The following is a 144,179-nucleotide window of genomic DNA, read 5'->3' on the forward strand; positions in this document are numbered from 1 at the left end:
TTATAAGCTTCAATAGAAAAATGAATGAATCGTTGAAACTAGTAATTGGTTTAGAAAAATCCATAAAGCATGTAGCTGGGATTTTTCGGTAACGGGAAGTGAACCAGGATCCTCGAATTTACTAATCACTAGTCCGCTTTTAGTAGCCTAAGGATTTTGTATTCAATAATGTGACTGAGTGAATAGTGTATAGGTATATGTTTAAAATTTTATTATATAAAATGAATGATGGTTATATGAAAGTTCAAAACAATCCACCAAGCAGCAGTTTGATCAGAAGAAAGGTTTATCTGCAATGAATATTTTAAGCACAAGTTTAAATTGCAAATGTCGGAAATTGATTTTTTTCCCCGTGTCTGCATCTTTTCGACGAATTTCTAAAAAAAATAACAAACATAGAATTTAATTATCTTAATGTTAGTGAAAGTCGTTCTCTCTTAATGGATGTTGTTTCTCTTGCAAGGGTTGTTCTGATTCCAATGATTAGGTTTATTGGTTTGGTTTATTTTGAATTTTGCGCAAAGCTACACGAGGGCTATCTACGCTAGCCGTCCTTAATTTTATAGTGTAAAACTAGAGGAAAGGCAGCTAATCATCACTACCCACCGCCAACTCTTGGGCTAATCTTTTACCAACGAATAGTGGGATTGACCCTCACAATATAACGCACTCACGACTGAAAGAGCGACCATGTTAGTGTGACGAAAATTCGAACTTGCGACCCTCTGATTATGAGTCGAGTGCCTTAACCACCTGGCCATGCCGGGCCCGCGTGTGTTATAAGGTCAGGTAAGTTGAAATATGCTGTGAGAATTAACAAGCGTAGTATTACCTAAGCTAATTATTACCCAAGCTAATTACGCTGTCAGTTAATGGAATATTAAGATTTTTGTATTTTTTTATTTTTCGACCTAATCGTTAAGATATTATCTTTCTCTTGGAGTTAGTCGTGTTTGATTTTAGAGTTTAACACGACGATACTTTTATAACAATGTTACACGACTACATGAAATATAAAAACACTTACACTAATTAATCGGTGTTTGGAACTATAATTAACTTTTGCTTAGTCTCTATTGCTCAGCGGTAAATTTGAGAACTTATAATATAAAAACAATGGTTCGATACCCGTGATGGATACAGAAAAGGCAATCGTGTGTGGCTTTTCCCAACAAACAGAACCATTTGTTTCGATTGTATGTATTTTTTTGATTTATGTTCTTCTTTGTAACAAAAAAATTTGTTGAATTTCGCGCAAAATTACACGAGAACTATCTGCACCAGCCCTCCATAATTTCAAAGGATAAATAAATAAGCTATAAGGTAGGTATTGATAGGAGTTGTAGTAAGCCTGGAAATTTTGCGAACATCACGCACGAAATAAAAAGACAGCAGGTCAATCCGTTTTACTTGCCCCACCCCCAAGAAAAAAAATTAAACGTTACTAGAATTTTTTTTTCCTAGTCGTATTCAAGCCTTATGACTCAACAATTTTTTCTCACCATATGGCGCACGTGAAGCTGTAATGTTACAACTGAGGGCTTGATGAAAGGTGTGGAGACACTGGTTGTGTAACTAAAATTGAGAAGGATAATTGGTTATCATCTGGACCTGTCAATGCCTTTTATCAAAATATATCATTAATAGATAAAAATGCATTTTCTCATCAATTTACAGCAACACACAAACCAAAATTAAGAAACTGTATTGTCTGGTTTCGTAGCATTTCGATTTTATTACAAGGATACATAGACCATTAACTAGTTTAATTAATAAGCCTTAAGATGGAACTCACAAAGACAATAATGCTACGGTGCGAATCGCTTATTTCTGCATAACTTCAGGCGGTATTTAGCACAATTCTTGCGATAGTTTTAGTGTTATTCTTTTTCAAGTGTAATGACTGATGAAGCGTGTGTTTGTTTTTTTCTTATAGCAAAGCCAAATTTGGATATCTGCTAAGTTCACTGATAGAAGAAAAACAGATTCAACAGGTTAATTTGAGCTTAGTTCATATAATTCGCTTTTCAAGACAGAGTAAGATTTATTGTAACATAATATACCCAATAATTATCTACAGAATTAATAGAGTAATCATAAACTGTGCGAGATTTATTCCTCACAAGCTGATGTATCTGTCTTTTGTGTGGATTATGAACCTTAAAAAATGTATGGATGGATGCTGTGTTAAAGAAAACAAAAACTCCTAACTTTCACGGAATTTATTTATAACATAACATATTCACTATTATCTCACCTAACGTTCTTATATGAGCTGTAATGATTCAATCTATATATATTTAGAACATGGTACACAAGCTACGATGATCAGAGTGACTTTGTAGGAAGAGGTAGACGAAACGTTGTGGTCGTAGGGATGCTTTCTCTTACCCGCTTTCAAAACATAATTTCCTTCCACAACGTCTCTCGTGATTAATTAATTGACGGTCATTGGCTGCTGGAATGTCTCATGGGCCGAAGTTGAAACATCACGGTTCAAAATAGGAAGTGAGTATAACTCAAGAGCCGGCTCTCTATACCAGTGTTATGATGGCCGTTGAAGCAAAAACTTTAGTTGAGGTTATGTATTAATGCAATAATGGCGGTCATTTGTTTTATTGCATTCCTTCATAAAGATGTTAGCACGTTCATTGAGACGTATAAGACCATTTTGTTATCTGTTCCCCAAGTTGTGTGTACGTTGTTTTATAGAAAATTTAACACGTTCCTTATGAGCCGAGGAGTGTTTTTACATTATAATTTGTTGGATAGTAAAAGTAAGTTCAATCCAGAAACTCTTAAAAGACAGTAGTTTAGGACGTATTGTTTTGAGAAAAGTGAAATACAACATCTCCAGGTCTCCATGCTAGCTAATACTAAGGTTTATTCACTGCAAATAAATTCAATATATGTCAATAAAGCCACATTCTCAGCATCATTAATTAAGCAACTGCCAACCTTTTTGCTTCTGCCATCACCTTTTTATGTTTAATTTTAAACATGAAGTTGCCTGAGATTTGTGAAGGAAAGTTGAAGTATCACAATAGTCAGCATCAGGATAAGTAGACAAGAACAGTTTGAAAACAACTAAATTATAATGTTGTACTCGTCTTGCTGCACGATATTTATCAAGATGGTTCTAAACGGTTCCTAAATACCTCTGCTTATCATTTGGAGACTTCCATGCTTCTCGTGCTTGGCCTTTAAGCTCGTGAAGAGTTGAAGAATTTCAGTTATCTACCACTTTAAATAATTTTTCACAGCCCCAATGTCAAAATAGTGTTGGAAATGCCTTTTTCTTAGTCGAAAATTTTAATTACAAATTACGAAAAATCGGATTGGATAATTTTCTCAACAGAAATGTCTCCCACTGGCCTATGAAGTCACATTTATAAAATGTTTTGCATTAAACGTGGCGCCACCTATGAATGCACTTGACGTATTTTAAAGATGAAAAGTGCTCATAAACAGCATTAATGTAGATGGAGTGCATTGTGAGCCACTATTAACATGCCTCTTTTTCCAAACTATCATTTTTCAAAGTTTGGTTGAGATTGATCTAGCGACCTAGGAGAAGTTTGAGAAGGCACAAACAGACAGACTTTATTTGTGCTTTATACATATAGATTCTCTTTAACTGTGCATTAAAACAACAAATTTGTAAATGACCGAGAGAATGCCATTTCTAGTCATTTTGAGAAATGTTCCATCTGAAACTTGCATTTTTTGTGTTATTTTTTATACGTGAACTACATTCTTCGTCATTTCGGCTTACTTAATGGAACAACTAAATATCCCCAGCAACTTTATTCAGACCTCAAGTTCGTTTTTTAACTTTAAAAACAATTCAGTTATTCTTTAGATTCATATTACGTTTGTAATCTTCACCAGACACGAACAAAAGAAACGCTAATGAGCGAATGTTTTTCACTGTTACGTTACTAAATATCAGGACTCACCATTTTTAACACAGTATATATATATTCTAATCGCTTTCAAAGTTTCCCTTTTAACATCTGTTCACGGTTCGGCTCGAAATAGCTAACTTCAGATGAAATACAGTAGGTAAAGGTTTTTTTTATAAGTTACACCACGTGTAAGAATTACATATAACATTTGCCCAGATTTAATGATCAATAGAGTATATTATAACAATCTTTTGTCCAGTTACAGCATTTAGAAAATAAAATGGTAATTTGTGGTACTGTTGAGGGGATAGCGTGTTAGTGAACACCAATAACATCTTCAGGTTAATATGGTACTAATCTACAGTAAGATCTTCAGGTTAATATGGTACTAATCTACAGTAACATCTTCAGGTTAATATAGTACTCTACAATAACATATTCAGGTTAATATGGTACTAATCTACAGTAACATCTTCAGGTTAATATAGCACTCTACAATAACATCTTCAGGTTAATATGGTACTCTACAGAAGCATCTTCAGTTTGATATAGTACTCTACAGTAACATCTTTAGGTTATTATAGTACTCTACAATAACGTCTTCAGGTTAATATGGTACTCTACAGAAGCATCTTCAGTTTGATATAGTACTCTACAGTAACATCTTTAGGTTATTATAGTACTCTACAATAACGTCTTCTGATTAATATGGTACTCTACAGAAGCATCTTCAGTTTAATATAGTCCTCTACAGTAACATATTCAGGTTAATATGGTACTAATCTACAGTAACATCTTCAGGTTAATATAGTATTAAGTTTCGTTTACGTCTTCAAGTTCATATCGTACTCATCTCACACAATGTCATAAAAGGAACCTGAACTTTAATTCGGATAAACAAGATATTTTAATGTATGTGGAATTACAGTACCATTGAATTAATTTAATTGGACATCTTGTCTGTTGTAACGACGCTTTCTACAGCGAGGGAATATTTAGAGTTGACAGATAAATGGAAGCTCTTGGTGTGAAGCATATCTACAGCTATTTGTAACTTCATAAGTGACGAATGTGTTTATAAACGTAAGAGACTAATCATCCGAAGAGAAACAAATACGAAACGGGAAGTGATTATGAATCCTTTAATTATTAAGCAACGTCATTGTTCTTTCATTATTTATAAAACCAATCCTACCGTTATCTTAATCCTAAAATGTATTTGATCGAATCTATGTTTTCTGGAAAAACATTTTCCTAATCTATTCAAGAGCGAAATTACTTGTGGGTGTATTATTTACTGATATTAAATATAATAAAAGTCACATAGATAAATTAATACAATGAATTTGAATAATTACTGTTGAATTTTGTTATGTTTACAATCATTTATTTATAAAAATATTGATAAAAATATAACTAAATAATCAAGTATGAGAACTTTACCGGTATAGTAATAGTTATAAAAACAAGTTGGTAGTTTGAAGATATAAGTTGTTTCCTAGCAATTCTCAAAATGCAGAAAACATTATAGTTTCATAATTATTATTGTAGTTCGATAACAATAGATGACTTGTTATTTATTTAAAAGGAATTGCGTATCACATTCAGATAAATGTGGATTATTTTATTAATATTCCTAAGAAATTGTAACCTTATACTCTTAATTAAACAAATGTCGTATTCAAGCTGAAGTGCTTTACCGTGAAGCCAACTGTCATCCATTAACAACACAAATATACAGATTACAGACGACTTTAATTTTATGATTCTTTACACAGAAGGAATAGTTCAAAATAAAGAGTTTCAAACCTTGAAATGTCTCATAGGTGTAAATGAAAAATGCGTTTTGGGTTTAATTTTACTTTCCACTTTAGATTGTTTGTAGAAATAAGAATAGAATTTAACTTTTATTTCTTAAGCTTTATAGGTAATTTCTCAATACTTTCGTATGTTCCATAATATACCTGCTATAAGCCATGCCTGTTTATTTATTTAGGAGTATATGGCTTTGGTACAGAAAAAAAAAAATAGAAAGCTAAAAAGGGAAATGAGAAATCCGTTTAGGTTGTAGACACCTATAAATGTTTGCCATTAGAAGATCGATCATTCAAATCAATGTTGTTAGTTATATTTCTCGATGTCAGTTTCGTGTGTCAAGACGTTTATGTGTTTCGACTTTGCGCTTGCGTGAGGGAGCCGGTTGGGTGTATTTCGTGGCTACACGACATGCAAGCCTGGCGTTCATCGTCTATGTTGTTATCGGTCCGTATAAAGTTAGCGCGAAAGCTTGCCTCACTCCATAGTTTCTGTCAGCACACAATGATGACTGTAAGTCGTACAACGTTGGTTGCATGAGTAAAGATTTAGGGGGCGATGTAAAACACCTGTAGTTGCTACTCACATCAAGCTTGCGGCCATGTGTTTTCTTTTGGAAACTTACTTATTATCTCTCGTCCTGGTTAGCAGTGTTTACATTATAGAGGTTGAGTCTAATAAAGGTAAGCGTCGATTTCTCTAACTGCATATATGCTTTTGAAAATCGATGTCAGTCAGAGTTTATAAATTCTAAGACAAGTGATATCTAGATATTAACTATATACATAAGTCTCCCAAGGTGATGTTTCTCAATAACATATGAGATGACATTATACGTTTAATCAAGTCCACATTACTTACTAGAATATTAAGCAAGAAACATATATTACACTGAACTAACTAATTACCTGCTCTTCAGTTATAGTAGAATATCATTAATAGGCGCTATGTTTTTCATAAAGTGCCAGAAAGTTTTTATCACCTGTTATTCGTCAAACAGATATTATGTGACTGGCAACAGACATTCCCCTAATGGACACAGCAAATAACTCGATGTCGCTTTCCTCTAAAGCAAATAAACAATTTTTCACTTAAACTAGTTATGAGTCCATTAAAAGCACCCTTGAACAGTTAATACAAGTATGTATCTCTGCATGTAACAGATAACGACTAAATTTAAAGTTAAATAGGGACAATCTAAATGACCAATAAAGAAACAAGCACAGTAGGATAGACTGAGAGAAAACAACTACTAAATTTAACTGTGTAGCGAAGCTCTGAATAACCAGCATACTAATGAACTTTTTCTTATATGAATACATGTAGTTGCTTGGCATTTTGATCACTTCTGCACATATCATACTAAGATAAAGAAGCGACCTTTTAGGCTCACATAAAGCAGACACATAAACTGGTGAGAATTTCATATTGTATGTGACAATACAACCCACAGCTCTCAGTCTCGATTCGTACTAGACAGAGCACATGTAACTTCTGCGAATGCGATTTTTATTCAGTTCTATTATTTTTGAAATAGCATAGGAATAAAAGTACATTTAATTGGTCTAAATACAGTCTAGGTCAAAATGTTTGTAAACTTTCTTTATTGATGTCTGGAGTAGTTATTGAGTAAATGCCCGAGCAATCACCGAAAAGATTGCGCAGGATCTGACAAACATGTACGAGTTGTTATTATGGTCTAAATAAGCTGTTTTGAACACTTGTTTGTCGAATCACGCATACATACCTGTGCTTTTGATATAGTCCTTTTCGAAAGAGATCAACGTTTCGTTCAGACAATTTCTCTGTACTTGGTGTAGAGTCATGACTGTCGCGTGCTACAAGTTATAGGGCGTAAATTGTTCAATTGTCCAGAAAAGGTGTGAAACAAACGGACATTGTCAGAATAGCAGGGTACCACCAGTGTACTGTATCCAGAATCCTCAAGCGTCATTGGGCTGTAAGAAACGTTCCAGGAAAGTCTACTGGTAGATGCTGAAAAAATACTGCCCTAGATTACCGAAATGATAATTTGTTAAAACTAGATATTCTTGGTAAATTCACTCTATCTCTTCTTCTTTGATCAATACGACGAATTATTCAAATCAGGACAACAGCGAAACGAAGTTAAAAATGAAGACCATTTTTATATAGAAATACTATTCATTTAACCAACTCGGTTTGGTCAGTGTTTTATACTTAATATTAAAGCAGGCAAAAGTATAAAATTACTAATTAGCCAATATGATACAGTAAGTGGACTCCATTTAGAGTTTTGTTCTAATCAAGACAACAGTGAAAAGATGTTAGAACTTACAGGAGTTTAACAAAAAATATGGAATCTCTGCTGGTGTCAGTAGGCACCTTAGACCTTCCTGTTGAATAGACATGTTTGCGCATTGGTTTTGCATTTCATTAATCTAACGATTGATTAATCAAGAATCACGTATATCTGCTGGGATTCAGCCTCGTAGGAGGATTGGTAGTAGGACACCTGGTGAGAATATCTCCAATTAAACACGCACTGATTATCAATATGGTAAAAGCAACAACCTCTGAAGTGATGTTGGCAAGCCTATTGCTAGTATTTGTTTGCTTGTTTCTTTGGAGTTAAGCACAAAGGTGCATAATGGGCTATGTGCCCATCACGGGTATCGAAACCTGATTTTTATCGTTAGAAGCCTCCAGACTTTACCACTGTGCCACTAAGGGTTTTTTTTTTTTTGCTAATAAAATCGAAGAACAGCTACGATAGAAATTGATGAAGTGTAATCGAAACATTTTGATCATTCTGTCTTAGCGGCACAGCGGTAAAGTCTGGAGGCTTGTAACGATAAAAATCAGGTTTCGATACCTATCATTAAACTATTACCATAGTTTTGTTCTTTTTGTCAAAAAAAGTGCTAGATAGAAGTGTACGACTTCAGTTCAGTCATAAAACACTATGGTAGAGTAGCTAAGCATGAACCACTGATCATCCTGTGAATGTGAACTCAAAAGAATGATAAATATGATCTGATCAGATGAGTGAGCATTCTTCCCTTTCCCATTAAATGGGAGTGATGCATGTGGATAGAGATAAAGGAAGTGTACACGTCGAATACTTGGTTTTAACGATAAAGGGATTCGAGTGGATCTCTTACGAACGGAACAGTATTTTACTGGGTAACGTCTCGGTCAGATCGTTGCAAGTTAACAGACACTATGCAAGATTGTCCTAGAAGATCGAATTTATACTATGAAGCGGCACTTTAATCCTATTGGTGCTTTAATGAACATAGTATAACAAGCGTTGCAGATTCACTTCCGATTACAAACCAGTCGTAAACTCTTAGTCCTAACGAATTATCATAGAGCATGAACGCTTTAAAACTGATATCCACGCTGTTTTCTTCACCAACATGTTAAAGGAATTGAAGGCAATTCTTATAGAATAATTTTTTTTGTTCTCCAACATTGCTAAAGAACATTTTGCTCTGTCATTGCTTCCCTTAAGGCTAAAGTTAGCCCATTACATCACATTATCGAACTTAAACATTAAAAAAAAGTGAAACATTCTGTCTAAAATAATTTTAGTTTATTTCCAGTAACAACTCCTATGTATTACGTATGAGCGTTTTATAGGTTCTTACATGTTTTACACTTAAATTCAAGAGGTCTTCTACAAAGTGATTGTAGCGTCAACAACAAATAAAGACTTTGTGATACGTATTTAGTTTGGAATAAATACTTGGCCCGGCATGGCCAGGTGGATTAAAGCGTTCGACTTGTAATCTAAGGGTTGCGGGTTTGAATCCCCGTCGCACCATACACGCAAGCCCTTTCAGCCGTGGGGGCATTATAATGTGACGGTGAATCCCACTTTTCGTTGATAAAAGAGTAGTTCAAGAGCTGGGGGTGGGTGGTGATGACTAGCTGCATTCCCTCTTGTCCTACACTCTAAATTAGGGATGGCTAGCGCAGATAGATCTAGTATAGTTTTGCGCGAAATTCAAAAACCAAAATCAAACCAAAATCAACCATCCTAAAATCTAAAAACACCTGACTTCCAAATAATACTAGGAGACAAGCTAATGAAGGGGTGTAATATTACAAGTAATAGCTGACCATAGCTCCTAGACTGTACTTAAATGTTGCAAAAATAACAGTTTCGTAATGGTTGCGAGGGAACAATACGACGAAAACAGTATTGCACAGGAAGACAATCTTAGTCAAAGTCTAGAAAGATTTCCTCATTTCTTAATAATCGATATTCAAGTTCAATAACTTCGTACACGATGTTACATACTTTACCTTAGAAATGACGCAATGGTTTTTTATCATTTGTATTAGTAACGTAAGAAGCTGTCTTGGAGACAAATGTGTTTTGGAAATGAATATAAAGTTCCCAAACATGTTGTAGTTAAGGGTCGTGAGGAAATACGTTACACCAGTTCTTGGATTCTAAAATGTGTTTGACATAGAACGTTTGCTTTTTACCAAAAGAATTATTAGGCATAAGTATTTTTGCATGTACGTCCGCTTAAATCTGGTAAACCACTCGAGCGATCGTTACCAAATGTTACATATACCATCAAGGCCCTTCAGAGGAGTGACGTAGATAGTTAGCAATCAGATATTGCCGGCCCCTATGTCACCCCTGACGTCCCCATATCTTTCCCCTAAGTTGAAATGGTGCACCAGCTAGTAAATTTTATAGCACATTAAAGTGGAGTAAAGTTTTTATTCAATTTTTGATCATGTTTAAAATTAAATATTTGAAATATTAACACGCTTTTCGTTTCTTGTTTGTTTCTGAATTTCGCGAAAAGCTACATGAAGGGTATCTGCGCTAGCCGTTCCTAATTTAGCAGTGTAAGACTAGAGGAAAGGCAGCTAGTCATCACCACTCACCGCCAACTCTTGGACTACTCTTTTACCAACGAATAGTGGAAGAGACCGCAACAATTATAACGCTCACACGGCTGAAAGGGCGAGCATGTTTGGCGCGACGTGGATGCGAACCCGCGACCCTCAGATTACGAGTCGAATGCTTTAACCCACCTGGCCATGCCGGGCCTAATTAACACGCAATGCATACCTCGAGGTGCCAACACTTCCTGATGTGTTGCCTACTTCTGCGGAAGGTGAACTGTGGAATTTGAACAGTGAAATAGGACATTTAGCACTAAATTAAACAGCGAAAAATGTTTTTCAATGGTGTTTTTTTTAGGCATAAATACTCTAAATTTTATGATCGTTTGGGAATTGCAGTTTTTAGCTATATTTTCTGGAAAAGTTCACCTTGATACAGGACGTTTTTCTTTCATGAACATGAATGACAATAAATGCAACAAAAAAAAAAAAAAAGAAAACCCTTTTACAATTTATTGCTTTTTGGAATGAATACTTATGTTGACTTTCCAACAAGTACATAATGCATAACGAAACACTTTTTTGGATTCTTTGTTCAGCTGGCTCCCTCGTGGCACAGCGGTATATCTACAGACTTACCAAAAACGTCCTTCAGATTCTTGCGTTTCCTTATTTTTCTGTTTAATTTGGCTGATATCACTTTTGTTTTCTTCTCACCAGAGCATGGCCAAGTAGTTAAGGTACTCGACTCGTAATCTGAGGGTCGAGGGTTCGAATCCCGTCACACCGAACATGCTCAACCTTACAGCCGTGGAGGCGTTCTTATGTGACGATCAATCCCACTATTCGTTGGTAAAAGGGTAGCCCAAGAGTTGGCGGTTGGAGGTGATGACTAGCCATCTTCCTTCTAGTCTTACACTACTAAATTAGGGACAACTAACAAAGACAGTCCTCGTGTAGCTAGCTTTGTGCGAAATTTAAAAACAAACAGACAAACAAATTTTACAAGGGAGCTCTTCGATGGGAGTTGCTTCCTTTATCAACTCGTGTCTTTCTTATATACTGTTGGTAGATATGGCATAATTTCAGTAGGTTCAGGAAGACCCCGGAGTTGTTTCTTTTTTCTCGGTTTAAGTATTCACTTGGACTGAGAACAAATTTGTACCACAGAGTTAATGCATTGCGTGTTAAAGTAAACTTCTGGTTTCTTCTTAGTTATAACGAAGAAATATCATTTCAATATCTCATATGGAAAAAATATATCCCTTCTTTGTTGTCTCTCTTCTGTTTCGCGTTTTCATCTTGACTGCTGACTTTTCTCGCTGGCTAGGCAGTAAGTTTGAAGCCTTATAACGTTAAATATTTGGTTTTGATACCGGCGGTGGCCAGAGCACAGACAGTTATGTACTCTTGAGCTTAAGAATAAAACGAATTGTTTACTTTGAAGGTTTGTTAGAGTTTACTAAATTAACACGTATTTACTTGAATAACACATATTTATTGACTAATTTATTTTAAAAAAACACCACCACCAACAACTTTATTTTAAGCAATGTTGAGATATTTTTTTGTCGTTTATAGATTCAATGAAGCAGGCACATTGTTTGATAAAACATGCATGGCTTTAAACTAAATGAACTCGCCTTCCTGGACGTTCTTGTCTGCATCTTAAACAGTTAGCAAGCATGAACTGTACACCTTCTGCTAGCGACATGTTCTGTTGGAGTTATGTCATTAGTAACAATGGAAATTGATGAATACTGGTTTGCTCACATGTTATTACCCGATTGTTATCTGAATGACACCAGATGCTGTAAACAAATTTATCTATACAAATTTAAACTTTAATTATTGCATTTATATCTTACAATATACAAATATTTCCATAGAGCTGATAATACGTTGTTGTTATTGTTTGTCCTAAAAATCACGTTAATTTTTAACCGCCTATTAATGGTAGTTATAATATATATATATATTTTTTAAAGCGTAAAGATTTATCTGCACTGTACCCACGACAGTGATCAAACGCTGAATTTGGTTTAGACTTATTTGTCATCAGATATATAGAGTATAATATAAGTACCTTCAAAGTTTCATTAAGTTGATTTCGTATCATAAGTTGTACTTGACGATGCCAGATTAATTTAATGAAACTTCCAGTTGTTTGCTTGTTTTGTATTTAAGTACCAAGCTACACAAAGGTCTATCGCTGCTCTGCCCACAACCGGTATCGAAACCAGATTTCTCGCAGACATGCCGCTGTGCCACTGGGGAAGGGGTGAAATTTTGTAATGACAAATATTATACGATACTAAATAAGCTTTTAAGTTTTACGTGCAAGTGTACCTTCTTAAACTATGCATTGAATTTAGCGTTAAAGTTCACAAATTTAACGCTGAGTCACGAGGAAGGGGTCACGTATGTGTGTATAGCAAAGCCACATGGAGCTATCTGCTGTGCCCACCAAGGGGAATCGAGCCCCTGATTTTAGCATTGTAAGTCACCAGACTTACCGTTGTCCCAGTGGGAGACAGGGGGGGCCGGTTAAAATACTGAGTGTTTAAAGAAATATTTCGACTTGTTTTTTTTTTTTTTTTATCTACAGTTTCTGGGATGCAAACCTGTCTATTACTTTTCTGTATTCTATATGAATAACACATTAAAGTGATGGAAATGTCCATTATCGATTAGATTCCGTATTAAAATTTAAGTGTTTTTAGGTGTTTAATTAAATTCCTTACTAAGATTTTAAATATTGTTTTAAGTGTTTAATTAAATTCCTTACTAAGATTTTAAGCTTTTTAGATGTTTAATTAGATTCCTTACTAAGATTTTAAGTATTGTTTTAAGTGTTTAATTAGATTCCTTACTAAGATTTTAATTGTTTTTAGGTGTTTAATTAGATTTCTTACTAAGATTTTAAGTATTGTTTTAAGTGTTTAATTAGATTCCTTACTAAGATTTTAAGTGTTTTTAGGTGTTTAATTAGATTCCTTACTAAGATTTTAAGTATTGTTTTAAGTGTTTAATTAGATTCCTTACTAAGATTTTAAATGTTTTTAGGTGCTTAATTAGATTTCTTACTAAGATTTTAAGTGTTTTTAGGTGTTTAATTAGATTCCTTACTAAGATTTTAAGTGTTTTTAGGTGTTTAATTAGATTCCTTACTAAGATTTTAAGTATTGTTTTAAGTGTTTAATTAGATTCCTTACTAAGATTTTAAATGTTTTTAGGTGTTTAATTGAACTCCTTCCTAAGATTTGAGTTTTGTCTCAGGAGTTTATGAGTAATATATTCAAAATTACTGTTGTCTGCTCAGTCAGTTTAATACGAACGAAATGTCATTGTTATCATTTTAATAACTTCAATCACGCTGAAGAAACGTTTTAAATTATTATTAATACAAGAAACAAACGTATCTTAAAATACGTTTTAAATTATTATTAATACAAGAAACAAACGTATCTTAAAATACGTTTTAAATTATTATTAATACAAGAAACAAACGTATCTTAAAATACGTTTTAAATTATTATTAATATAAGAAACAATCTCCATATCGATAACCTTCTAAGACAATTGATAAAAAAAACAATAGAAATCTTCTGGGGATGATACGAAAGAGAATTTGTTATCTGATTTCATATTATTTTTTTTACACAAACAATGTGTTGGATCATTTCTACTTAATCCAAAATATTACAAGTATCTTAATTTACATATTTGTGTAATTTATTTTAGATTTATGGTTTCATCAGCGATGTTTTTTTTTTATTTGCAAAAGCAATATACAGACGTTTCTTTTATGTTTTAGTGTCTGATCATTTGCAAGCTAATTGGATAGTCTATGTTATTTTAGAAAAGCAAAAATAAATTAATTTCGATTTCGATGCAACTTTTGAAAAAATCGTTTAGCAGGTCAATTGTGATATCCTTTTGTATATATTAAGCGAGATTCGTTCTGCATAAAACTGGAAATAACAATAAAAAATAAATATAATATTTAAGAATCTTTTTCCACAAGTATTTTTTCTGGATTGAGCTGTAGGCTATATATGAATTTTTTTACCTTTTTTGTCTACTCGGCAAATTTTAGATGGCTCTTTCGTAATTTGTTTACTTTATATTTGAGCAATACGTATATCTTATCGGCAAAGTTTCATACGAAATCTTCATCCTTGTTCATTTTGTTCTATGACATATATTAATAGGTTACCTTTCAATCATCCTGTATCTTTAATGAATTTTGTGAAAGTTTGTGATTTAGAGCACCTGGGAAAAAAATTTGATCTCATAATATATGCAAATACAATGTTTCTTTTTCCATGCCGACGACATATAGTTATTTCATTTAAATATTCACAGGAAACACAATCCGTCTCACCCAGTTTCTTAACAGATACTGTTTCTTTCATGATCTCAACATTTGTTCTGAGGATGTAAGAGAACTTTGAGCTGGATCATTTTCAGGGTGCCGAGAAACAATAACCCGTGATTTTCAACTTCTCTTATCACCATGAAGATGTTTATGTAGGAGACAAATGAGTCCTCTAAAACAAAGAACTGGAAAATCGAAGATACGACTTGACTTTACCATTTTGAGAAATATGTTTTAGCTTAAGGATCAAACATTTCATGATACGAAAGTGATTAGAACATAACAATGAAAAACAAAAAAGGAAGTAATTAAATTCTATCGAGGGTTTATCTAACATCATTATAATAAAGCACTGAATAAATGAGCTATACCATATAATAGTGTTGCATTATCTTCATCACATCTATACACGGTTCTTTGCTAACACAGCAGTAAGTCTACAAAGTTACAACGCTAAAATCAGGGGTTTAATTCCTCTGGGTGGACACAGCAGATAGACCGATGTGGATTTTGCATAAAAGAGAAATAACATACACACATACCCATCTGTCCAGGAATATAAAAACAAATTAAACAAGCAACTATAAATTCAATTTAGAAACCTGATAAAGTAGTCGAAAAACATTGCATTGAGCTCTTCCAACATATGAAAGGACTGTTTAAAGGAAGCAAAACCAAATACAGATTTTATTTTGTTATGTTTTTGTAAGGGTCATAGTATCTGTCGAAGTTACGATAAACACTAAACACGAAGTGAACTCACGTTTTGCGTTAATTTAAAAGAATACGTTGATGACTGTCACATATATTCAAGTTTTACGTTAACTAGTGTAATAAATACACCGGTATAAGATGGACATCCCAGAGTTAACCGTTTATATTAAAATGATATTGAATAGGTAAATCAGTAAGTCGTGTGACAACCACAGTTGATGTATAGTTGCTGTGGGTCTGAACGACATTTTGACATTCTTTGGCTTTACGTAAGCTGTGTGTTATCATTGATAGCCTTTTCAAAGGGTGTGAGGAACTCTAAACCGCCGAATATTCCCTAAGAGAAATATAACTGAAGTTCTCTGATCTTAATATCATCCGACTGCTTCACGATGAGTGAAGTAAGATGTTCCTATCTGGAGCCGTCTTATCCTGCACTAGCACTTACCTTTTTGTGAGAAATTCGACATGGCGCATCGATCTCACCGGCAACATTTAAATGATGATCTAAGTGGTTCAAATGCAGTTGCTAACAACAACATTTGTTTTAAATTGTAGTTGTTATGAAGTAGGTGGTGGTCATTTTACCACATCTTGGGGGGTATATTTTATCCATCCTGACAGTCAGGTTAATAAGAAGTGCATTGTTGTATTTATGAATAATAAAACAAAATTATTTTTTCTTACGAAAACGACATTCAAAGTTAAGATGGCCGTCTTATTCTTCTTTCTCTATACTAGTCACTTCCACGGCATATCTAATCATTCGCTGGATCCCACAGCTAGTTGGAGAATGAAACGTGTGTTCAAGATATTCCTTGTACAGATATAATTAAAACTTAATTCGCCTATAGGTTTCAATTCAATAAAACTTTGAAATGAACGCTGAGAAATCGTCGTCCTTACACAATAGATGACTTTACGGAAAGTAAGCAAGGCAAACGGTTCTTTGTTAGAAATGAAATCTTATAACGAAGCTTTAGTTGCAGGGCTATTGTCAAGATGCATGATCGTCAGAGAGATCAGGATCGGACATAACGACGTGGATTGTAATATTATTTAAATTAATGTAGTCAACCCTGGTAACTTTGTGCTATTTTAACGTACTAAAAGAAACTTATCCTCCTCAATAGAATACTCATAGATAAAAGTGTTCTTTGTAGACTAAAAGTCATGAGATAAACAAAACTACTTATTTTTTGTTTAAAATATTTTCTACTTTTTAAGGAATTTTGAATTAGTTGTTTTCCCTATTTCAAAACAAGATAAAAATTAGGACAACTGTTTAATTAAACTATTCATTATAATACAGATTTTTTCGATTTTGCCAAATGTTAAATGATATTTATAACATGGTTAGAGCCAACTTTACTGATTAAATGATATTTATAACATGGTTAGAGCCAACTTTACTGATTAAATGATATTTATAACATGGTTTGAGCCAACTTTACTGAAATTTTCAGGTATTTTACTTATTTTTACACGCATGGTAACAGAACCATGACATACATTACACAATGTTTTATTTTACACTGAATTACACTGTATTTAAGGGGCTTCGAACCCTTTATCTTTGTTTATGAAAAGAAAGAAATGTTTTTTATTAATAGAGGAGAGAATATACAGATACAATTAAGCTAAGACATCGCAAATACATTTCTTATTGTTATCCTTTTGCCAATGACTTTTTTATGCTAATTCACATCAAGGCCTCAGATCGAAACGTTCACTTTTATAATTCATTTAAACGTATTTTTGTTCATGGCCTTCTTAGAAAAGCTCTAAAGTGGTTCAGTATGTATGCGGACTTATAACGCTAAAAATTGAGTTTCGATACCTGTGGTGGGCAGAACACAGATTGTCTACTGTGTAGCTTTGTTAAGCTGATTATTAACGTTAGTTAACTGTTAGAAAAAGTAAGAAAACCTTATATGTGTGTATTTATATATATATGATACATGCTAGCTTAATTTTTAACAAAAATCACATACTTTTGAAAGGCTGCTTCCAAAACACTTGAGTTGTTCAGATTCTTGAATAAATATTTGTTTGAAGTTAAGCACAAAGTAGTACAATGGGCTATCTGTGTATGCTCTGCTCACCATGGGTATCGGAACTCGGATTCTAGTGTTGAAAAGCTCGCAGACATACCGCTATGTACTGGAGGGGCCCTGATTAAAGGAAAGATTAGCTGAAAAATGTGATTTCCTCTACCAAAAACTACGGAGGTAGTAAGCTATGTGAAGCCTAGACTCAATAAATGGAAGCTGGTTTGAACGAAACGATCACATTTACGTATCTAATAAAACAGAAAGTTAACTTAGGGATTTGATCACAGGGTGATCTCATAAATCAAATTTTTGTTTTAATGATTGCCAAACGTCAGCCAAACTTTTGATACTTGTATCATCTAAGTAGTTAAACTGCAGCTACAGAACATCAACGAACCAACCATTTTCCGAAATGGAGACCATCTTCTCTGGTGATAAAAATGAGAATAAAGAAAAAATAAAATATGTGCTGTTCAGCGTTTTTTTTTGTTGTTGCTATGGTGGCTCATATTAACATCGTGATGGCATGTGGCAAATTACAGTTTCAAGTATACAATAAAAGTGCCGCTGTAATATCTTATTTTAACAGTAAGTTTGCAATTACATGTTTAGATTAGACCCAGTAACTTGAAAATATTTATGTGGATATAATTTTTTAGAATTTTCAGGCAATTTATACAAGGCCTATCCGCGAATAAACCTCCCTAATTTTGAAATGATATCATTGGAAGAAAGCAGCTGCTCAAACGCCATCTACCGCCAGTTCTTGGGCTACTTTTATTTGAGAGAATATTTGATCGTCACTCTTATAACACACCCACCATCCAAGAATGCAGAGCGCGTTTTTGGGGCTGTGGTATACGAACAGAGAACCTTTTAACGTACTTTGCGGCATGATTACCACTAAGCCACGCCTAGCCAAAGTGAATATAGTGTACTTAATGCATGTACATCGTGTACTTTCGAAAATTCAGATTGACTGACGAGAAACAAATTTAAGAACATATCACTTTAAAAAAAATCGTAGTGGTCTAACTTCTTATCATCATGTTAGTGAATTTCTTTGAAGCCCCAAAATATCTACTGAACTCAATAAAATAATCAGGTTTCGCTAAAAAACATAAATTATAAAGGGCCCAACTTATTTGTCAAATATTTATACTTTTGGTTATTTAAGCTTGTGTATAGAAAAATTTATTTATGTAAAATTACAACATATACTTTAGAACCGATTCACAGTTCTAAATACTTGAACATACCATAACGAAAAAATAGGGAAATGAAATATATATATTTATTTTAGAATATCTTCCATTTGTAACTAATGTCAGTAATATTGAGAAGATTACATTCAAGGTTTAGGGCACAGAGAATTAATCCAACCAGATCTGGATACCATGTACAGTTGAACAAGTCCTTCGTTGATTGTTTGGTTGTTGCTGGTAGTGCTGTAGCGTTTCGTTTTGTTGTTATCTGCAAAACCAGTACTCAATTATGTGTTTGAAAACAATTTGTACATTTCTCTTTGAGACACAGAATAGAACCGTAGTGTAACAAATAATAACCATAATAACTACAACTATTACTGATAAGTGTGTGTGTCCCAAGCAAGTGATTGTTTACTCGGACATTTCTTTATTTGTAACACAAAATAGAACCGCAATATAACAAACAAGTACAATTATCACTTTGACTACCACGGATAGGTGTGAGTCCCTAGTAAGTTGTTATTTATTTGGACGTTTTTTTTAAGACACAAAATAGAACAACAGATAACGAACGAGGTCGTTGGTCAGTTTGCTTATCACTGACAGACTGTCCCAAGAAAGTGATTCTGTATGTGGATATTTCTTTTCTTGAGACATAAAATTGGACATTGGTGTAATAAATGACAGATAGCCAACCTTGTTGATTATATCTGCCAGGTGTGTTCCAAGCAACCAAGTAAGGTTTATTTGCACAGATTTGTTGGCTTAAAATATGCTTTGAAATGTGCTTCGTTACTGTTTGTCCACTGTATCATATTTATATGACTCATCGGCTAATCTCTTAGCTTATAATGTTAAAAATTGGGTTTCACTATCCGCAGTGAACAGAGCAGATTGCTCTTCGCTTAATACTAAACACAAAATCAGCCTGAAAGGAATGGGGTTATGCAATTAGGTCAGAGACACCTATGATTCAGGTAAAGTCGTCCCTAATTTCGAACGAATAATCTGATCGAGTGGAGAGAAGAGGCGGTCATCACCGAGCATAATTTATTACCACTAGGGCTTTGTATGGTTCTTTGAACCGAACAAAAGAAGATTGACTACTATATTTACAGCTGAAAGTGTGATGTATTCTCATCCGTCTCGAACTTTGGACTTTTTGATCAACATCCAAATGCACCAATAACTCGACGGTTTGGTAAGTATGTAACTCGATTATGTTGAACAACCGTTTCTGCCTCAGTGTAAACGTTAGCAATAAAAAAATGACACATTCCATAAAAAACTCAATAATGTCCTGAAATATTTTGGTGTTCAAAAGAATTAGGTAGATAACTCTGAAGTTATTTTCTCTGGTTACAGTGTATCGTTGAATAATGATAAGCAGGAATGCGTTCACATTTTGTGGCATATTTGTTGCGTGGATGTATATAAAACTTTTGATGACAATAACGTGGTGATATCCAGATAAAATGTTCCAGATTAAAAAAAAAATTATTAAAGTGTTTGGATAACATTCATAATCTGTTGTGCTTCCAGATCACTATACTCATCTTAAAAATGACCTTTAAGGAGAAATATCAAAAACAGCCATTCATGATAATTACCAATCAGAAGAAGAAACGACATTCTCGCTAACCAATAACTTTCTACCTTACATACCGGTGGGAGTTATCAAAAAATGACATCATACAACGCTCTTCTTATCCAATAACAATTGGAGGAGGAACAGAAAATTATCTTACGTGACGTTTTCCTTCCCTCAGAGTTTGGAGGAAAACAGAACCTAACATTACCCTAAACGACAATTTTGAATCCCCAGAAATTGGAAGGAGATTTGAAAACGACCATCCTCCGCCATTTTGTGTTTTAGAATTTTGGAGTAAAACAGAAGCTGATTCTATTCGACTCTGTCTTTTCATTCAGATAATTTTTGAGCAGTCTGTTGATATATTCCACTTGCTAACCATGTCTCATAATAACGAAACTAAATTTCTAATAAACCTACAGCTTTAAGGATTCAAGCTTGCTCCTCTGACGTTTAAGTGTTTCTGTTTACGTTATTATTTTCAACAGAATAATAAAACACTTGTAATGGAAACGAAGAGCGCTAACACTTTTCTAGATTTGTAATTCCATGATTAATGACTTCAACAAGTTAATTGTCGTAATTACCGCCATTTGACGCATCTAATGGATACATTCACTTATTTGGTAAAATAGAGACGTGCCATTTCAATCGTATTACGAAAGTGAAATTGATTCATATAAAAATAAATGCAGGATATCCAAAGCTGATGAAACACGTTATACTTCGTCAAATGGTCGAGTCTTACATTTCCATCAGTCAGCATAATGAACTAGAATATGAAGGTTTTGATATTCATTAAACTTTAACCTCTTGTCATTTAGCGCCGAAACTCTTAGCGCAGCGTCTTGTCTCAAGCATGTAATTTATCAGCAAAGAGCGGGATGAAATTGTAGGCTAAATTCTCAATCCACAAGAAACAAATTATGTGCCATAACGGAGCGACAGTCGTAATCGCACGTTCGGGACGACAGCGTTTACACCAAGGCAGAGGGCGCGGCTCGTCCTCTAATGTTCAGTCATGATCAACGCTGAGATATCCCCCAATCATCAAATAATACAGCTTACAACAAAGCCCTGCCGAGCTCACGAAATCGGACACTCCTAGACATAGTAATCATACACACGTATAAGAGAATATATTTTCTCACTCTGGAGAATATTACAATCAAAATATATGAGTTTTAGCTTGTATACTTTGCAATCGTAAGATACTTGTACTTCTAATTCGTTAGTTATCTGGTAGTTTAATTTCTCTCGGTAGCCTGTAAATTAAAACGTAGAAATAAATAGATTTTTTTTCTTTCAATGTTAATGTACTTCAAATATCGAATCATTCTGAGAACTGTTTGAGGATGGTCTTTGCTGTGACTTTTGGGAGCGTGGTCTTACTGGTTCAGATTTATGTACTGATAATAATTACGGTAAAATAAACTTGTTTTTAAACATGTGTTTAACTTAGCACAAAATCATACAACGATGTTATTCACTAGTTCACAGTGTTTGTAGAATTCAGACATTATATTCGACCTTTTTCAACACTACATTCTTAACCATGTCCCTTACTATTAGGCTTACTATTAACACTAATGCTTTAAGACCAATAAATACCTTTCTGTGGCACAGCATCATATCTGCGGAAACAGGGTTTCGATATATGTGGTGGGCAGAGTACAGACAGCCCAATGTGTACCTTTACAAACAAACAGACAAGACTATAAAATTGTAATCATTTTTCGCCAGCTTGTACAAGGACGAACACACCATAACAACTGTGACTGTATCAAACGGATTACATAAATAGTGATCCGACCAGAGCTGTGATTGTTGTTTTCCAACTGATGTTTTTCTTTAGTTACGTTGTTATTTTAGCTTTAGTTATACTTATAGTTAAAGATTTGTACCTCTGGTTTTAATTACTTAAAACTGTTAGTTTAATTTTAGATGTAGTTATTATTAGTCTTAACTACATAACTATTTAGTTATATGAATATCTTCGGCATTTCTGACGCATTATATTCACTTAAACAGGGATTTCAGTCAGCCCTCTGATATAGATATACCATAGATATACCTTAGATATCTAAATACCTTTCTTCTCTCGCTACTATTACATTATCATTTCATATGTTTTTTAAGTTGTAGTTATATATTTTATTAGATCATATTGTTTGTGGTCGTTATTGTATGTTTTCGTCATAGTTAGAGTGTATTGAAACAAACACTGAACACAGCTAGCCCGAAGACATCTGGTTTGAGCAAAACAGGCACTCCAACGGCACAACGGTATGTCTGCGGGCATACAAAGCTATAATTCAGGTAGGCCATTGAGTACCTTTGTGCTTAATTACAAACCAACAAACAAAGAAATTGAGCGAAACGCGCCTTTGACAACGGATAGAACAAATATAATATGGTCTTTATAACTTGAAAATCTGTAAGAGATGACTTCAAGAACTTAATACTTATAAATCTGGTGAGCCTAATAATAATGTATAGTGATAAATAAAATTGTATCTTTATTTTTAAGATATATATATATATATATATATATATATATATACTATAAAAGTATGTAACAAGTCCTAGATACCTGGGACTATTCCTACTGTAACGTGATGTGCTAAGGTATCTTGATATTCGCTCACAATTAAGAATATAACTCGTGAATACAAATAACTTTCCAAAAAATTCCATACAAATTCAGAGTAATGTAAAAATTAACTATTGTTCATATTAATTCAGAGTAATGTACTTTCGGGGTAATGTAAAAACTAACCATATGTAACAAAATTTTTACTTTTTCTTGTTCCTGGGCAGAAAGTGTTATTTCCCAATTGCTTATGCCTAAAGTAAATGGAAAAGACCTATTTTTCTCTTCTAACTTTGCTTTTGTGACCTGGGTAATGAAAGTTTCAAATTTATTCATTTTCCAGAACATTCCAGGTAGATTCAGTGCTGAGTTGCTGATAGAGAACTTTCTCGAACTTACAAGAATTTTCAAGAACCTTTTAGAACTTTCTAGAACTTTCCATGGTTATATATATATACATACAGGGGCGCACCACTCACCACCTCAGTTTATTTCTAGCTGCCTAAGTGAACACATAGACCTATCTGATTTTATCAGAAATGGTATCAAGAAGCTGCAAACATTCTCCAGACGCATTTTGCTATTTATGTGGCCAGTTTATCAAGACAAGAGCAAAAGGTACTCTGTTATAGCATCTGCTAAAATGTGTGAAGCCTACAAAACATATTTTGGCATGCATATCGGGGATCAAGACAAACTCTGGGCACCTCGTTTTATCTGCGAGCACTGAAAAAAACTCTAGAAGGTAAGAATGACAAAATTTGCTTTCTTGAATAGTAAGATTTTATATTATACAAAATATCTTTTAAAATTCAGTGAACCTCAAAAAGGAATACAACAGCGTCAAGACCTTGCTAGAAGTCTTGTAGTATGAGGAGTATGGCTGGGAGGTTATCAGAGACTTCAAAATGGTAGCATACCTTATAAGTCTCCAAGGAGTTTTTACCAGGTTTTCCTATTATTTTTGCCTTTGGAGCAGCAGGGACACCGCAGCGCACCACAACAGGAAGCACTGGCTACAACGGACCGAGTTCTCTGTGAGGAGGCACAATGTCAAGTGTGAGCTACTAGTGGACCTCCAGGAGGTGTTGTTCTTACCATTGCACATAAAATTGAATCTTATGAAGCAATTTGTCACAGCTCTTGATAAGGAGTCTGCAGCCTTCAAGGACCTTCGAGACTTCTTCCCTATGCTGTCTGAGGCAAAGATAAAAACTGGTGTCTTCGTTGGACCACAAATAAAGAAGATCCTGGAGTGCACAGAATTCCCCAAGAAGTTCAGTAGGAAGAAAAAGAAAGCTTGGGACAATTTTGTCGCAGTGGTTTAGGGCTTCTTGGGCAGTCACAAAGCCGAATATTATGTGGCACTGGTTGAGGCTCTGGTGAAGGACTACGGCAAAATGGGCTGCAGGATGTCTCTGAAAGTCCATATCCTTGACGCTCATCTTGATAAATTCAAGGAGAACATGGGAACATACTAAGAGGAGCGAGGCAAGCGCTTCCACCAAGATATACTGGACTTTGAAAATTGCTACCAAGGAGCGTGTAACGAAAACATGATGGTATACTGTATTTTGAAGTTGATACGTGAAAGTGATTTACATTACAGTCGCAAAATCTCGAAAAACTACTCACTTCTAAACATTTTTGTTCATTTTTATATAACTTTAATATAATTACATGTAAATCTTGATACATGTGTTGTTTTATTCAGACCTTATGGAAATTAAAACGTGCAAATTTGGCCTTTTTTACATGGAAAATAGATTACTTTCTAAATTTCATTATACATATCACAAAAGCAAAGTTTGAAGGGAATAATGGCTATTTTCTGTACTTTTACAACATAAGCAATTAAGAAATAACACATACTATCCAGGAACAAAATTTGTGTTACATAGTGTAATTATTGTTCATACAAACTCGGAGTAATGTACTTTTGGTATAATGTAAAAGTACCTATTGTTCATACAAATTCAGAGCAATGTACTTTCGGTATAATATAAAAATAATTATTGTTCATACAAATTCAGAGTAATGCACTTTCGGTATAAAATAAAAAAGAATTATTGTCATACAAATTCAAAGTAATGTACTTTCGGTATAATGTAAAATATAATTATTCTTCATACAAATTCAGAGTAATGTACTTTCGGTATAAAATAAAAAATAACTATTGTTCATACAAATTCAGAGTAATGTACGTTCGGTACAATGTAAAAAATAACTATTGTTCATACAAATTCAGAGTAATGTACTTTCGGTATAATGTAAAAAATAACTATTGTTCATACAAATTCAGAGTAATATACTTTCGGTATAATGTAAAAATAACTATTGTTCATACAAATTCAGAGTAATGTACGTTCGGTATAATGTAAAAATAACTATTGTTCATAGAAATTCAGAGTAATGTACGTTCGGTACAATCTAAAAAATAACTATTGTTCATACAAATTCAGAGTAATGTACGTTCGGTATAATGTAAAAATAACTATTGTTCATAGAAATTCAGAGTAATGTACGTTCGGTATAATATAAAAAATAACTATTGTTCATACAAATTCAGAGTAATGTACGTTCGGTATAATGTAAAAATAACTATTGTTCATAGAAATTCAGAGTAATATACGTTCGGTACAATGTAAAAAATAACTATTGTTCATACAAATTCAGAGTAATGTACGTTCGGTACAATGTAAAAAATAACTATTGTTCATACAAATTCAGAGTAATGTACGTTCGGTATAATGTAAAAATAACTATTGTTCATAGAAATTCAGAGTAATATAATTTTGGTATAATGTAAAAAAATAATTTTACAACAAAAGATTTTGTATATTTTAGCTCAAATCTACCAAATTACTACTTTTTTTTTTACAAATCCTTACTTTAAAGTCTCTACCTTAAAATTATATTTTAGCTTTATCAACGTATCTTTTCGTTGTCGTTGTTGCCATTTCCTAGATTTATACTTGTCAAGTGTGTAAATATCGTTTTGGAATACAAGCTACTTTTTCCTTCTAAAATATACGGTTTTTTACTCTGTTATCTAATACCAATTACTTACAAATTGATAAGACGTCATCACAATCATAAAAGCATTTATTGCCGTTATTTATGCAATTTGAGCGCAAAATAGCGTGATAGAACATGTAGAAAATATTGAATTGTGAACTGCGTTTTTCTTTACTAGATGGCTTTCGGATGCAGAGTACTGTACATTAAACAAGGAAGCATATTTTTTCATCAGTTTCAGAAGATGTATACATATGAATTACGTGACATAAATATTTACTGAGAATCACATAGCTCAATGCCGTGTAAATATAACTTTGAAGCTTGGGTTAGATGGAAATGAAATGAAAAGTTAACGACAATTTGTGATGACGAGAAACTCACTTGTAGTAAAAATGTATCCTGAGGTTAACCTGAAAACTTAGATATAAACCTACTTTTAAATAAAATAAATCAGAGTCAAAACATGAAAAAAAATCTTTATATTTAGTATAACAGAAACTTAGTGAAAGTGCTTGTCTTCAGTAAATAGTTAATATTTCTTGTGTCCCCTTTTTGCTTTAATAACTGCAAACAGTCTTTCAGGCATCGTTTCAACATATTTAATTAAAGTGTTCTTTGGGATGTTACTCCAAATGTCTATAATACACTTTCATAATGTTTATTTGGAAGTAATGTTTGATTTGTCAAGTTTTTGATCTATCATATTTCAGATCTGCTCAACTGGGTTGAGATCGAGGCTCTGTGAAGGCCAAAGCATCATTTCAATGACACCAGCAACTTCTTTCCTAAAAATAATGTCTGCACAGTTTGGGGTAGAAACCTTTACCAATAATATTAAATGTATCAGTATTTGATGGTACTTGTGCTGGTCTATTATTCCATTAGTTTTGCAAATAGTTCCTGTCGCCTCAACAGAGAAACACACCCCCGTACCATAATATTGTCTATCCCATGCTTCCTGGTAGGTGCTATACATTGAGGTAAGTATTTTCATCCTTCTTTCACCAAACGTACAATCTACACTTTGAGATAAATGTTTCGAATTTGCACTAGTCCATCCATAACATCCTTTTAGAATCATGAACATTTAGTTTCGTAATTATTAACAAATTTCAGTCTCTGGATATTATTTGGCGATCGAAGTAAAGATTTTTTTATTTTTTTACTGTTATATGACCAAATAATCCATTTTCGTTGTTTTATTGGTAAGGTACGTCTGGACACTTCTCTGTCATATGGTACAAGGTCGTTTATCTCATGCTGGAGATCAGTGGCATTCTTTCTTCATACCCAAATACTTTATAGAAGGAGATACTTCACATCAGTATCATTGAGTTTAGGTGTTCTGCCTCTTTATTTCCTATTTTAAAATTTACTCTCTTGGTCTCACGAACTGTGGTGTACTTGATAGTGTTTGGGGAACGTTTCAAGTCCGCAGCAATTTGTCTACGAGTCCAACCAGCATCGTGTAAAGCTTTTATGCGAACTTTCTGCTCCATTGATGACTCTATACGCTTTTTGGGCAGTGGCATGACAACAAAATTTAATATATATAGTAATAAACACTGGTTTTATCAAGGTTTAGTTGTAGAGTACTGTTACATTGACTTCTTCTAGCATATACTGGTACCATAAGCTATCGTATTTCTTTATAATTAATACACTGCATGGAGTTTTATGACAGTTATTTCAGACTTAAATTTGAACCGTATGTTCATTCAAGCAGAAATCTTCTGACATGCCCTTCATACAAGTATATGGGTATTTTAGAGAAAAGTAAGTATTCTCATCCTGGTTCATTCAGTTGTCAACATGGATCAGTAAAGCAAGACCATTGAAAAATTAGTCCCATAAAATGGAAAGAATGAAAAAAATATTATCTAGTTCTATTGTATGTCCACTTATTTACCTTATCTACACTAATACTACATGGCCAAAAGTATGTGGACACCCAACCATCACACCCATGTGTGCTTGTTGAACATGCCATTCCAAAACCATGGGCATTAATACAGAGTTGGTTCCCCCTTTGCTGTTATAACAGTCTCCACTCTTCTGGGAAGGCTTTTCACTAGATTTTGGAACATGGCTGCGGGAATTCGCTCCTGTTCAGCCACAAGAGCATCAGTGAGTTCGGGTACTGATTTCGGGCGGGAAGGCCTAGTTCTCAGTTGGCGTTCCAATTCATCTCAAAGATGTTCGATGGGGTTGAGGTCAGGGCTCTGTGCAGGCTAGTTAAATTCTTCCACAACAATCTCGGCAAACAATGTCTTTGTGGATCTCACTTTGAGCACGGGGGGCATTGTCATGCTGAAACAAAAAGGGCCTTTCCAAACTGTTACCACAAAGTTAGAAGCACACCAAAATCTAGAATGTCATTGTATGGTGTAGCGTTAAGATTTTTCTTCACTGGAACTAAAAAGCCTAGCTCATACCATGTAAAACAGCCCCAGACCATTATTTCTCCTCCACAATACTTTACAGTTGGCACTATGAATTCAGGCAGATAGCGTTCCTCCTGGTAACTGCCAAACCCAGATTCGTCCGTCAAACTGACAGATAGAAAAGTATGATTCACTCCAGAGAACGCGTTTCCACTGCTCCAGAGACCAATGACAGTTTGCTTTACACAACTCCATTGCGCATGGTGATCTTAGGCTTATGTGCGGCTGCTTGGCTATGGAAACCCATTTCATGAAGCTCCCGATAAACAGTTCTTGTGCTGACATTGCTTCCAGAGTCAGTTTAGAACTCTGTAGTGAGTGTTGCAGCTGTGTACAAATGATTTTCACGCGCTTTGCGCTTCAACACTTGGCTGTTCCGTTCTGTGAGCTTGTGTGACTTATCGCTTCGTGGTTGATCTGTTGTTGCTCCCAGACGTTTCCACATCACAATAACACAGCTTACAGTTGACCGGGGCAGCTCTACCAGGGCAGAATTTTGACGAACTGACTTGTTGGAAAGGTGACATTCCATGACAGTGCCACGTTGAAAGTCAGTAAGATCTTCAGCAAGACCCATTCTACTGCCAATGTTTGTCTATAGAGAATGCGTGGCTGTATGCTTATGTGCACCTGTTAGCAATGGGTGTGGCTGAAATAGCCGAACCCATTAACTAAAAGGGATGTCCACATATATTTTGCCCATGAAATATATCATCGATATATATATGTATATCATTTATCAATTATCATTAATATCTTCTTGATTCTTATATTATCAAGATCCTTCACAACGCCTTGAAATATTTATTAATTCATAAACTATCAAAATCTTTCAAAAATCATTGAAATATTCATTAAATCAGAAACTACAAAGTCTTTCAAAAATCATTGAAATATTCATTAATTCATAAACTATCAAAATCTTTCAAAAATCATTGAAATATTGATTAAATCAGAAACTACAAAGTCTTTCAAAAATCAAAGAAATCTTCATCCAGTCACGAACTATCGAAATCTTTCAAAAAACACTAAAATATTAATTCAGTCTCAAACTATCATGCCATTATCTCTCGTCATCCATCAAAACTTAAGATCATATATTACAAAATTTGACTTTTATTATATAATCAATTTACCATAAATGGCTTACCAGGACTTGTCTAAAAAGTTTTTTTGCTCTTATTATTCGTTCAAAATAAGATAGGAACATAATATAAAGTTTTTAATGCCTTATAAGCCACTGTGTAACCTTCTGTCTTGAACATAGTTTTGTGTTACTGACCTGAGGAAGCTATATCTTTGTTAAGCACAAAGCTATGCAATGAGCTGTCTGTGCTCTGCTTACTGTGCATGCATCGAAACCTGATGTTTGGTATTCAAAAAATTTGAGGATTTCCGCTGAGCCACCGGAAGGTGTAAACTGAAATATAGTTATGGGGCGACAGAGAAAAACAAGAATATACCGTTATCTTGAAAAGAAACAACAAAACACAATAAAGTGTGACAGTAATACGAAAGAAGAGAATTACTTAGAATTCAGAATATTAAACTTGAGTTACAACTGAAAATGTAAATATTTCGTACAGAATCGAAATAACGTTACAATGAAAGGCCAGCCTAGAAACGATCTATGGACTGTTTTTTTTTTCTTTGTTACAAAGAATTTGATATAATACGTTATACCAAAAGGCAGTAAAATTCAGTTTGTCTTTTTTTCTTGGTTAACACATATAAATGACTAAGTTGTGTTGTGAGGATAAAAATATCCAGTTGTAGGTATATATAAGGTTTTTAGTGAGATGTGCCCTGTTTTTTTCGGCTGCACTGGGTATGTATGTGATGAAGTACAAGCGATAAGCTCTGTCTTATGCATTATTCACACTGAAAATATATAACAAATAGAGTAACCAAAAGAATACTGTAAGTTATGAAAATGCTTTAACCATAACTCGTAAATACTTGGTTCCAGGCAAACTATTTTCAGACCTCATAAATTTTAACAAATATGCGTCAATTTTAGTTTCTTATGACAACGACAAAGAGAATTACCTTTCACAAACAAACACTTTAAAAATGGTATTTCTTTCTCTGTTTTTTTTAACTAATCGTAAAGGATACACGAAAATGGAATTTTTACTTCTTTATAACCAGTCACAATAAACTGTTCTATTTGAGTAAGGAAACATTTTAGTGAAACACTTGTACTTTTAAGTATTCAAGTATCAGGGAACAATTGTTCAACCCTCTTATTGTGCAGAAGTTATAACAAGACTTGTGAACAACTTGAATGTTGAATTAGTTGTATCAAATCTGGTTCGATTATATATATCTGTATATATTTGTGTATTAAGCTTCTTTGGTACTTTTTCTGCACAAAGCCACCTACTGAGATACCTGTGTTGTGTCCACTGTGGGAAACCGAACCCCAGTTTCTAGCGTTGTAAGTTCACAAATTACCAACGATACACTGGGAAATACGTGTATTAATTAAGTTAAAAATTGTGTTGCAAATAAAATAGTGAAAGCAAATTATGAAGGTATGATTTGAGCTTAAAATAAAATATTTAATTATAAATAACACATTAATAACTTCGGTTGAGGATTAGTTTATAATAGAAATACAGAAAAAGAGTTTGAAAACTACAAAACTATATTACTCTTTACATATGATCTTGAAATGAGAGTTGTTATGTTACATGTATCGTGAACATGAGAATGATTTGGTTATTGCAAATCGTTTGTATAGTATTAGCTAATAAAGATTACATTTTAACTTTGAGATTCCTTCTGTAATCCTGAGTAGTTCGTATTTGTGCTTGCTTTTTAGGTGTGTTTAACACGATTTATTGAAAATTTGTCCATAATTACATCAAATTCATTCAAGATATGCTTATTAGGAAGTTTACAACTATGGCTGGCTTAGCAATATCGAATAGAAATAGAATGTTTATTTACAATCAGGTTTAGAACAGTCTCTAGTCTCTCATTGGGTCAGCAGTAAGTCTACAGGTTTCCAACTCTAAAACCCGGGGTACGATTCCCTCGGTGAACATAACAAATAGCCTAATTTCGCTTTGCTATTAAAACAAAATTGACAAATTAACCATTAATAATGTCTTGCCTTTATCGTGGGAAGAAATGTTAATGAGGCTCTAACACTCATTCTGGGGGCATGAGGCTCTGACACTGATACTGGGGGTATGAGGCTCTAACACTGATACTGGGGCATGAGGCTCTGACATTGATACTGGGGGCATGAGGCTCTAACACTGATACTGGGAGCATGAGGCTCTGACACTGATACTGGGGGCATGAGACTCTGACACTGATACTGGGGGCATGAAGCTCTAACACTGATACCGGGGGCATGAGGCTCTAACACTGATACTGGGGGCATGAGGCTCTGACACTGATACTGGGGGCATGAGGCTCTGACACTGATACTGGAGGCATGAGGCTCTATTTGGTTCTCAAAAATAAATAAACTCTTTGTTCACGTGAATGAATCACGAGATTGATTTGTGATATGAAGAATTAATGAAGAAAGTTGAGATGCTAATAGTTTATCTGTTAGAGTTGCAGTATAGTATTAAAGTAGACGTTGATAGTAGTTTGGCTATCTGGTTAATGTTACTGTACGGTATTTAAAAAAACTTTAATAGTGGTTTATCTGGTTAGAGTTGATGTGTAGTATTAAAGAAAAAGCAGTTTACTAATACAGATACTCCTGGATAAGTTATATATTTCTCAAAGAAAGACATTATAATATGAATCATAATAATAATTACATTTTTCGTATAATCAGTTATTAACACTATCCTCCTCTTTCTTATTTATCAAAGTAAATTTCGTTGATTTAAGTCTATTTGTTTTGGAATGTCTGCAAATTTCGCGAACATAAAACTAAAATTCCACTCATATAAATAGAAAGTTTTAACAGTTTGACATGGAAAAAGTTAGTAGCAAGTTAAATGGCTTATATACAGAAAATGATTTATTTTATAATATATGTAGTCATCTGGTATCCTCACAGATTACGTATATTATAGTTTACACCGCGTTACACAGTCAGCGTTAAAGCTAACAACCGAATGAAAATAATAATTGTATTGGGAAAGTTATGGCTAATATAAAACGATCTAATATTGTTGTCCAGATGGTTACCTCCTGTTATAAGTTCTATTTTCTTTGTCTGCTTTTCTCTGATTTGACACCGCTATTATTGTAGTGCAAACTCTGTTGCTATCCCGAGTAACAATTAGTTAGGATAATCTCCGATATCAACGAAAGAAATAGTATAAATACTGTCATCAAAAGACTTAAGTTAAAAATACGTCGGTATTTCTCAGTAAAATATAGCATGTTTATACAACCACTAAATTTGAAGCTCAGTAGTTTTAGGTTTACGAATAATCCGCTAGATAGCAGCACGCTTTCATTGATATGATACAATTTTATAGTAGAGAGAACTGAATTTGAATTTTGAACTTCGCGCAAAGCTACACGAGGGCTATCTGCGCTAGCCGTCCCTAATTTTGCTGTGTAAGACTAGAGGGAAGGCACCACCACCCAACGCCAAATCTTGGGCTACTCTTTTACCAACGAATAGTTGGATTGAACGTCACTTTATAACGCCTCTACGGATGAAAAGGCGAGCATATTCGATGTGATAAGGATTCGAACTCGCGACCCTCGGATTACGAGTTGAGTGCCTTAACCACCAGGCCATGCTGGGCCTAATAGAGAGAAATAAAGATAGAAATTGTAAAAAAAAAAAACACACAAAAGGTTTGCTGACACAAAGGTTTTTAAAACTCTAGGACAAGTCTGAAGAAAACTCACCAGCAGTTGTTATGCACAAGATATTGCAAAGAGTCATAAATTTGTAACTTTGAATAACGTATGCTTATATGCGGAAAGGAATTTATATATATGTATATAAAAAGCTTGTAGACGAGATTTTAAAGCATATTTATATGTACATATGTATCCTCTTGAGTCACTGAATTTCGATGACAAGATCTGAAATTTCAACTTTCAATGATATCTTAAGTACATCAAGTCACGACCCCTAAGGTACAGGTATATCCGTCCCTAATTTTGAGCTACTAACCATAGGAAGGCAACCTGGTTATCAGTACCCTGTGTGACAAGGACTGTGTCCATTGTTGAATCATGTAAATAAATTGACTCTTACTGTTATTAAACATCTATAGTTTATGGATCATGTTTAGAGGAATCCTTGTACACCGTCTATCAGATCATGCCTGTCCTCACAGATGGACTAAAAACAAACTCCTTTATAATGTTACTGGTATATTTAAGAATATCAGTACGAGGTACGACTTTCAATAGTGTGAGTCTCGTGATATTTTATGCAATTATTGTAACTGTACCCTATGATAATGTAAGCAATACGATCCTTGTATAAGATGGACCAGATACCACTTACTGAAACAGCATTGTATTGATTCACGAGATGTACTTTGTCATTGCACTCACTACTGACTTATCAATAAACAATGTTAAATACAAGTGAAAGACGATTTTGAGTATGCTTACACGATTGTAATCAAAAGAACCAACGACCTTCCGTTACTAACGCACATAATATACCTTTTACTTTCAAACTTTCAACAACCTTTTCATTTTTCTTATCCTATATTAAATGAATACATGATTAACTCGTCTTTCTCTATTTAAACTTTCCAAAAGTCTTCTCTTCACAGTGTTTTAATCGTGTGTTTATAGAATTCTTTGTTAACCCATATCTTGTTGTTTAAACCTTCCAACAGTCCTTCTTTACCTACCGGTATCTTTATCAGTTTCCAAATCTATTCATTTGTCTATTAATATACACAAGTAGGTCGTTAGACATTCCTCACTTAAAAAGATACTCAGTTAATTATTATGTTAACCATTAAGGTACTAACAAAAATCGACTCCGTTCATTAACCGGCTATTCAGTTTATCATTGTTTTAAACATCAACTTAACTAAGCTTGTCGCTCACGAATGATTCCGGTAATTCAAGAATTCTTTCACTGTCCATTAACAATGTTATTGCCATGTACTCAAACATAAATATACCACCAACACAACTTATTTACACTGTTTTGATTGGTTGAAGTAGTTTATATATGGTGCATGAAACGTATAACATAATGGCCCAGATTTATTTAATTATTATAAGACGCTTGGCCCAAACGTACAAATATTGGTAAAATTGTCCTCAACCCCTTATTTTACGTAATGTGACAGCACGGTTAACATATCTAATTCAATGTTCCTTATTTTACATGATATGCCAGGGTGATAAACTTATATATTATTTACAACCTCTTATTTATATAATTTACAGTTTCATCTGACCAGTCCCAGTATTAACCACATATGTAATCAACGCTATCCATTCACACTTCTTCTACTTGATAGTATTATTAAATATATACAGCCCATTCGTTCAACAGAAAATCTATTATTAAATATATACAGCCCATTCGTTCAACAGAAAATCTATTATTAAATACATACAGCCCATTCGTTAAACAGAAAATCTATTATTAAATATATACAGCCCATTCGTTCAACAGAAAATCTATTATTAAATACATACAGCCCATTCGTTCAACAGAAAATCTATTATTAAATACATACAGCCCATTCGTTAAACAGAAAATCTATTATTAAATATATACAGCCCATTCGTTCAACAGAAAATCTATTATTAAATACATACAGCCCATTCGCTAAACAGAAAATCTACTATTAAATATATACAGCCCATTCGTTAAACAGAAAATCTATTATTAAATATATATAGCCCATTCGTTCAACAGAAAATCTATTATTAAATACATACAGCCCATTCGCTAAACAGAAAATCTACTATTAAATATATACAGCCCATTCGTTAAACAGAAAATCTATTATTAAATATATATAGCCCATTCGTTAAACAGAAAATATATTATTAAATATATACAGCCCATTCGTTAAACAGAAAATCTATTATTAAATACATACAGCCCATTCGTTCAACAGAAAATCTATTATTAAATACATACAGCCCATTCGCTAAACAGAAAATCTACTATTAAATATATACAGCCCATTCGTTAAACAGAAAATCTATTATTAAATATATATAGCCCATTCGTTAAACAGAAAATATATTATTAAATATATACAGCCCATTCGTTAAACAGAAAATCTATTATTAAATATATACAGCCCATTCGTTAAACAGAAAATATATTATTAAATATATACAGCCCATTCGTTAAACAGAAAATCTATTATTAAATATATACAGCCCATTCGTTAAACAGAAAATCTTCTCAACGTTTTTCACTCACCAATTTTTGCAATAAATAATCAATGCTAGTGTTAATTGTACCAAAAACTTTGCTCAAATCTCTTCATTCGTCAGTTTTTCTAACAAATATTAGCTTCTGTTACACCTCCATCTACTCATAAAACTCTTTAGACGTTACTCGCTCATTTGTTTCTTGTTGTATCCGTTTCCCTGTTCACCTAAATCCTCATTCATCTCCTTGTTCAGTTCTCGCTGGTTCTTTGATTGTTTACTTAATTTATTCTCTAATCTCTATAAGTAATTCTCAAAGAAACGATTTGAAAGACACATTTCTAAGCTCCACATTTTAGACGGGCATTGAAATACAGCGGAAGAGTCTTATCTGGTAGCAATAATGTGTTTAAACACAAGAAGTTATTACGTCGACACCCACTTCCCCTAGTTTAAAGCAATGTGCTGATATCTTTGCGTGTGGTTGTACTTATTCATCTGAACACTCAACGAAGTTGCTGAAAGTAAGAGGAAGTTACCCCGCTCTTTTCTCCAATCTCACGAGTCACGCACGAGAAGTAAATCAAGACAAAGGTATGTTATTTATAGCACCTTTCAGACATCATTAGATAACAACATAAAAAAAACAGCGAAAACAATACAATAATCCTAAGAATAAGAACACAAGTACACCTGAAAATGTTATTCGGTAAAATGAACGTAGTTTGTTTTTGAATTTCGCGCAAAGACACTCGAGAGCTATCTGCGCTAGCTGTCCCTAATTTAGCAGTATAAGACTAGAGAGAAGGCAGCTAGTCATCACCACCCACCGCTAACTCTTGGACTACTCTTTTAACAATGAATAGTGAAATTGACCGTCACATTATTACGCTCCCACGGCTGAAAGGGCGAGCATGTTTGGTGCGACGGGGATTCGAACCCACGACCCTCAGATTACGAGTCGAACGTCTTAACCCACATGGCCATGCCGGGCCGGTGAATGTAGTAATGGTTTATTGTTGTAACTATGTTGAAGCTACTGCTCGTAGCTCTTTACTAATTACATTACTAAGTAGACTATTGTAGGGATTTTGTCTTTATAAAGAAAATCGCTTTATGAATGGAGACCAGATGTTCTTACACCCATCTAATGATTTATTTACTGCTTATTAGATTGTTGTAACTGTGACTAAGGTGCTGTAGTTGAAAAAAATAACGCCGTGGTAAGTATTTCTAGTCTATATTTAAATACGTATAATGTGATTTCAAAATGTTGAATCTTTACGTATTAATCAAAGACCTATAGAAAAGAAATATATTTTTGAACTTTAATTTCTGTAAACCGTTTCTTTGTGTCTGTGTTTTTCAGCAAGATTTCTCGAAAATGGCTGAATGTATTTGGACGAATATTTGTACAGATTTGGACGATGACCCACTTTGGAGGTGATCAGTTTCTAAAGGGACAGGGTCACAACAAAGTCACAAAAATCTACGTTATCAAAAGAACTGATTTTTCTTACTATTTTTGCTCTATAACTCAGTCAAAAATAATCAAATTTTGTTTAAACTTGGTAAACTTATGTAGAATACTATTTCTCATTGACCTGCCAAATATTTTCTGTGTCTGTTGATAACGACAGATGTGCAGACACGTTTTCGTATTTTTTAAAAGTTGGATATGATTAACGCTTCGTGGCAGAGGTATTCGCTTTACGGAGTGCTCCTCTAGTTTCGAACTTTTTTCCATGTTCACTCTTTGTATTCAATATGGACTGTATGCTTGTGTGTAACGGCCCACAGTTTGCGAAATGTTTTATTATTGTAAGCTATGATGACTCCTGGCAGTCTTTTTTCTTATTTTACGTTTTTGTGCCTTATAAACAACAAATAATAATATCAAAAGAGGGTGGATCCAATTCAGTCCAATGAGAATATGAAAAGTCACACTTTATTTGTATTTAAGAGCGTATGGTATCCAGTGATTGTGCTCCATGTTCGTTCCTGCTTCTTACCATTGGGTTACTGTGAGATTGCCATGAGGTCAGGTTTTATGGAAAAACAGCCATTTATATATTTTATTCCACTCCGTTTGTGCAACTTTACAGAGGTCTAATGTCCCAAACGCTTGTTTAAGAAGACCACAAGCAAATATCATTAGACCTGAGCTATGAGTACTGAGCAGTCGGTCAAATTAAACTTCTGAACTTTCGATTCCTTTGTTATGAAAACGGTCATTATTTTGAAGTATTATTGAGTACTTTATAAGGTTTGGCTTGTGATCCTTTATAGATTTCAAATAATCGCTTATTAAATTCTTAACAGCGCTAGCAGATATGCCCAGCTTTATTGAAATACCATTTTGGATCAGAACGTTTCCACATCTCTCATTTTGCGGTTGAGAGAGTTGTTTCTGATTGGCTTACTCTGAGGTTTTAAAGCTCGTCTCTGTACTACATTAGCTCTTTACTAGTTCTACCTTCTTTCTTGAAGATTATTTAATAATTCTTTTTTCTGAAATGTCACATTTTTTGGTTCTACATCGTGGAATAATCTTGATTAATGAATATGTCTCTTCAAAAATAGTGGTCAAATATCCTTCCGGACTTTGATGAAGTTCTGGAGGCACTTGACAAATCCGTGGTTTGTATTTATATATGAAAAGGATGATTGTATTATTATAACATAGTCTTAAAGCCATCCAGACAATCACAGAGAAGCAGTGGGTGACTTATACTATACGTTAAAATAATTCTCTGTAACTCGTTTTTTGTCATCTCCATAAGTTTCTTGTATTTCAGTGAATGATATTTAATGTATTATCATAATACTTTTTTATCTATTTCGTTTTTACACTTTTGAAATTTAGTTTCAATGTGGATTCTATCGTCATTGCTTTGTAGTTTAAGTAATAGTAAATTGAGTAACTGGCTTCCTTCTTAAAAATTTAATTATACATGAAGAAAAAATAATATTCAACTGAAAATAATGCACAGTATCTACCATTGAGCAATTCGGTCATCTAGCAATCTTTCCTCTGTTTGCTAGAATATTTAAAAATACATAAAGATCCAGGCGTTTCTAAGTGAATGTAATTTGAAAGTAAAGAAAGATCCAAACAATCCTGAGTGAATTTCGTTTCTTAGATCAAGTGATCTTGTGCCTGTTTTTAACTTGCTTAGATATATCAAAGGTTTCTATGAAACGCATATGCAGATATTAAGATCGGCTCAGAAGAAAACATAATTATATGCTTTATATATATATATAATTTAATTGAAAGTTGCTCTAATCAGTTCGTGGCTTAATCTAAAAATAGGTTTGAAGAAGATTACCATTGGAAAAATATATAAGGTTTCTCCAGTGTAATTCAAACACGTAACAATTGTAATACATACATTATAAGTACGTATGGCCAGAGAGTTAGGGTGTTTGACTCATAATGAAGATCGTGGGTTCGAATCCCCGTCGCACCAAACGTGCTTGCTCTTTTAGCTGATGGGGCGTTATAAAGTTACGATCAATTCCACTATTCGACCAAATGTTGGCGGTGAGTAGTGATGACTAGCTGTCTTCCCTCTAGCTTTACACTGCTAACGCATAACGCCGAGAGCCCTTGTGTAGCTTTGCGCGAAATTCAAATACGAACAATTAAAATCTGATATAGATATTACAACATATTTTATACAATTTAGTATGTATATGCTGTGTTGCAATCAACTCTCGATTGCGTGGTAGCTGCGACAACTTTGCGCTTGCGGTTAATTATATATATATATATATATATATATATATATATATATACATGTATTAAAAAAAAAGACGAATTTCGTATTACTAGAACATATTGCTATTTGATTAGACACGCAAATGCAACGAATTTATTGTACAAACCAGGAAAGACTAAAACATATGCAGAGTGATTTACACACTGATTCATTTTGCCATTTCTCGGAATTTGTCAATCACATGCCATAAGAGCGGAAGCTAATAAAAAAAATAAAAAAAACTTGTTACGTAAAATGGAGAAAGCATATAATTCTATCCACAGAGATATTTTTTCCAACTAACAATATACTAATTTCGTTTATCAATGGTTTCAGCGTAATATTTTAACAGCTACGTGTTTTATTAATCATACATATAGTAAATATTTCTGTTTCTGAGTTGTTGTTGTTTTTTAAATTTTGTTATATTGTTGCAAGAAATTCCAGAATAGTGGAAATTTCTATCGTTCGATAATTCGAGACACGACAACAACTGTAATTTAATGTTTATATTTTGTAAACAAAAATGCGTAACTTTTACGTATATTCTGTTGACAACATCAAACGATTCTTAGTGCTAATTTTGTTTTGTCAACATTAAGCCTTCAATAAACAGAGAGATTAAAAATAAAAATAATTATATTTACCGCATATTACTTTGAAATACTTTTTTCCCTTCCAGTGGGTGCAGAGAATGATTGTGAAATATATTTCCTATAATTATTATGAGCTTAGAGAAAACTGGGCGTTAGGCAACGTCTTTGTGAATTGTTAATCACCATTATTTTAGCTAAAAGTTAAGTGTTTTAAAATATTTTAACTACAGGATGGGTTTGGTCAGTTCAAAATGTTTCTGTATTATTCAATAACGTACAGAGTTGATGTTATGGCAAATGCTAGAATTACATAACTATCAAGAGTTTTCAGTTGAACAAATGGCCTATGATCAATCAGTCATTCTTCTGAGGATGACGACTAGTAGCTATCGAACGTAAGATTATTTAAGTACCTCTTTACTCAAACAATCATGGCTGTTTATTCAGTAGCTATCGAACGTAAGATTATCGTAAGTACTTCTTTACTCAAACAATCATGGCTGTTTATTCAGTAGCTATCGAACGTAAGATTATCGTAAGTACCTCTTTACTCAAACAATCATGGCCGTTTACTCAGTAGCTATCGAACGTAAGATTATCGTAAGTACCTCTTTACTCAAACAATCATGGCTGTTTATTCAGTAGCTATCGAACGTAAGATTATCGTAAGTACCTCTTTACTCAAACAATCATGGCTGTTTACTCAGTAGCTATCGAACGTAAGATTATCGTAAGTACCTCTTTACTCAAACAATCATGGCTGTTTACTCAGTAGCTATCGAACGTAAGATTATCGTAAGTACCTCTTTACTCAAACAATCATGGCTGTTTATTCAGTAGCTATCGAACGTAAGATTATTGTAAGTACCTCTTTGCTCAAACAATCATGGCTGTTTATTCAGTAGCTATCGAACGTAAGATTATCGTAAGTACCTCTTTACTCAAACAATCATGGCTGTTTACTCAGTAGCTATCGAACGTAAGATTATTGTAAGTACCTCTTTGCTCAAACAATCATGGCTGTTTATTCAGTAGCTATCGAACGTAAGATTATCGTAAGTACCTCTTTACTCAAACAATCATGGCTGTTTACTCAGTAGCTATCGAACGTAAGATTATCGTAAGTACCTCTTTACTCAAACAATCATGGCTGTTTACTCAGTAGCTATCGAACGTAAGATTATCGTAAGTACCTCTTTACTCAAACAATCATGGCTGTTTACTCAGTAGCTATCGAACGTAAGGTTATCGTAAGTACCTCTTTACTCAAACAATCATGGCTGTTTACTCAAACGCAATTATATTCTTTTGACAAAATATATCAAATCTCTTTCGACCTGTTTGAAGAATCAAACAGCTAAACTAATTAATCAGAGAAGTATTATATATAACGTATCTTTCTTTTATGAACTCCTTTAGTTTTGGTTGACAAGTAGTGTGAGTACTAAACATGTCACCGAAGGTAACACGCTTCTGCGCATGTGCAGGTTGCTGCTCTTGAACCAGGTGTTGTTTTGCAACTCGCGCTAGTACAAACTTGAGTTTTTGAGAAGTCAAGCATATTCAGTAAGCTGTATTATATGTTTCCAATAACCAATAACATACGCAGAAATGAGCTTGAAAAATGGACGAGGGATATATTGTATATAATAATACGGCGAATTTCTACCCAACAACCAATACTAGCACAAAAGAAAAACAAGTTCAAAATATTACCCAAAACAAAGGAGGAACCAGAACATAATAATAATAAAATATTCTTTCCGAAATTTCTAAGGTGAAAAACACAAACACTTAATCAACACTTATAAAACGTTGGTCTTTTGAACTGGAATAAAAGTTTAAACAACACTACAAAGTAAATTAAGTGAACACAGTTATGGTTAGTTCGTTTTTTTTTAAATGTCCTAATAGAAGATTTTTTATTTTACATAAAACACATGGTACATAAGTCTAATCAGCACTGAAAGTTGTAACCATATAATGTTTTGTACCTTAATGCTAACATGAATTTCTTCATAACGAGAAAAATTCTGTAATTCAGTTTTTCATTGCAGTTAATATGTGATTGTTTTGTTATTTCATATGAAAACGGTTTAGTTTTATCACTTACGTTTATAAAAACATAGCACGTGTGTTTTCAATTTTGAACAGCACCTCAGAGATCTCTAGTATTCAGACATAACTAATCCTACTTTTGAGCTGTTGACCAGAAAGAAAGCAAACAGTCAACAGCGACCTCTAGCAGAGCCTTATTTGACTTTAGAACCGATTTTCAAGATTTTCTTTTACTTTTATAACGCAACCTGTGATGGAAATGCGGAATAAGTTCAGTGATATCGTTGCACGAACCTTGAATCTTCCATTCTGCACTCGGCATTTCAAGCAATAGGCCACGCCCTCTAAGGTAATCATTAGTAGCTGTGTTGAGCGTTCAGTAGATGATAAAACTGTTTTTAAGTAAGAAGTTTTCGTATCGTGTAAATCCTCTGTTTGAGTTTATTCGAAAACTCGTCGCTCTTTTTGAGTGTTGAATAAACACAGTCATTATTTATAAAAAAATACCATGTAGTTGGAGTGACTTGTTTTACGTATAAGCCTAATATATTTGTAAGGTATTTTGTAGCATGAAATAATAAACCTATTGCAAATGTCTTCAACCACATTATCTTGATAGATCTTAAATCTTGCTAACTTATAAGGTTTACGACATGATATCTATTTATGTTTATGTGGTTTTCACCGTATAATATACAAGCATTCTTTCCCTAGATCTCTACAGAAATGAAAATGCCTTATCCTAACATGTAATGCATTCTCAATAGGGGAATTTCCAAAACTTTCCAGTGTTTATACTACATTCTCATTTCAAACAACAGAGTAATGAATGTTGCATACAGAATGATTTTAGATCTGCTCTGCCTATACGTATATCACGATGAGTATATTATGTAGGTGAGACAAGTAAGTTAAAAAATATCTCCTAAGCCAGCTTCGATCGCAATTAAATAATTAATAAATACGATATCACAAAAACAAAGGATTCCAGCATGAAATCGAATACAATCTGTTTTAGTTGCTTTGAAATTATAAGTAAAAAGTGTAAAATTATAACAGATGAACCGAAACTAAAACCAGCACAATAAATACAAATTATTACTCAGATGAAAAGGTTAACATATGTTCATGCTAAAGTCTGTGTTAAGCATAGTCGTTACTGACAAAAATTGTAAACATGGTCGTGGAGGGGTCATAATGTGAATGTTAATCGTACTATTCGTTAGTTAAGGGCAGCCGAAGAGTTGGCGGTGAACGATGTTGACTGGTTGCCTTCTCTCTGTTCTGTTTCATTGGGATAGCTAATCGGGATAGCCTTGGAGTAACTCTTGAAAATTCCAACTACAACAACAAAAAAACACAACAACATTATGTTCTAACAATATTTTATGATTCTATATAATGTTAAACATAAGAGCGCTGTGAATAAATGAAATATTAAGCAACGATGAAAAATCGATTTAAGAGTTTATTATTCTATGATTAACATAAAGTCATAAAGTAAAGTGTATATAAATATTTTTATATTAATTAATACATTACAGTCGAGTAGAAAAAGCAGTTATGCCTTTTGGTTCGTGTTTTAAATTTTAAACAATTCACTGACATATGTTTTTAACTTTATCATTTCCGGGAATTTACTATGATATTCTAGTTTTCACCAAAAAAATGACATTGTTATGTTCGTAACGTAACTATCTGGTAGTAAAATGTCTTATCTTTTTTATTTTATGCAAAAAGTTTAAAGGGTATTAATGTCTGTACATGCATTTATTTACATTTAACCATTTGTTTCTATAATAAATTAAACGCAGCAGAAATGACAAGGTAAACAACAACAAGATGTCTTGGATACACCAACTACGAGGTTTAAGTAAATTTCACATGATTCATATAGTCATCAAATTCCACCTAAACATTACATAAGGTTGAAGCTTAAAGGGTGAATGTGAGTACTCAAGCTCTTAATGTCATATTTTACCGTGTAGGTTTTGTTTGTTTGTTTGTTTGTTTTGAATTTCGCGCAAAGCTACACGAGGGCTATCTGCGCTAGCCGTCCCTAATTTAGCAGTGTAAGACTAGAGGGAGCTAGTCATCATCTCCAACTGCCAACTCTTGGGCTACTATTTTACCAACGAGTAGTTGGAGTGACTGTCACACTATAACGCCCCCACGGCTGAAAGGGCGAGCATGTTTGGTACGACGGGGATTCGAATTCCCGACTCTAAGATTACGAGTCAAACGCCTTAACCTACCTGGCCATGCCGGGCAACGCCGTGTAGGTTAGGTTCTACTTAAACATGTACCTCAAAAACGAATTGTCCTATCGAGTATTGTGGTGCCAGTTGGTACAGATTTAGGACTAAGTTTTGTTAGTAATTTATCCTTTACTGCAGCACACTTTCTATTGTCATAAACAAATAGGCGATTTAACACAGGGACTGACCTTACCACTATGTTAGTCCCTATCTCAGACTTAATGCCTTGCACATTTAATAAAACTAACATCTAACATTAAATCTATAGTAAACCCAGTGTTAGTACACACAATTTAATTCTCAGTAACTCCAATTATAATGAGTGCTAAGAACTAGATACGTCACTGAAACATAGTAACACTGTACTTATCTCTATAAAACATAAAACACGAACTAAAATTAAATATTTGGTAACGCTACAGAGTTTCTGGTACATGCAATACTTCCACTCTGTTGCGGGGTGAGAGTTTACAGATGTATCAAAGAACTAATTAAGTTAGCTATTTCAAGGAGATCAGTACCCCCAAATCGATCCCACATCATGACATCCTCACGTCGTGCATATCACAATTCGTCCCGCTAGCTTTAGAGTGGGATGTAAAATGGAGTTCTGAACATGACGACCCCAAGGATCCAGACGAGGAGCCGAGGACACAAAATGCAATGCAAAATTCCTGTTCAAGATCCCTGAAACCTACACATAGATCCTCATCATGCTTGGGTAAACTTCGAAGGGGGTGGAATTTAGCCCCTCTTCTTAGAAATCTACGCTATATAGATAAGTTTATCCCAGGGTTACTCCAAGTCCGACTGCCGAGTTTTGTTTCTTTATCTTTAAAGTTGTGAATAGAGCTCGAGGGCAAACAATTTCCTAAAATCATAACGCGAATTAATATAGGATAAATAAGCACTCGATAATAGTGTAACAAATCTATATCTAAACATGTGGTACGTTATTAGATAATATTATGAAAACCTTGAGCACCATTATAAAATTTATATTGAACTTTTCTTTTACCCTTTATCATGCTCTACCTCTCGCCACTCTTTTTATTGTTATTTTCCCTTTTTCCCTTTATCATGCCCCACCTCTTCCCACTCTTTTTATTGTTATTTCCCCTTTTTCCCTTTATCATGCCCCACCTCTCCCCACTCTTTTTTTTTGTTATTTCCCCTTTTTCTCTTTATCATGCTCTTCCTCTCCCCACTCTTTTTATTGTTATTTCCCCTTTTTCCCTTTATCATGCCCTACCTCTCCCCACTCTTTTTATTGTTATTTCCCCCATTTTCTTTTTTTTTTAGTATACACATATTTAGCATCATGGATTATTCGAAATAGTTCATCAATTTTAATTATTTAACCTTGTTCATGTAGCTTGACGAATTTTAATCATCGCTGGCTATTGTAAGAAAATTACAAAATACAATGTTGTAAACCAGATCTTAATACCAATTCTGGGCAAAGCAAAGATAGCTCATTGTGCATATTTGTGTTTAGCTTTCAATAAACAATCATAACCTGCTTAATTTGTGAAAAAATTATAAGATATATTTTTTCATGTAACTTTGACAGACGCCATAAAGAATTCCAATAAATTTTATTTTATTAAAAGATAGTAATTTAACTGAAACGTGATGACTGTAGTAAACCCATACAGTCAGTAATTCTGCATGGTATCAAAACTAAACGTTGCACAGTGTATTTACACATATAACTGAAAAGTAGTGACAGTATAAGTAAATCTGTATCTAGTTTTGTGGTAAATTAGTACATACTGATGCTAAAATATGCAAAAATTTAAAAAATAAACATTATAAAATATTTTAATTTCTCCTGTTTTCTCCTCTTCTATTTCCATTCCTTTATTTTTCTTTCCATTTTCCCTTTTTTCTCCTCCATTCTCTTTTTCTATCATTTATCTATTCCGACTTTTTCGTCATTATAGTTTGTTTTTTTAACGTGAAATAACCTCATTGGATGTGAACATGAAATTAAAAGCAACGGGTAACAAACAAGAAATAAAATTATCAATAATCCATTTAAAACAATATTTATCTTATAAGTAAAATACAGCTAAAAAACAGAGATAAGCAAAAACATGCCAAAATTCATTTGTTAGAAAACATGATGCTTTTCAAAGATGCTAGGATGTAGAACAACTAGCGGTCACTGAAGCCTTTGAATGCTTTGAAAATGCACATCCTTATTATTTCAATAATATCTTAAGTGTTATAAGACCATGAATCTTCTTATAAGGGTTTGTTTTGTTTTGAATTTCACGCAAAGCTACACGAGGAATATCTGTGCTAGCCGTCCCTAATTTAGCACTGTAAGACTAGAGGGAAGGTAGCTAGTCGTCACCACCCACTGCCAACTCTTGGGCTACTCTTTTACCAACGAATAGTGGGATTGACCGTCACATTATAACGCCCCACAGCTGAAATGAAAGGGCAAGCATGTTTGGTGAGACGGGGATTCGAACCCGGGATCCTCGGATTACGAGTCGAGTACCTTAACCATCTGGCCATGCCGAGCCTCTTATGAGAGAAAAGGACTCTGAACCTCAGCAATATATTATTGATGAAAACCATACGAACTGAAAGTGTGTGGACTTTAAGTACCATAGCAACACAAATGTTACAAATCCTGAAGGACGGAACTCTACATATTTTGTTATGGCTCATCCTCGCATTGAGTTATATCGTAATAACAAGAAGTTAGAAAGTATTCTAAAGACTTCTAAAATGTTATTGTAGTTTATTGTCAGAGTGCCTTAACGTTACTTATAAAGATGAAGTTCCTTTAAATGTTATGGTAGTTTATTTACAGAGTTCTTTAACATTACTATAAAGATGAGTTTCGTTAAATTTTATGGTAGTTTGTTCACAGAGTGCCTTAATATTACGACATGTTTTCAAGCAAGACAAGAGACTCTATATTCGTAGAAACTCATCAAAGAGACTTGCGATAATCACTCCTAGTAAGTCACGTATTATGCCAGTGCTCTATAGCTCTCGTGATGAAATGAAACACAAATACGCTTTTGCCAATACACTACTGATGTAACTGTAAACGTTATCTTTACTTACTGATCCTTCTAAGTATGCAATGAGAAAATCTAGTGTTAGAACTGTGATACAGTTTATACATTCGTCTAATGACATCTTGTAATATACACATACACGTCTATATAAAGACATATGTGTACATTTTTCTTACTTCATTCATACTATCCTGTGATAAGACCATTACACGCTCTGAAAGTAAATAAAAATTTTTTTTACCGTATATGGTAAATATACTAGGTAAATTATGTAAATTCATGATTAATAAATTAAACTTATAACATGAAAAGTTGATTCCCTTATATGCGATCTTAAGAAACGCAAAAACACCTATAAAGATGCAAAAATGTAAAATAATATGTATACTCTTTCATGTATCCAATGAACTCCCCTCAGGCATGGTGAGGTGGTTAGGGCGCACGACTCGTAATTTCAGGGCTGCGAGTTCGAATCCTTTTCACATTAGACATGCTCGTCCTTTTAGTCACGGAGCGCTTTAATGCGACAATCACTTCAACTATTCGTTTATAAAATAGTAGCTTAAGAGTTATTGGTGAGTTGTGATGTCTAGTTTCCTTCCCTGAAGTTATACACTGCTAAATTAGGGACGACTATGGCTGACAGCTCTCGTGTAGTTTTTGCGCGAAATTCAAAACAAACAAAACACAATTAACTTCTTATGAAATTTGGTAAAGGTCCATCTATAGGCGAGAAGTAGCACTAAAACAACGTCCATAAAAACCGCAAAAAGCAAAATTGAAAAACAAAATTCTAGGCACGCTTACAATGACCTCATGAACCTCCATACTGTTTTTGCTGAAGATTCATCCAACACCATACGAAGCAGCTACATGGAGAGACAACAAACGGTACCATTATATTTATATAGATTATAAAATGCTGTTTTTTATCTATTATTTAGTTGTGGTTATTTATATAGATTATAAAGTGCTGCTTTTTATCTATTATCAGTTGTGGTTATTTATATATATTATGAAGTGTTGATTTTTTACTTATTATGTAGTTGTGGTTGTTTATATAGAGAATAAAGTGATTCTGGTTCTCTGGTTCTCTAATTTTTGACCTTCTGTCCGCTAATTAGTGAGTCTGTCTGGTATTAATTTTGTCCGTCCACTTATCTTTCTAATAATTCACTGTTTTACTTGTCAAACCAGCTACATCCGATAACTAGACATGTCGTCTGGCTAGTCATAAAATTCGTTAAGATAATCCATTCATCCTGTAACCTGTCTGCTTGTATTCCTTTCTATTTTATTTCAGTTTACTTATTGATTCGTTCCTGTTTGTGTGAACCGTTTGGCACTAATTTCTTCAATTCGATTAGTACTAGCAACTGACTATCCATCCAGTAGACAGTTAATCTATTTGTACTTCTTTCTATTCAGTATACATACTTGATTTTCGCAAATCCATCTTCTATACGTCCATTCGTTCGTCAAAATACTTAGTAGACATCAAAAAGCTTAAAATAATGTGTAAAATATTTCTGACCGTTTAAGTTATTAAATGAATTTGAACTACCAAATAATTACAAAGGAACATTTTGCTGATAGCAAAGTTGGAATACGTTTTGTTTTGTAATCAGCACGTTGTTCATTCCCGAGTTATTTTTGACCACTTTATTGTCTTAAACTGGTGGCATGCAAGGCATTTATAACCCTAATGGCGTTATAATCAACAAAAAAGTTTAAGCGCCAGTAATTTTCTTAGACGTATTTATAATCATTAATAAGTGATTAGCCAGAAACGAGTCTTCGTGACGTCACAGTACTGCAGTCCACTCCAATCGCAGAGTTAATCTCAAATTAGTCATTTAAGTGAGAAAACGAACCTCATAATACATTCATAAAACAACTAAAACACGTTTCGGAGTTTTAGGCTGAATTAAAAGATTTTAGTTGAAGAAGAGTTTTTCAGACTGATTAGAAACAAATGAATGCGGGACATTTTAAATATATTTGGATCATTTTGGTGGCTTTGTATTCAACTATAAAATGCTCCCTAATATCAGAAAACAGTAAAAAAAAGTTATATGTTATACACTAATGTTTTTATAATATATGAATTACAACAAAGCTCCTCAGCGGCACAACCTGTATGTCTGAGGACTCACATCGACAAAAACACCAGTTTTGACACCTGCGGTGGGCAGGGTACAGATAGCCCATTGTGTATTTTGTGTTTAATTCCAAACAATCAATTAATTAAAATAAAAGTCACTGAATGAAAATAAATATTTAGGGACAACTCCACTAATTAAAAGTAAATAATAAATACGTTAGGGTCTAAAAAACTATGGATATATTTTACTCAAACTCTAGTTCTGTGTACTTCAGCATATTTTTCAATTAACAGACGAATCTGTGTTTTGTGTGTGTGTATTTCTTGTTACCTTGGGTAATTAGGAGACTTATAGATTAATTATTATTGACCTACCGTTATGGCGCCTACCACATTTGTTTTAATGTAAAACTAAGTTAATAAAAAAAGAAAATTTTAATTAAAAACAATGTAGCTGTATTGTCTTTAAGAAATTTCCAAGCTAGCGTTTTGTTGTTCACTTAATGTATATTTTACTCTCTCTGTTTTTTAATTTGTACACGAGTTTTGCGAGCACTTTTAATTTTAGTAAAGTGTTTACTTTTCTTTATAATGAATGCAATTTAACAAAACTGATTTAATAATATATTGTGTTTTAGAATTATGGTGCATATCCTTTAAACTTAGGTAAAACTACTTTACTCTTCCAGTGGCACAAGGGTAAATCTGAAGGTTTATAAATCAGATTTCCATACCCGTTGTGAGCACATCACAAATAACCCATTGTGTAACTTTGGACTTGACTACAGACAAACAAACGAACTAAATACTTATTTTATTAATTGCCCTTTAGTGGCTGTTTTCACAGAAGTTATTTTATAATGTTCTTATCAGTCATATGGATTTGAATACTTATACCAAGAAAAAAATACATTATTGTACATATGTTGCAATGATAATCGTAACTGTTACATAATTTTATATGTGTTGAGTTGCTAATTGTAAGTGTTACATTATTGTAAGTTGATTTGGAATAATCCCTATTTACCTGTAAAAGTTTGTCACATTCCACATTTATGTTCGTCGTCACCAGGTGCACTTGATAAAACATCTTTAAGAAAATAAAAAAAAACATTATTTTGCTAATAGAAGCAATTTATTTCATTTATCACAAAAAAATATATTAAACGTTTAAACTGACGAGCACAAAAATATCTGCCTGAACTCTATCATTTACTTGTGTTCTCCTCTTTCAAACCTAATTACGAGGCACAGCATCATCTATCAAGTAAGATGTCTTAATCTTCTCACAAACTTTAATCATTGAAGTTCTTTACATGTTTTTCTCCCATTGTTTTTATGATGATATTTACTTAACAATCGAAACTCCTCACATGTTTCTATCCCTTTGTTTTCGTGATGATACTCATTTAACAATTAAGGTTCTTTACATGTTTCTAAAGCATGGATTTTGTAATGATGCTAACTTAACAATTGAAGTTCTTTACATGTTTCTAACCCATTGTTTTTATGATACTTACTTAACAATTGAAGTTCTTTACATGTTTCTATACCTTTGTTTTGTGATGATACTTATTTAACAATTGAAGTTCTTTACATGTGATGATACTTATTTAACAATTGAGGTTCTTTACATGTTTCTATACCTTTGTTTTTGTGATGATACTTATTTAACAATTGAAGTTCTTTACATGTTTCTATACCTTTGTTTTTGTGATGATACTTATTTAACAATTGAAGTTCTTTACATGTTTCTATACCTTTGTTTTTTGGATGATATTTATTTAACAAATAAAGGTCTTTACATGTTTCTATACCTTTGTTTTTGTGATGATACTTATTTAACAAATAAAGTTCTTTACATGTTTCTAACCCATTGTTTTTGTGATGATACTTACTTGACAATTAAATTTCCTCACATATTTATTTCCTATTATTTTTGTGATAATGCCTATTTACCTTTCTCTTTCCGTTTTCCCAAGAGTCACTTTACGTAAAATACGTTTTTATTTCATTTCACTGTTCTTATTGGTCTCAGCGAATAACAGAACTACGCTTCAAGCTTTTATAACTGACTTGCTTCTCATAGGTTTCAACATAAGTTATGAGAATAGAATTTAGAATATGTTTTCGGTGTTCTCATTTCTTTCTTTAAGTGTATATTTTAAAACGTTGATAAAGTTTGTAAAAATAAACAAAAATATGTATCGACGGCTATTCTTTCATCTATAACTTTGTATTTTCTCAAAACATCTAACAGTTCACAGTCCTATTTGAGATTAAATCTGTACAAGTTTCAGGTTGGCCAACAACTGCTAAAAATAAATGACTCAAGTTTCGTAATTAATTTTTTTAGCTTTATAACCTAAACGATTTCAAAGTCTTAATTAATTCAAATTCAATCATAAATTGAAATGTGAGAACTATTATACATTGCTTTATTGATCAACTTCTTTCATTATATTATGAATATTGTCTACGTATCAAGTGATGCGTTATAAATTACTTCGTTTATGATCTGCCATATGTTTAGCAAATGTTTGTTTGCTTGATTTTTAATTTCGCGTAAAGCTACACGAGAGCTATCTGCGCTAGCCGCCCCTAATTTAGCACTGTAAGACTAGAGAGAAGGCAGCTAGTCATCATCTCCCACTGCTAGCTCTTGGGCTACTCTTTTACCAACGAATAGTGGGATTGACCGTCACACTATAAACGCCCCCTCGGCTGAAACGGCTTGTATGTTTGGTGCGACAGGGATTCGAACCTCCGACACTTAGATTACGAATGGAATGCCTTAACCCACTTGGCCATGCCGGGCCAGTCAACACGTAATATGGTAGCAACTACCAAGGTGCGGTTTCTACAGCCATGTGTCAACATATATGTATGTACATGGTGCAGTAGAACTTTTTCTATACAACCTCACAAGGGTGCGTGTCCAACATCTGTGTTTATGATATCATATAACTTACGGATACACACCAAAATGTATGTATGAATCGGCAACTTTCGTATAGACAAGAACGACTCCATTTGTCAATACACAGAAACCAGTTAGGATTTTTTTTGGGGCGTTGCGTTTATCCACCTATATATCTGATGTAGGAAATCTTGCTTTGTCATGTAATTAAAAACGAGTAAGTAGTTGTAAAGAAAAAATATATATATATATATATACAAGTTATGGGTTCACATATCTAATTCTTCTGGTGTCATATAAACAGACTCTACAGTACATGTATTGCCTCCAGTAATTCGATTCACAGAAACATTTAGTTATCGTGTGATAAGCATAACTAATAAGTTTGATAAGTTTAGTCCAACTGGTTTATTGTGTATAGGATAGAAAAAAATAAGTAATGTAAGCATGAGTAGGGTGTTGGACACGCCCACTTAGGAAATTGTATGGAGGAAGGTTTATTACATCATTCCCATTCCTACCTTGTTTCCTCACTTTTTGGTGCTCCAATTCTCATAAGCAGATCTCTTTCATGGCGAGGAAAGTGCGAAAAATATTTGAATGTTTTGAGAAATCATAAAACCATAAGCATTTTAAATATAAATGTTGCTGTCACAACCATAACTCTTCTACCTATGAAATAACATCGTGCCTCATGTGTGCACTGAAGTGAGTAGATTAACATAATTTTAAATGCACGTTAGATAAACGTCCCTTGTCTAAACAGAACCAGTTTTGTGCATCTTTTCACAAAGTTTGTAAATTGGAAGATTTTCCCTCTAGTATTTCACAGCAACAGTAATATAAAACAGTTATTAATGACGTCTCTTCATATGCAAATCTTACAAACTGTACAATTCTGTAATATCTTTTGAAAGCCCTGGTTTTATGCTGATTCTTAAAAGAAATGTTCATTCCTGTTCATATACAGACACATAAATGTTTTACGAAAATTCTTTGTTTTACCTTAGTGCTATGTTTTGAGAAAATGCTCTGCTTTATTTGTGGTCCTATACTGACTTTATAGGAGACTTTGAGAAACAATATTTTATTTTCCTGGTTCTATACTAACTCTATAGGAGTTTTTGAGAAACAATCTTTTATTTTCCTTTGTCTTATCGTCTTCCACTGGGAGGGTGGGAAATTTTCGGATTTACGAGTCTAAAATCAGAGATTCCATTCAATGTGGCTTTGCTATAAGAAACACACATAGTTGTCTTGCCTCCTTCTGAAGGCCACTAGCTAAAGTTGTGTCTTTTGCTTGATCTATATTGACTCGTTGAGTGCCTGTAGTAAGGTTCTGCTCCAGAATGACTCTGAAGAAAGGCTCTGCTTTGGTCTGATTCTATTTTAATTTCTAAAGTCCTTGGAGTAGAGGGTTTCAGTGACTCTGTACTGTTTATGTGAAATCGCCGATAAGTAAAAATTAACAACCTATGGACTTTATTTGTTACTAAGCGCCAAACTACACAACGGGCTATCTGCGAACTGCCCATCGCGAGTATCGAATCCCGATTTTTAATGCTAAAAGCCATCATATTCATCTCTTAGTCACTGGGGGCAACTTACTTTTTCGGATTAAAGCTTTATGTTATAAAGTTAAAAATAATTCTACTCTGTCATGATTTCAGAGCAGTATATAAACACCTGTAGAAACATTCTCCTCTTATCCAATCCTGTGTTAATTATTTAAACCCCAAGGGAAAGATTCTGTACTTGTTTATTTCTGTATTGACTTCTGAAAACTCCAAAGAAACACTGCTTTGCATGGCCACAAACTTGTTCTTAATTACCTAGACAAAATATTCAACTCTTTATTATGTATATTTCTCCTGAAGGCACTATCTGGTTTGTCTCTATATTGAAATCACATGGCCTAATAAAGAACTGGGTCATCACAACAAAACAGCAGTACCTGACAATAATCTTATTTCTATATTTTCTACGTTACGAATAACAGGTTTTTTACAATTTTAATATGAATGATTAAAAACAGCAAGTGAGCAATGAACTGTCTAGTGTATTTTGTATTTACTCGTATACGATTTATCTATTGTTGGACCCAGCATGGCCAGGTGGGTTAAGGCGTCCGACTCGTAATCCGAACATCGCGGGTTCGAATCCCTGTAACACCAAACATGCTCACCCTTTCAGCCGTGAGGGTGTTATAATATGACGGTAACTCCCACTATTCGTTGGTAAAAGAGTAGCCCAAGAGTTGGCGGTGGGTGGTGATGACTAACTGCCTTCCCTCTAGTCTTTCACTGCTAAATTAGGGACGGCTAGCGCAGATAACCCTTGTGTAGCTTTGCGCGAAATTTAAAGAAACAAACAAAACTTACTGTGTTCACCTGTTCATATTTATTTGTTTGTGTTTTGTCTTAGAAGGTTTAGGATACATTAAGACTAGTATGTGTTTTTCTTATAGCAAAGCCACATCGAGCTATCTGCTGAGCGATACTTTAAGAATTGTAATGTTTAGCCTGTATGAATTTAACGGTAGAAGGTCAATAGCTCTTATTCTTCAGGTATAACTCTCAGTAGTTTTGAACTACTGACCAGAGGATAGACAGCTATCGAAAAGCATCTGTTTTCTTAAGGTTGTTTTGTTTTTTACTTTGAACCGAAAATTTTAATTCTTACAGTTAAATTTTAGAACATCACGTTTCGAACCCTGTATCCTTCGATTCTAAGTCCAACATGCTAACCAATAGCTCATACGCTGGAGCCTCGAACACTTTTACGCAGTACTTTTCTTCACCAATGACACATTTATTCATTTATTAAATAAATCGCTTGTCTGACGTTTTCTACCAAAGTGTGATACATATGTGCAGGTTTAATGCTCCCTATTTCGAATTATTAACAAGACCATATCAAATAAGTTTTTTTTCTTATGTTTTACTATTGTATAATTTTCGCATTTCTTTATGTTAGCTTTGAAGCAATCTGACATGTAGTGCAGCTACGTACGGGTAACTGCATAATATACAATAATAAATTTCATTGTCTTTGCTATTAATTTTAATTTAAAGCAGTAGTACATTCACACGAAGACAGAGAATATGTGTGCTGAATTATAAGAGTTTTATAGTTAGTGTAGAGAAATTGTAATATCTACATTTTACGATATCGTTATATCATAGAAGAATCATTCCGTTGCTACAATCGGCATGTGACGTATTAGCTTTAATCACCCAATAAACAGCAAGAATTACGTATATTGTCCCTTGGTGTAGCAAGCTCTTTAGCTTTTGTAGCAAAGTCCGTGACATGGATGACCAATTTGATATACCCGAGATAATAATACCACTCTGTATTTCAAAATTTGCAAGAACTATATATCGTTAAGCACAAGAATATAAGGAAAATAGCTACACACCTAAAGCCATCGTTGTGTTGAACGCCAGTAGCATAGTTTAAAATGTGGCGTAGACTTATGCAAAGACCATAACTACGACTAAGGACTAAATACGTGTTTTGAAACTTGGGGCATATTTATATTTCAACTGTTTAATTGAAATATTTCAATGTGTTTGAAGATGATATCGGGAATTTCACATTTTCAGAACCAAAACAAAATAGTGTGAAAAGAAAAGAATGAGAAAGTCATTTAAACCATCTCTCTTATTACCAAATGACTCTGCAATTCCTAAGCTAAAGTTCTTCTGATAAACATAGCAGTATCCTTGAATAGAGACATGTCGTTGAAGTACCCTAGCTGTGTATCTCGCATCATTGAGGTAAATTATTTTTTTCTCATTTTCAACTTTAAAAATAAAAAAAACAGCACATTTATAAACATTTTATACACCTGTCTCTTTATTATAAAATTATCAGGAAATGTTATTTAATACAAGAGGATTTTTTGAGCAGAATTACTATTATCTTTATGGAAATATTGCGAGGGTCTAAGCATCATATTCTTCAGTGAGTTTGAGTTGCACAATTAGAATACTGCTGTCGTTCAACACGATCTTGCAAGTGGAAATATAATCAGTAAATATTTACTATTTTATACCAACTTAGCTCTAGTTTAGTCAACTTTACGGACAAGAAAATTGAGTGGGTTTTCTTTCCAACCTTTAATGGGCTTGCTAAGTTCTTGTGCTTAAAAACTCACGATGTTTCTTTATATTCTGTGAATATATACTACGTCAATCACAGTAAACATTGTCTTCATTTTCTGTTTAGTGTCGGTTCTCTGTACTTCTTGTGAAAAATTAATAATTCGTTTTCTTTTGCATTTATATGCATAAGTGGACTAAAATTAAAGCTACTTTGGACACGCCTTATCTGTATATAGGAGAAAATTTCGCTAAAACTCATATCATGAAGAGGAAACTTCTACGAACGTTCCTAATGATTCCACGTGTACATACGCAATTGCACATGAACTACAATATAATAGTATGATCAAATTCTATGTTAAGGTTTAAAAGTGGATATGTAGCAGTAAGGCGAGTCACGAAATAAGAATATTTACTACAGTACAACAGTTACTTCAGTATACCTTTACAACCGTACATTGATACTTAGACATCTATAAATACGAAAAATCAATAGAAATAAAAACAGCATTATAAAATCTAAATACTGTGAATAACGAATAATTTTACTGTAGAAATTAAAGTCACAGCTTTACACACATTGTACGGCAGTGCTAAATCGGAAGTTAGAAAAAACAAGAACTATACTTTAGAAAATGTGATAGACGCGTCAGCTAGAGATGTTATAGATCAAATTCTCCATTTCAATTCCATATCACTGCTTTATTTTTCCTTTGACCTCTACATAACAGATTCAAAAGTGTGCTTAAAGCTTAGATGAAAACGGACAAACATCTATTCAAACCAATATACTAATACCATTTTTGATTAGGCTCTTTATCGTTTCGTCAAGAAACACCAATAATACATAAGCGAGAAAAACCTGCAAGTGAACAATTGTGTGTTGATAATTATTCACTATTTTATTAATTACTGAACATTAATACGAATGTAGTAGAACACACGTTTTCTAACACTCCTTTTAAAGTAGAGTACAGACTAGTAGTAGTCGGTTTTTATTTTCTAAGTCTATAATAAAACTTCTCTCTAGTAAATTAAAAGTTGTTGTTTGAAATGTTTCCCAAACATCTATAAATTTGACAGATGGTTCAGATGTTTCCTTGCTTTGAGCAGTATTTAAGCTGCTTAATGAACTTCATCCATATAAATTAGCAGCAAAATTTGTCTGAAATCCAGAATTCATACTCGACTTTTTACTGAATGGTGAATTGATTTACAAACTTTTAATTTTTGCTTCATTGAGGAACAGATAAAAACATTCGTGTTCAAAGAAAATTCATATTTATGATGCTATATTTCCTTGAATATATGTTGACACGTGGCTGTAGAAACTGGACCTTGGTAGTTGCTACCATATTACGTGTTGACTGGCCCAGCATGGGCAGGTTGGTTAAAGCGTTCGACTCTTAATCTGAGGGTCGTGGTTTCGAATCCCCGTCGCACCAAACATGCTCGCCCTTTGAGCCGTGGAGGCGTTACAATGTGACAGTCAATCCCACTATTCGTTGGTATAAGAGTAGCCCAAGAGTTGGCGGTGGGTGGTGATGACTAGCTGCCTTCCCTCTAGTCTTACACTACTAAATTAGGGACGGCTAGTGCAGATATCCCTTGAGTAGCTTTGCGTGAAATTCAAAGCAAACAAACAAACGTGTTGACTGCTATCATACTCTTTACAGGGTAGGATATATTTCACTTAAATATTTTTATTTTTTATTTTATGTGGTTAAAATGGAGCTCAACCATCCACAGGCAGTTATGTCAATGTTAAATGTTGAATAGGTCACAAAAGTTTTTCTGAAATATTTTGAAATGTAAATCGTTTTAGTGGGCTTATGTGAAATATTGAATAGGTCACAAAATGTTCTTTATAACGTTTCATTATTTTTCATGGTTCGCAGTTATTCATACTTTCGTACTTACTTCTGAGTAGACTGTAGTACAACGACAAACAAACTCAATTTTTCTTTTCACCTTTGAGAATAAAAAGAAAATTCAAGAGTTTATTTGTTGTATTTTCCAGCGCATGTTATTCTAACTTTTTCATGTTTTATTCATTTACAGTCACAACAAAGCTTCTTTGTCGTGAACAAAGGTATATAAAACGTTTTGATCTTTTGTATATGAAAAATAAACTTACGCTGATATATTTTCTCCCTAACTGAATGAATGCCGAGCAGACCGTGACGGTTTTCTAACAGGACCTCGTTAAACTAGTACAATTTGTACTGGTTCATAGCGGCAGAGTGGAACTCGTGGATGGAAAAGAGGGGGGGGGGAGAGAATTAATTTGTCCACAGCTCAAGAACCGGTAATATGACCAGAGAAGAAAGGATCAATGGCCAGCACCGAGTGATTACTGTCCTGATGTGTGCGGCAGTGACGGCCAGACACTGTCATTAAACAGAGCCATTTGTCTCCGTGAAATGTCTCTTGTATACGAGCCTCTTCCATGTGAGTCTGGATTGTACAACTTCTACAACGGCCTTGTTTTTATCCTGGCTACCAAATAACTTAGCCGTACTTTAGCCCATCTCTTTAGTTAATCAGCTCATTTCCATGACAAAAGACGCTGACCTGTAGTGATCGGGAAAAACGCAAAAAAATCGTCGAAAGCGTTCCTCTCATTGATTAGAACCATATAAAGGGCAATAGATGTTTCCAACCAACTCCGCCTGTACTATTAGCAACCTCTAAAGTTGACCAAATTACCATTTTTAAAACGTTGTCTTAGTTTTTCTTTGGTTTCAGGAAATTCAGGTTTCTCTGGAATCTGTGGAAATAACAATAGTAAAATCAATGAAGAAAAGACATTTGATTTTTTTCCTCAAAATTATAACTGCCAGAAGAAGTTATGGGGATAATAAACATCAAAATAGAATAAAAAAACAAACAATAACATGAATAACTAAATATAAATGATTATTTAAGAATTGTGCAGTGAAGTTTTACTTTAGAAACAGCTGTTGTTCAAAGGCAGTCATAAACAAATAAGTATAGTCACTTTTTACGGTCATTAATAAAAATATAACAGAAAAAAAGACGTAATGAGCAAAAATGAAGGACAACAAAAAATTCTAGCTATTTATAGACACTTTATAAGTTTTTACTGATGTGTCTTAAAACCACCGCGTCATGTTAACTGCTCAAAAATGTTTCTTAAAACCAGTGATTTTCTACATTTTTTGTAATTAATTTAGCGTTTATGTTTACATTGCGCGATAGGATATAGCGTTATATAATTTGTTTTAAGATACATATATATCTGAATAGAGCTCCTCCCAATGGTTCAGGTGCACGTTTAGGGTTTATAACGCTAAAATCATCGGTTTCATTCCTGCGAAACTTACAGCTCAAATAATGTATCATGCAAAATTACGTTCATTAAACATAAAAAAAGTTATATACACGTATGTACATACAGTTGGATTTACTGGTTTTACATTAACTTAACAAATTCGTTTGATAGGAGATTATTGGATTAAATCTTTTACATTTTTAATTTCCACGTGATTTTTGAAATAGACACTGAGTAAAATGTCGTCCTTGCACATTAGATTGATTATGGGAAGCTATCAAGGAAGAAGGGCATGCTTTGGACATAACATTTACAAGAAGCAGTTTGCAATGAAAACAACTCTGCAGGACTATTGTCATGATTGTAGGTTGAACATGGTCAGGCATAACGAAATGGAATATAACAAAGTACTAAAGTTCCAAAATTATTTTTAATATAATGTATCACTTTCTGTTGCAGTAGTTCCGGTATTTACGTAAATTGTTAAATCTTTGGAATTACCAGTCAAAGATCGTTCATCTAAAAATGCTTTAAATAATCCAACAGTTTAGAATGTCACAATAAACAAAGAAACTAACCACCTGATGATCGGAGGATTTTCTTAAGGAATATGTTGTTTGCTTCAATAGAATAAAACTAGAGTAAAACAATAGAGTAAACCTTGTGGTTTTTACAACTAAGGCCGTACGAACATTTGTAAAGTTATATGCTATGTTTTCAGGATACTTGATTGGTTTCTTTCTTAACAACTATTATCAAATTATCAGACATGCAGACTAATCTTTTATGATTATCCTATGAGTCTATCTAGTGTTATTGCTAGGTAAAGCTGGTAAACTTTAACGTATATGAAAAATCAGTTGTTTATTTCATCAGTTGTTCTTGTAGGTTGTTAAGCACAGACTTACACATCGGGATCTCTTTACCCTGCCCACTGCGAGTATTGAAACCCAATATATAGTGTTATAAGTCCTTACACTTACCGCCTAGCTACCGGAGGACTCACCATTCTCATAATAGAAACCTGTTGTTTTTAACGTAGGTAAATAAATGTCTATTATTGTACTTTTCACTAAGTTAAATACTTTTAACGCAAGCTTTCGGCCCCCTTACTGGATTCATTGTCGGCCAATAGTGCACTGTATGTGTGGTTTTCTTATAACAAAGCTACGTGGGGCTGTTTGCAATGTTCACTGAAGGGAATCGAACCCCTGATTTTTGCGTCGTAAATCCGTAGACTTACCGCTGTACCAGCGGGAGACACTCTGCAGAGAAAAGATCATTTATAATTCTACAAGAGAAAGCTGTTGTTAGTTGATGCAGATAAATTACTTTTGCACTTAATGTCTGATAGCACAACGAAGTAAAGGAATCACTGATTACAGCTTTTAATTTTAATTATATCTTAACAAATCTCACGTACACAATAATTTTAAAAAAATCTAAAGTTTCCTTTTACGTATAATAAAATGAAAAAAGTCACAATTAGATTTTTACTAAGATGAGGATTTATAACATAGATAAAATAAGAATTATTATTTTATTGTATTTAGTTTTATTGTGCCTGAAAGTGCTCGTTTACTTTTGAATTGTATAACTGCATATTCTATATAAAGTCTCTTTATATTTACTTCATATTCTGAATAAACGTGTCCAAAGAGTAACTCGTTAAGCCCATAAAACCAATCGTCTATACATCAGATGACATACTGAAATTCTTACAACCGTGGCTACCATCTCTCAGGATAGCTACGTGTGTGTGATAAGCAGTAAATTTATCTTTTAAAAAAAGAAGTTGCCACTAAGATTTAAATGATTTGAGGTAATTAGAGTATTAATTCCAGAAATCGTTTAATCGAAAGCTTTCGTCCATACATGAAAAAGAAAAATTCGTTGATGTACGTATTTCATGGAAAGTTTCAGTGTATGAAGAAAAATCTTAAAAAACATGTATGAATGTTTATTATGCATATTACAAATAACGTATACGCTGTGTTTCCTGTACAATAATTTGATATTATTATGTTATGAGAGGAAGCTATTATTTGATAATATATACGGAGAGAAAGGAAATTGCTTCGACATGATCAAGTGTATTTGTTATTATTGAAAATCAAACGAACCAAGAAATGTCAATCTCTTACTAGCCTGGAGAAAGTTTAATTTGTAGTTATTTATTACTTTATTTATTTTCAGAGAATGTTTATTAAATTTTACGTTTTGCATAGAGAACAGTGTTCCAGCCTTATTGTGTAGAAGCTGTAGGCTTAACTATATTTTAATATTTCAAATTTACTAATAATTAGAATTGAGGCTAGAAGTATCAGAAAAAAAAGAACTGAGTATACGATTATTATTGACTTCTACTCACAGTTTTACTTCAGTATGATGGTGGGGCTGTACATAATAATTACAAAATAGTGCAATTAGGTATCAAACTTTCACTAATATCATTTTGAAGTTTCTTGTATGTTCGAAAACCGGACATGGTCTGGTTGATAGCACGCAAGACTATAGATACGAGTGTCCAAAGTTCGTGTTCTTAAAAGTAAAATAAAAAGAATTGCAGACAATAAGTTGGTGGTTGGTGCTGTTAACTAGCTGTTTTATCTTTAGTGCATTATTTAAAAATTAGGTACGTCTAGCACACATAACGCTTTTTTCAAATACTCGAACTAAACCGAACTAATTATGTTATATATATTCAAATAATGAATATTAACTGCATGGAAATGTTCTTACAATATCATAACGTTATCGCTAAAAATAGTATTTTGTTTTGGGAATGAACTTATTATAAACCTCTCATTAAATCTAGTTGTTTCATTTTTCTTGACTTTGGCGCTGACTTTGCAACGACTGAAGATTTCTCCACATCACAAGGTCCAAGACTTTTGTGTTTTTTTAATGTGAAGATGGCAGCATGAACATTCAGACAACTTTACATGTCAGGAAATAATCTGTTGAAGATAAAATGTGTAAATACCACACATACAAAATAAAGCCATCTCAATAGAAGTTACTGCATTAGTTAAAGGCGCATCAAAATACATAGAGAAAGAATATAATGTCCTTCAGTGGTACAGTAGTATGTCTACGGACACACCGCTAGAAACCAGGTTTCGACACCCGTAGTGGACAGAGCACAAATAGTCCATTGTGTAACTTTGCACTCAATTCCAAACAAGAAAAAATAACTTTACATTGAGTATTCCATGGTTAGTGAATACGCTACCAATGACTGACAAAAGACGTGGTTAAGGCGTTCGATTCGCAATTTAAAGGTCGCGTGTTCGAATCCCAGTTCCAGCAGACATGCTCCCCTTCTAGCCATGGGGACGTTATAATGTGACAGTCAATTCCACTATTCTTAGATAAAAGAGTAGGCCAAGAGTTGGCGATGGATAGTGATGATTAGCTGCCTTCTTTAGAGTTTTCAACGCTAAGTTAGGGAAGACTAGCGCAGATAGCCGTTATGTATCTTTCCGCGAAAATTCATACTGAACTGAGATTTTGACAATGAATGTCGCTGAATATTAAATAAGCATTCGAAAAATAAAACTATACGTGTATCTTATTATAATATACATAACAATTAGAAACATTTTAAAGTTAATTATAAGCATTACATAGTGAGTGTTTGTTTTTAAATACAAAGCTAAACAAAGAGACCATCTGTACTGTGGATATCGACACCTAACTTGTAATTTCTATGACCTCAAACTCCTTGTTGAGCCACCAGAATGTGTATGTTTTAAATAAAACGTTGTTAAAGATACTCTGTAACATAAATAAGTTTTACACTTCTAATGTGTAAAAAAAAACATTTTGTATTTCAACCATTTGAAATTTATTTGCTGTTATAAAATAATTTACCATTTAGGTAATAACTACACAAATTTACATGAAGTTGATCTTAAAGTTAACGGTATAATTGTTATTTATCCGAAAATATTTCAAAAGGGAAATAAATTACCATAATATAATATATAATTTCTTTAAAAAAAAAAGAAAATTTCATTATTTTTCCAGCCTGTCAGCAATCCAGTAATTTAAAAGTATTGGCTACAAATTCATGTTGTAAGCTGCATTTCTCCTGGCAAAAACGAATAGAATATTTCTCGGGGATAATCATATAGTCGTGCGCAAATAAAAAAGAAAATTTTCCATCCCTCGAATTAAGAACGACACGCATCCAATATGGATACCAATCGTTGATAAATCAGATTACCGCCTTGCCTAATGTATTTGTTGGAAATTTCCATCCAGCAGAGAAAAGGACATTTTTTTTTATTTCAATTAAATCAAAATTCTTGATTTCTCTTTGTGTAATGCTGATATTTTTTCCCGGTGGTTTCCGCGTAATGACATGAGAAAGAAAAATATAATAGATCTAGATTACGTAGTTCAGCAGTTTCAAATGAATATTTAATGGTGTAGCCCAAAATAAAAGTAAAGTGGAATTAAAAGATGGGGATTTTTATATACTCGTACACCATGTCATGTTTAGGTAGAGGGATATTTGCATAAATAAAATGAAGGAAAATCGTCATATTTCTATGAATATTACCGTGTATGTTTGTAGTTAGGTAAAAAGCTATACAATCGGCTATACATGCTCTTCCCAATACTGGTAACGAAATCCACTGGATGAGGGGCGAAGATTACCAAATTGTTTTAAAAAGGTTGCCCAGTGTGGCCAGTTTGTTAGGACTATCGACTCGCAATCAATGGGTCGCGAGTTTGAATCTTTGTCACACCAAACGGGCTCGCCCTTTCAGCCATGGGGGCATTTTAATGTTACGCTTAATCCCACTATTCGTTGACAAAAGTGTAGTCCAAGAGTTGGCGGTGGGTGGTTATGAGTAGCTGACTTCCAGTTAGTCTTACATTATTAAATTATGGATGGCTAGTGCAGATAGCTCTTGTGTAGCTTTGCGCAAAATTCAAAATTCAAAAGGGTTAAAGACATGATGTTATGTTGTGTTTGAAAACAGAAAACAGCAAGTAATCTTGAAATCACGTGTAGAAATATCTACACTAGAAAAATAGATGAGCGTGTATATAGAAATTTATTAACAGAATTGACACAAATAATCGCGTGCATATGTCTAAGCACGTGTCATATGTCAAACAAATGCACTTTTCGTCAAAATTGTCTATCAAACTATATAATAAACAAAGAAATTGGGGAATTATTTTATTTAGTTTCGCCCCATCGCTATCAGTCGGACATTATTGCATTAAAACAGTTTAATAAAGTTAAATATCAGTATTAACCTTTGACCTCTTCGTTGCCCTAAACTTTAGACACGCATGTATTTCAGTGACTTATTTTAAAAAATTCAAATGAGTTTTAGAATCATTGAATCTGAAACACTTTAATCCAAAAGCTGTTCGGAAACTTCTAGAAGAAACTGAGTTAAGATATTCACTTCTCAAAATGCAAAATGTTAGTTGGCTGGTACCTGAGGATAATAAAACTCGGGTATTTTGTTTTAATATTTAGGTTATAACGGTAAAGTTCTTAATGAAATAACATCAAGATGTTAGTTAAAAACTTATGTGTTATGCTCCGTGATAAACATTTCTGAAAACGGTGTAAATCCTTTTCGGGGGATGGGATTGCTATTTAACAGTTGTAAAATGATATAAAACAAAACCTATAATCCGAGCATATAAAAATCCCTGAAGAAGAAAGTTCCACTTTTCGAAAGCGTTTGAGTTGTTGAGTTTTTGTTGATTTTGTATCAAGACTTATTGAATCTGCGGGTTTTTCTGACATCATAAATGTTGTAAAAATAGCAAAGCTGTCTCTAATGATTTAGTTTTTAATGTAGGATATCTGAAAATGATTAAAACTCTTATGGTCTAATTTAATCGACCAATACCTCTGTATTAATCAAATTAGGTTCTTGAAAACGGATTATGTATCGTAGTCGTATAAAATATTTTACCTAATATTACTGTATTAAAATACAAAGGATGTATAGCAAAAACAGTGAATATTATAGATTACCTGTATCCCAATACACTGGACGTAGTGACAGTGAATATCATAGATTACCTGTATTCTAATACAACGAATGCAGAGACAGTGAATATCATAGATTACCTATATTCTAATACAACAAATGTAGAGACAGTGAATATCATAGATTACCTATATTCTAATACAACAAATGTAGAGACAGTGAATATCATAGGTTACCTGTATTCTAATACAACGAATGTAGAGACAGTGAATATCATAGATTACCTGTATTCTAATATAACGAATGTAGAGACAGTGAATATCATAGATTACCTATATTCTAATACAACAAATGTAGAGACAGTGAATATCATAGGTTACCTGTATTCTAATGTAACGAATGTAGAGACAGTGAATATCATAGATTACCTATATTCTAATATAACGAATGTAGAGACAGTGAATATCATAGATTACCTGTATTCTAATATAACAGCAGCAACAGTAAATGTCATAGACGATGTCAATGCAAGTAGCATTTCTAGAAATAATCAAACGTTTTAACAAAATTTAGAGCGAGTTTTGTTTTTGTCAAATATAAACATCAATCCTGATTTGTTAAATCTTAAGTAGTGACCTTTTTCCGGTGGCTAATCTAGTTTAGGTTTCTACCTTAGTTAACAACGATTGCCGTTTCTGCTCACTGTTTCAGATTATGCAATCATAATCATATTTTTGACATCGTAAGAAACGTTGAACTAAACTAGAGACAAAAACAAATGACAGTATGAGACGCATGTCGACGTAAAACTGTTTTCACGTACTCGTGGGATTCGTCGTGGTACACGAAAGGTTCAGAAACCAATATCATATGCCATAAAAATAAAAAAAACAACATTGTACAATTCCAAAGAAATTGCTACAGAGAAAACAAACCTGTAATTTTCCTTCAAACGTTTTATATCGCAAACAACAACGTTTTCTGCATATATATATAGAGAGAGAAATAAATAAAAGAACTTACTTTTAAGTTGTGTTGGCTTCACTGAGAATCCCAAGAACTATCTTCAAGCTGTGACGCATGTCATATCCCTCTTGAGGATATTCCTCTATTATACCATCGTCAAGTTCTTATATCTATAATTCTGCTACCCTCGTTGTGGCAGCAGTTGGAATATATTCTACGTAAGCATGAAACATTAATGCAAGCCTGACTGTGAGATGATGGGGTAAGTATTCCTATAAACAGTATGTTCATCTGTACAATATCTATTGTGTATTGTCATAGTGTCTACCATTATTTTGCTACGACAAAAGACGCTATATCAAATATTCATAAACTACTATCGTTTTACTCACATGTTTACGATAGGAAATGATTGTAATTCGTTAGAAGTATATCCTTCTTTTTCATACATTTTCAGCTGTATATGTTTCCTTCTTATGTCTTTTATGCTACATATACTAATATTCTAGTATTTATTTTTTGATGTATAAGTTTAAGAAGGCCAAAAAAACTAGGCTAGGCCAATCCCAAGAAAGTATATTATACCAACACAAAAACTACACCCTTGTGCAAATAAATTGAAACAAGACAGAAAATTACGATTTTTTCAATTTTTTGCGTTTTATTTCTGAGAGTCCAAAAATTACTCACAAATTAATACATGATATGAACGTCTTTATTATTCAGAAGATCATTAATCCGCTTTGGCATCGTCCACGAGTTGCCTGCAATCTTTACTAATTTTTTGGATCGCGGTACCACACCTCAATTATGGCCTCAATTAGCTTATCTTTCGTAGTACAGTCTTTTCCCCGAAGTCTTTCTTTACAAATCGCCCAAAGATTTTCAGTAGGATTTAAGTCCGGAGAGTTTCCAGGCCAGTCCAGCACCTTTATTCGCGTTGTAGTAAAACAATTCATCACAAGTTTCGATGTTTGGCACGGAGCCAGATCTTGCTGAAAAATGCCAGATCCATCTGGAAATCTTTTTCCATTTTGGAGCGACTCTTCTCTGCAAAACTTCGATGTACTGTGGTCCTCGCATCATACCTTCTACGATATATAAGCCTCCGATGCTATAGTAGCTGAAAAAGCCCTAAAACATCTTCTTCAAGGAATGTTTTACGAACTGATTGATGTGAGATTCTCGACGTTTCTCACATGGAGATCTGCGAACATGCAAACTTCTTTGACCCTGTACAAAGAAATGAGTCTCGTCACTGAATAACACCTTCCTCCATTGTTCTTGCATCCAGTTCTTGTATTTCAGACTCCATTGATACCGTTTTTTCTTCGTTGAGTTGGTAAAAAGTTGTTATTTGACTGGTCTCCTTGCCCTTTTAACGCAATTTCGAATGACGTAATATTCCTCAAAATTTCGTCATATATTCCAAAAATAGATCGACCGTACTGCAAAACACAGCTAATGACGCCGTCTGTGTTGAAAAATGACTATTAAAGGAAATCAGCGGGTCCAGTGAGCCTACATCGGCCACCATGCTGAAAATATTGTAAAATGACCATTTATATATGTAAAAACGACTCGTTTGGGTTGAGAAAATTTTTTTTACGTAGAAGAGTGAACAACGTTTCGACCTTCTTCGGTCATCGTCACCTTTGTAAACCTGACGATATATATTTTACATATATATTTCTCTACAAGTGGGTTTTCTCGACATCACTGATTAAAATGACCATTTGTTTCAATTAATTTGCACAAGGATGTATGTAAAACGGCTCGTTTGGCTTGAGAAAAATTTTTACGTAGGTCAGTCAAAAGAAAGTACATTATATTAACACAAAAACTAGGTCAATCGCGATAAAGTATATTATATTAACACAAAGTTAGATCAATTCCGATAAAGTATATTATATTAACACAAAGTTAGATCAACCCCGAGAAAGTATATTACATTAACACATAAACTAATCAATTCCGAGAAAGTATATTATATTAACACAAATACTAGGTCAATCAAGATAAAATATATTATATTAACACAAAAACTAGGTCAATGAAGAGAAAGTATATTGACACATAAACTAGGTCAATCCCGAGAAAGTATATTATATTAGCACATAAACTAAGTCAATCTAGAAAAAGTATATTATATTTATAAATTTTAAAGAAATAAAATCGCTCTCATTCTTTGCGGTGGTTAATTATATATTCACCTAATAGTTGTCGCTTGTTTTTTTTTCACAACTTTTTTGTGGGGCAGTCCTCTACAACTTGAATATTATAACAAAGAAAATCCAAAAAATTAACTCTGTATTTATAGTATTTAAGGCATCTCGCATTGCTTATTTTTTATACAAATAATTATGTGGGCAAAACGTAGTATAGACTTAGAGTGTGCATCTAAGGGTTAATGGTGTGCGTCTATTTGCCACAATGACACATACTTTATTTTCGGGCCGTGGGTGAATTATATGAATGACTAAATCCTACTGTTTGGCTAGAGGGTCATGGGTGAATCATATGAGTGACTATATCCCACTGTCTGGTTAGAAGCCGTGAGTGAATCACATGAGTGACTAAATCTCAGTGTTTGGCTAGAGGTCCGTGAGTGAATCATATGAGTGACTAAATCCCAGTGTTTGGCTCGAGATCCGTGGGTGAATCATATGAGTGACCAAATCCCATTGTTTAAATACAGGTCCACGAGTATACCATATGAGAGACTAAATCTCAATGTTTGGCTGGAGTGCCGTGAGTGAACCATATGGGAGATTTAATCTCATTGTTTGGCTGGAGAGAGAGAGAGTAGTCCAAAATTTAGCGGCTGGTAAATGTCTACCTTCTAGTCTACCAATACAACATCAGGGATGTCTATGTGCAAATAGGCCTTGCCTTGCTTTGAACGAATTTTCCTTAAAATATTTAGATACCTTACATGAAATGCGTAGCTGTATCTATTAGGGTTAGACTGAATATTTTTAAAATTGATATGAGTTAATTGTTTTGTTGTTACGCACATGTCTGCTGTAACCATCTCGGGGATCAAACCCAACTTTTTTTTTTACAGGTTCTAAAGTTTACCGTAAAGCTAATAAGAGAGACTGAGCTAGATGTTTTTGATTGAGCAAATGTGTTTAATCTTTACTTTTTAACGCGCCTAGCTCTCTAAGAATGGAGCTTGATCGAGACACGAACCATAAGCCATCGGATTCACAGTTTAAGTATGCGAATCGTTATGTGACATCCGGTCAGAAATAAAGAAATGCGTAGATAAAATTATTTAGCCAAGAAAGACAGTGAAGAATGGATTCAAGTATAACGCTATAAATGTCTCCATACAGTATATATTACAAGGAGAGTTGTTTTGAATTAAGCACAAAGCTCCACAATGGATGATCTGTGCTCGGCCCACCACGGGTATCAAAACCCGGATTTTAGCGTTGTAAGTCCCCAGCCATACCGCTGAGCCGCTGGGGCGTACAAGGAGAGAGAGAGAGAAGGAAAATAAAACACGAAAAAAGAATCTTTAAGAGAAAGAGCAGAGATCTGTATTTTCTAAAGGGACTCTATTCGTCACTAACAAAGTAATTAGCTGTTCAGAAAACAGTTTTGGCGTAAGTTTCTGCAAATACTAAGAATAAAAGAAATCCATTAGCTGTCTACAGGAAGTACTTCGGAATATTCGAAAAAGTTAAATTCTTCATTCGTTTATTCTAGTTTGAAAGAAAACAATCACAAATGAAAGCCTGAAGGACAGCAAAACGAAAAATACAGTGCACTTAGACACTAATTTCGAATCGTCTTAATAACTCTTTCAGACACTCGCGTTCCCTTTGGACATGAAACATCAGATTTAGAGAAACTGATACCGTCAGAAGGATCTAATTACGGGTCTAATTATCAGGAAAAATTATTATAGTGTTTCTTCAGTTTTTAAAACATGCTTTGGCCGTTACCGTAGCAACAGCATTTGTTTCTTGGTCGATTTCCAAACACTTATCAGTATGTTAAACACATCAGTCAATCCATTTAGTTTCCTATTACGCAGAAGACAGTTAAGGCTGCGTTAGCACTACGTTTTACTATTATATCTAAATGTAGTTATATTTTTAAGTATGTTTTCTTAGAAGATATTTTTCTATTTCCAATTGAAATATAATACAATGTTATCATTATTTACAATTTTATGCCAAGACATGCCTTATAACTAAAAATAATTTAATGTTTGGATAGTTCTAGCTGCAACTCGAAACACTTTTGCGGTAGCTTTCATGTCCTTCGCCTGGATTTTCCTTATTCTATCATTAACACGCATGCCTCCTGAGCTACGCTTTCTTCTAGGCATTTGATGTTATATCGGTAAATCCTGGTGTATTTGAAAAGAAAATTTTCGAAATCAGACAAACCAACTCACGTACAGGTAACTTTAGCTAATAAAACTAAACGTAAACAATAAAGTAAAATAATAATATTTATAATAGTGTACAGTGTATAAAACAGCTATGGGCGTTTATTTATGACATGATTTTACGAGTTCAAACAAAGGAGTTAACAAAAACGAATAATACAATCCGTAGTAAAGAAAAGAGGTATCCGAGAAGTGTTTATATCAGACTATGAAACCTTCCGAAACAAATTTATTCCAATGTAAGGTAAACGTAAAGCTCTAATGAAAGAAAGGCCCAGCATGGCCAAGCGCGTGCGACTCGTAATCTGAGGGTCGTGGGTTCGCATCCCCGTCGCGCCAAACATGCTCGTCCTCCCAGCCGTGGGAGCGTTATAATGTGACGGTCAATCCCACTATTCGTTGGTAAAAGAGTAGCCCAAGAGTTGGCGGTGGGTGGTGATGACTAGCTGCCTTCCCTCTAGTCTTACACTGCTAAATTAGGGACGGCTAGCACAGATAGCTCTCGAGTAGCTTTGTGCGAAATTCCAAAACAAACAAACAAACTAATAAAAGAAAGACCAACTTAGCTTATATATATAAAAATCTGAATGCGTATTCATAAAGAGATAAACATGTGGTTTTAAACTAAGAACGGATGCATATAACACAAGAAAGTTGATAAAGAACATATTTAGTGTAAAGTTAATTTTTGTAGGAACTTAATACGCAGTTTAAGTGCTACTACTGTGAAATACTTTGGAGAAAAATAAGTGAAGTTAAATGCGAATCCAGTCTTCACGTGATGACAACGACATTGTGACATCGTTTCCCATGTGCACTTCATCTTGAAAGTTTGACTAAACTAAAAACGTATAAGGTGATTCTGAAATAAACAGCCAATATCCAGAATTTTCAGACAAAGATCTTTCGAGCAATATGAGATTTAGTCGAGAAATTTGCGAGAAAAGTTCCAAACAGGCAAACGCAAGGACATTATTCATATAGATTTGAGTCACTGCAATAAGTTATTGGTGGCCCGAGATAACATCCAACAGATGTCACTACCTGCAGTGACTTTTGTTTCTATTTCAGTTTTTTGTTTGTTTGTTTTTAATTTCGCCCAAAGATACACAAGAGCTATCCGCACTAGCCGTCCTTAATTTAGTAGTGTAAGACTAGAGGGAAGGCAGCTAGTCATCACCACCCACCGCCAACTCTTGGGATAGCAACAAATAGTGAGATTGACCGTACATTATAACGCCTCCACGACTGAAAGGGTGAGCATGTTTAGTGTGACGGGGATTCAAACCCGCGACACTCAGACTACGAGTCGAACGCCTTAACCCACCTGGCCATGCCAGACTTTGTTGTTAAATGCCAAGTACACAGTGGGTTATTTGTGGTGTGGTCATAGCGGCTATTGAAAACCGATTTTTAGCGCTTAATCTTCAAACGTACCAGTTAGTCACTGGAAGGAGGGGCTTATTTGGAAGTAAAGGATTAAAATGGAAGTGTTGTTGATAATGAATTCTATTTCAACTTTGAAAGTGCTCTGCTGGATACCAAGACAATATTGGAGACAAGATAACACCGCTGACAACGTTTTGCACAATTACACTACACAATGCTTTGATCTCAGGCTTGTACAAATGAAGACAAGATAACACCGTTTTATACAATTAAACTACACATTGTTCTGATCTCAACCTTGTACATGTACTTGTTATGAAATACTTCAACCAAAAAACAACTGCAAAGTTCTGCAGAGATTTGGATAAACGACAAAAAACTACAGTGATAATTTTTAAAACATTCAACAGTGTACTTGTATATGTTTGTTTGTTATGAATTTTGCGTAAAGCTACACGAGGGATATTTACGCTCGCCTCCCATAATTCAATGGTGAAAGACTAGAGGAAGCAACTAGTCATCACCTTTCACCGCCAACTCTTGGGATTGATGCCACATTTTAACCTCCCCACGGCTGAAAAAGCAAGCACGTTTGGTGGGGATGGGAATTCTAACCCAAGACCCTCAGGTTATCGAGCGCCGCCCTAACTACCGGTAATGCCGGGCCACGTGCATAAGTACAACCTAATATTTTACTGGGGGCCTGACATGACCAAGCGTGTTAAGGCGTTCGACTTATCTGAGGGTCGCAGGTTCGAATCCCGGTCGCATCAAACATGCTAGCCCTCCCATTGTTATTTGCGTAGGAAGATATAGGTTATTGTCCAAGATCTGCCTATCAGGTGCAAACGGAATTAAGGACGTTATGCACATTTATCTAGCTTACTTAATGAGTTAGTTACATATGGTTTGGTTTGTTTTGAGTTTTGCGCGAACTACACGAGGGGTATCTGTGCTAGCCGTCTCTAATTTAGCAGTGTAAGACCAGAGAGAAGGCGGGCCCGGCATGACCAAGCGTGTTAATGCTTTCGAATCGTAATCCGAGAGTCGTGGGTTCGAATCCCGGTCGCCCCAAATATGCTCGCCTTCCCAGCCGTGGGGGCGTTATTATGTGACGATCAATCCCACTATTCGTTGATAAAAGAGTCGCTCAAGAGTTGGCGGTGGGTGGTGATGACTAGCTGCCTTCCCTCTAGTCTTACACTGCTAAATTAGGGACGGCTAGCGAAGATAGCCCTCGAGTAGCTTTGCGCGAAATTAAAAAAAAATATTTTGCTGACAAATGTGGGTCGAACACGTCACGAAGTATAGCGAATTTTGAGCATCTTTGAATTAACTTATAAGCAATTTGTTTTCCAAACAGACAATACTACGAAAATGACGGAAAATACATATAAAATATGATGGGAATATCACAAAATCATATATGAATATCAAGAAAATACCTCTTATTTTATGCAACGCAAAAAACTGTGTTAATTAAATATAGACCACTTCTCAGAAAAACAAAGAATCTGTACAATATAGTTCTGTAGAAACTTAATATTGAGCATAAATTCGTTATACGTTACAAGTGCTAAATATCCTATCAAAACTGAGTAAAATGCATTATCCCTAATGTAGTGTGATGCGTAAAGATTTGGAGACATTACAGTTTTTTGTTTTATGTTCTTAATTAGTACTATAGAACACAGAGAAATCAGTTATGCTGCAAATGTATAAAGTAAAATTCGAAATATATATAAAGTTTGATGATAGGGGGAGCTAATAGCATGTCACTTGCATGGCCCTTTTTACATTTGCTCCCGAACAGTACGCATTTTGCATTGTTTGTTTTATTTCGCGCAATGTTACTCGACAGCTATCTGTGCTAACCGTGCCTAATTTTGAGGTAATGTTCTAGGGTCACCACCCACCAGCTACTCTTTACCAACGAACAGTGAAGCTAACCGTACGTTATAACGCCCTCGCGTTTTAAAGAGAAAGCATGTTCGTTGACGGGACTCTAACCTGGGACCCAAAGCTAGTGAGTCGACTGTCGTAACCACTTGTAAGAACATGTCAATATGGAATATTTTACTTTGAACTTATGCATTAAGAAAATGTTGTCTTTAGCATGTCATGTGTCAGAAATAATAGACTATTGAAATAAAGTAGTTTGCTCTGTCTGTCAAACACTAATGTCATTCCAAAATACTATAATGTGATATGCATCTAACATTGAGCCTAAGAAGCATTTTATTGTGATGGTAGGACAACATTCTGTATATTAAATATTTAATAAAAAATAACCTTTACAGTACCACTAGAGTTTTAGTATCCTTCTGTAGGTTCAAAAAATAGTACAATAACTGAGAAAGAGAGAACGTAGAATTCTTGAACAGCAAGAAATGTATCAGCAAAGTGCATTCAGTAAGTGATCATGATATCTTGAAATTAGCTCGCTGTTACAAATACCTTTTGGTATTTTATCTAAATCAATAAATAATATATAATTATTCATTGCATTATGAGTAGTAATGTCAAATTAATTACAGTGATATTTTGTTTCTAATCTGACTTGCATTTTATCACGAAGTCTGTAATGATTAAAGTATGTATTTGGAGACTTTTGACTGATAATAAATAATTAAGCTGATAAACGCATTTCTAATAAGTACAATTCTTGTTATATAAATTAAACTAAATAAATTGTCTTTATCATCTAAGGGTTTCATAAATATTAATGTTTAAGGTATGTTCTTAAGCCTAATCAGACATCATATCATTAGCTCACTACGTGTTCTCACAGGTTTTTCTTATCATTGAACTAAAATTTTCCATAAAAATAATTTATTAAAATACAACTTCTAAGTTGTTGTTTTTTAATTTTACGCAAAGCTACTCGATGGCTATCTGCGCTAGCCGTCCATAATTTAGCAGTGTAAGCAGTGGAAGGCAGCTAGTCATCACCACCCATCACCAACTCTTGGGCTACTCTTTTACCAACGAATAGTGGTATTGACCGTAACATTATAACGCCCTCACGGCTGAGAGGGCGAGCATGTTTGGTGCGACGGGGATGTTAGACGATACGTACATAACCTAATACGAGTGTTTCTCATTTTAGAATAATCGTGTGTGTGTACTATCAAAAACGATGTCCCAGTTCATCATTTGGTTTTTAAGACTTAAAATCAAGCAATGGTTATCCAAGCGTTTTGTGTTGTATTCAGTCATGAGATTCATTCACTTTGATATTCTATACAAATTAAAAGAAAGTAGATGCAATGGATTCTATCAAATTTCAATTAACCCGTTCAGCTAGTCAATTTCACACGTACGAAACACTTTCTCATATTGAGCTCTATAAATTTCTACATAAGAAGTCCAATAAATAATCGATAATTCCCATTGTTTTACTTTCTGTTTCGTTTGAAAATTTCTTCACTCACAAGCCCCTCAATGGTACAGTGGTATATTTGCAGGTTTGAAACATGGGAAACTTGGTTTCAATACCCGTGGTGGATAAAGCACGAATAGCCCTTTGTGTGACGTGTTCTCCGAGTTGGTGTACTGCAAGTTGCCTTGACCTGTTTTATAACTAACATTAAAGTTTTTGCTGCATAGTTTTAACAGTCGCACGTGTCTCTCATTAAATGCAGATACTGTGGATTAGCGTCGGTATTACCAAAATTTTGATTGCACCAGTTGGTTCTTGTTGCGTTGGCACTAACTGGTTTAATTCCAAGTTGATTGCTACTGTTGTAATGAAGTGATAGAAGAAACAATGATGTGGTGAAGTAGGTTAAAGTAACCATTTGTGATGACGAGAAACCCACTTGAATTGAAAATGTGTCTCAGGACGGCTGGTTTGGGTATTAACACTTTTACTAATAGAGTAGAAAACAACGTTTCGAGCTTCTTAGATCATCTTTAGGTTAACAAAGAGAAGATAACCTGAAGAAGACCTAAGGTCGAAACGTTGTTCTCTACTTTATTAGTAAAAGTGTTCACACTCATACCAGCCGTCCTGAGGTACAAAAGAAACCATCCTTTGTCTATAGTTTTTGAAAACTATTATACTTTGCAGTTTATTGAAAGTGATTTTCCGCTTCGTAGAGTTATTTAATTTCAAAACATTTACAAAGAGAAAAAAATATTTGAAGCAATATCCTGCACTTTTCATCTTTAGAATGTTTTATGTTAAGATATAAGACTACTTTTGTCTTTATCCAGTTACCAAGCCTTTTTTTTTTAATTAACCACTTCCTATAAAGTTAAATAAAGTCGATTATATGCAATTTTACTTTTATATCTTTGAGATTCTTCACATGTCTGAGATATAAGCTTTTTATGTCAAGCAATAAAATGGTTTACGACGGATCTCGGTTCGAGTTTGAAAGAATGCTATGCAATTGGCGAATATAAACCACAGTACTGTCAACTGACTTGCTAGTTCCTTGTCTTCTTGTCATTTCTACAGCTGATGTCTCACATGACGAGCTCTAATCATAACGTGCCTGCGAAGTTGTCAGCTGTGTTTAATGTGTCGTGTTACTGTAAGAGTCCGTATTTACTTGGAGAATGACATTACTGACTACAAACGTCTCACCCGTGTGCGCGCCTGTGTATGTGTTTTACACATCATGCTGCGAATGGATATTGACTTTGCAAATTAAGAAACCATGCTCTCACTCAGGAGCTGAAATTGGAATCAGTTTAGGATAACATTCTATATCTTCCTACTTAAAGGAAAAAAACAACAAAAACCAACGAATATTGTTTCGCTTATTTTCACCACATCTAATTTAATCGAGGAAAAATTACTGGAATATCTAACTGTCAATGGATTAACATTTTGTAAAAACAGTGAAATACTTTTTGTCCATTTGAGCTTCTAATTTCAGAAACAATTAAGTTAGGTATCTTTAATCATTTTGGAAGTAGTACATACCAACTTGATTTAAAGTTTAAAGTGAGCCGTCAGCGCAATAATTTATTTATGAAATTTCAAATATTGAATAACTTGCTTTATATCCATTTTTATTCATTTTTAAATATTTAAGAATAATAAATGTAAAAGTTTTTTTCAGTATGAAATCTCTAATGTTTGTATCGTTTCTAATTTATACAACTATATTTCATAGACATGTAAAATTATGTCTGTTTGGACGATTGTTTAGGTCTTAATGGCGCAAAATATCCGTGAGCCTCATTTAGATATATATGGATTGGTGTTAGGTGGATTCAATCCCGTGACCCTCACATCGAGTGCTTTAACCACCTGGCCGTGCAGTGTCCCGGTATTCAGTGAAGGTGTAACAATACTGAAACAGCTAGAGTTCTAAGCCGATAAAATACTGAACGTTAATAGAGAGTAACTAAAAGTTCATAAAGAAAAGTAAAGACTTTCAACCGACTGTTTTCATTGGAAGAGAAATTTGATTTGCTAAACTAGATCTACCTCAAGATGTTCGAAAGTTCTTCTAAGGAAGAACAAAATGATTTTTTGTCACTAAATTTTAAACGTTTATGGAATAAAACTGACTGAAAACATCCTGTTCTCATCGTACTTCTCAAGCATTTCTTCAAATGCAATCATGTTCGAAGTTTCTAACAGTGATAAGCTATATTAGATACAAATGAACTCCGAGAATATAATTACAAATTATAAGCTCTGTTTCTGGTGTGTTATCTATAAATACATTTTGTTGAAACTGTAAAAATACTTCAGAAAGATGCAAGGGAAGTTTGAGAAGTGGAGCATCTTTTCTTTGAATGTGAATCTACGAAACCGTTCTTTAATGAATATGTACTGAAACAAGTATAAATCATACTATAACTCAGTTTCCTGTTCAAGCGCTTCTACTGTTAGAATCAAATGTTAATTTTCGATTGAAACATATTTCACCTCCTGTTTTAAATATTTAAATGTATCGAATCAATGACACGAGCCCTAGGTACAAACTAAAGATTATACAACTTTCTGAACAAAGACTCTAGAGAGAACCAAAACACTTCAAAACAATATACTTAGCAACAGATGAATGAAAGTTAGAGAAAAGGAAATGTTCCGAATTCGAAATATATAACCAAAACTGAGCAACCTGAAAACACCACCACTACATCTCAATCTGTGACAAGTATATTTTCACTCAAGAAGTAAAATTTTGGGAGCGTTTTAAGTTATTAACGGAGAAAATTTAACACATTAATTATGGTATGACTGTATGAAACTTCTGTCTGATTCTACGGCGTCGACTTTGATAAGTTGATCTGAGAACCACGTCACTGATGCTGGCAAGACTTTTAGACTTTTTCCACGCGCGTTTGGAGAGATTTGGTATTTCTAACGATCATTATTGAAACAATTTCTAAAAGTTTTATGTGATATATCATGGGGAAATAAATTTGAAACTAGTCCAAAACAAACTCCAAAATAACACAAAATGGGTTTGTTTGTTTGTAATTAGGCACAAAGCTACACAATAGGCTATCTGTGCTCTGTGTATCGAAACTTGGTTTTTCGCACATACAGCTGGGCCACTGGGTAGCCACAGAATGGGACAGAAATCAGTTTTCAAAGCATGAGATGTCAAATGTATTTCTTGACAGGTTAATAACAATTATAAGAATGTTTGCTGCTGTTGGAACTGTTTCTTATGTCATTTATTATAAACAGTCTGATGGTTGTATTTTCATATTATTACTACTTGTCACTGCATATACCACAGCAACAAGTTTCTACAAAGAACTGCGAGGACAATCCTATCCAGACTATACTTCCTGACAGACTTTCCATAAACCTTCCATAAAAGTTTACTGAAGTTTTATCAGTACAAATACATGAATGAATTTTAATTCTATGACTTCACTTTCCTTAACTATCTTTCGATGAGACTTTGTTTACTTAAAATCACTGTTTATTATCTTGTTAATGGTACCCTGTGATATGTTGAGCTCAAGCCTTTTGGGTCAGAAGATACTCTTTCGTAACAATAGCATAATATTTTCGAATGGATAGGCTTAGTGTATGATGGAGAACACATGAAGCTCTCTTGTTTTAAATATTGTATAGTTTAGTTGTACTTTGATTAAAAACATTAGAATACATTTCTTCTTAAATAACTGAGACATATTTTTTCAGTCATTTATCTAATTGCGATTTCGCTGTGAACCAAACATATAAATACTAAATGTGTTGTCAGTGGTTTAATTTCATATTTACGATGTCATGCCGATGCATTAACATACAAGTCTTAAGCACAAAATGCATCAAGCCCTCACATATTTATAGAGATAGTGCAATATCTCTGTTAATTTTAACATGTGAAGGTAAAAAAAAAAAAAAATTCAATTGCACCTTCTTCTCTTCAGTGATTTTTAAACAATTCCATACAACTAGACCAAAACAACCAACCAACAACAGTCACGCATAGAGGACAGCGATGAAACTAGTATAAAAATAAAGTACGAAAGTTATCTGCGATTGAGGGGTGCACACAAGTGTGGGGATACACCATCTATCAAATTTAATCTTTCTTTTCACAAGCGTTGCATGTAAACGGTAATTACAACTGAAAAAAGGAGAAATTAACATTGGTTTTCAAACCTGTTGCTGTTCACAATCTGAAACCTCTAGTTGTTCTTAAGGAAGAGGAAAGTGAGAAATAGTAAGTTAAATAAAAGTAATTATTACGTTAAATTGATCAATAGAGTTTACTTGTGTTTGTTTTGCAGTTAAACAATAACTTCACAATTAGCTATCTGCCTATCGCAGGTACTGAAGCCCATTTTTTATTATTACAAGCTCTTAGGACCTAGTACTCCGCTTCCACACCACCTAGTGGTGACAAGTAAGAAAATATCTCCAGACGTTTTCATTACAAGTTCCTTACAGTGTATTGATCAAACAATTAAATAAGGTATTTGCCCTTCAAATACCACACTGATTCTTCCTCATGGACAATGTATTATTAAAGTGTGCGCTTGGTTACACAAAGGACCTTAAACAACCGTACAAGCTATCTATAACTCAAATGTGTTTATCATCCATTCTACGTAACGCATAATAAACGTCAAAGTGTTCGCTTAATTTTGGAATTTGGAGAATTTTGTAAATATACATACATACACACGCATCCACTCGTTAATCATTTTAAGTTTAACAACAATAATGTTTTATTTCAAGACACTATTTCGAAATACATTTTAACTTTTTAACTTATTGTCAATGTAAATTGTATTAGGCGCCAGGCTTAACGTCTACGTATTCAGAATAATTGGTTTGTTCTTTTTTTCATTTCACACAAAGCTACACCATGCCTATCTGCGCTAGCCTTCCATAATTTATCAGTGTAAGACCAGAGGAAAAGCAGCTAGTCATCATCGCCCACCGCTAACTCCTGGGCTAATCCTTTTACCAAAGAATAATGGGATTGAACGTCACATTATAACGCCCCCACGGCTGAAAGGGGGATCTTATTTAATATGACGGGGATTCGAACCCGATTACAAGTCGAGTGCCTTAACTACCTGGCCATGCCGGGCCTGTTGAGTATGAAAACTATAATTGTTGGTTAAAACATTGGTAGAAGTCTTCAAATATCCTATTGTTTAGTGTTTCGTTCTCACAAAATTCGTCATAGATCTATATATTAATAAAGCGTATAATTGACACCTGAAAACAATAGTTAATCAACGATTCAGTTCACATTAAATGCCAAAGTGTTTGTGAGTGTATATACATACAGACATTTTTTTCTTTTTTTGCAAAGCAAACAAAGGTAACAAATGTTGTTTTCCTACAGTAATAACGATTTTTAACCTTATTTTAAGGACTGAATTTTGCCTCAACCAATTCATTTCTTACTAGGACAGGATGAAGTCAGTATGTTTATCGAAATCCGTCTTGGACTTTTTCTTGGACTTTTTTTTTCAAAGCTAAGTTTCTGAATAGTATTCAAGTATAAAATATAGTTTGGAACACTAAACTTTATACCTAACATCATAAGCACCTTAAATAACAAAAACTACGATATTAAAGTGATATTTAAAAAAACACACGAATATCTTCACCTAAGGTTTTGATATATTGTATACCTCTAAGCCTTACTGTTGATTCTACATTAGATTTACGCCAATTGGAACAAAGTCAATGAAATACGTTTTTCGTTTTTTGAAAGGGGGGATAATAGTTTTCTGATGTGTTTTTTTAATAGTTTTTAAGTTGTACAGGACAAGTTTTTATCAGATTTTTTGTCTGAAGCAAAAACATTTTTCATCAGATGATTAGTGTTTTTTATAAACAAAGCAACTTGTTTCGATATTTTGTGGACAAAGAAAAACACTGCAGAACGCCACCTTTGAAATCACGTGATTTGTCATCTAACTTTGTCCATTAAATGATAAATTACTTTTCCGAAACGTTCCAAATATTGCTCTTAGATGTTTCTTTCCATAAGCAATATTGTACAAGATACTAAGAAACAAAGGGAATATCGAGGCCTAGCTCTTTTTGAAATGAAAATAATACAACATATTTGCACTGTTATCCTTAAAAAAATCTGTATTTGTCAGAAGAATGTAATAGTTACCAGAATCCCGAAAGCATTTCCTTAAGTAAGATCTTAATTCAAGAGTATTTATACGAAGTTTCGCTTCTAAGGCTTTTATCTGAAACGTCAGAAGTAAAGAAAAAAAGCATTGTGTTAAAATATGAGGTTTTAATTATATAGTTTAATAAGAAAGCAGTGACTTCTATAAAAACGTCTTCATATTAAGTTTACCGATAGGAGGCAGTGCGGAAACAGCAGTAAAGTTTGTATTTCTACGCATACACCTCGCATGAATAACTTATACGCGAAGAATGAAACACTATGGCACTTCCGACTTAAGATTAAGTGTTATGTTCACGAACTGTAAGAAAACGGTGAATTTTTGAGTTATTTAAATGTTAAGTCAACTATTTCTTTGATACTTTCCTTTTACACTGGGTGATATTTCATTTTATTTATTCATAATGTTAACATGATTTACGTTAGTGTCATATATAAATGTATTGTCAGTAGAATATGAGTATGCAGAGAATAAAATATTTATGACAAATTAAGTACTTCTTATTAAAACTAAGCTAAATAAGTCAGATATTTAAAGTAACTGTGCATTAATAAAACTGACAATTACACTGTTAAGTAAACTTTGGACTACTCAGTATTATAAACCAAGAAAACTAAAACTGAAAATGATTAAAAATATATTGAATAACCAGTTGCTACTAACAATAGTTCTTCTCGTAATCCTCTTAGATATTGTTAAATATTTAAAGCTGTCATAAATGCTATACGGAATATTACCAAAGATGATAAATAAAGCATAATGTTGCTTACAATACATTCTAGGGGAAAATCTAAATGTTTACCAACACACTTATATTAGTCTGAATATCTACCGGAAATTAACATCTCAGTTACCACCTCGGGAATTTTAAGATAAAAACAAAAACAGCACGTGTACAGAACAGAGGAACCAAACAGAATACAGAAATGGTGAAGGGCACGTTAGTGTAACTGTGGAACTAGGACTCGCGTACCTTGGGGTATACACTGTCTAGAAATGTTAATATGCACCTACAAACTTTACATGTTAAAGTAAATGAAAGTTAAAAATAAAAGAAGATATGGGTTTTCAAACTGTCAAGGTACTGCTTTTAAAGTTTATCGGTGACTATCGCATGAATATTTTTTTAGGTACACTCATACAATTATGAATTCATTTTAAGAGCACATTTTATGGTTCTAAGTTTATTTGTCATTGAACAACAACATTTACAAAAATAGCCGAAGACAGGATGATGTGCACTTTACCGTCTATATAGTCCTCTATTTTTAGCTTGTTTCTTTGCAATTCTAGCTTCATTTCATAAGTAAGGGCTGTAAATAAAAATTAAGACTGATATATATGTCCACGCTAATGTGTGGATCCCATACGTAGCGTCTTTAAATTGTAGTTTCATAATTTGCCTTTATGTACTGAATGTTTTGCTCTTCGTTGCTCTAGATAGTTATATGGATGTTTCTGAAGAAACAAAAACATACACAGTTTTGTGAAATTTAAAACATTTTGAACATTATTAAAGGCCAACTGTAAAGAGTCAGCGTTGTAAGATATGTAAAAAAATAATAAATAAATACACTCGTGGACTTGCACGTGATCAGTTGATCTCGATGCTTTAATTAGGCAGTGGAACATCGTTTTGAACACAAACCGAATCCTGCTGATGGCAGCGTTTATTTTGAAAGTATGTTACAGCAATTGTTGTCATTTTATAAACTTTACAAGAGCCACTTGATCCAAGATGTGGAACGAAGGATGATATTTTAGCACCTTTATGCATTTGGTTCACAGTTGAAGAAATGTGTCTTAATAGAGTAATCGTGGAACAGTATCAAGCTGAATAACCCATTTCGAAGACAAAGAAAGTCATTTCCTAGCGGGTTTAGAGAAACATCGAACTACAGAAACATATTCAAAATCACTCCAGAGTGAAGTAAAGACAACATTTACGAACTAAAATCCAGATGAGGTTAGAAATATATTGTTCTAGGATCGTTATTAAAAAATAAAGATTTGATTGAATTCGACAATGAGGCTGGAGATATGTCCTAGATTCGATTTGAGGTCGACAAATGTTTCCAAGTTTTCGTCATACCTCGAAATAAACGGTTGTTTTAATGAAAAAGGTGACTGAATAAGTCATGGTAACCCCATTTGAGCACCTACTTGTCAAACCCTCCCGTACGATTACAGAGTGTATTTGTATCTCTAGTCAGCTTAAACGTAATCTTTGAAACTGGCATTCACATAGAGTGGAGGATCTGTGGAAAGTTTATCAAGATGGACGATTCTAGTTTGCCCTAAGCAACTGCTTGTTACAATGGAAATTGAAATGCCGAGCAACAGTGAGTAATAATAGCTATCAATTGAGCATGTCAACAATGAAAGCTATACTTCCAAAGGAACCTGCAATATTGTTTTTACAAAAGCCCCACTCCGTTTGGTAACACTTAAGTTCATACATTTTTTTAATGAATCGTTATATATATAAGAATCTTTGACAATAAATATTAAGCCCAAAATCATTTGTATATATTAAAATAGAATATGAAATTCAGCTTTTTCTGTGGAAAATAAACTTAACTAAATATTTTTTTTCAAAATTACTTCGATGTTTTCCATTAGAAAATAAATAGTGATAAAAATTTATACAGATACATTTTAAAACATATTCTAACATAGATGTAAATATGGAAAAGGGAAATTACTTATTTATTTTTAACATTTCATAAGCAGTTATTGAATAATTTCGAAGTTAAACCTAAAGCGAGTTCCAGCAGTAATGTAAAACATAAAGAACTGGTTACATTTTTAAATATCATAATACTTATGTAAGTTATAAAAAATATTTTGAGTAAATGTCTGAAGGCATGTTTATCTTTGTTTTTGATTTTATCTCAACAAGTCACCAGTCACGTTATTCTTAATGTAGATAACTGATCAGAGAGTTTTTAACTCGTTTCTTGTTTTGTTCAAAATTCTGTATTAATAAAAATTACTGAAATGCATTCCCACCAGTTTCCGGAAAGATTTACTGATGCGTGAATGAACAAATAAACTGAAATAACTACAAAATTAGTGTACAAATTTCTCTTTTTTTTCAGTTATCGATAACAAGGAACAAACAGACGTATTACCTGCTTTTGCGGAACCTATACCAAATGTTACAGTTGCTCTGGGCAGAGAAGCTCATGTTCCATGTGTGGTTAATAACCTGGAAACATACAGGGTAAGTAAGAAAAGTAAAACGTGCTTTGGTCACCAGTTAAGCCTCTTGTGGTTACGTAAAAGGTTATTTGTCTGTTAAAAGAATTAAATAAGAAAAATTGGTTAAAACACAGTAAAAGTTTTAGATTACATTATGAGAGGCAAGGAAACTTCATGTGGTATGAATTCAAACTAGGCTTTATTTGATAAATCAACAATGTTTCTTTATTATTTAGGATTCCTTTGGGAGACGAATGAAACACACGTTTTGAACAAAAGCTGCCCTTTATCAAACGATGCCCATTATAAACTCAAGTCAATTCAAAGTTCTTTTGTTATTATACAAAACAAAATATCGATGTCCTTACTAACTTATAAGAGATGTACAACAGTTATGAAAAAAGAAAGTTAGATTATGACTTTGTTTCAGAATACGTATAAACTTGTTTAACTATATGTGCTATGAATAATGCTTAATTTTAGATAACTTGAGAAGAAAAACTTACGGAATCTGTAAAATAAATACCTTACTAAATGTAACGTTTTCGATGCTGTTTTATAATAACCCCTACGTAAAAATTAAATATTAAATTCCTTTTATAATTTGTTTGGGTTAAGCACAAAGTTACACAATGGGCTATCTTGTGCTCTGTCCACCACGAGTATCGAAACCCGGTTTCTAGCAGATGTGAGTCCTCAGACATTAGGAAGGCTCCTTTTATAATATGTATATGAAATACTTGTACAATGTAAAGTAACAAGTTTAAATTAATGGTTAAACGATATGAAGAAATAAGGGTATGCTGTGATAAACTTTGCATTTTACTTTTGCCGTTTTCTTTTTGTGACGTGGTTCAAGTAAAAGTGATACATTGTATAGATCCTGGTATCTATTAATATAGATTAGACGATTCCCATCAATTGTAAAATCTAAATAGTAAAAACTTACCTTTCTTTTGGACATTTTACTATTTTAAGAATCAATGGGCATTCTCTTTGTCTACACACTTACTCATGGCTTAGAAAACAATATATTTTTATAATAATAACATTAATGTATACTGTTACGTATTACTATTTATTTCAGAAGAATTTTCGATTTATTATGTCACGTGTGTCAACATATTTCAAATAAATAAAAATTTTAATTTAAAATTTAATTAACTGTTAATATAGTATCAAATTAATGTAATTGCCAACAACATTGATACACACAATATTTTTAAACAAAAATTAATATAATTTATTATAACGGATATTACTAAAGGTTATTACAAATGATGGTTTATATACAAGAGTTTTACAAATTTACAAACAGTACTGAGTCCTATATCCGGTCTAGAGCTGAATGTTTTATCGACGATTCGAGTCCACGACGAGCAAATTACTTTTGTGTTGATACACATTTAGACTTTACTTGATAGCGATGCTAGCTAACTGTATTTTTGTTTGGCCACATACCATTACAAGCTGACTTTTCTCGGGGAATATATTTAATGTCCTAGTGAAAATAATAACATCGAAGTAATTCACTGAAGTTAAGTAGTTTGTAATGTTCGAAATCTATAAACGTTCCTGGTCAAATTCTGTAGTTTTCCGATTAACAGGCGTTAATGGCAGTTATAGCTTCCGAAGCCTATCGCACATTGACTGCAGCTGACCAATAATATTTTTCTACTGTCTCTTGCCGCGTCGAGGAGACGTTCTCGAAAGTTCACTTGGAAACAATACTGTCAATCACTGTTGTTACAACCACACCTAGTACATTGTTGATTCTTACGCTTGAGAATCTTCTATAAATTTCGAGAGCAGGCAGAACATGCGCAATACATAATCAAGAATATACGTCACAAGCAAAAAAGAAAACTATACAGGAACAAGCGAAGGTATTAAAATAAAAGTATAACGGTAAATCCGTTACAATACAAATATAATATAATGTTTAAAATATAATACAAACTCAATAATGAGCTTTTTTGTTTGCGCAGATATTTCAAAGACAAAGTAGACTTTTCTTGACATTATGGCTTGTCAGTATATTTGGCATGAATGCAGTTAAGGGTTAGCTTGTGCTAGGAAGTTTTTGTTATCAGTAATTCAAACCGTATCATTATCTAGCACAGCTGTATAAAATTTTAATTGTGTATTGAATTTTATTACGTCTATTATGTCGTTAAAGACCAGAAAAGTATCACAAACTATTAGTATTTTTCTCAGGCTTAAAATTTAATTCCACACAATAAAAATATGAACTTAAAATTAATATAAGATATTGTTAAAGTAATTAGAGCCATAATTTGTAAGTCTAAAGTTAGCAACAAATAGACAAAATTATGATAATATAAATAAACAATAATAAATTACAATGGTGAATTCAGAAGCCCTCCCCCAAAAAAACTTTCTACTTCGTGGTTTGTTTGTTTTTTGAATTTCGTGCAAAGCTACTCGAGAGCTATCTGCGCTAACCTTCCCTAATTTATCAGTGTAAGACTAGAGGGAAGGCAGCTAGTCATCACCACCCACCGCCAACTCTTGGAATACTCTTTCACCAACGAATAGTGAGATTGATCGTCACATTTTAACGCCCCCATGGCTGAAAGGATGAACATGTTTGGTGCGACGGGGATGCAAACCCGCGACCTTCAGATTACGAGTCGCACGCATTAACCCACCTGGCCATACCGAGCCCTACTTCTGGGAAAAATAAATAACGAAAATTAATGTTCGAAATAAGAAGAAGAAGACTTGATTTTGAAATTTAATTTATTGGAAAATTAATCAGGGTCTCAATTAACATTACCAGCAAAATTGACAATAATTGTTTTAGTATAACAGTCATTGATTTCAAGTACAAATTTAAATAAAGGTTTTTACGTTTGATATCATCAACGAACATAATGGTTCGTAATAGGGTTCGCCCAGGAAACTTCACAAAAATTATAATATAACGCACAAGGAAAATCAAACTTGTTCAAGCAACAATCAAATTTTCTCAACCCAAACGAGCCGTTTTGCATATATATTTTCTCTACAAATGGGTTTTCTCGTCATCACTGATCACTGATCAAGACCTCTTGTTTCAATTGCAAAAGCTAATAAAATATTGATAATGTGACGGATTTAATATTATATATTTATTTTAATATCAATGCTTGTTTCAGCTAAATATATATATTTAGAAATGCATGTACCTTATACTGTAAAATCTGTATTACGAAATTCTGCCTGTTTACTAAAATTGTAGAAGATTCTTGAATGCAAGAATCAAAAATATATGTTGTACGAAAGCCTTAGCGAATCGCAAGTATTGTTGTTTTAGCTGAAATTCCTATAATTTCGCCTGACGCTACCAATGCAACGCGCGGAGAGACTGTATATATTATTGGTTTGCCATAGTTGGTATAGTATAAACCTCGGAAGCCATAACTTTAATTAAGGCTTATTAGTCGAGAACGCTTATGGAATTCGAACATCACAAGCCGTTTTACTTCAGACATTAGTATTTTTACGAAGACATTATATAATTTCAGCTCTAAAAATCCCAAGTGTGAGTAACGAAGAACTAGCTAGCTCCCGTTTAGTGAGTTGTACTGATATTAACTGGAAATTAATTCACACACCGTGAACCCTTGATAAGATACCAAGGAAGGTTTGTATAAGATTAAAGACTCAATATTGTTTGTTAGTTTGTAAACATTTTGTACAAAAATAATTATTTGTAACAACCGTTATTATGAAATGTATTATTGTTGTTTATTAAAATATATTTGTTTTAAGAAAGAAAAATGTGTGTATCAATCTTGTTGGTAGATATAATAAGTTTGATACATGTAAACATTTAATTAACTTGTCAATTACAATTATTATTTAATTCAGTTTAAGTCTACTTCAGATCGTAATATGGCACATGATAAATTGGAAGCTTGTCCGACATAAATCGTAATACTAACAATAACAGTAAAAACGTCGATATTTCTGATTGTCAGACGATATTCAAAATTCATCTACTTGATCTTAATAACATTGCTATTATTGTTATCGTTTCACAAGCAAACAGAGAAAACAGCTATGAATATTTTACTCAAACCAAAATAAATCTACTGACAAATTACCAAGCATTTTATAGAACTATTTTTGTGATAATTTTATCAGTTTTTGTTTCGTCGATACTGGCCACGTTTCTCTTCGAAGTTATTCAAGCACCAAATTCTACAGCAAAACGACTAGAAATACTGCACCAAAATATGTGCACAGCTAATAAACAAATTCACGCGAAGATTGCAGAGCTATTTTTCTTGAAAGTCGAGATTTTTGCCATCTAAAATTTTCTGTATTCTTCTTCCATACGAACGTAAGCTCTTGGAAATCACTCAAGTTATTTAAACACCATTATACTAATCGAAAACGCATCGTTTCATTAAAGTAAACAATGTGTATATGTATCACAGTCTATAACCTTATTACAATTTATTATAATTTCACAAGCTGCTATAAGAACAAATATAACAACAAGGGAAATATGGGTGGTAGGTTAACCTGTTGACTGCCAAATATTTCAGCTACTACGGCAGCTCCTATGCTTCTTCATTTTGTAACTTTTTTCGTGACGCCATTTTGGATCGAAAGTAAAACACTTTGTAAGTAGGTCAAATGCATGTATGGTGCTGACATCTAGCGTTGAAGTTAGGTATTATTGAGAACGAAGTAACTCGTCCGTGGCACTGTGTTACCGATCGGCTTGGACGAGTTATCTCGTGAACGGCACTGCACAGGTTAAAAGGTTTAACTGTAGATCATAAAAAATAAATATTTTCAAGTTCATTTACAAAGTTATTGTTCCAAAAGTTTTTGTTCTAACGACAGAAAAAAATTTACAGGCAGCCTGGATTCGCGTGGAGACAAAAGCCATACTTACCATTCATCAACACGTTATCACGAGAAACTACAGAATAAGTCTCAGTCATAGCGATAACAGAAACTTCATCCTCCAAATCAAAGAGGTCAAAGAATCAGATCGTGGAGGTTACATGTGTCAGATAAACACAGTTCCCATGATGAGTCAAGTGGGATACCTAGATGTGCTAGGTAAGTATACTTGTAGTCAGTCATACGTGGTACTTAAATTTATTACACTGATGTGTACTGGTAGATCATGTGCATTACTTAATGTTTTAAAACTTACTCTGCCTAAAGCTTTTTCCATGTAGTAGAGCTAATTGAATAATAGTTGACTGAAACCTCTGATATACTTTTCTCTTCAGCTTGCACAGCTGTTTTGATAATTTCTCGTATTTCCAAATGTAACAGTACTGAAGATCTGTTTATTTGTTATCCGGTTTACTTTGGAATCTCAGATTTGCTGATAATTCTTATATATCACGTATAGATGTGACCAGCAGAAACCGGTAAGGCCTGACAGGTAAGGCTGAGTCAACAAATACTACTAGTCATCAGCATGATGCAGTAATTAAAGAAGAACCACATGGACTAAACAAATGTTTGAAGTAGTTATAATGATATAAAACTACATATCATGGGAAATTAAAATCTATTAGACATCGAGTTGATGAAATTGATTATTTAACCATGAACTTGAATTATATTTACTATTTTGATATTCAGGGTTGAGATAAGGCACATATCTAGTCGTGATTGAAGTCGTGTGAACCAAGGAAATAAGAGATACACCAGGAAAATAGGGTTAGAGTTTTTGGAAGATGTGTAAGATACATTCATGTGCTGATGAATTTCTTCAGACAATGTTTTTATGCTTTTTTATTAGTACTATAAGAACTTCACGATATTAAACTATGCTAAGTTGTTGTTGAAACTGAATTGTTTTGAAATTTGCACAAAGCTACTCGAGGGCTATCTGTGCTAGCCGTCCCTAATTTAGCAGTGTAAGACTAGAGGGAAGGCAGCTAGTCATCACCACCCACCGCCAACTCTTGGGCTACTCTTTTACCAACGAATAGTAGGATTGACCGTCACATTATAACGCCCCCACAGCTGAAAGGGCGAGCATGTTTGGCGCGACGGGGATGCGAACCCGCGACCCTCGGATTACGAGTCGCACGCCTTAACACGCTTAGCTATGCCGGGCCTATTGAAACTGAAATGTTTTGGAATATTTGTTTGTTTGTTTGTTTTTATTTCGCGCAAAGCTACTCGAGAGCTATCTGCGCTTGTCGTTCCTAATTTTCAATGTAAGACTAAAAGGAAGGCAACTAGTCATGCTCGTCCTTTCACCCGTGGGGACGTTATAATGTTTCGATTACTTCCACTATTCGTTGGTAAATGAGTAGCGCAAGAGTTGGCGGTGATTGATGATGACTAGCTGCCTTCCCTCTAGTCTTACACTGCTAAATTAGGGATGGCTAGCGCAGATAGCCCTCGTGTAGGTTTGCGCAAAAATTCAAAACAAACAAACAATTCTCTACACTAAAGTTGGAGTAAAGTATTTCCATAGATACTAAAGATAGAAACACTTCTAAAGGCTTAATTTAGTTATTTTTTTGAAATGAGAAACTACAAGTGCATTTTTATTTTAGCATGAGAATAAATACCGTGTTTCTCCGATAATAAGACCTACCCATAAAATAAGACCTAGTGTGATTTTTGGGGATAGTTTTAATATAAGCCCTACCCTTAAAATAAGCCCTAGTTAAGAGTGGCAGGAAGAGGAAAGAAATAAAAAAATTAATTTATTAATTAGTTTAATAGTTAGTTAATTAGTTTGTTTAAGTATTAATCAGTTAGTTTAATAGTTTAATGCTCATGCTCAACATGAGAGAGTTGGTGAGAAAATTCTACAAGAAATTGAGTTAAGTGAAAACTCAGCAGGAATTTTAAAAACAGATGATTTGCAAGACATTCCAGAGGATGATGATATGATTGTTTTTGAATAAATTCCTGTTAATGAGTTTCTGAATGTTTTTCGTAATTTCTATTTATTTAGAGGTCTTATAATTTTTACTTTGTAACTTCATTTTTTAATATATCAAAATAAGACATCCCCCGAAAATAAGCCCTAGTGTCATATTTTGGAGTGAAAATTAATATAAGCCCTGTCTTATTTTCGGAGAAACACGGTATTATTGAACAAGAACTTTGTACTTCATGAACTTCGTAATGGAACTCCGAAAACGATCCCTTTGAGTCATTCATTACGTGCATTCTAATCAAATCAACTTAGACTTGAAAACGTAAACACGTGGTTTTACTAAGTAAAAATATTCTAATTTAACCCAAGAGTTTTCTTAACTTCTTTGTCTTTCTTCAGCAGATAAGATTAAACTTCTTTGATTTCAAAGATAACAAAAAAATCTAATTTAGGTAAATTTCTATGGCAATTACGAACACATTTTATGAGCGATATTTGATCAAACTAGATAAACACACTGTGAGATTGAACAAATATAGGTTTAGATTTCCCAAGAAATATTATTTCACACAAATAAAACCAAATATTAATTTTAATTGAATATTTCACAAGAAATATTATTTCACACAAATGAAACCAAATATTAATTTTAATTGAATACTTTACTCTTAAAGAAAATTATACAAAAATCAAATCAACAGTGTCACTAAATTTAGTCAGACTTGAAGAGAGAAAAAGTTTTTATTGGTTGTATTTGTGTGACGCCACTGCGAAAACGGCTTCTGTGGGAAGTAAACAATCTCCTTTGACACGACTCATCAAGACTTCAGCTTTATATCCTCGTAATATTAGACGAATGGTGGTTTCATGCAACTTGCCATAATGTAACTAACCTCTTAGGTTTTAATAAATTCATATTCGTGATCTGAGCAATTTATCGATATATGTATGTATATAAAGCGTACAATAAATTCATTTCGTGATGGTTTTACCTTTGAAAGAACCGTAATTAAAAACAGTGTCATTAGTTTTATTATTCTTCCCTAGGTAATTAACGACATGAAATACTTGATCGATTCGAAATTCAATAGTGAGGGTGAACAGTAAAGAAAATCCGCTACTTGTGGTTTAATTAAAGGAGCGACATAGGTCATCTAATGTTTTTTTTTTCATTTTAAAATGTCTTTAGGGACGCCACAGGGTCGCAGTAACAGTCCCGTTACAAAGTATGTTTCTTTACAGTTACCTGTTTTTGTAGTTTTTAAATTACATATTACCAGTATTGTCCATCTTGCTTTTCAAATAATCTTTCTGACGTATTCTTTCTAAATCTTTCCAATATAATACTATAATTTTTTGTGCTAGGGTTGATTGTTTGATTCTTTGTAATTAAGCACAAAGCTACACAATAAGCTATCTGTGCTTTGCCCACCACGGATATCGAAACCCGATTTGTAGCGGTGTACGTCCGTTTTGGAAACGATCTTATATGTTTTATATTTTAGAAAGTTTACATGTTCAGTGTAGTTAGAGCTTTGAACGCTACTATTCACCATTTCTTTCGTTTTTATTTTTCACATATAACTACAGTTATGGACGTTTGTATCAGATGAAGAATAAATCAGCTAGTGTTATATAACATTACTGTTCTCCACGAAGGAATTTTAGTTAAGATTTTTGGGACAAATGTACGAAACTGTTTTGTACTCTGATACAATTTTTTTATTTATTTACATTTTTTCTTCTGTACTCTCCACTGCAGGAACCTTAAGGTTTGAAGCGCTAATGTGCTCAAAATATTTCCTTAAAAGCTTTGCCATAAAAAGTTCGTTTTCTTAGAGGGAAACGAGGTAGCATTTTGTTCATCACTTTTCTCGATTTGTGTAAACATCAATTATAGTGAACTTTGTATCCACGGGCTTGAAACATATACGAATAATTCCTTTTCCAGCTTTTCATACTGTTAATGTTAAGTTCACTTGTTTTGGCGTTTAAGTTGTCTTTAATTTATCATTAATCCCATCGTAATTTTAAAGAGCAATCTAACGTCTACTCGACTTTATTTTGTACACATTTTAATAATGCCAATAAAAGAAATGTTTTACGGGAACTCTGATCCCGCTAAGTTTGTTTTATTAATGCAAGTAATAAATAATAAAAAAACAACATTGATCATTTATTTCACCCAACAGGAGTCGCTGTGAGAATAATATTTTTTTCTTTCAGTTTTGTTAAAAGGCATTTAAGCCTTTCAGAATTTTAAATCCTCCATTAAAATGTTTAAACATTAAAATCTTGCGTCGTTTATCGAAATATAAATACAGAATAATTTTGAAATATCTCATAAATACTGTATAACTGTAAAAAATTGTAATTCTTTTTCAATATATTAAAAATATTTTTGAACACATATAAGGACATTCATATTGTCTTTTAGCGTGGTTTTAAGAATTTTTTGCTGTATTTGACATGTACGGGACCTCACTGCTGTTGTGCTTGAATTAGCTTAAAGCATTGAATTTACTTTGATTTGAAAAACGTTTTGCACTGCAAAGATACTCCCGGATACTTCCTTTTGTCTTATAGTTACCCTGAAGAACTATATATCAAACTTACTTGTATGAATAAAAAGGTCTCAGCTAGAAGAAACAGTATATCAACAGCATATCTAAGAAAAATATATTTTTTTAATATTCGTGACTACTGTTGCTATGTAACAAAACTATAGGGCTGAATATGAGCTGTTAAGGAAGCAAAAACTGTATAATGGACAATGTTAGGTACTGTTACCTTTCCTTCCCCATTCTGTTACTATATTCCTAATGACTGTTGCGTGGAAAGTTATAATTGACTCGTCTACCTGATTAAGTCTTTAAGTTCAAAATCATAAATCTATACAAAAATGTAAAATAGCTTTACTTCAAGAGTTTTTTTTTGTCCCGCTTCTCGGGTGAAAGAAATAATAAAATAATATAGCCACTGAGCACAGCCAGTTACCAAACAAAAAGTAATGGCCATTAAGTCAACCAACTCTGGGTGATGGATGCTAACACACAAACATAATTGATCATCTTTATATTAAACATTGAAAACAAGTTTATTATGATAGATGTTGTTGACATCTTTCTTGTCTATATATTAAAAGACACAGATGCTAATCAGCAAGTATTGAGTGCTATTATTTAAAATGTAACACATGTACCATGTTACGTCATAATCTAATTCTATTTGGACGCCATATTAGTTTACGAGAAATTCAGATTTCCCTCTTTCTTAACACTGAAGAATACCCATCTTTTTCAAACATGAACTTTCTTGATATATAGAGTAATACAAGTTGACCAGAGTCCAGCGTAGTCGAACGGTTAACGTGCCAGACATGAGGTTATTATTCACTTTAAGCATTCCTTTAGTACACTTGTAAATGACCAACTGATACCATTTTTCCAAAGCACGTTCACTCCACGTGATGAATTATAAAATTATACATTGATCATGTCGTTATGCATGGTAAAAATTCATTTGAATTATATTTTACTGACCAAGAAACATCTGTATTAATAATATACAATAACCTGGTTCCGTAATTTGAAAACAAAGAAGTTTTATAAGGTTGTCTGATTCTGATTCGATTCAAAATAAGCCAGAATAATAGATTTTTAAACCTTGTACATATATATATATATAAATATTGATTATTGTTCTCACTAGTTCCACCAGACATAATTGTTGACGAGAGTACATCAGATGTAGTTACAAGAGAAGGAACAAATGTCACGTTGACCTGCAAGGCCAAAGGTTATCCAGAACCTAATATTACCTGGCGAAGAGAAGATGATGAACCAATACCCTTAATTCTGGGCATCGGCAAGAAACTTATAAGTAAGTGAAAAGCTAATTACATTTGTGTACAAGAAGAGCCGATAGCCAAAATTTATGAAAAGTGTCCCGTTTTGAAATAGATTTATTTATTAATTCAAGTATGACTTTCCGTCATTCCAACAACTTCGTTTTGTCGTACAGAATGTATAAACCTCTCTTTCTTTTTACGATTTAGAAAGGTTTAATTTTGTTTTCTTTAAAAGTTCGAGTAACTTGTGATAAAAATAAACGAATATGAAAATACATTTAAAAATCAGCATTTTGTCGTCTTCTTATAGTTAACTTAGTAATCCAACTGAAACATTCTCGCAAAAGTGTGTTTATATCCTCAGGTTCGTCATACGATGGAGAGGATTTAAATATCACTCGGGTAACTCGAGTCCACATGGGGGCGTACCTGTGCATAGCATCGAACGGAGTTCAACCCTCAGTTAGCAGACGAATGCTACTTCACGTTCAGTGTAAGAAGAATGTTTTTTTTTGAATTTTAAATTAGTTTAAAGCATCTAAAGAAGTTGTTTATAAATGAAGTTAAGTCGTAAATAACACCGATTTTAAGATAAGTCAATGACTTATTTCGATTACCGAGTGAAAGGTCATATCGTTTTCGTTTGATTTATTTCTAATTTTGACGATAATCATATAACTGGGAAACATACAAACGTTTTTGTATCGTTGTTAGAAAATACCTCACGACATATTTTGCTGCGATTATTACTTTCAACACTGTCTATAAGAATTGAATTTCTCTTTATAGAGATAAAAAAAAACGAACAGTTGAATTCGTTCTACAATTTGGAGCGTAAGACTACATAAGTTCTGTCTGGCCATAGCCGTTCCTAGTTTTGAACTGATAGACTAAAGAGAGGTAAAGCAGCAAGACAAGGAGACCTTCCGCCAAATCTTTAGCTATTCGTATATGACCGGATAGCGCAATCTGATTGCCACTTTTACTCTTATAACGCATCTGTGAGCCTAAACTGTAAAGCAGGTTCTTTCAGTCCAAGCAAACTAACCAGTGGAATAATATCAGTTTATACAACTGACCTTCAAAACAACCTCTTCAACACAGTAAAAAACTGTGAATAAACAGTATTTCAAATATGTCGCTTCCAAACGCTAGCTAAACACCCTCTATCTTCATCAACGTCTGTGCTCGTTAATACAGGTTGGACATACCAGAAAAGCAAAAAGTAATGCAATTTCAAAGCAGTCATAAGACTGAAAATAAGATAGAAAATTATTTTAGTAGAGAAACCGTACATATTATCTACCAATGTTGCCTAAAGTGACTACTCTTAAGGAGTTACATTGTTGCCAAGATTGAAATTATTCTCTAATCAAATGGCATTTTCTCTCGCAGCTGTGACCTAAATGGCTTTGGTGTCAGGTAAAAATCCTCGTGCTTTTAGACAGTGAGCTTGTATCAAGGTTTTGTTTTAAATATCTGGAGACATTTTATAAAATCAATATTTTAAAAGAACTGTAGAAAAAATCGAAGAAGATATTTTATTTACAGAGAACACTGGTTAGCACAAAAACGTTGTTGAGGTTCCCACCCAGGTTGTTAAATAACCAAAACTATTTTTATTAACGTTATTTGTTATTTTGAATTAAGCACAAAGCTACACAATGGGCTATCTGTGCTCTGCCCACCACGGGTATCGAAACCCGGTTTTTAGCGTTGTAAGTCCACAGGTGTTATTAACGATCAAATATGATTATCGTAGCCAAGCTGCTTTCAATAAAGCATTTTTTTCTCGACCTAAATGGTAAGTCTGCGAGTTTCAAACTCTACAAAACAGGTTTCGATAGCTGCGGTGAGCGTAGAACAGATAGTTCATTGTGGGTCCTTGTGTGCTTGAAAAGAAACAAATTAAATATAAGTAAAATTATTAAAACAAGTTATCTAATTTAACATAAAGAGTGTAATTACCAGTAACTTCTGTGAATTTTGAACCTAAATATCCTAGAAAAGATAATTTAATAAAATCCATAATAAAAAAGTGTAAAATAGAAATGTTAAGTCACATTGCTGACTAACACAGTAAAAGAACCGAATCACCACCAATTATAAAAGTGAAATTCATTAATTATGATATTGTTGGTATGACCACAATTCTTATTGATAATAACAAATTGAAACGAATTACCCATTACGGTAAACAAATGAGTCAATTATATTTTATGTTATACAAATAAACTTCTTAGTTATTTTTATATATATGGTATTGAGCAAGAGCTACTCCAATGATACGGTATTCGTGAACTACGTCACTTCCAGACATTATTATTTAACTAAGACACAGAAACTATGAACATTTCCTGCTCGTAATTACTATTTAGCCATGACGTGGTAGTCATGAAATACCTCTGTCTCTCCCTGACATTGTCTTTTAGCCACGATACAGTAATCGCGAGCTATTCTATATCTTGACATTACTATTTAGTCAAGGTAGTAAGAACTGTCCCATGTCTTGTTATTACTATTTAGTAAAGGTAGTAAGAGTTGTCCCATATCTTGACATTACTATTCAGTCACGGTAGTAAGAACTGTCCCATGTCTTGACATTACTATTCAGTCACGGTAGTCAAAATCCATCTCATATCTTTACATTACTATTTAGTCACAGTAGTCAAAATCTATCCCATATCTTGACATTACTATTTAGTCACAGTAGTCAAAATCTATCCCATATCTTGACATTACTCAATTCCTGAACGTATTTTTGATAACAATAGTCAGGAAAAATGTACGTTTATTCTCTGACATTACTTTTTTGTCAAAATATAAACTACTTCCTGTTATATCACGTAAAACTATTGAGTAAGTTTTCTTAATGTACTGAAAAGAAATATAATTTCTTATGTTATGATATTTTCCGAGTATATATTTAAAATTTATTTTTTTTAGTTTCATGTGGTTTTGTGGATTTCAGTAAATACAAAATACAATGAAACGAATTTTTAAAAAATATAGTAAGTGTTTGCTTATCATCACAGATTTTAAGTATATATTTTCTCATCCATTCTGATTCAGTTCCCCCAGTTTTGTGGGTTCCAAACCAGCTGGTGGGCGCACATATTGGAAAGGAAGTTATGTTAGACTGTCACAGTGAGGCCTATCCTGTTTCTATCAATTTCTGGAAGAAGAAAGAAGGTGATATGATTCTGTCAAACGAAGAAATTGAAGTGTCTTTAAAAGAAAAAGCTTACAAAGTTCATATGAGATTAACCATAAGCAATCTCCATGCAGAAGATTTTGGGACCTATATTTGCTTCGCCAAAAATTCCTTGGGGTCAACCGAAGGATCAATCCGCCTCTATGGTAAGAGCTGTAAATGATGCATTATAGTGACCTGTTCTAATATTTTATTCTCAGATAGGAAAGGCTGGGGATGGTTGATTCACGTTGTTTTTATAATCTTTAAATATAAGATAAGAAATTTTGATACCAACATAAGAGCATCTTTCTATATATAAAAACAAATCACTTACCTACATGTATACGTAAGAAAAAACTGTAATGCAAAATGTTGAATACAGTTTTGCTTTTCTAATTGTAGTAAAAAAAAACGCTCTAAACGTCCACCTGCTTTGGTCACACACTTGCTTGATAGCACTTCAAGTCTAAAATATATCATATAATGTTATTTTTCAAAAATGTTTCAAATTCGACCACCAAAAGACCTCGTAATTTTTAGTTGAGATTTGGTTGTACTTATATGCATGTGAAAACCAAACACTTACGCCATGGAAAATCTAATTATTATGGCAGGACAGTGACACAGATGAAGTATTTATATGCTTAATTCCAAGTGAACTTTGAAATATTATCACTTTCAGAAGTTATATGCCAAAATATGGGTTATTTTTTTTTGGAAAAGACCTAACCTGTTACTTTCATCTATTCCCTTGGAAAGTCAGTTTGGTTGTGTTAACAAAGGGTAAGTTCGGTGAATGTTACAAAATGGATCTTTAGGGCTCCCTGAACTTTCTACTTTGGGGTTTTAAGGTCGTATTCTAAATTATTGTTTGAATTTTGCCCATTACTGTTTGGTGTGTTAATGAAAATATTTTGTATCTTAAAAAAAAATCTTCATTTATCATTCTTTAGATCAAAATCATATTCGTATCGATTGTATTTTCATAACAATCAATTAAAAATTTCACAAATTTTCAATGTTATGACATACATATAAATTTTTGTCTTTAAGGGCAGTGATCAGTTGTTTTTGTTTTTTATTTCTGTTAGAGTAGATATTTTAAACTTAGTTACATATATATTTATATAACTAAGGTTTAACAAGTCTATTGGTGACTGTGCCAGGCTGCTTCACGTAAGGTCTGGTGTTCATCTGTGATATACCACTGAAAATTCCGCGCATTCTCAGCAGCTATGACGTTAGAATCGCAACAGTCAATGTATTTGATTACATATTATAACGTATACCTATAAAGCAGAGGTTGCTACTGACTTTCGGTAATTCGAAATTAAGATCAGCTATGCCTAAACCTGAGAAACTTATAAGCAGTTTCTAGTGCTAAATAAAGAAGTGCCAGAACGCATTGAACCGTTTATTACGGAATTTGCGTTTGCTTTTACCATTCCAAAGAAAATGTTTTGTGAGGAAGAAGTGACGCTAACCAAAGTGTTCAGAGAGTTCACTTATACATTTGGAAATTCTGGGTATCAAGAAACATTAGAACGGATTCAAAAGAGATGTGTGTGTCGTTGTTAAGAGACATCTTACGTTGAAAATGTCTAAGTCTACTCTGTACAACTAACGATTTTTTAGATTTATTAAGAAAAACAGGCTTGTTAAACTACGAATATGGCCCGGCATGGCCAAGCGTGTTAAGGCGTGCGACTCGTAATCTGAGAGTCGCGGGTTGGCATCCACGTCGCGCCAAACATGCTCTCCCTCCCAGCCGTGGGGGCGTTACAATGTGACGGTCAATCCCACTATTCGTTGGTAGAAGAGTAGCCCAAGAGTTGGCGTTGGGTAGTGATGACTAGCTGCCTTCCCTTTAGTCTTACACTGCTAAATTAGGGACGGCTAGCACAGATAGCCCTCGAGTAGCTTTGTGCGAAATTCCAAAACAAACAAACAAACAAACTACGAATATACTTCATATACACATTCTGTGGTGCAACAATAATATAGTTGTGTAAGGTGTGGTAATATTTTTCTTAATACACACTTGAAGGTATATGAAGCTTTAGACTGAAGTTGTCTTATTTTTCTTAACATCCAAATGAAAATAAATGATGCTTTAAATTACTTGTAAAGGTTTTTACATATTTTGCTCTGTGCTTGGAAGACAGACTTTGAGACATTTTTAATTGATGAATGTTCGTTATCATTCCGCGGTACACTGTGAGTAAATTATGAAACCTAAAATTCCCAATACACAATAATTGTCATAAAAAGCTATTACAAGTCATTTCATTGTCTCAAAAGCAGCAGAAAATCCCCCAAAAAACAAGGAATTTGTGGGGAAATCACTAGTGATTTTAATTATCATTTAACTAATCAGTTTTAATATGTTACAACACCATACTCCATACTCCATACACCATACTCCACTGATGATATCAATAAGTGTTTTTTTCTTCTACGACAATGAAGGAAGCCAAAATCCCTGATCCCTTAGTGATAAAAAGAGGGAATGGGACGAACACTACAGTTAAAATCCCTTTTAAAATGTCACATGTAATATTTATCTTATGTAGTAACGCAATATATGAAGTTTTTCATCATATCATAGATGTCCGTTATTAGAGTAATTTCTAATGTAATGTATCTACTTTTTTATTGTATCAGAGATACCTATACCCACATCCATCTCCAATGATGCATCAGGAAAGTTTAAACACATCAACAGTGGTAAGTTAAACTACTACTTACAATAGTATTTTCAGGTTTTATGAGTGGTCATACATGCTCATAAATTATTTACTTTAGTTTGTAAAAGTAAATTCAAATTTCTATGCACTCCTACGTTTGCATGATTTTAAGTATGCAACGAAGTTCGTTCTCTCACGTATCGATACAAAACTAGAATTCAACCACACATACAATTATCATTATAACACATAAAGATAATATAGATACATATATTATTCAAATACAGCATGGTATATGCATTTGGTATGTTTGATACCTCTATGACAATGATTATAATAACCGAATTTCAGTTTAAGTTTATAAGTTTCGGTCTTTTTGGATTTACATAAATTGTGATAAGATGTTTTTCCAGCTAATCAGTAACAGAGCCGCATTTCACTTTCTGCTTTTGAATCATTATGTACTATTGATTATTGTTATTAAAAATGTCTTTCCTTGTAAACTTTTTTTATAAAGGTGTCAGTAACTTACTCACCAAATACAAGTATAACCAATCTCCTTATTTATATCATGCCTTTTAGTAGTTCGAATTCCCGTTGCACCAAACAAGCTCGACCTTTCAACCGTGAGGGCGTTATAAAGTGACGGTCAATCCCACTATTTGTTGGTAAAAGAGTAGCCCAAGAATTGGCGGTGGGTAGTGATGACTAGCTGCCTTCCCTCTAGTCTTACACTGCTAAATTAGGGACGGCTAGCACAGATAACCCAACGTGAAGCTTTGCGCGAAATAAAAAAAACAAAAAAGCAAGCCCTTCAGTATTTGACCTTCGGCGTCATCTAATATTTAAATATCATATTCTATCATATTTTTAATTGTATTTTACTTGTTAAAACATGAAACCGTTTACAGTTTTAGATAAGAAACACTGTAGCTTGTGGCTCAATCTGTAGTAAAAAGCATGTTCTTCTGTACATCAATTGTAGCCTTCGTTGGCACAGCTAATTGTTAAACGTATTAAAATATATCTTTGAGGATTTGGCTTTTTTTCTTTCGCCTATTTCTAAGTAGACATTCTTGTTCTTGTTAAATCGCAGTACGCAAAATCAAGATGGAGCTGAAATTAATAAAAACTTTTAACACAGTGCGTCATAGTGGCTACAGAAAGATTTTTGTGCTAACTTTCGCGATGTTTAATTGATTTCAACATATGGGAAACGATAACCTTTATTTAAAACACAAACTGTTATAGGATCAGAAAAACCTGGTTCAACATTATTAACCTGACTTTAAATTTATAAACATGTTAGTGTGTTGCTTTGAAATATTTTACATGAACTTGTGATCTGTCGAACGTGGGTATCGAAACTCAATTTTTGGTATAATAAGTCCCAAGTCTTGCCGCTGAACCAGTGAAGGGCGAAATTATAAACGTAAATGTAATGGAGCAATTCTTTTTTTTTTTTTTTCAAGGATAACGATTTGTCAAGATAAATTGGTTTCACAATAATATAGTGAACTGACCTGTGACCTCTGTATTTGTCGACAAGCACAAAATTACACAATGTGATATTCGTCATGTTACAACTGCAGAGAAGGGAGAAGTCTATATTTGAAACAAAGATGTCCAGTTTTGAGTTACAACGTACATCGAAGTTAAAAACAAACAAATTTAGTTGTGAGTTACAACGAACATCGACGATAAAAACAAACAAATCTGGTTTCTAAGTTACAACGAACATCGACGATAAAAACAAGCAAATTTATTTTCGAAGTTACGACGTACGTCGTCCTATAAAGAACTTCGATAAAACGTTTGATTTTGGATTACTACTGTCAGTAAGAAACGTGATGTAGAACGACATGTTAATATTAAAAGATAAGGAAACGTTAATAATATAGAGCAACAAACATACGAGTGATACAGTTAATAAACATTTCTTTCTTGTTTTTGATATCTGTGACTGTATCAATTTGTTATTACACCACATGGGACGTAAAAATGGCCAAAATAATAAATGCTTTTGACAGGTTTTGGCTAAAAGTGTGATATTTAGCTAATCCATAAGAGTTAGAGCTCTAATTTGTGTACATTTTACGTTTATTGTACGATTGCTAGTGATTAACACGTGAAACAGTGTGCTGAGTTCAAAAAATAACTTGCATGCTAAGAATAATGGATGAATACACTCGAATTAAGTTTTTTTATTGGTTGTGCCCATTTTCTAAATAAGCTTAAAAGGCTGAACAATGCTTTGGACATTTAATTATGTTTGCTTGTAGTGGATTGTTTTTATTATGCTTTACGTATTTTACTTCAACTACGTTATTATAAATGTATGTAATCGTCTGGCAGTTTGTTAATATTCTACTGTTTTTACTCATATAGTGACAATGCATGGTAATTGAATTATTTGATCTACTGCGGAGACCTTATGATAAGTTTATTTTGTTTCAAATTTTATTTCACATTATAACCAAATATTCATTACTTTTGTTGTATATACGAAAAATTAGGAAGTTTGTTACATACCACTCATAACCGAAGTTTTACTGTTATTCAGTTATGACAGCTATTATAATAATTGATAATATGTTGATGAGTTGCTTTTTTGTTTGTTTAAACACGAAGCTACACAAAAGGTTATCTGTGTTGTGCCTATCGCAGGGATCTATCCTCGATGTTTAGTGTTATAAGAAACTCTCAATCTAGCTGCTGAGCCCCAGGGAAGAGAAAAGCGTATAATAATTAAAATTCATGATATAGTAATCTAACACGTTTTTAAGGTACAACATTACTGTGGAATTGTTCGTAATATTTAATGTATTTTTACCTCAATATTTTATACTATTAAATAAAATGTGATAAGAAAACATACATTGCACGTAATAATCTCAAACCCCTACTACCTTAACAGACTTTCCGAAGCATCAGAGTCTTGGATCTGCTAAATCTTCTAGAGGTTTTAATATGGAAAAAGAGCCACCTGCTATAGAAGGTAATATGAAAAATATACCATACTTTTGCTGTATCATAACAGGAAATCATTTATAATTTGTCTTTGCTATAACGCACTGAAAATACTATTAATGTACAGTCTGATATTTTATTAAACTTATTTCAAGTTCAAGTTGCAACGTTTAAGCTCAGAATAAAGGTCGTGGTGAAATGTATAATATCCTCTTTTTAGCTATAGAACGTTTCACAGTGTAAAAAGTTATTGAGTTAATCTAATGTGAATAATTGAATTATTACGAATGTAAGTTTGTTTCAAACTTACGACAAAATAAGTGTTTGACCAACTGAAAATTAAAATTTGGATTCCACTGTAAACTTTCAATTAACAGCAGTACGGACGTATCCCATCCATACCTGCAGTCATGTACAGGAGAACCAACAACTCCGTAACAAACTGGATTTCACTAACCTACTGCTCAGTTCTGTCGTCAACGTTCAAGTGTTTTGGAATCCCTTGTTACTAATTAAATCCGATACAAGTTAGCTACAACCAGATTCTATGTACTGACTAATGAAACGAAAATCTCTCACCTACAACTTTGACAGAATAACTGAAAGATTACTGTGCGATCATTACTCCATTCCTTCTTTTATTTTTAACTATCCTCTAAATAGGTAGTAATAATGTTTGTAAAATGAGGAATTATTACAGTTTACTGGAAGGTATTCTTTCGTTAAACCAATATTTTATTATTTTTAACAACGTTTTGATTTTTTTTTTCAGGAGTTTACTTTTGTTGTAAAAGTATTTAAAACATATATATGTGTGTGTGTGTGTGTGTGTGTATCTGTGTTAGTTTGTTACGTTTTATACCCCACATTATAACATTATAGCTTATACCCTGGGACCCTTTCAATTAACACAGCATTTTAAAATTTTTTTCAGCTTTTTTATGGTTATAAGAAACTAATACAATTTGTTATAGGTTTAGATTTCCTGATTTTGACGCAATCTTTCCTTATGATTTTGTTTTAATTTTACGTAAATCTACCAATATTAATATGCTTTTTAAATATATATAAATTCAAAGTAAATACATTGTTCATGTGTCACTGTTTTATGCGAATATCTTATGAATTTCACATACGATTTTAATAAAGGGTCGTAGAGAAAAGTTATTAATGATTTTTCTACGTTTCAAACTGTTCTGAAAGACAATCCTTGCAACATCTTGAAAGACAGGCAAGATGTAACGAGGAAACAATTAACTCTATTCATATACGGAACAGAAAATTTTGATTTTATAGAACGGTGTCGACTTAGGACCGTGCTGTAATTCCTAGTACATGTTATATCACGTAAAATGATTAATTACATAATATTAACAATCATGTTTCTTGCTCTGCGTAACACGTAAAGGTTATTTATGATGAATGTGTATATTATGACTGGCGTTAGAGATTAGGCTAAACCTCATGTTTTAACCATAGTTCTGTATTGGGAGAGAAATTATCAGCGACGAGTACAGGATTTATACCTTTATCGGAGAAACATCACAGCACTGAATTATAGAATAATCACTTAACTGTATCAAATCCGTTGTAAGAGCTCACCTCAGATATAACTCTTATGACATGAAATTATGAGTAAGGATATTTTGTTATTAAAAGTAGCAATAATTGCTAATTTCGAGAAGAGACTGGTAAATAACATCAATTGCAGTTTGTTTAACACTTTGAATTTTCTTCGGTGATTTTTCATTACTATTAGTTGTGAAATTGGGGCAATTATGTAACCAAAACAGCACATTTTCTTAGTTTTTTTTCTGTTTTATTGTCTTATTTCTAAACAGTCACTGTTCGGCATGGTCAGGTGGTTAGGACGCTCGACTCGTAATCTGCATGTTCGAATCCTCGTCGTACCAAACTTGTTTGCCCTTTCAGGCGTGGGGGCATTATAATGTGACGGTCAATCCTACTATTCGTTGGTAAAAGAGTAGCCAAAGAGTTGGTGGTGAGTGGTGATGACTAGCTGCCCTCCCTCTAGTCTTACACTGCTAAATTAGGGACGGCTAGCGCAGATAGCCCTCGTCTAGCTTTGTACGAAATTCAAAAACAAACAACTTTAAGCAGTCGTCAAACACACATACATATTACGTTTCATTCCTTTTTTTAAAAATTTGATTGCACTGATGTCCTAGATGTTTCTGTAAAAATTCTGCTTTCTTGAAATTTCTTTTTCCCACTGTGTGGCCATTTTAACGAATGTTACCTAAAATAATCTACAAATAAATGGAGACATTTTCTCTCACTGCTTTATGCACAGAACAGTTCTAAACGTACATAAGACGCAGCAGAAGATACCCCCAGCTAATACAGTAGTAAGTCTACGGATTTACAGCGCTATAATTAGGGGTTCGATTCCACGCGGTGAGCTAGGCAGATAGCCCCACATAGCTTTGCTATAAGAAAAACACAGGAACAAAATTACATTCAGTAACTAAATCCAAATATCTTGTTTATTCTCAAGTTTACGAGACGCATGTATTTTCTATAAGTTAATCAGATGACTAACTGTGTATCGGTTTTATTTTATATGTTAGTTAATGATTTGAATAGTTGTGATAGGTGTAGAAGTGTTGTTTGAATATGTAAATCTTGTTTTATTTTTTTATTTTCAGGCACCATCAGCAATTCAGCAGAAAGTTGGAGAAACAAGCCACTACTTTCGATCATTTTTCTTTGGATTATGAACCCTTATATTCGTATAACTTTCTGATATATGTTGTGTTTGGTGACAGTGTAACAGTAGATATACTTAAGATCTGGCGTTTACTGATCGATTTAGGTTCTAATGAGTTTCTTAGCTAAAAATAAATAAAAGTGCTCAAATGTCTTACTTTTTTTCATTTGAAATATGCAAGAAAGACTTGCAAAATTAATCCACAGCATAGAAACGAACGATTTGGAAACATTTAAGGGACTAAAAATCTATTCGCGATCTAATGAAGGAAAAATAGTAATAAATGTATTGAATCCCGTCGAAAATTTTAACTGATTTTTTTACGACACTTGTATTTTCATTTTGGAAAGATAACATTTTGCAAAAAAAAAATCACATAAATAGTAAGAAAGAAACTAATGTTTACCTTACCCTCTCACGTATCAAATAGAATAATAACTAATTACGGGGAGAAATTTTAAAGGGTATTTTATCCATTTAGTTGTGATTGTAATGAAACTATTTTGTGAGTCTTAAAACGGGCAGTATTATTGTATTTACAACAGTGAAGAAAAATTGATTTTGTGTTTTTAATCGTAACGATTATTTTTTCTTCTATAGAAGTGTAGGATCACAATATATTTGTATTATTTTTTTTAGGATTAAACATGTTTCTTTTCTAAGCAGTATAATCACTGTTTTATGCTTCGGAGCCGGAAAGTACTTATTTTACGCTCGAGATCCGGAAAGTATTTGTTTTATGTTTCAGACCTTGTCAGTGTTTCTTTTATGCTTCAGAGCCACACAGTGATTATTTTATGTTTCTGAGTCAAAGAATGCGTTTGTTTTTGTTTCTACAAGGAGATGTAGAGGATTTTTTTATTTCTGAACAGAAGAATGACGTGATTTCAGATTTACAACCCAGATAGCGATTGTGTGGTTTATTTTTTTATTGTTTTGTGTTTTGTTGTTGTAGTTTGTTTTTTACAGTAGACAGTATTTCTTTGATTTCTATAAGAATACGTGAATTATTTTATCTTTTAATCAGGACTGTAATTGTTCTTTTTTATTTCGTGTTCAGGCCCGGAATGGTCAGGTAATTAGGGCGCTTGACTCCTCACCTAAAAGTCTCTGGTTCCAATCCCTGTCACACCAAATATGTTCGTCCTTTCAACTGAAAGTGCATCATAATGTTACAGCCAATCTCATTATTCGTTGGAGTTGGCGGTGAGGGGGGGTGACCATCTGCCTTCCATCTAGTCTTACGCTGGTAAATAAGGGACGGCGAGCGCACATAGCCTCCGTGTTTTGCGCGAAAACAAACGAACAAAAAAAAACGATTATTCGTGTTCGCGGCTTCTTCAATGTTCTAATCGAATCCACGAGATAATATTCGGTTCCTTTGTGTTTCTTAACGGGATCTTCTGAGTTTTAAGTATGGTTATTATTATTTAGCGCAAGGCGACAGAGTGAACAATCTACGATCAGTCCACCGTAGTGAACTGAATCCCGGAATTTAGCATTTTAGATCCTTAAATTCACCACTCACCAAATCGGGAAATTTGTAGATAGACGATAATATTGTTACTTCATTCGAGATTGTTCCTTTATGTGAATATGATAAACCATGTTTTACACTACACTGTGGCTGGGCTCAGTGGTAACTCTGAGAGCTTATAACACTCAAAATCGGTTTCGGTAGCTGCGATGGTCAGAGTACAGATGATAGCCGATCGTGTAGGTTTGTGCGTAACAAAAACAAACACACGCGCACATTTTAGATAACATCAATCCATAAAGATTGTAACAGTATTATCCAAAAAAATATGAATTATAAACAAAAAAAGCAAAAGTTTTATCTTACATTCATTCCTTTAAGGCAGGTATATTAAAGGGAAACTCCATCTTTGATGATATATATTTACTATATGTGAAAGTATTGTATTTACTTAAAAATATATAAGCATATACACTGATTATAGAACATAATTATGTAATAATAACCGTGGAACGAGATAATAATTGTGGGACTATTTTATATTGCGTGTTTCATGGGTAACGCGGCCCACGCTAGGTTGCGCTTCACCTCCTGACGTTCAACCTTGGCAGCCATTTCACACATTCCTTCCTGTATGATTTTAGAAGTAGTGTTGTTTAATTACCGTATGGCAGCATAAAGAAAAATACAACAATAGTTCCTGCAGTTATAAAAGAGAACGAACGTATCATACATATATTCTCTTTTCACCATTGACCACTAGACAAAAGGAAGTTATTTATGGTCATGCAGAATAGAGCGGATGAATACACATATTTCAAATGATTTTAGGATAACAATAACCTAAAACACTTTCCTCTTGGTTCCCAGTTCTCTTTCTCTTTCTTGGCTTGGTAGAGAGGGTTAACGCTAAACATGCTTTAACACTATCCTTTCTGCAAAATGTTGTCACGTTTATATAGATATAAGCTGTTTTTATTAAAAGGTTACGTTACCATTTTGGGCCCAGCATGGCCAGGTGGATTAAGGCGTTCGACTCGTAATATGAGGATCGCGGGTTTGAATTCCCTGTTGCACCAAACACCCTTGCCCTTTGAGCCGTGGGGGCGTAATAATGTGACGGTCAATCCCACAATTCTTTGGTAAAAGAGTAGCCCAAGACTTGGCGGTGGGTGGTGATGACTAGCTGCCTTGTCTCTAGTCTTACAGTGCTAAATTAGGGACGGCTAGCGCAGATAGCTCTCGTGTATCTTTGCGCAACATTTAAAAACAAACAAACCTTCCATCTTAACCTTATTTATTTATACCTTCTCCCACAGTCAAACAATTTGCATTCTAATCTCGTCCTTGACTCCCTTATTCGGTTGAATTTTGACAAACATACACGCGTGTTGATCAAATAGAAAAATAAAGTGGATTTATATAAGAAGAGACTTGCTTATGTATTTTTACTCTATTGATTACCCTCTCCTGTATATAAAACCAAGTGCAACAATCGTGACGAATGCGTATACAGTAACGAGTTTGTCATTGGTTTTCGTGTTTAGTTTTTATTGCCTTATCTACCTTTGAACACATTTTTGAAATGACTAATTTTCTTACTTAAGCATTCAGTTCAGATGTTAAAAACATAATGTTTTAAATAAAGCCCTTTTTTCCAAATTTCTTTTATCCATTTATTTTTATCCAAACGACTTTTTTTATATTTTATTAAACAGGCGTTACTGAAACAGTAAAGGAAACCTTGTTTGGCTAAGTAGCAAATATATTTCAGACTATTTCGTTAGTAAGACACCATTACCTGTGATAATATGGTTTAATTACTGTTTATTAAGACTATACAGCTAGATACCCTCAAAAATAAAGACCAAGGAAGAAAAACCCTATTCTTCACAACGTTAGTTTCCAGAATGGAAGCGATAAAACGTGTCAAATATTAACAAAAACTTGTATTTGAGAATAAAATAATGGCTTTCCCATTGTTTTTCAACGACGCTTAAAAATATTATAAGTATAATAAATATCAGAGCATGTAGGTTCAGGAATTTTCAATACATTCTGTTATCTGCCTATTTGAACTGCCTCTACCTAGGATCTCGTCCTTGTACGGACCTGGTTAGATCACAGTCAAACTCGCGTTAAAACACAAAACCGAGTGTGAAGGTTGCGCTAGTAACAAGTGCAATAATAAATAGTTATGTTTTCACCAAACCCCTAAATCTCCATCACACACCACGAAGAACCTAGTAAAGATGGAAATAACAAGAAAAGTTTTTTGTTTGTTTGTTTGTTTGTTTTTAAATTTCGCGCAAAGCTACACGAGGGCTATCTACGCTAGCCGACCCTAATTTAGCAGTGGGAAGGCAGCTAATCATCGCCACCCACCGCCAACTCTTGGGCTACTCTTTTACCAACGAATAGTGGGATTCGCCGTCTCACATTATAACGCCCCCACAGTTGAAAGGGCGAGCATGTTTGGTGTGACGGGGATTCGAGCCCTCGACCCTCGGATTACGGAGTTGAGTCAACACGAAAGTTTAATTAAACTCCATTCCGTATTCCATAATCAATAATAAACAAGATACTTCTTACATAACTGCCCTTACAACGAAAATAAACTAGTTGCCGTTATTTTGTAAAATGTATCACAGACATAGGAATCTGATGGAAGAAGAGGAAGAAACATAAAAGAGGTTAAGATGACACAATTTTTTTTTCAATCTAGGAAGCAAATAAATAGAAGCATTATGGGCATGAAAAAGTGAACATTAGACATCTAGCGTTTTGTACAATTTTACATTTGATTTGGGTTGATGGCCAACAGGTGTTGAACTTTTACGTACATTTTCGCCTGATATCACTTTACGTAAAAATATCTTCGAATTATAAGTTCATGGCTTGATCCATCAAAGAAATTGACTGGTTATGCTATTTCAGTTCTGCTGTCAGGAGTTAGGAAACGTCTACACTTGATGGAATTTGCTGTCCCCAAACACTCGCTCATTCGGTGCTCAGCTTTTTGGACCACCCTTCCCATTTCTCCTCCTTCCCAAATAAATGTACATTCCTACCCAATAATTCCCGCTGTCTGTAAAATAAAAAATAAATCAGGATTTATCTCTATTTTGTGACATTCAATAGCTTCATGTTAAATCTGAAATTAATCAATTCTGACTTTTCTGTTAACTCTATTTTGTGACATTCAATAGCTTCATGTTAAATCTGATATACATCAATTCTGACTTTTCTGTTTACATTCTATTTTGTTTTCATAGTAACAGTCGAATGACTTCTCCAGGATTTGAGTGTTTAAAATCCTTTATTACTGTACGAAAGCTATGTACATAACATTTCTGAAACCCAATCTTAGATTGTAAGTCCTTTTATTATTATGTATAGTAATCTAAACAAAATGGTTCGAAACCCAAATTTTTGGGCACCTTATGGGTCAATAAAGAAACGGAACTTTAACTTATCATGATTTGGTTAATTTATTTGCTTATCATTTCTGAATATACGATTATTTTAAATTGAAAATATTTTCTATGACTTGCTAATAAAATTGCTATAGAGTTAATTAGATAAAAGCGTCTCATAGTCATCATTTTCTTCAAGAACTTCTAACCTCTGAAGGTGACCGGTCTGATAAATTTAAAAGATTAATGAAATGACACATTTTTTTTTTTTTTCTATGATTGAAGTTTGTGAAAATAATTGTACATTGTTATCGATAATTGTCTGGACGTTTCTAAAATTTCTAAACTTCGTAAATGTCAATGTTGTACTTTCTATTGGGAAGGACTACTGTATAATTGAAAAACTAAGTTTTTGTTCTTAAAAGAGTAACATTTATTTTCTCAAAAATAGGACAATGGGCGTCTGGAGGGTCACCTGTTTTCACCTCTCACACCATTATACATTAGAATGTTGTCGGTCAGTCAGTCAATAGATACAAAATTGACTTTATGTAAGGGAATCTTAACGCTGCACTTTGTACTATCGTGACGTCAGTAAAAGCTGCGCATGTCATAAATCACGAAATAAATTTACACTCTGCAGACTACAACGCAGCACGTAATATGAACTTTAAAACAAATGAATAAAAATATTTGGTACTCTTACTGTTGGTTTTATTTACACTTTTGGGGACTCTGCGTGAGTATATTTAGTACATACTCCAATGTGGGAAGTCTACAGGATATTCTATGTATCTGCGTCTGTTTTCTCTTCAGTAATTCATACAAAGTATTCTCAATCCAATACGTAGATATTTCTACATACAAATTGAATAATTTAAATGTTCCAATATTTCTATTATAGCAGTTCAGAGTAACTATTCAAGCTAACACGATACATTTTAATGTTTCAATACTTCTAGAACAGCAGTTCAAATCAACTATTCAACTAAAAAGATACATTTTAATGTTCCAGTAACAGCAGTTCAAATTAACTATTCAACTAACAAAATACATTTTAATGTTTCAATACTTCTAGGACAGCAGTTCAAATCAACTATTCAACTAAAAAGATACATTTTAATGTTCCAGTACTTCTAGGACAGCAGTTCAAATTAACTATTCAACTAACAAGATACATTTTAATGTTCCAATACTTCTAGAACAGCAGTTCAAATTAACTATTCAACTAACAAGATACATATTAATGTTCCAATACTTCTAGGACAGCAGTTCAAATTAACTACTCAAGCTAAAAGTATAAATTTTAATGTTTCAGTACTTCTAGGATAACAGTTCAGATTAATTACTAAAGTTAACAGGATCCATTTTAAATGATTTAATATTAATTGGATAACAGATCAGATTAACTGCTCAAGCTAACAGGTTACATTTTAAATTAGCGTATAACAATTGATTATTGCAATTAGTTCACGCTATTTTGAGGTCCGAGCGTCACTAATTGATTTCTTGTTAGGCTGCGCTATGAAAGAGTCTAAGATTCGAGAAAAATTTGCCTCTGAACATCCTCAGTACTTTCAAATGTGTGGAATGATAAAAGAGTTAGAGATAGTTCCATTATTAGATTAAACATCAGACAAGCATTTTTGCCCATCGGTTGCTATTGTCTTATTTCTGTTGGATCAATAGTTAAAAAACAGAGACAATTGTACCTAACTTCCAGTATCTTTGATCCGGAGTTTAGTTTAAGTTCGAGTAAAGTGGTTTGGTTTGAATTTCGCGCAAAGTTACTCGAGGCCTTCTTTAATTTAGCAGTGTAAGACTAGAGGGAAGGGAGCTAGTTATCACCATCCACCGCCAACTCTTGGGCTACTCTTTTACCAAGGAATGGTGAGATTGACCGTCACATTATAAGGCCCTCACGGATTAAGGCATGGAACTAGTAATCTGAGGGTCGCGAGTTCGAATCCCCGTCACATCAAACATGTTCGCCCTTTCACCCGTGGGGTTGTTATAATATAACGGTCAATCCTACTATTCGTTGGTAAAAAAGTAACCCAAAAGTTGGCGGTGGGTGGTGATGATTAGCTGCCTTCCCTCTAGTCTTACACTGCTAAATTAGGGACGGCTAGCGCAGATAGTCCTTGCGTAGCTTTTCGCAAAATTCTAAAAACAAACAAACAAATCATTATCAAAAAATAAAAAATGTAAATATCACGTGAACGCCAAATGTTTATTTTTCTCATTTCTCTAAAGAACTTCTTTTCGAATTCCAAACAAACTGTGTGTGAAAACATAGATAATTTAATCTACATTTTATGCCTTCTACACGAAGCTGCTCAAAAGTCTTTTTGTGCAATACCAGAACTCCTCAGTTGGTTTGGACGAGCAGAGACAATTTTTCAAGGGTTTGTCGTTTTTCTGCATAGCGCGACTTTCAAACGCGTATGTTTTCTTATTGCAAAGCCACATCGGGCTATCTGCTAAGCCCACCTAGTTGGATCGAACCCCTGATTGTAACGGTGTAAATCCGTAAACATACCGCTGTACTAGCGAGGGGGGGGGGCTTTCAAACGCAACGGGTACTTTGTAGCTCCATTAGCAAAGTAAACGTAGTAATTCTCATCGAAATATCGAAGGGAAATATTTGGATAACAGAATTATAATACTGAAACAGTTTCATTCACTGAGCAAAAGGCGTCCATGTTAAAATATGAACTGTATAATATAATAATAATAATAACAAACATTTTTTAACAAACGTATTTTTATTTCGTTTTCTTAATATTTTATATCACTAATAAATTTACACCCTTGTGCAAATTAATTGAAACAAGACAGAAAATTACGATTTTTTCAATTTTTTTGAGTTTTATTTCTGAGAATCCAACAATTACTCACAAATTAATACATGATATGACCGTCTTTATTTTTCAGAAGATCATTAATCCGCTTTGGCATCGAGTCCACGAGTTGTCTGCAATCTTTACTAATTTTTGGATCGTGGTACCACACCTCAATTATGGCCTCATTTATCTTATCTTTCGTAGTACAGTCTTTTCCCTTGAAGTCTTTCTTTACAAATCGCCCAAAGATTTTCAATAGGATTTAAGTCCGGAGAGTTTCCAGACCAGTCCAGCACTGGACGTTGTAGTCAAAAAATTCTTCACAAGTTTCGATGTGTGGCACGGAGCCAGATCTTTCTGTAAAATGCCAGATCCATCTGGAAATCTATTTTTCAATTCTGGAACGACTCTTCTCTGCAAAACCTCGATATACTGTGGTCCTCGCATCATACCTTCTATGATATGTAAGCCTCTGATGCTATAGTAGCTGAAAAAGCCCCAAAACATCTTCTTTAAGGTATATTTTACGAACTGATTGATGTAAGATTCTCGAAGTTTCTCACCTGGAGATCTGTGAACATTTAGACTTCTCTGACCCTGTACGAAGAAATGAGTCTCGTCACTGAATAACACATTCTTCTATTGTTCTTGCATCCAGTTCTTGTATTTCAGACTCCATTGATACCGTTTTTTCTTCGTTGAGTTGGTAAGAAGTTGTTTTTTGACTGATCTGTGTGTTTGTGTTTGTGTTTTTCATATAGCAAAGCCACAAAGGGCTAACTGCTCAGCCCACCGAGGGGAATCGAACCCCTGATTTTAGCGTTCTAAATCTGGAGACATACCGCTGTACTAGCGGGGGGCTTGACTGATCTACTTGCCTTTCTAACGCAATTTCGAATGATGTAATATTCCTCAAAATTTCGTCATATATCCCAAAAATAGATCGACCGTGCTGCAAAACACAGCTAATGACACCGTCTGTGTGAAAAAATAACTATTAAAGGAAATCAGCAGGTCCAGCGAGCCTACACCGGCCGCCATGCTGAAAATATTGTAAAATGACCATTTGTTTCAATTAATTTCCACAAGGGTATAGTTTATCAAATTAAGTGGTATTTTATTAAAAAGAAAGGGTAAGCAGGAAGGTGCACTAAAATACACTTCGTCCAGACCCATCAGCGCCATAACGCAGCACTGTTCATGGTAATGCAGAGTATCAATATCAGATAACAAAATAACAACAAGAATCCACGAAGAAGGCACTTTTAAATCTACCATGCTAGTGACACTGCTGTAGTTATTTATTCCCCCTCATACTCGACAAACATAGACACCTTTTCTAAAGTTTGTATTGTCAACGTTGCGTGATCGGTTCTGCTATCGATGTGTCAGCGTCAACTGATATTCGGTTGTGAGTGTTATGAGTACAGGAAATAAGTTACGAAAATCTTGATTGGAACTACAGGCGTCACGTTTTGTTTTCCAGAAGGCGATAAGCGACAAAAACTGTTGCTTAATAATTTCGTCTGAGGCGATTACATACTGCACTAAACAGCCTGGTTGGGTGAGATCTCGATAGTCACGTTGTAACAAATGCGATCCCATAAGCTTGATCGCACTTTGACGAGTTTGGTGATCTAAAATGCGCATATCTAAACTATTTATGCAAACATGCTACCGGTGTTCTCCTTTATCGCTAAATCAAAAGTCAATACCTTATACAAAAGCTTAAACTAAACAATCATTGTTTAAATAATACATAGCATCCGTGCGTACAACTGCAAAGAAAGTTTCATAAATGTGACTATATTTATCAGTGTTTTGTTATGTGGGTGCGAAACGTAAGAGTCTCTGGTATCTAAACGCCGTATTTCAATACTAACTAGCATGTATACATAACAAAAGCTAAATGCCCAACTGTCAGAACTGCTTTTCCCATGTTTAAAATGCTTCCTTCATTTCCAATATAGTCGTTTGTTTAAATTGCAAACGTTTTTCTTGTTGTTGTAGTTTTCCGTTCCACTACATTTCTCCAATTATGTTTATTTAAAGATTTGTTTCTAAATTTACGCTAAGCCTTTTAGTGATCCGGTTGTGAAAATTAATACTTTATATTGTCTTTTTAATTGGACTTAAAACAACTTTATATCTGTAGTGACTTGAATATTATTATAAGTCATTTTCATAGAACAACATCCTAAACGTTTTACTCATTGCCTTGTAAGATCTATATTTACTATTCATATAATACCAGCCAGTATCTCTTAAAACATATTTGCTGGACATATTAATTAAACACACGTTATTGTTCGATCAACATCTGGCAAAACTGGATTGGTTTTAATATCCATAATAAAATAAGTTTCATTTCTTTTCAACTTCAGTAACATTAAGTTATTCTTGCAAATGAACCGTTGGTTTTTTGATAAACTGTCATTGACGCATATAGTTCAAGACCAGTCTTTTCACTTCGAATGGACATAGACTGAAAACCTAAGTAGGACTTACATGAAAAGAAACACTTCTGTTTGAATGTTTTATTGTTCTAAATCGTATGATTGTACCTTGGATTCTAATAAGTTTGTTACGGGTTCATGAATAAACTTAATGTAATTTTTTAAAATTTCTTTCGTTAGGTGTGTGTGTGTATTTTCTTACAGCAAAAATCACATCAGGCTATCTGCTGAGTCCACCGAGGGAAATCGACCCCCTGATTTTCGTGGGGAACCTTTCGTTAGGTGGTACAAGAGATAATTTGATGATGTTTAATATACTATTGTATAAATATAATATATCATGAGTGTGTCCTCAGACTACTTGTATTTAAGTGTCTTGCCTGTGACAAAACAAAAAGTACATTTTTCAGACATCTTAAAATTCAATGTTACATACACTAAACGTAAAAACTAAAATGTTCTGTGCTAACTAATTGGATGGACGGGCGTGGTCTGGTAGGTAGATCTGAGAGTCCGTGGCTTGTGTTTCGTTGTACAAAGAGAAAAAAGTTAAATAAATAACCCGTGCCGTGTAATGTTTTTGCTTTGTTCTATTTTTGTATAACGTCACAGAATGGTCATGTTTATGCAACTTTTCCTAATTTTGAGCTGCTAAACTAAAGAGAAGTAACAAATGATCGCTACCCACCGATAACTCTTGGGCTACTCATGCCTGACCGAATTATGACTTTATCGTTATTTTTATAAAACATTCACAGCTCTAAAATGCAAACTGTGTTTTTGAAGTCGGAGACACGAACTATAAAATAATGGATTCTCAAACAGAACACGATAATCAGTAGGCCATGCCTAGTCCATTTTGTATTGTACTCCAACTTAACGTTATAGTAACGAAGGTGTTTTTTTCATTTAAGTGTAATAAAAATGGAGTACATTACAAATCAAAATTTATATAAGTGATAAGAAACATTAACATTTCTAAATATAATGACACTTCTGAATTCATGACGGATACTTCCGTTGTCTTATACACATGCTACAATATATTACTGTTGGTCTGATGGAAGTGTAGTAGTAATTGAAACGGAAGTTCAATGTTCCTGTCCCTGTGACACAAGTAAACAATTTTGTGGCATAACATTCAGACCGCTGTTTATTATCTGCTTTTCTACTTATTGGAAATCAAATGGTATTTTAGTTCTAAATTCAAACCTACTATTAAAATTTCAGTGAAAAAGTTGATTGAAAACTAAAAGAATTATTCTTTTTCACTGTTTCAAAATCATATAAAATTATTATTCGGTTTTAGTGGAAATTAATGCCGTAATCGTATTATTTAAATTCGCAGAATCGAGCCCTACCCCCAAAAGTGTCCACTTTTTCAGCCGAGAGGGGGCATTATAATGTGCGATCAACTACACTTTTTAATTAAGTAGCCAGAGATGGTTATGTATAGTGTTGACTAGCTGCTTTCCCTCTCGTCTATCATTTCAATATTATGGATAGATAGCGCAGATAGCCCACAAATGGCTTTACACAAAACAAAAACAAAAATCGGTAAAAGAATTAGTTTATAGGTCTACTTAGAGAAATTAGTGAAATTATTTTTCTAGTGTTTAGAAAATTATTACCTCTGGGATTAAAAACTGGAACTAAAGTAAAACGAACTATATAGGGCGTTTTACCTGTTCAAATCTGCTTCACTTATCGCAGTTTTTTCTTTTTTTATGGGCTTGGCTTGGTTTCTTTAGTACACTTGGGTTTCGGAACTAGCAAGTCGGGTTCGAATCTGTTTCCCGTACATTAAGCATTAAGATTGAGAGTCAACCTCCTACTGTGGGTAATAAGCAACTGGTAGATAAAAACCACAGCAGACGGTAAAAAAGTTTTAGTGGCTTTGAAGTAAATATACAAAACTACTTTTTTACAGTTTCCTTCTTGCAGTAGAAACCATATTCAACAAAATAAGCTATTGGCTCTGAAGATAAATAACGCATTTAGAAAATACGTTTTCCTGAGGAAGAAAAACTAGTTTAGAGCTCTTGACCAAGAAAACAAGTCTAATAGAAATGTATATTTCTACTCTTACCTTTAAACTACCAATAATATCAATCATACAGTGTTTGTATGTTTTTATAGCAAAGCAATATTTGCTTATCTACGAAGGGAAATCAGAGTTTTGATTTTAGCATTGTAAATCCAAAGACTCACCACTGTCCCACCAGGGGATCGATCATACAGTCTCACCCAGAAAATATTCAGGATATTTTATTTAATAGCACTATAATGGAATTAAGATGAATGGGAAAATCGCCGTAAAATATTATTTTTCAATCTACATGTCTTAATAACCTTGTGTTAAGCATGAGCAAAATATAAAAATCAAAGTTTCTACTATACCAATAATACAAGGGTAGATCTTTGATCACAGGAGTCTTCCCTAATTTCCTACTTGAATCCTACATAGATTGACGTCATAATGATGTGGAAGATGTGGTGTCACACACATAAAGCCATGCCTGACCTGGCCTTGGTAACTTCTTCCTTGGCAGGCCTTTGTATAGCAGAAAAAGAGTCGAAATTTATAAACTATTTGTGCCTATGATAGCGATTAAATTCAACTAAAACGGGAACGTAAAACAAAAGGGGAACTATTATAGAAGAAAAACGTGGAATTGGACTGCTGTAACTCAAGAAATTCGAAGATATTGAGCGTGACCGCCTGACACTTGGCTTTTATGTACACTGATTTGATGAAGATGTTTTAACATGACATTAATTGTGATTCCCACTACGGAGATGTCTTAACAAATGTGAATGATTTGTTCTTGTGTAATTAAAATAATTTTAAACGAAAAACCTAAAATCACTAAAAACATAAATTGAACACATACACAATAATATTGCTCTATATATTAATTTATCTGCTGCCTGTTGCAAAAAATGACGTAACAAAGAAAAAATCTAAACGTTACAGAAAATAATCCACAGAAATATAACTAAACATTCCACCTCGTTTCATTTGAGAAGCAAACCAAAGCTTTTCCCCCTAAGAATATTAAGTGAAGTATGTTTGAATGTAAAACAATAAGCTTATTCATTACCCGAGGGCTTAGCAAGCCGAATGTAATGATTAATTAGGAGCAAAAGCCTGTTCATTAAGGCAAACCAACAAGATTTACCTGCATTATTTATTCAGCGAAAGTTCACCGTATGAATGGCTTGTTCTCGCAGACTGTCAAAAACACATAGCGAGACTCAGACTTTCTTAACATGTAATTCACTCTGGAAGCAACTTATCACAGAAATCGACACAACAGTCGAATTATACTTTCTTTTGTCTTTACCAGTATGGTTCCTAATTTTTCATTTCTCTTTCTCATTCTTCACCGTTTCACAAAAACAATTTTAAAGCTTTATTTAAGCAAATACTGAACCTGCTAATGATAGCCTCGGTTATAAATCTGTGTCGTAATTGATTAAAACATCTGCACTGCGAATCCTTTATTCTCGCCTTCAGCTTTGCTGAGATAAGATATTGTGAACTGTTTTCCAAGTGCATTCAGATAAACACACGCGTTTCTAAGTTTGTGAAGTTTGTTGTGTGTCTGTGCATGCGTAGAAAATGTGATAAAACTGTGAATCAGTGCAAAAAGGAGTTATGTTCCAAGGCTAGAGGGAAGGCAGTTAGTCATCATCATTCAACGCCAACTCTTGGGCTACTCTTTTACCATCGATTAGTGGGATTAACCGTCACATTATAACCCCTCCACGGCTGAAATGGCGAGCATTTTGTTGTGACGGGGAATCGAACCTTCGCCCCTCGGATTATGGGTCGAGTGCCCTAACCACCATGCCGGGCCATTCAAAAGCTACCGTAGTGTTTGGATAAATTATTTATAACTTTGTTAGATATTATTTCATCTTAATTTTGGATATTTTTTAGATAATTCGGAGGTATAAGAAGGGCGTAAACAAAATAATCATTTTGAATTTTACGTTTTCATTTATTTTTGTGAAAGTTGAAGCTTTTATATGTTTAAATGTATTAATATATTAAGTCTTATTGCAATGATTACTTAGTATATAGATTTTGAACTATTTTAGTCTAGCTGAGTCTTGCATGGTATTTATGGGATAACGGTCGAAAACATCGTTACCAGTTTTCGTAACAAAATCCTGAAATCACATAGAATGTAATCACCAATATGTTTTGATACTAAATTTAGTATGTAGAGTAGCTCTTATAATTACAATAATATTTGCTTCAAGTATTTTAGCTTCATAAATAACTTTTCACGTATATCAGCTGTAATCTTTTCAGCTGTATGCATATTATTAAATACTATACGTTTTTACTATAACATGTATTTCAGTATAATTTGATATTCATAGCAATTATTGGTGTGCCTGTTCACAAATTATTCGTACCAGTTAAGTCTTTACATCTTGGCTTTGCTGGAGCATTAAAACCAGTTATATAAATTATCTACCAGCACTGGTCTATTACAGCTATCAAAAAATTATATTTGTCTTTTCTGCTTATGGCAAAGCTACCTAGTTTTTTGCAGTATTTAATTTTGAGCTACTGATCAGGGAAAGACTTCCTATTATCCATGCTAAGAGATTTACCGTCACTATTACAACGCAATCAGTTCAAATCTCAAAGAATAATTTGTGGTATCGCGTGAATTCGAACCCAACTTGCCATTTCCAAAATCCATAACTCTATTACACAGCTAATCACGTCAGTCTATAGCTTACTGGGATTAAGATTTTTAACTTATTTCCGGGGCTCCCCGTGCTAGCTAATGCCCAGTAACCAAAGTTACCTAAAACGTCGAATGAAACTACCGAGTTATATAACGTACATTCTTAATATGATGAAACGTGTTTTCCTTTTCACTAGAAAATGAGATGTTAAGCCAAGGTTTGTTTATAACAGTCGAAAAATCGTTTATGATTTTGAGTTTAAAACTGAGAATCTCTTCAGATTTGGCAGCCTATCTTTATGATTAATGTAACATTACTGATCAGACTTAAGGGGAGGCAACTAGCCAATAACACTCACTACCAATTTTAATTTTGCTCTCATATGATCTAAAAGCGTGATTTGACTGTCACCCTTATAATACACTTTCTGTCTCAAATTTCAGAATGCGTTATTTTGATATCAAGACGTGATCTTTGAGTCTTCGGCTTCACAGTCCAAGTATGCCAGCCCATTAAACCGTGCTTGGCCTCGAATAAGTAATATTAAGATATTTTCTTAGAAAACTAAAGACCCATCAACGACTTTAAGTCATTTATTTTTATAAATATGCTTATTCAAATATCGTCATATTCAAGTAATCCATCCTTTATTAATTTCACAGATTTAAACAATTTTTAGGGTTTCTTTTTTATTGCAGCGTCTTTATGCTAAACTTCAATTGAACTACACACTTTTATTGAAGACTATCTCACATGCAACATATATAGGAGCTGTGTCAATTGTTTTGAAATGTTAATTATCTAAACGATTGTTTGTTTCTAATTTCGCGCAAAGCTACTCAATGTCTATCTTCGTTAGCCGTACCTAATTTAGCAGCGTAAGACTAGCGGGAAGGCAGCTAGTCATCACCACCCACCGCCAACTTTTGGGATACTCTTTTACCAACGAATAGTGGGATTGACCGTCACATTATATACGCACCCACGGCTGAAAGGGCCAGCATGTTTGATGTGACACAGATTCGAACCCGCGACCCTCAGATTACAAGTCGAACGCCTCAGCCCACCTGGCCATGCTGGGCCTCATCTAAAGAAAATATAGAACAAATGATAAAACGAATGATAGTTGAAGTAATAAAAGAACTTTTTCTCCATCTTGCCCTGTGTTTCCTGAAACTTTCGAAACGGGGATGGTTTAGTGGCTAACTTACCAAATTGCAAGTCGTTACGTCCAAAGTTCGAGCAACGATGCTTGCTGAAACATATTTCATACTTTCAGCTGTGGATGCGTTATACACCATACACATCACTTGTATGGGTGGTTACTGCTGACTGGCTATTTTCCTTTTAGTCAGTAGTTCGAAATTAAGGACAGCCATACCTAAATCCTTAGAATATTTTATGTGCGCATAATATTCTGTTCAGGTTTAAAATACCAATAAGTTAAATACTTTGTTCTTCCATTGCAGCAAAATACCACTCCATATTCATGGAATGATACACTTGACGCTCATATCCCACTATTCGATAAAAAAAAACACAGCCCTAAAGCTCATAGAAATAGCTGTTGATTTCGTTCTAGTCTTTTAGTTCAAAATTGTGGATGGCTATACGCAGATAGCCGTTGTTTAGATCTGCGCAAAAACGTAAAACAACAAATAAGGTATCCAAGTCACATGTTCAGAATGATAGCGTGATTCCCAACTTGATATATTTTTTATTTAATTTCCAGGATTTCATAAATCGCTCTATTAGGGGAACTAAAGCTCATTTCTAATAAAACGACTTTCCTGGAGAGATTATGACCGGATAGAGAAAAAAATCTCATTAATTTAGATAGTCTATTGCAAGTAGTCAATGTTTTGTTTGAAATGGAATGTTGAACTAATCAAACGTTCAACTGAGGATAATAAAGAGGACCACACAAGCGATTGGCATCAGTACCAGTTTCACTGAACATTAACCTCAGCAACCAGTACCAGTCCCATTGAATGTTAACCTCAACAATTTTGTATTACCGTAAAAAAACACTGAATAGCTCTCGTGTTCATTCTCACTTCATAAACTGAAGAAGAAAAGTCTACCTTTCAAAAGCACACTGAATGAAACGTCGTCTGTTTTAGAGAGTTTGAACTAAGAAACAATGAAATATTTTGGTTAGATTAGTCGTAATGTTTGAGAATTTCATTATAAAGTGACATTATGATTTGTAGATATAATAGTAACATTTAAACAACAATGTACAATAAGCAATGCTCTCACTGAAACATTGTCAAAATGAGTAACTTTTTTGTGACGTATCGTTTCCTTTATTAGCTGCAAAAACGTGATATTCTTTGCTTGAAATTATACAAGTAGTATTTCTTGATGTTTTCAAGGCAAGTAAAATGCATAGCCGTACATAAGTATATATGTATTTGTAAAGAATAGTCCACTTCTTGGTACAGTGGTAAGCCTACGGATTTACAACGCTAAATGTGTTCAGCAATGTGTTCCTACTTCTGCGTTCACCTCCAAAACTAGGGTGCATTTTATATAATATTTTATACCCCATATTATAGCCTGTACCCTTCCAACTAGTGCAGCTTTTTTCTTATTTAAGATTGTTTTTGGTTATAACAAATCATATATATATATACTAGTATATGTTTAGTATAGAAATCTACGACGTTATTTATCATCGGTTAGATTTGGAAACTGTTTCGTCTTCTTCTCATATTTATGAGAGTTATTTGATGTGGTTAACGTGTGTCTTTAGTATTAGCATAATTATGAATATTTTGGCTACCATATTGTATTTGAGTATATTTCTGATTCTCCATCAGCTGATTTGTTTTTAAAAAATCTTTATGCACAGTTGTATTTTTTTTCTCTACTTGTGTTTGGAATATTTAATTTACATTTAAAACTCTGCCGTCAGAAATTGATGTATTTTAGTTTATGTTATTTAATCACGTCTTTATTTTTTACTTGTTCCAGTAAATCATCAAAAAAAACTTTTAAAAGTAGTCTGTTGAAACGTTTTAAATCATAATGTCATGATACAATTTCGGAGTAATACGTGTGATATAATAATATTATCGGATGAATAATCCAGTAATTTTTTAATGGCCCGTCACTGGGGCCCGGCCTGACCAGGTGGTTAAGGCACTCGATTCGTAATCCGCGGGTCACGGGCTAGAATCCTCGTCACACCAAATATGCTCGTTCTTTCATCCGTGTGGGCGTTATTATATGACAGTCAATCCAACTATTCGTTGGTAAAATTTTATTTGTTTGTTTTGAATTTCGCTCAAAGCTATTTAAGGGCTATCTGCGCTATTTGTCCATAATTTAGCAGTGTAAGACTAGAGGAAAGACAGTTAGTCCTCACCGCCCACCGCCAACTCTTGGGCTACTCTTTTACAAAGTTTTTTATACCTTCAGACATGTTGTTTCGCAATATTAAGTTTTTCAAACTATTTTTTCCTGTAATTTTACCAAAATAATTGTTAACGTGAAACCAGGTGAGAACTTTCTAGTTCTAGTAAATTAATTATAGCTAAGTATTATCATGTCGATAACAGCTAACTTAGCAGTCTGTTAATGAGATTATTGACAGAAGAACTGAACTGAATGCTTTCCTGTCATTGGCAGGATAATGCATCATGTTCACAAGGTCGAGACTTTGTGCTTTGCCGTTGGACAAACATCCATTTACACGAACTAAACTATCAAAGCCGTTTCCGTGAAATGAAAAGGAAGCGAAGTAAATTAGGAATGTGTTCTGCTTTCAAAAGAGTCACTTGCTATAGAAAAATGTTAAAATGTGTTTTAAAAAGATTCTCATTTAAGACAGAGTTGGACAATTTCTGATTTCATTTTATTATATTAGCTCTTCTTGACAAATAATTATTTTAAATCGTTTTTGTCTCAAACACGTAGTCGTGCAGAACGACAAAATGGCCGACAAACAGAAAGACAGGCAGACAGACTGAAATTTAATTTGTCTACATAGTAGGTTGCTGTTACAAAAATTACTTTAATACAACTCTTTCATTCTCTGGGTAAGATTAGATTAGATTAGATTATTTTGAATTAAGCACAAAGCTACACAAAGGAATATCAGTGCTCTGCCAAACACGGGTATCGAAACCCGGTTTCTAGCGGTGTAACATATCGCTGTGCCACTAGGGAGCTCTATGGATAAGTAAAATAAGATGAAGTCCATCCGTCTCTTAAAAATAATAAACTGCATTCCAACTGTTCCAACTGTTACGTATTATAATGTATCTCGGACAAGCCTACAATTTTTATATTACGTATTACGATTTTAAATAGACTGAAACTGAATGAAGTTTTAATTTAAATTTATAAATTAATTAAATGTCGAGATGTATTAAATTTGTGATATCTGCCAACAAGGTTGATACACACAGTTTTTTTTCTTAATACAAATATATTTTAATATACAAAAAATATTACAATTAATAATAATGGTTATTACAAATAATGATTTATATGCAAAAGTTTTACAAACTTAAAAACAATATTGAGTCTTTTATCTTATCCAAAACTTCCTTGAATTAATTCTAGGTTGATATAGGTATAATTCAGTCAAGGGGAGAGAAACTTGTTAGCTCTTCACGAGTGAGTTCTTTACAGCTGAAGACATTTAATATCTTCGTAAAAATACTCAGGTCCGAAGTTAATCTGCTAATGTTAAACGGTTTGTAATGTTCGAAATCTTTATACATTCCTTTTCATATATCTGCGTTTCCCGATTTATAAATGTTAATCAAAGTTATAGTTCCCGATGTTTGTAGTATACCAACTGTAACACATCAACAATATATATACTGTCTCTTTTATGTTGGTTACCATTTATAAGTTTAAGAGGATATTTTTTGAAAATTTCAGTTAAGGCAACAATACTGGCAATCACTAGTATTTGCATAACACATAGTACATTGTTGATTCTTACACTCAAGAATCTTCTACGACTTTAATAAATAGGCAGGAATTTCGCAACACAGATTTAACAATTTAAGTTACGTGAATTTCTAAATATATATTTATCTGAAACAAATATCGATATTAAAATGAATATACAATAGTAAATCTGTCACAGAATTTAATTCATAAAAAAACTCTGAAATAAAAACAAACAGATTCGTTTAAGCCTTTCGCCGGTGGCTCAGTGATAAGTCTGAGGAGATGTAATGCTAAATATTGGGTTTGAATACTCGGGATGAGCACAGCACAGATAGCTTATTGTGTATCTTTGCGTGCTTACAATAAAAAACAAAACAAACAATGCCTTAAAACTATAGTTGTTAGCTTGCGAATCTTTAGAAATTTCAAATATTTAAAAAAAAAAAGCAAATGTTAAACGAATAATACAGAATAAGACTATAACAGGTAGCTTGGAGCAATGTATATGAACGTAAGAACATATACTTTAAAGCAGTTCTAATATAATAGTACTGTTTCTTACATGTCCATGTAACTACTTTGCAGATTATTAATACACCTTCATTAAAGCTAGGATGGAAGTTGACTAGATCCATGTATGGAGTACGCACAAATGTTCAGTTTTGCATTTTGCGGTTTCATTGGCGTTTTTTACCACTACTTCGCCCCATATAATTGGATCTTCACCAAATTTGATGTGAAGATTCGTTGGGTTCATGGGGAGAAAAATATACATTTTTAGTTTTGCATTTTACGTTGTGTGTTTTTTAGTGGCGTGTTTATTTTTTTTTACCACTACTTCGCTCTATGTCGGTGGATCTTTACTAAATTTGGCACGAAAGTTTGTTGATCCATATAACGGAAGCAACTTCTCACGTCCAAAGACAACTTTTGATTAATCATGAATCTAGATGACTTCAATCCAGGAAATGGGTAGTCCAGCTAGTGACTAATATATTAAAACCAAAAAGTTCCATTTTGCTGTTTCAAGGCACAAACCCTGGAAAATCTCAGCTTAATCAAATGCTGTGTGAGCAGGATAGTTCAAAATGAGTAATTGGAGGTACAATTTTTATATACATTATAGGTAAATGGTAATTAACATATTCACGTAAAATTTAAGACATTTTTTTACTCAGTATTATGTGTTCCATTTAGCATTCTGTAAAATTATCGTAACGAAATAAACAACTCTAGCATTTTTTGTGTAGTACGTAAATAAAATATGTTGTTTATAGCAATTTTACTCTGATATTCTATGTCATTGGTAAGTTTCAAATATTACATACGCATCTCATTATAAAACATATTTTTCTCGAGGAAAGTCACACCAAGAAAACCTACAGGAAGTGTCGTTACGTTTTTGAAATGTAGCAAATGAGTGTTAACGTATGTATTATTTAACTCGTTTACGGCTGAGAAATTACTTCACTGAAATGTTAAAGAAACAGCTGCCTGAAAAATTAGGAGTTCACTTCCAGCCATGAACCCACACAGTTTCTGTGAACCCTTCTCACCCTTAAGAGCTTCTGTCATCTAAACTAATATCAGGAGAAATGTCAAACACTTTCATCTTGTTACATGTGAATTCCCACTGTAGCTTCAATCCTTCAATTTGTCTCCTGTAACTCTGTCAAAAATATTCCACCCAGTGGAAATTTCGTTTATTCAGCGGTCAACGGATCTCGCGTTCCAGTATTTTCAACGATTTCTTTTTTTTTTTAGACTCCTAGAAGATGAATGGATAGACACACGCTAATCTGAACAACAGAAACTTATTATTTTCTCGTCTCGCAGGGCTAAAAGACTTGAACAGATATTATTCTGGTTTGTTTTACTCAGCTTGGGTCTCAAGAGACAGCTTGGTCGACATGGGGAACAGCTAACTAGCTCCTTTTCAATCAATTCTACGTTAGTCTTTTCCATTGCTCAGTGAAATCGACAGTGTCTATTTTTCCAGTAAATGACGAGGCAGTAGTTTCTCTGGCATTGACTCTATAGCCAAGATTAATGGATCTTCTTGACATTAGTGTATAGATCAGTCTATATCTTAGATCTTTTACACGAAATGTTGCAAGAGCTTAGTCGAGTAGAACGAAATGTATCTTAACGAATTTTATTCCAGGACACAAATTTAATTCGATAAAATCCTCACAGAAAATATTAATAGACCTGTCGGAAGTTGGTTTTATCGAGGATAAATGCGCACATGAGCTATATTTATATATATACTTATTTAATCAATCAAAATATTATAGATTTCCGAACTGCCATCTAAACTTTTTGAAATAAATAAATAAATAGCGCCCCTCTCTCATATAATTTTGTGTTTACAGAACTACATTTTAGAGACAGCAAGTTCGTTATCGCTTCATTTAAACCTGTCAACAAACTGAATCAAGTAACAACATAACTAAAATCTAAGCTCCATTTTCATACTTTACAAAATGGTCTGTTTAAAATACGCAATGTGGTATGCTTTGTTTTGTATTTGTAATGTAGGTTTAAAAATAAAAGCCGATCCCAGTGGCTCAACGACAAGCCTGAGAGCTAATAATGTTAAAAATGTAATTTTTATACCATAGGTGGGCAGAGAACGGATATTCCGTTGTGAAACTTTGTGTTTAATACCAATGAAACTTTTGAAATATAAAAGAAATTCCATTGTGAATGTACTATCAATGGTACATTTTTGTTTTTTGTTAAATTCATGAAAAAAGGATACGATAAAAAAGCGCAAGATATAAAAGTCAGGTCGAGACTTGACTACAAATCAAAGGGGGGGAACCTTAAAATATATTCCAGTAAGAGCGGATTCTGAAGAGGTATATAGCTGTAAAAATACACTGGACGTTTATTATCAAGTGTCAGATTTATAAAGTACAAATTAAGATCGGATATAGGTATTAAAATTGGCATCGTCCCACATATAAAGCTCACCATTTAGCATGGCCACTTAATAGAAATGGTTTATACAAATAAAATTCAACAACAAGTTTTTTGTTTAATTTCGCGCGAAGCTACTCGCGGGTAGTCGTCCCTAATTTAGCACTGTAAGACTAGAGGGAAGGCAGCTAGTCATCACTACCCACCGCCAACTCTTGGGTTACTCTTTTACCAACGAATAGTGGGATTGACTATCACATTATAACGCCCCCACTGCTGAAAGGGCGAACCCGCGACCCTCGGATTAGGAGTCGAACGCCTTAACATGCTTGGCCATGCCGGGCCTTCAATAACAATGAGTCACTTGTGCTGAATAAAACGTATCTTCTGAGGAAAGTATATCCAGGTTAAACTCACTATCATTAAACGAATTATAAATGGGCAAAAATATTATAACTAATCTTGCATAATTTTCTAATCTGGTTCAATTGATCTTACTTTAATTATAATTATCACATAAAGACATAAGATCTGAGCCAGGCATGGCCAGACAGATAAGGCACTCGACTAGTAATCTAAGGGTCGCGGACTCGAATCCCCGTCACACCAAACATGCTCGCCCTTTCAGCCGTGGGGGTGTTATAACGTGACGTTCAATCCACTATTCGTTGGTAAAAGAGTAGCCCAAGAGTTAGCGGTGGGTGGTGATGACTACCCGCCTTCCCTGTAGTCTTACACTGCAAAATTAGGGACGACTAGCGCAGATGACCTTCGTATAGCTTTGGGAGAAATTCAAACAAACCAAACCATAAGGTATTTACATATATTACTAAGCAAAAACAAGACATAAACCACTAGCATCGAACATAACAAAATTAAATTAGTATAGTTTGTTGTTTGTTTAGAATTAAGCACAAAGCTACACAGTGGGCTATCTGCCCATCACGGGTATCGAATGTCGGTTTCTAACAGTGTGGGTCTACAGACATACCGCTGTGCCACAGGCTACCGTGAAATTAAATACAAACTCGCGTTTTCGAAACGTTTCGTCTCTACAGTTTGTATCTTAAATCTATTCATTTGTTCCCACTATAAGTTTGTTTTGAAATATAATTTTAACTAAGGTGTAAATGGTACGTTATACAAGCATACCACCGAAGTACAGTCACGTGTTAATAGTTTACATTGTAACTGTTTGTCATCTAACTAATCAGGAAGTTCCACACAGTATGAAACCTGTAAAAGTACAGCCTATCATATTATGCCCAGTAGTATTAGTATAATTCCAGTCATGGTTCTTAGACATAAAATACACCGTGCAAAACGTTTTGAAATTAAAATTTTAGCTCTTCATAAACTTAAAGCACAACTCATTGTTTCAGAAGAGGTTTTATGTAATATTCTGAAGAGGGCACTTGAATCTCACATTGTTAGTAATATAAGTGGTCGAGATAAAAGCCATATTTCTCCAAAAATGATGCTAAGCATCTTAGAGTATATTATTTAAGAGGTAGAAGACTGTCAATCACAGAATTTTGCCAATGACCTCGCTATAAATACAGAAATATAACGGGAAATTTTATCTCGAGATCAGTAAGATAGATATTAATACGAAGTAATCTTATTTGGTCTTTAGTTGCTCGAAAACTGTTGCAGGAAAGACACAATCAATTTATTGAGCCAAAAAGTTGAAATGGGTATCGAACCACGTGACTTTTAGAATTAACAATGACAGTTTGGTCGATAACGGAGAGGTAAACGCTATTATAGTCGCTGTCAAACATCTATAGTGAAGCATAATGGGAGATCAGCTTAACTTTCGGACTACATTTCAGCAAAGTCTTTTGGCAATCTCTACAAACTGATGGCATTCCGACTGCTGAAAAGCACGAGCAAATTGCAATCCTTCATGCAATTTCCAGTAAAACGATAAATATTTTGACAGCAATGATGCAACGCTTACAACTATGACTTAGTCTACTCAACATCACTATATGAATATTATTGAGATTCATGGGGCTTGTAAAACGTTATTTGTCTGTTGAACCTAGCACGTAACTGCGGAATGGGTATCTGCTCTAGTCGTTCCTGATATTTAAGCGATAAATTGGAATAAATGTGACTACCCTACACCACTCACAGCTAACTCTTAAATTTCTCTTTTCAAACCACACAGTGGAATTTGAACGACGCTCTTGTAACGCACCCACGATCCGATAGTGCGGAGCGCAATTATTGTTATTGTTCTCGTGGTAGTAGCGAGACGTGAATTACAGTCTGGCCTATGTGAAATCTGATAAGGTCAAAAGATGACTAAAAAGGGTAGCTTATGGCATACTGACCCAGCATGATCAGGTCATTAAGGCATTCGACTAGTAATCTGAGGGTCGCAGGCTCGAATTCCCCTCATACTAAACACGCTCGTCCTTTCAGCCATGAAGTCTGTCTAATGAGACGATCAATCTCATTATTCGTTGATAAAAGAGTAGCCCAAGAGTTGGCGGTGGATGGTGATGATTAACTGCCTTCCTTCTAGTCTTACGCTGCAAAATTAGGAATGGCTTGCGCAGATAGCTCTAGTGTAACTTTGCGCAAAATTAAAAAAACAAAAAACAAAATTGTGTCATACTATATTTAATGTAATTAGAATTTTTCTTTTAAAGCACTAGGTGGAATTTATTCATGTGTTTGGTTAATAGTTCCTGGTTATTAACTGATTATAGTGGCCATAATGTCTAGTGATTATATTAACATTATGTGAATATATTAAATTCTATGATATTGCACTGGGATACCATAAATAATAAAAGAGTTTCGATAGTCTGAGACAGCGAGTGGAAAGCGAAATGAATTAAACGACATCAACTCCAACAACAAAGTAGAAAGGGAACATTTGTTTGGTAAAGTGTAGATATTAGGTAGAAATATTAGAGATTGTCTGGTTTCTTTCATTTATCATACTATTTATGGCAATGTTCTATATGCGACATGACTTTATCTTCTTTCTCCTTCGGAAGTTTTATGGTGACCAATAAAAGACAAATTGTGTGGAATATTGTTCTTTATTATTCTGTACAGTTCCTCGATAAACTATACCGCCATGACAATGGCGTTCATACACGGAATACTGACGCATCGCACAACTTATTAAATTGTTGTACTTTCTGTGGTAATATTTGTACCAATGATAAACTCATCACCTGTACTTATGACTTGTGCATTACTATCTGTTAAATATCTTTATCACTGTACATTATTATCCTTAGATATGTCTAGCAAAGCGAATACATATGATAGATATTTTAGCATGTGGGTTGTTGTTTTCCCAAGGGATTAACTTTTAGGACATTCTAATTAATGAATTAATTATCAAAATTACTAAGCTATAATTTTAGAAGACGAGAACAACAAACTCACTACCCTAGTCCATTATTTTCCAAGATAATGTGAAAAATGTAATGAAAAAAAATTATGTAGGGTGTACATGTTTTCATGTTCGCTATCTAATCTTTTTTTCATTACTCGGTGACATCCACCTTCCGTTGAAAAGGAGATTTATTTTCACTAACGTCTAAACTCAATTTTAGAAACAAACGTAGGCATTAAAGTAAATTAACTTTTTCAAATAAGGACGTCGTGATTGGCTTTCTTCTCTTTGTCTGTTCTTTAACTTGAATACGTATAAATAAAGACAAAGTTAATGTACTATATATGTTGCCACAGAACAAACAAAAAATACAAGGCGAGTATTGTTTGTTTGTTTTTTGAATTTCGCGCAAAGCTACTCGAGGGCTATTTGCGCTAGTCGTCCCTAATTTTGCAGTGTAAGACTAGAGTGAAGGCAGCTAGCCATCATCACCCACCGCCAACTCTTAGGCTACTCTTTTACCAACGAATAGTGATATTGACAACACATTATAACGCCCCCACGGCTGGGAGCGCTAGCATGTTTGGTGCGACCAGGATTCGAACCCGCGACCTTTGGATTACGAGTCGAACGCCTTAACCCACCTGGCCATGCTGGGCCACTAGGCGAGTAAGATGCTTGCATATTAATATTACAGGGAATTTTTAGTCGACCTTTTCCCCCATAAAGTTTATTCTTTCTTGTTTTTGTTTTGTTTTTAAATTACCACGTATGTGACAAACAGCCTCCAACGTAAGATAGACCATATTTTCAAATTACAAAGGCATTTTATGGTTCTCAAGCAATGGAAAAAAAAGTTGTTTCGTTAGAAAAAAAAATTATTTAAAGTAATGAATAATGAATTTGTTCAACATTAATAAGTAAAATATAAAGGAAGGAAGATTTTTTTCAAAGTTCTTTTTAAGGTAATAAAAAATATGTTTCATAAAAATGAATGAAACAAAATAATCACCAGCAAAGCGCTCGACTCATAATCTTAGGGGCGCGAGTTCGAATTCCCGTTATACTAAACATGCTCGCCCTTTCAGCCGTGAGGGCGTTATATTGTGACGGTCAATCCCACTATTCGTTGGTAAAATTGTAGCCTAAGAGTGAGCGATAGATAGTGATCTCTTTCCTTCCCTCTAGTCTTACAATGATAAGTTATAGCGCAGATAACCCCTTGTAGCTTTGCGCGAAATTCAAAACGAGCTCAAAACTGTACAACATAAGAAACGGCGATTTTCGTCAAACTTAAGTGAACAAAACGTTTACCAGTTATGAATCATATTCCGTTAGTGAACCAAAATACATCTTTCTTATTAAGCATAGATGATATGATGTTAAGTATTTCTTTCTGTAAGATCTTGTTTCAAAATACTAAAATGGTCGAAAATATCCATTTCAGAAAAAAAAAAGACTAAATGATTTATATCTTTATTTAGTGTATGAATTTTAATATTCCTTTACCGTTTTATTAGTTTAAAGACGCCAAAGTTAGTGAGAAACAAAACTACACAAAATATAAAATTTGGACACGTTAAATTTCAGAAAAAAAATTTACACAAAGTTACTTGCTAGTTGTCCTTAATTCAGTTGTTAAAGGAAAAGCCACAAACCGCCAACTGTTGATTTATTTTTTAACCACCGAATAATTGGATTAACCTTTATAATATAATTCCCCCCTAGGTTGAAAGAGCAAGCGTGTTTAGTGATAGGGATTCGAACTTCCGACCCTTAGTTTCGGAGTAAATGAGCCATAATTACCATGCTATACCAGGCTTACACGATAAAGACAATTCCCAAAATGAAGTGAAGTGGGACATAGTAACCTTAGTCGTTTATATTCGTGTTTGTATACTCGAGGGCTATCTGTGCTAGCCGTCCCTAAATTAGTAGTGTAAGACTAGAGGGAAGGCAGCTAGTCATCACCACCCACCGCCAACTCTTGGGGTACTCTTTTACCAACGAATAGTGGGATTGATCGTCACATTATAACACCCCCACGGTTGAAAGGGCGAGCATGTTTGGCGCTACGGAGAGGCGAACCCGCGATCCTCAGATTACGAGTCGCACGCCTTAACACGCTTGGCCATGCCGGGCCATTCGTGTTGGTATTTGAGTCTTTGTATAAAACAAACCATAATGATACTTTTGAATTTTTTTTAATAAATAGGTAATATGCAGGTATATCATTGTGTGCTTACGCAACAGTTTATTTGTTTGTTTTGAATTTTGCGCAAAGCTACGCGATGGCTATCTGCATTAGACCTCCCTAATTTAGCAGTGAAAGACTGGAGGGAAGACAGCTCGTCATCACCACCCACCGCCAACTCTTAGGCTACTCTTTTATCATCGAGTAGTTGGAGTTACATTCGCATTATAGCGCCTCCAAAGCTGAAAAGACAAAGCATGTTTAATGATAGAGATTCGAATTCGAGACCCTCAGTTTGGGAGGAGTGAAGCGCCCTACCAACCTGGCTATGCAAGACCCTTTATGCAACAGGCATGGTGAGTTTGTGATTCTATATACCTTAGTAGAAAAGTAATTTAAGCCTAATTACTTATGTTAAAGCCTGTAAACATGGACGTATATAATTTTCTTGAGTGTGCTGTTAAGATTTAAGAGATAAATAATAGAATTATCTACCTACTAAAATATTACTTTAATTCCTGTGTAGTCAGAAACTCGTTTGTAACGGTCTACTAAAAACATGAAACAACGAAATGTCGACAGTATTTGGAGTTTCGGCCACCCATCTGTGTTATTTAACGGTAAAGACGTCTTTACATCTGCAACAGTAATAATCGTGCTTTTCTCACGTATCGCGTTTTCTATTCAAAAATTCCTTACGTGAATCACTAGTAAGATTACAAATTTATAACTAAAATTTAAAATTCGGTATCACAGTGGCCTATTATATGGCTTTGCGCTAAAACTAACAGAACAAAACTATTCAACGAGTGGTCCGTTAAAAATAACACAGCTAGTTGTTTTTTCATTCATTCTATTCTTTTTCAGTTTAGATGACGACACTGTCGTACTAAAATAAATATAAGAATATCACTCAGCTTTGAAAGTTAACGATTTTTAACAAACAAAATTTTTAATTATTTATTTATTTATTATTTTTATGGGCTACAAATCTGAGTAATAAATAAATCTATCACAATCATGTTATGAAGAATTATCACAATAAAAGTTGGTTAATTTGTTTTTGAAATTAAGTACAAAACTGAACAATGGGTTGTGTGTTTTCTTATATTGGGCTATCTGCTGAGTCCTCCGAGAGGAATCGAACCCCTGATTTTAGCGTTATAAATCCGTAGACTTAACGCTGTACGAGAGGGAGACTGCACAATGGGCTATCTGTGCTTTACCCACCACTGTTAATAAAACCCGATTTCTAGACAAGTGATTCCGCAGACATATTGCTGTGTCACTGGGAGACCACAAGACAAGCTCCGTTACAAGAACTGTAACTTCATTTGTTGGTTATTCTAAATTTTAAAGTTTTTTTCTGAAAAAAAAATAAGGACAACACTCAATTGTTAGTTTATATGGGTTATTCTAATTTTTTTTTATATTTTTTCTTAAGAGGTCATATCCTGCGTTTGTAATATTCACAATCTCAGTAGGCTCGTTCGGCCGAAACGTTAATTACGTAATTCATTTACTCTTAGAAAAATTTCAGTTTTTTTCTTTCACGATCTTATCAGGCTAAAACTGCTTGGAAAGATTTTTTTTTTTACTGAAGTTTATTTGCTTACAAAAATTGTTGTATTTATTTGTTCTACCATCAGTGGTACAGTGGTATGTCTACGGACTTACATTGCTAGGAACTGGCATTCGATACCCGTGGTGTTCAGAGCACAGATTTGGTATGATCTAACAGTTACCCTCTTCAAATACTCGTGGTTTGCCTTCTTCTGCCACAAAATCATTTCGCGCAATCTGACATTGGGAATGCGCGTTCAATTGAAAATAATTAATAGCACAGCTTTAAAACATTTCAATTCATTTTTAAGCATAGAGCTTATTCAGTGATGTCGAGAAAATCCACTTGTAGAGAAAAATATATATGTAAAAACTGCTCGTTTGGGTTGAGAATATTTTTTTTACGTAGAGGAGCGAACAACGTTTCGACCTTCTTCGGTCATCATCAGGTTCACAAAGAAGGTTGAAATGTTGTTCCCTCCTCTACGTAAAAAATTTTCTCAACCCAAACGAGCCGTTTTTACATATACATAGAGCTTATTCATTTGTTTTTGAATTTCGCGTAAAGCTACACGAGGGCTATCTGCACAAGCCATCCCTAATTTAGCAGTGTAAGACTAGAGGGAAGTTCTTCATTACCACCCACCGCGAACTCTTTTTACCAACGAATATTGGGATTGATTGTAACATTATAACGAGTAGAACATCTTAACCACCTTGCCATGCCCGGTCAAGCTCATTTGTAACATATTAAACAAACATAGGCATGATAATTATAACAGGACTATACGTGTTCGTTTTTCAGCCCCTTATTTGGAATTGATAAACTAGAAAGACAGTAATTGGGCAACAGCGTTTATTGCCTCGTCTTGAAACATCGCCACGTCATTGAAGAAAATAAAAATTAGTATTTCAAACCAAATAAAGCACTATACAAAAAGGATGAAATAAAAAAATATGTCATAAAAAGGCACCTGTAGGTTTTGTGCCTCATACAATTATACTCTTACAGAACTTATTTTACGTTATCTGACAAAGCTGTTTACTATGATAGGAATAAAATAAAACTCATTAAACGTGGTTCTTGGACTTCAGTGTTTTAAATTCTACATCATAGGTCTTAACGTTAAATTTCCTTAGACTTGGTCTATTTATATTACATCGACCAGTCGTTACAAAATGGTGTTAAATGTGCTAAACTGCAGATTAGAAAGAAGTCCGAGATTCCATTTGTAATTTTGCGGTTGAACATGATTTGCAGTCTCAACTGTTGAAACGTTATAATTGTGGCAGACATATCCGATATTTAGTAAAGGGTAACCGACTCGGCATGACCGGGTGGTTAGGGCGCTCGACCCATCAAACATGATTGCATTTTCATCCGTGGAAGCGTTTAATGTACGGTCAATCTTGCTATTCGTTGGCAAAAGAGTAGTCCAAGAGTTGGCTGGCGGTGGGTGGTTATGACTAGCTGCCTTCCTTCTAGTCTTGCACGACTAAATTAGGAATGGCTAGCGCAGATAGCCCTCGTGAAGATTTCAGGCAAAATCAAACAAACAAACATAAGGCATTTGTGAAAGTAGTAGGAACTGCTGATTGGCTGTTTTTGTCTCATGATTAGTTTTGTCATTTATCTAAATCTTGACCTGCTCGTTTAACCCTTGTGTCACATAAAATGCTTTTCTCATTGAAAAGACCAAACAAGTAAATACAGTTGACTTAAAGCTTAACTAATAGTATTTCTGATATTTTTGTGAGCATGTTCAACAAAGATAACGATGTGTTGATAACATGTGATTACATACTTAAAGCTATTGAACTTCTAGAAGGCGACCCAGCATGGCCAGGTCAGTCTCACTTTTCGTTGGTAAAATAGTAGCCCAAGAGTTGGCGGTAAGTGGTGATAACTAGCTGCCTTCCCTCTTGTCTTACACTGCTAAATTAAAGGCACAGCAGCTTCAAAATTGTTCGTTTGTCTGAAAACATTATAATAAAAATATATAGATTTTTGTTATTCTTTGGGTTTTATATTTCTGCTCTGAAACACTCTCTTAAATAAATATTAACTTGCTTCAAAGACTAAAAACTTTCAAATATAGTGGCTATAAATCGAAGTGCCTTAAAAATTCTATAAGTAGCTTTATGAGGCATTTCTAAGTTGATCATATTAACATAATTTAGTGCTATTATTGTATCACTTTAGAAAACTGTAATTAAAACGATTCTCAAGTTGCGTAGTGTGGTGATTATACTTTACAACAGGTTTGTATAAATTATCTCTAAACCGTAAGTAAGACACTTACTTTCTTTGATGAGCATTTTATCTAAATGAATTTTCAGTTGGTCATGATACGTTTAGTGATTTCGGGCAATGATCTGACTGGTCCGTATGGTTGATTCATTAAGTTAATCATCAACTTGGAGAAATGTTTGTTTGTTTTATTTTTGAATTTCACGCAAAGCTACACGAGGTTTATCTGCGCTAGCCGTCCATAATTTAGCAGTGTAAGGCTAGAGGGAAAGCAGCTAGTAATCACCACCCACCGCCAACTCTCTTGGGCTACTCTTTTACCAATGAATAGTGGAATTGACCGTCACAGTATAACACTACCACGCCTGAAAGGGCGAATGTATTTGGTGTGATGAATCCGCGATCCTCGAATTACGAGTGGAATGCCTTAACCACCTGGCTATGCCAGGCCTACATCACAGTGAGTCAAGTCAGTCAGCACTTGTAAAATGAAATGTTTCACTCAGAAAAAAATTATTAAATATCGTTTTGCTCGTCAATTTTAATAAATATGATTTTAGTGCTTTAAAATATCACGATTTGGCTTTGTCTTATCTCACATCAGTAAGTCTAATTTTCAGTTTCAAATTATACATGCCATTTGTTTTAAATGAGTATTTTAAATTAAAATATACGTGAGATAAAAAGTAATCAGATCATTTTGATGCATAAAACTCAAGCTGAAGATTATCTCTTACTAGTGTGTCACGGGGTTTAAATGTTGTCACTTGAATGTTAGAAAAAAAGTCGATTTCTTTATGTTTCAGGGTTTTAATTTCAGCGCATCCTATTGACAAGTAATCAAATCAGCAATGGTCCTTTAAATTGGAATTACCTGTTTTGTTATCTAATGAGGTTTTAGATTCATATAAATAAGTGTAGAGTCTACAAATACTCGTGATATTTGATATTTATTACTTATTAATTAATTTATTAATTAGAAGTTAATTAGCTCCATTTGTGCATTATTATTTTAAAAAATGCCGTTTAGTACTGAAATTATATATTCTAACCATGTGTTAAATAAACCTTCCAACTCTCATGTGCAACTTCTTTTTTTATACAGATTTTTGCATCGTGTATTTTTCTCTCCACTGTGCCTTGGAAGCACTGTGTACTTGTAGTTTGTGCTCTCCTGTGTTTCAAGCTTGTCCTTCTCTCATTATTATGCTATGTGAGCACCGTGTACTTGTAGTTTGTGCTCCCTGCGTTTCAAGCTTGTCCTTCTCTCATTATTATGCTATGTGAGCACCGTGTACTTGTAGTTTGTGCTCCCTGTCTTTCCTTCTCTCATTATTATGCTATGTGAGCACCGTGTACTTGTAGTTTGTGCTCTCTGTGTTTTCTCATTATTATGCTATGTGAGCACCGTGTACTTGTAGTTTGTGCTCTCTGTGTTTCAAGCTTGTCTTTTTCTCATTATATGCTATGTGAGCACCGTGTACTTGTAGTTTGTGCTCCCTGTGTTTCAAGCTTGTCTTTTTCTCATTATTATGCTATGTGAGCACCGTGTACTTGTAGTTTGTGCTCCCTGTGTTTCAAGCTTGTCTTTTTCTCATTATTATGCCATGACGAGCACCGTGTACTTGTAGTTTGTGTTTCGAGCTTGTCTTTCTGTCACCACTATACCAGGGGACCACTTGTGAACTTATAATTTGTGCTTATTATGTTCTGTAGTTTGTGTTTTTGTCACTCCCTTTGCTGGGGCAGAACTCATGTACTTGTAGTTTGTGTTTCGAGCTTGTCTTTCTGTTACCACTATACCAGGGGACAACTTGTGAACTCGTAATTTGTGCTTATTATGTTCTGTAGTTTGTGTTTCTGTCACTCCCTTTGCTGAGGCAGAACTCATGTACTTGTAGTTTGTGTTTCTGTTACCACTATACCAGGGGACAACTTGTGAACTCGTAATTTGTGCTTATTATGTTCTGTAGTTTGTGTTTCTGTCACTCCCTTTCCCAGGGCAGAGCTCGTGTACTTGTAGTTTGTTCTTCTTCACAAAAGCACGATTTTTGTAAACTGTTTGTCGTACTGTTGAGCAGCACATGTGTAACCTGCAAATTAACACATTGTGGGAACCTAAGAAATTTTGTAATTAGTAATTCCTGATATGATGGAATTTTGTCTGATTTGTTTCTTATCACTGGTTGGTGTGCTGAACTATTCATCTTTGAAATAAGCATGTTCCAAGTTTTGCTGTTTTGTTATACAAATTTTCTGCTTCGCAAGGGATTGTGACAATTTCCCCAGGTATAAGCCAAGTCCGTGACAGTATTACATTGTCGAGTGAATGGGAATTCTCATAAGCCAAATACGTAGTTGTTAAACATGTCGCCTGTGGCGCTACGCATTAATTTTCAGCAACATGTCATGATATTAGAATTGTTACACATTGTGATAAACCTTATTTATTATAACCATATTTTAGTACAGACTCTGAAGTGGAACATGTAACGGATACCTTGTATGTACAGATGTTATTGTAACATTTATTGCGATTACGTTCACGAAATGTTAAAACACTTAACTTAAAAATTCAATAACGGTATTTAGCAAAGGAAATTATGCAGTAACGACGTTTTGTGCCATTGAAAGAAATATTTATTTATCTTAAATTAATCTGATAAAGTACATTACCAACATTTTGGTACTGTAATTGACTGAGTAGAGTAAGACTTATAACATTAATTAACAACTACAGAACTTCGTTTATGCCTTGACTGACTCTAGAAGAACGACTATGAGGTGCCCTTGACTGACTCTAGAAGAACGACTGTGGGATGCCCTTGACTGACTCTAGAAGAACGACTGTGGGATGCCCTTGACTGACTCAAGAAGAACGACTGTGGGATTCCCTTGACTGACTCTAGAAGAACGACTGTGAGGTGCCCTTGACTGACTCTAGAAGAACAACTGTGGGATGCCCTTGACTGACTCTAGAAGAATGACTGTGGGATGCGTTTTTCTGAGATTTTTTAAAATTATAATTATGATTTAATTTCCCACAAATTAATGCTTTATCAATAACTTGTAAAAAAAAGGTAACAGTTGATAATTTTTCAACATATTTATCACTGATAATGTAGACACTGGCAATCCAGAAGTATTATCGTCGTCATCACAATTTGACGGCTGAAACAAAATTCCAATCGTCGACATCACTTGTTGACGGTTGAAGAAGGCAAAAACTAATGATGACAATATTTAATTGTAAATTCACTAAATTATGTATATATATATATAAGAAACATTATTTATGGATATATAACATAATGTATGTGTAAATGAATATACATGTATGCATGTATATATATATTTGTCTGTGCGTGTGTATGCGTTTTCGTATTCATGTATTATTTTGCAAATAATAGTCCTCAATAGCCACGGCACTTGAAATTCTTTTAGACAGATTCGATTTTATTACTCATTAGGCTCTCTACAAGCCTACCCTCAACTTGAAACTCTCTTAAGCAGAATTAGAATAAATTAATCTATGAGACCTTGAGCATGGTCAGATACAACAAACGAATGGGTTTGTCCTCCTGAGTCCAAAACTGTAAAGACATGACGGAGCTATGAGCTAAAAGTTCGTGCATGAAAAAAAACAAAAAACAAAAACTTAGAACCTTTCTGTGAGCCACTGTGCCGCGGCTAAAAATAATAATTTCTTACAATATATACATCACTACGTAAATACCAACATTAGTTTTTAATTAATTTCTAATCTACCCTCTATTGGACAAGCAAAACATGAATATAACACCCAGTCTCTACAAGGAGAATAAAGAGAAATCCTAATTGTATTGGTGTACAAAGGAAAAAGCAGGAATTATTTGATTATAGAATGAGAGTTCTTACAATAAGCAATATTCAACAGTACAAGGCTGTATTTGGACGAGTTCAATCCGCTCATTGAATGAAATGGTATTTTTATGTAATAACAATACTCAGTTTTATTCACATTTGGCCGGGATGTACCAGACATTTTCAAGCATCGGCATCGAATCTAATACATTTTCTGAGTTATTTCATAGTGAATCACCCCTCAAAGAAAAACATGTTGGATTCAGTCTCTCATAAAGATGTATTGAATTTATTTTACTATGATGAATTATGCATG

At 33.8% G+C, this 144,179-nt stretch overlaps 1 protein-coding gene across 1 annotated transcript; it reads left to right on the forward strand.

Moving 5' to 3' along the window:
* The first annotated feature begins 6,133 nt into the window (after positions 1 to 6,133).
* LOC143237293 (lachesin-like) lies at positions 6,134 to 108,502 on the forward strand. The gene is made up of 9 exons (XM_076476372.1): positions 6,134 to 6,406; positions 85,479 to 85,603; positions 90,459 to 90,666; positions 96,176 to 96,346; positions 96,679 to 96,807; positions 99,387 to 99,674; positions 102,175 to 102,237; positions 105,115 to 105,195; positions 107,837 to 108,502. Exons 1-9 carry the CDS (start codon positions 6,325 to 6,327, stop codon positions 107,932 to 107,934), a joined length of 1,245 nt encoding a protein of 414 aa, XP_076332487.1. The 5' UTR covers positions 6,134 to 6,324; the 3' UTR covers positions 107,935 to 108,502.
* Positions 108,503 to 144,179: the final 35,677 nt, after the last annotated feature.

Source organism: Tachypleus tridentatus, chromosome 13, assembly GCF_004210375.1.
Source record: "Tachypleus tridentatus isolate NWPU-2018 chromosome 13, ASM421037v1, whole genome shotgun sequence".
Classification (NCBI taxonomy): domain Eukaryota; kingdom Metazoa; phylum Arthropoda; class Merostomata; order Xiphosura; family Limulidae; genus Tachypleus; species Tachypleus tridentatus.

Excerpts from the sequence above, each read along its gene's own strand:
- LOC143237293 (XM_076476372.1), top strand. The coding sequence starts at position 6,325 with ATGTGTTTTCTTTTGGAAACTTACTTATTATCTCTCGTCCTGGTTAGC. Across the intron at positions 90,667-96,175 it reads GGGATACCTAGATGTGCTAG|TTCCACCAGACATAATTGTT; the intron begins GTAAGTATACTT and ends TGTTCTCACTAG. Across the intron at positions 96,347-96,678 it reads CATCGGCAAGAAACTTATAA|GTTCGTCATACGATGGAGAG; the intron begins GTAAGTGAAAAG and ends TTATATCCTCAG.